Source organism: Scyliorhinus canicula, chromosome 12, assembly GCF_902713615.1.
Source record: "Scyliorhinus canicula chromosome 12, sScyCan1.1, whole genome shotgun sequence".
NCBI classification, from domain to species: Eukaryota; Metazoa; Chordata; class Chondrichthyes; order Carcharhiniformes; family Scyliorhinidae; genus Scyliorhinus; species Scyliorhinus canicula.
The window spans coordinates 67,049,128-67,193,306 of NC_052157.1; positions in this window are offsets into that span (position 1 = coordinate 67,049,128).

Here is a 144,179-nt window from a genome sequence, read left to right on the forward strand (position 1 = left end):
AGGAACTAAGCATTGAAGGATATTCAGGTTTTAGGAAGGAGAGACAGAAAGGAAAAGGTGATGGAGTTCCATCGTTTATTAAAGGAGATATTGATGCAATATTGAGGAAAGATATAATTACAGATGATGTGGAATCTGTCTGGGTCGAGTTAATAAACATCAAAGGGCAAAAAACATTTGTGGGATTGGTATACAGACCACTGAACTGCAGTGGTAATCTTGGGAATAGCATTAGACAGGAAATCAGAGATGCATGTGATAAAGGAACATCTGTGATTATGGGTGACTTTAATCTGCATATAGATTGGGTGAATCAAATTAGTCACAATAGAGGAGGAATTTATGGCGTGTATATGGTTTTCTGGACCAATATAAGATAGAACATAGAGCATACAGTGCAGAAGGAGGCCATTCAGCCCATCGAGTCTGCACCGACCCAGTTAAGACCTCACTTCCACCCTATCCCCGTAACCCAATAACCCCATCTAACCATTTTGGTCACTATGGGCAATTTTATCATGGCCAATCCACCTAACCTGCATGTCTTTGGACTGTGGGAGGAAACCAGAGCACCTGGAGGAAATCCACGCAGACACAGGGAGAACGTGCAGACTCCGCACAGACAATGACCGAGAGGAGAATTGAACCTGGGACCGTGATGCTGTGAAGCAACAGTGCTAGCCACTTGTGCTACGTGCTGCCCATGTTGAGGAACCAACAAGGGAACAGATCACCTTGGACTGGTGTTGTGCAATGAGAAAGGATTAGTTGGCAATCTAGTTGTGAGAGAATCCTTGAGGATGAGCAACCATAATATGATAGAATTCTTTATCAAGGTGGATAGTGAGTTAGTTGATTCTGAGACCAGGGTCCCGAACTTCAATAAAGGTAACTATGATGGTATGAGGCACGAGCAGGCTATGACGGACTGGGAAACATTACTAAAAGGTTGGATAGTGGACAGCAGGCATTCAAGGAATGAATAGGTGAACTCCAAAAGTTGTTTATTCCTATTTGGTGCAAGAGTAGAAAGGGAACTGTGACCAAACCATGGCTTACAAGGGAAATTAGGGATAGTACTAGATTGAAAGAAGAGGCACACAAATTAGCAAGCAAAAGCAATGGCGCTGTGGATTGGGAACAGTTTAAAATTCAGCGAAGGCAGACCAAGTAAGAATGTAAAATAAAATTTTAAAGTAAGCTAGCGGGGAACATAAAAATGGACTTTAAACGTTTCCATAGGTATGTAAAGAGAAAAAGATTGATAAAAATGAATGTAGGTGTGGTGAATCACAGTAGCGTAATTCACACTGTATTACTATGTCTCTGTAAGCTCGGCACATGAGCAGTTGCACTGCTCTGCCACTAGGGGGAGATGCACTGGGAGTGTACGGGAGTTTGTACTGAGCTCCACCCATGGCTCCACCCACGGCTCCTCCCCCTAACCGAAAGTATAAAGATTGGTGCTGAGAGCCTGCCTGCAGTTCATCTGGAGTTCATCATGTCACAGGCAGGCTCTGTTGTAAGACGATCAAAACCACTGTTCACTTCTAACCACGTGTCACGTGAATTGATGGTCTCGTCAATTTAATCGTCTTAAGAAACAGTGAGGAATGACCATGGAATCAGCCCTCAAGCCTAACCGACTGGAACTCGACCCGCAGGATGCAGAGGCGAAAGAAATCTTTTTGCATTGGCTCTGATGTATTAAGGCCTACCTGGCTGAAGTAAGCACCCCAGAAACGACGGAGGAGCAGAAACTCAGTCTACTGCACGCGAGGGTGAGTCATCGTATATCTACTCAGCTAAACTGTACCGGCTCATATGCAGAGGCCCTGGCCCTACTCGATAGAATGTACGTGAGGCCTATCAATGAGGTCTACGCGCGCCACATTTTTACTACTCACCGCCAGCGCCCAGCAGAATCGCTAGAAGAATTCCTCAGAGACTTAAAAGCCTTATCCCGGGACTGTAATTATCAGGCTGTAACTGCTACAGAGCATAGAGAACTTGCTGTCCGCGATGTCTTTGTTTCAGGCCTTAGATCGAATTACGTGCGCCAGCGACTGCTGGAGAAGGGGGCCCTAAATTTAGAAGATACTGTTGAACTCGCTGCAACTATAGAGGTCTCATTTCGCAGCCTCATCTCGTTTCCTGCCGACTGCGCGACCCCGTCATGGGCCCCCGACCAGCGACTCCCTCAGGCCTGCGCCGCATGGCCACCCAGCCACCATGCTGCCCCAACCTGCCACTTTTGTGGCCAGCCCCAGCACCCGCGGCAGCACTGCCCGGCCCGCAACGCGACCTGCAGCAGCTGCGGGCGAAAAGGCCACTACGCCAGAGTGTGCCTGGCAAGGAAGACCCCAGCCCCTAAAACTCCAGCGGCACAGAATAATTGCTCACCGCACTCGCAGGCCCCGAAACACAGCGGCCTATGCCCCGACTCCGCCCCAACCCGCCACGTGCGATCCATGGGGGCCGCCATCTTTGCCGACCCCCACCACGCGGTCCACCACAGGCGACTCATGGGGGCCGCCATCTTGGACGCCATCTTCCTCGTCGCCCGCCATGTGCGATCCACGGGGGTGGCCATCTTGGGCCCCATCCTCTCCTCACTCAGGAAACTCGATTGAAGACTGCGACCTCAGTGGGCACTCATCGCGGGGCCATCCCAGCGCAGCCGACCAAGCCACCGACTACCCGCAACTCAACGCAGTCTCACTGGAACATTCGCGCCCAAAGCATCTCAACAACTCTATGACAACGGTCAAAATCAACGGGTGCAGTATACCGTGCCTTTTCAACTCCGGGAGCACTGAGAGCTTCGTACACCCAGATCTAGTAAGACGCTGTTCGCTCCCCGTTTTCCCTAAACGGCAAACTATCTCCTTCGCTTTGGGTTCCCACTCTGTCCATATCCAAAGGCACACCGTCGCAACTCTAACAATCCAAGGCGCTAGCTATTCTAAATTCCAACTATACGTCCTGCCCGAACTCTGCGCCCCACTCTTATTGGGACTCGACTTTCAATGCAATCTCAAGAGTCTCACCCTCAGCTTCGGCGGGCCCCTACCCCCACTCACTATCTGCAGCCTAGCCACGCTGCGAATCTCCCCCCCTCCTCTTTTTGCCAACCTCACTGTAAACCCATAGCCACTCGCAGCAGGCGGTACAGCCTACAGGACAGGGTGTTCATTCGATCTGAAGTTCGGAGGCTTTTACGTGAGGGGATCATAGAGGCCAATAACAGTCCCAGGAGAGCTCAGGTGGTGGTCGTCAAGACCGGGGAAAAATTCCGCATGGTCATAGACTATAGTCAGACTATTAATCGGTTTACGCTCCTCGACGCGTACCCCCTCCCCAGAATTACAGACATGGTGAATCAGATCGCCCAGTATCGGATTTTTTCCACGGTGGATCTGAAGTCTGCATACCACCAACTCCCAATCCGCCCGGAGGACCACCACTTCACGGCGTTTGAGGCCGATGGCCGCCTCTTCCACTTCCTCCGGGTCCCCTTTGGCGTCACGAATGGGGTTTTGGTGTTCCAATGAGCAATGGACCGAATGGTGGACTAGTACAGGCTGCGGGCCACATTTCCGTACTTGGATAACGTCACCATCTGCGGCTATGACCAGCAGGACCACGATGCCAACCTCAACCGATTTCTCCAGATGGCCCAGAAGCTTAACCTCACATACAACAAGGAGAAATGCGTTTTCCGCACAACCAGACTAGCCATTCTCGGCTATATCGTGGAAAACGGAGTCCTGGGTCCTGACCCGGACCGTATGCGCCCCCTCTTAGAACTCCCTCTCCCTTATTGTCCGAAGGCCCTCAAACGGTGCTTGGGATTCTTTTCGTATTATGCCTAGTGGGTCCCTCAATATGCGGACAAAGCCCGCCCACCCTTTAAGGCCACACTTTTTCCCCTGTCAGCTGAGGCTCGCCAGGCCTTCAACTGCATCAAGGAGGACATCGCCAAGGCTGCCATGCGGGCAGTGGATGAATCCGTCCCTTTCCAGGTAGAGAGCGAAGCCTCAGAGGTAGCTCTTGCAGCCACACTAAATCAGGCAGGGAGACCAGTCGCATTTTTCTCCTGAACCCTCTCCACTTCGGAACTTCAACACTCCTCAGTCGAAAAGGAAGCACAAGCCATTGTGGAGGCTATTCGTCACTGGAGGCACTACCTCGCAGGTAGAAGGTTCACCCTCATCACCGACCAAAGATCGGTTGCCTTCATGTTTGACAACTCGCAGAGGGGCAAAATTAAAAATGACAAAATTCTGAGGTGGAGGATCGAACTCTCCACCTACAATTACGATATTATGTATCGACCGGGGAAGCTCAACGAGCCCCCAGATGCCCTGTCCCGCGGGACGTGTGCCAGCGCACAGAGTGACCGCTTAAGAACCATCCACAATGACCTCTGCCACCCGGGGGTCACCGGCTCGCCCACTACATTAAAGCCCGAAATCTGCCTTTCTCCACCGAGGAGGTAAAAGCCATCACCAGGGATTGCCCGATCTGCGCGGAGTGCAAACCGCACTTCTACAGACCAGACAGGGCCCATCTGGTCAAGGCTTCTATGCCCTTTGAACGCCTCGCTGTCGATTCCAAAGGGCCAGTCCCCTCGACTAACAGGAATGTGTACTTCCTGAACGTCACAGACGAGTTCTCCCGTTTTCCCTTTGCTATCCCGTGCCCCGATATGACCTCCCACACAGACATTAGGGCCCTGCATAGTATCTTCACCCTGTTTGGTTTCCCCAGCTATGTACACAGCGACCGGGGTTCGTCCTTTATGAGCGACGAGCTGCGTCAGTACCTGCTCGGCAAGGGCACCGCCTCGAGCAGGACTACCAGCTATAACCCCAGGGGGACCGGGCAGGTGGAGAGGGAGAATGCGACGGTCTGGAAGACCGTCCTACTGACCCTCCGGTCCAGGAATCTCCCGATCTCCCATTGGCAAGAAGTCCTCCCAGACGCGCTCCACGCTATTAGGTCCCTCTTATGTACCGTTACCAACCAGACCCCTCACAAGCAGCTCTTTATTTTCTCCAGGGGCACTACCACGGGGGTTTCGCTCCCGGCATGGTTGCAGACACCGGGCCCAGTACTCCTCCGGAAGCACGTCAGGGCGCACAAAACTGACCCACTCGTAGAGAAAGTGCACATTCTGCATTCGATCCCCAGTACGCCTTCGTAGAGTTCCCTGACGACCGTCAGGACACTGTATCCGTCCGGGACCTAGCACCTGCAGGATCCAACCCCCCCAGTACTACCGCCGAGGTACCCCTCATACTACATCCCACCCGACTCACCCCCCACGCCCCCGCACCTCCCAGTTCGCTACATTTTTTTTGCACGCCCGCGCCAGCTAGCTCCCAGCGCCCCCAGTCCCCAGTCGAACCAGACTGGTTCGAAGCTCGGGCGGAATCGCCCCCGGAGTCCGCCATCGTACCCCAACCGACGGTGCTCATCCAGCCACCAGAAGGGGCTGCAACCCCGGTGCTCCGCCGATCCCAGCGGACAACTCGGCCACCGGACAGACTCAACCTGTAAGCCACCACCCCCGCCGGACCTGATTTTTTTTACAGGGGGTGAATGTGGTGAATCACAATAGTGTAATTCACACTGTATTACTATGTCTCTGTAAACTCAGCACACAAGCAGTTGCGCTGCTCTGCCACTAGGGGGAGATGCATTGGGAGTGTACGGGAGTTTGTACTGGGTTCCACCCACGGCTCCTCCCCCTAACTGGAAGTATAAAGGTTGGTGCTGAGAGCCTGCCTGCAGTTCATCTGGAGTTCATCGTGTCACAGGCATGCTCTGTTGTAAAACGATTAAAACCACTGTTCACTTCTAACCAAGTGTCGCGTGAATTGATGGTCTCATCAGTAGGCCCCTTACAATCAGAAACGGGGGAATTCATAACAGGCACCAAACAAATGGCTGAGGAACTAAATTCATGCTTTGTTTCTGTCTTTGCAAAGGAAGACGTGAATAACGTACCAGAAGTTCTGTGAAACACAAGCTTTATTGAGGAGCTGAAGGAAAATGGTATTAGTAAAGAAATGGTTTGGGGGAAATTAATCGGACACATCTCCAGGGCCTGATAATCTTCATCCCAGAGTACTTAAGGAAGTGGCCGAGAAATAATTGATCTATTGGTGGTTATTTTCCCAAATTCTTTGGACTCTCAAATGATTCCTAAAATTGAGGGGTTGCTAAAATAATCCCATGATTTAAAAAGGGAGGTAGAAAGAACATAGGGAATTATAGACCTGTGAGCCTAATGTTGATTATAGGGAAGTTGTTCGAGTCCATTATAAAGGACTTCATAGCACAGCATTTGGAAAGCAGAGGTGTAGTCAGACAAAGTCAGCATGGATTTACGAAAGGAAAATCATGCTTGATAAGTCTACAAGAATTCTTTGAAGATGTAACTAGTAGACCTGACCAGAGAGGACCAATGGATGTGGTTTATTTAGAATTTCAGAAAGCTTTCGACAAGGTCTCACATAGCAGGTTACAATGTAAAGTTAAAGTGCATGGATTACGGGTAGTGTCTTGGGATGGATAGAAAGCTGGTTAGCAAACAGGAAGCAAAATGTTTTAGTAACTGGGTCTTTATCTGATTTACAGACAGTGACTAGTGGGGTAATGCAGGGATCCGTGCTAATATATATTAATGATTTGGACGAAGAAACTAAATGCATTATCTCCAAATTTGCAGATGATACAAAGTTGGGTGGGAGGGTGAGCTGTGAGGAGGATGCAGAGATGCTTCAGTGGGATTTGGACAAGCTGAGTGAGTGGGCATAAGTATGGTAGATGCGATATAATGTGGATAAATGTGAGATTATCCACTTCGGTTGCAAAAATAGAAAGGCAGATTATTTTTAGAATGGGTGTAAATTGAGAGTGGTGGATACTCAGAGAGACCTTGTGTATCAGTTGCTGAAAGTAACGCGCAGGTACAGCAGGCAGTAAAGAAGGCAAATGGTATGTTGGCCTTCATAGTGAGAGGATTTGAATATAGGAATAGAGATGTTTTACTGAAATTATATAGGGCATTAGTGAGGCCACAGCTGGAGTTTTGTGCGCAGTTTTGGTGACCGTATCTGAGGAAGGATGTTCTTGCTATGGAGGGAGTGCAAGTTTTACCAGGCTGATTCCTATGATGGCGGGAAATGAGGAGAGACAAAAGCTAGTTAGGATTATATTCATTGGAGTTTAGAGGAATGAGAGGGAATCTCACAGAAACTTACAAAATTCCAACAGGGTTGGACAGGGTAGATTCAGAAAGAATGTTCCCTATGGTGGCGGAGTCCAGAACTAGGGGTCATAGTTTGAGGATAAGGGGTAAACCTTTTAGGACTGAGGTGAGGAGAAATTTCTTCACCCAGAGTGTGATGAATCTGTGGTAATCACTACCACATAAAGTAGTTGAAGGCAAAACTTTGTGCAATTTCAAGAAGCAATTAGATATAGTCCTTGGGGCTAAAGGGATGAAGGTATATGGGGGCAAGGTGGGATCAGGGTATGGAACTTGATGACCATCCATGAACATAATGAATGGCAGAGCAGGCTCAATGGGTGAATGGCCTCCTCCTGCTTCTAATTTTTTAAATCTATGTTTCTATGTTTAACCTGCTCACGGATGCTCAGTTTGGAATCCAGCAGGGTTACTCAGCTCCTGACCTCATTACAGCCTTGGTTGAACATGGACAAACGAGCAGAATGCCAGAGGCGAGGTGAGAGTGACTGCCCTTGACATCAAAGCAGCATTTAATCAAGTATGGAATCAAGGAGGCCTAGCTAAACTGGAGTCAATGGGAATTAGGGGGAAAACTCTGCTGGTTGGAGTCATACCTGGCACAAAGGAAGATGGTTGTGGTGGTTGGAGGTCAATCATCTCAGCTCCAGGATATCACTGCAGGAGCTGTTCATAGTAGTGTCCGAGGCCCAACCACCTTCAGTTACTTCATCAATGACCTCCCTTCCTTCATAAGGTCAGAAGTGGGGATGTTTGCAGATGAGTGCACAATGTTCAGCATCATTCGTGACTCCTCAAATAATTAAACAGTCCATGTTAAAATGCAGTAATACCTGAACAATATCCAGCCTTGGGTTGACAAGTGGCAAGTTATATTGATGCTACATAAGTGCCAGGCAATTACCATCTCCTATGAAAGAGTATCCAACCACGCCCCTTGTTATTCAATGTCATTACCATCACTGAATTCCCCCACAATCCACATCCTCGGGGTTACCATTGATCAGAAACTGAACTTGACTCGCCATATTAATATTGTGGCTACCAGGGCAGGTCAAAGGCTAGGAATCCTACAGTGAGTAACTCACCTGCTGATCCCCCAAAGCTTGTCCACCATCTAAAAGTCAGAAGTGTAATGGAATACTCTCCACTTGCCTGGATGAGTGCAGTTCCAACAACACTCAACAAGGTTGACACCATCCAGGACAAAGCAGCCCGCTTGATTGCTCCCCCTTCCACAAACATTCAATCCCTCCACCACCTAAGAACAGTAGCAGCTGTGTGCACCATCTACAAGATGCACTGCAGTAACTTACCAAAGTTCCTTCGGCAGCACCTTCTAAACCCACCACCATTTCCATCTAGAAGTACAAAACCAGCAGATACCTGGAACCCCACCACCTGGAGGTTCCCCTCCAAGTCATTCACCACCCAGACTTGGAAATATATCTCCATTCCTCCACTGTCGCTGGGTCAAAATGCTGGAACTCCATCCCTAACAGCACAGTGGGTGTATCTACACCTCAGGGACTGCAGCGGTTCAAGGGGGCAGCTCACAACCAGCTTGTGAAGGGAATACAGGGATGGGCATTAAATGCTGGCCTAACCAGCGAAGCCTACATCCCATAAAATAATATAGTATATACTTTGTAACTCATGTTCACCATAAAATCTGTGTATATTTGTGACATTAAGTGAGTAATAAAGGAATATCGTATTGTAATAACATTTTTCATGGTTCACAAATTTTATTTCTCCTTGTTAAAACTAATCAGTGGTTCTGTGACTCGGTTCCATAGAGCCAGGACTCTATTCTGGGATCTTCTCGTCCAGTTACAATACCAATTAGGATTGTAACACTAACATCTGGAACTTGTGCCAAAATTGAGAGTGCTGTCTCACAAACTAGTCAAGCAACAGCCTGACACAGTCATACTCACAGAATCATACCTTACAAATAATGTCCCAGACACCATCATCACCATTCCTGATATGTCCTGTCCCACCAACAGAACAGACCCAGCAGAGATAGCAGCACAGCGGTATATAATCAGGAGGGAGTTGCCCTGGGAGTCCTCAACATCGACTCGGGAACCCTGAAGTCTCATGGTACCAGGTGAAACATGTGCAAGGAAACCTCCTGCTGATTACGACGTACCATTCCCCCTCAGTTGATGAATCAGTACTCATCCATGTTTAACACCACTTGGAGGAAGCACTGAGGGTGACAAGGACACAGAATGTACTCTGGGTGGGAAACTTCAATGTCCATCAGCAAGAGTGGCTAGGTAGCACCACCATTGACCGAACTTGCCGGGTCCTTAAGGACATAGCTGCTAGACTGGGAATGTGGCAGGAAAAAAGGGAACTCACAAGATGGAAAAGCATACTTGACCTCATCCTCACCAATCTGCCAGCTGCAGGTGCATCTGTTCACAACAGTATTGGTCGGAGTGACCGCTGCACAGCCCTTGTGGAGATTAAGTTCTGTATTCACATTGAGGGTACACTCCATTGTGGTGTGTGGCACAACCACCATGCTATAAGAGATAGACCTCGAACAGTTATAGCAACTCAAGACTTATCATCCATAAGACAATGTGGGCCATCAGCATCAGCAAAATTGTACTCAAACACAATCTGCACCCTCATGATTTGGCATATTCCACACTCTACGATTACTTTTAAGCCAGGCGGTCAAGCCAGGTTGAAGGAAGAGTGCAGAACGACATGCCAGGAGCAGCACAAAAAAATGAGATGCTAGCCTAGTGTGGTAGCATGGCCCCGTTATGGGGTGATCGCTCGACGGCCACATGACCCGCCCGGGGCCTATTGCGTGGGAATGTGTGAACCCTGGCCAATCGGATAGCAGCAGGGTGTCTGGGAAAAAGGGGCCTGGTGAGGGGTAGCACGGTGGCATAATGGTTAGCACTGCTGCATCACATCTCCAGGGACCTGGGTCCAATTCAGACCTCGGGTGACTGTCTGTGTGGAGTTTGCACATGCTCCCCGTGTCTGCGTGGGTTTCCTCCTGGTGCTCCGGTTTCCTCCCACAGTCCAAAGATGTGCAGGTCAGGAGGATTGGCCATGCTAAATTGCCTCTTGGTGCCCAAAAGGTTTGGTCGGATTACTGGGTTGCGGGAATGGGGTGGGGGCGTGTGCTTAGGTAGGGTGCTCTTTCTGTGGCCGATGCAGACTCGATGGGCCGAATAGCCTTATGCACTGTAAATTCTATGATTACCTCCATCATGGGGTTTATCTTTGACAGGGAACTGAACTGGACCAGCAATGCACCATACATAGTGTGGCTATAAATGCAGGCCAGAGGCTGGGGTGTCTGCAGTGAATATGTCAACAAGCTCAACACCACCCAGGACAAACAGCTGACTTGATTGACCCCTCAGTCAGCACCTTCAACATTCAGTAGCTCCACCACCGATGTACAGTGTACACAGTAGTGTACACCATCTAAAATATGCGCTGCAGCAACTCACCAAGCCTTCCCACACAGCATTTTCCAAATCTACAATCTCTCCCATTGAGAAGAACAAGGGCAACATCCTGACTTGTGGCTTTTCTGAAAGTCCTATCCGATTGGTCCAACAACCCCCCCCTATCATCTCCCTCCATCCCACATTTCCCACTCTCACTGTCTATGCAAAATGTTCAGCGCATTTCACTGACCATAATCATTTCCAAAATTCCCCAGCTCAGTGTACTTCCTGCTCTCTAGATCTTATCTTGCTTCAGTCATCTGAATTTGTTTTTTTGTGATCATTCACAGCAAGAGTATCACATGCAAAACCAGCTTTTAATGTCCATTTTGAATTGACATATTTATGCTCACACATTGAGGAGCACACACACAGATAAGCCCACACTCAGTCTCACACAGGCACACACGCTCATAGAATCCATACAGTGCAGAATGAGGCCATTCGGCCCATCAAGTCTGCACCGACCCTTTGAATCAGCACTCTACCCATGTCCACCCTGCCCTGTCCCCACAACCCCGTAACCTAATCTAAGCCGTCACACAGACACGGAACACACAAGCACACAGACAAATACACACTGACATGGACACACACACAGACACACAAACAGACGAGCACACTCACACACTGTCATATACACAGCCACATATACGCTCACATACACATTTACAGACACATACAGACACAACTACATGTAGCCAGACACAGAGATAGAGAGACATATTCAGACACAGTCCCCCAGACACAAAGGTGATCACACACTAACATACACACTCACACAGACATAGAGACGTACCCCACATACGCACCATCACGCACAAACATGGACACAGGCGCACAGACAAGCACATACGGTGACATATTCACAGGTGCCCACACACAGACACACAAACAGGATGAGACAGGATTTGGAGGCTGAATAAGATTGAAAGGGATGACCTGTGGTCAGATTCTGTATTGAAACCCTGTCAGTAAAAATAAACAGAAAAGCCAGGGTCAATTTGTGATGTTTGAAAAAGGTATGCGGTGAACAAATATGGTGACGTATGTCAAGTGAAGTGTTATATTACATTGTGTAATTTTTATTTTATTTTTATTTATTTATTTTTATTTTAATGTAATATCTTATTCCTCATTTACTTCTTTCCAAGATGGTCCTATACTCGATGTTCATTAACACTCAAAGTCTTCAGTTAAAGCAAATACTGTTTATTGAATAACAATAACAATTGAACTGTGAGCTCGTTCTCTCTTCAACAACCAAACTAGAGATTAAATTAACAAGATTAAATATATATTAACTATGATTAACAACAACTGCACTCTAAGCTATCCCTCTCTCCCTCTGGTCACTGGTCACTCCAAACACGAAGAGGCGGGAACTCTCCTTCAGTTTATGGAACCTGTGGAATTCATTATCACAGGAAGAAGTTGATGCTAAGACTTTGAATATATTCAAGAGGCACTTGGGGAGAATGGGATCAAAGGCTATGGGGAGAAAGTAGGATTAGGCTATTGAGTTGGATGATCAGCCATGATCGTGATGAATGACGGAGCAGGCTCAAAGGGCCAAAAGGCCTCCTCCTGCTCCTATCTGCTATGTATCTATGTATCTTTTATAGCCATCTCTAGTGCTGCCATCTAGTGGTTACCTAGTGTTACTTTTGTATATTAACATTTTATACACATACAGATATGCAGATCATTACATGAAGATTTGAAAAGAAAGGATAAACGCATTTATACAAAATCATCAAAAAATCAATAAATTTATGTTCTGATTCATTGTTCCCCTGAGACAATCCCTCGATTTAACCTTTCCCTTGAACAGCGAGTCACTAACATTCATCTGGTTTTATACCAGGCTGTTTTGTTTTTCAATTGCACTGTCACCTGGTTAGTATCGGGTGCCTTTATCTCTGATATTTAAATTTATTTAATCCAGCCTCTAAGAACAACACTTGAAAGTGATATTGTTTCTTTTCATTGTCTATTATAAATGCTATACACTTAAAGTCACAATTTTCCAGGAACCTGCAGAGCATAATGTGAGAGACTAAGGCCCCATCCTATATATTTTTATAAAATCTATAGAGATATGGGGCGGGATTCTCCCCCACCCGGCGGGGCGGGGGTTCCCGGCGCCGAGGAGTGGCATGAACCACTCCGGCATTGGGCCGCCCGGTAGGTGCGAAATCCTCCGTACCTTCTTTGGTTAGGCCGGCGCTGGTGGGGTTGGCCCAACGGCAGCCAGCGTCAAAGGGATTGGTGCTGCGCCAATCGGCGCCTCCGCCGGCCGACGCGAGCTGGCGCATGTGCCGGAGCGCCAGCGTCTGCTGGCGTTATCCTAGCGCATGCGCAGGGGGGTTCGTTTCCGCACTGGCCATGGCGGAGGTCCACAGCAGCCGGTCCGGAGGGAAAGAGTGTCCCCACGGCACAGGCCCGCCCACGGAGTGGTAGGCCCCGATCGCGGGCCAGGCCACCGTGGGGCACCCCCCGGGGCCAGATTGGCCCGCGCTCCCCCCCCGAGGATCCCGGAGGCCGTCCGCAGAGCCATGTCCCGCTGATAAGTACCTGGTCTAATTTACGCCGGCGGGACCGGCCTAAAACGGGCAGCTGCTCGGCCCATCGTGGGCTGGGGAATCGCCGGAGGGGCCGCTGTTAGCGGCCGCCAACCGGTGCGGTGCGATTTCCGCCCCCATCAAAACCCCGACGCCGGAGAATTCGGCACCCGACAGGGATGGGATTCATGCCGGCCCCCGGCGGTTCTCCAGCCCGACCGGAGGGAGGGGGGGTTGGAGAATCCCGCCCCTGCTCTTTGCCATTTCAAAATGTTTCAAACAGGGCAAAGACCTTTAAAATGACTGAAGCTATGTCTATTTGTGAAATCTGAACAAAAGAAACTATCTGGCGATATTGGGGGAAACTCACACATCGTTATCTCTGGGGAGCCACAAACGACCCCTTGTGAGATGAGCAGGTCAAATTCAAAGAGAGCTCTACAAAAGCCAGCTGACCAAGGGTCGCGCTGCCTTCCTCTCATTTATTAATGGTTGAGATATCTAACAATCTCGGGGACTCAGATGAGGGATACACATCCTTTGTCAAAGAAAGTGTTGAGAGGTGGCAGTCTTGTGACAAGGGTGGCTGGCTTGTGGAATCAGTAAAAAGGCGCCGGAATGTGTCGACTAGGGGCTTTTCCCAGTAACTTTGTTGAAGCCTACTTGTGACAATAAGCTATTATGAAAAAATATATTGCATTGCTGAGCCTCATAGATCAGTCTGCTGTTTACGATCTAACTGGAAGCCACACACAAAAGGAGCTCTGCTCAAGTTGAACACCCAGCCCCATCTACACTGCTTCTGCTGGAAATTCTGCACCATTGCCCACAAGACAGATTCATCTCTCCATGCCTATTTCACTACCTGAATTCCAAAGTAATTATACAGCATCGGTTTGCAACCCACTTACATTCATGAAGGAATATGTCATTGAACTTTGATTCTGGGCTCTGGAACTCACGTGACAACATTTCATTTTGTCTTTGGTCCCTGCAATATAAATGTTCCTTTTATTCTAGTCCTCTTTACTGGCTGAGTTTGGAGGCAATTGCGACACTCTTTTTACATTTTTACTGCATTGAAATAAACTAACCCTTTGAGTTAATTTTATCTCGAGTTTGCTGTGGGGATGTTCATCGAAAATTGGATCAAATGAAAACCGAAGGGTTGGGAAATACGAGACCCCTTATAAAGAGGAAAACAAATCAAAACCCCTTTCTGTTTACGGATCGGTAGTGAATGGAGAAATTAGTGATGTTTAAATCCACACTCACTCGTGTCCTTAAAAATAATGAAATTGAGGCTTGACAAAGCTGCAATCTCTTAAAACTAAAACTGCCTCGCCAGGCACATCAAGGTGTGTGGATCTGAGCTGGTGAATGATACATGTGATATAACTAACTGAATCATCAGAATGAGTGATCACCACCTCCCCACCTCACTGAGGAGTCTTTCTCCTCCTCTTTCCGATCCTAAGAGACCTTGAAAGGCCTTTGCATGATGTCATGATGGGCTGGATTTTTCAACTTTGAAGTGGGACCAAGCAATGGGGGAATGGCAGGAGTAATGGCTGCTGAGAGCCATGGACAGAAGCCCCGCCTCCGTTTCTGCTTTTTGTGGGTTGCGAGAAAGGATCTTTACCAAGAAACCCACCCGATTGAATCGAAGAGCCCAGGGACAGATTGACTTCAGAAAACCTCTGTTGCTCTGCCAAATGATGAGATGGGACCCATACTGGAGCAGGACCGAAGGACAGGAAGCTTTGTGAAAGCTATGCAGGATTTAAAAATGGAGGCTGAGGCAAACCCTTCAGATGACATGTTGCCGTTTTCCACCCAGCCATGGTCTGCTGATTGAGTGTGTAACGACTCTTCCTGTTGATTCCCCTATTTCCGTTTTCTTTTACTTTGACGTCATCATTTTGATCTATAGATATTTAATGAACATATTCCTTGAAGTCGAACACTCAAAAGTTGCAAAATGGTGCACTCGGCTACTCTCTTTCTCCAAAGATACTGCCTAACTGCTGTTTTCTGAACCTGCAGATGTTTTTGAGATGACAGTGAACACCATTAGAGATTGAAAGCAAAAACCCCCAACTGAAGACCTAACCTGTAGAGAGGTGTACTGGAAGCTATCCATCTAAAGCAGAAACTTTTATCCTCTTTATTTTTCTTCACATCTCTCTTTTCCACAGTACGTCTGTCTTGTTTGTGTGTCGAGGGTGGGGGTTAGGAACTAGATGATAGTTAACCAGTTTTATTAACAATATTTATAGTTATTGTTATTAATGGTTTAGCTCAGTGGGCTACACAGCTGGTTTGTGGTGCAGAACAAGGCCAGCAGAGCGGGTTCAATTCCCGTAAAAGCTGAGAATTCTGAATTCTCTATCCGTGTACCCGAACAGGCGTGGGAATGTGGCGACTAGGGGATTTTCTCAGTGACTTTATTGCAGTGTTAATGTAAGCCTACTTGTGACAATAAAGAGATTTTTTTTTAATCAGTTGCATTTAAATTTGCAACCATGTGACTGTAGCTGTTGGGCAACCAGAGACCAGAGACTTTGGGTATTTTCGAAGAAATATTTATTAATTTCACTGTGTTGTGACTCTGGGTCAAGTGGGGCTGGAATTGCTTCCCGGAAGACGGAGGCAGCTTCACGAAGCTGGGATTAGTCCCCTCTCTGGGGACTCTCTGGGGAGAGGGACAGTACCCTCTCTGATTCCTACCTCTGAGATGAAAAGTATGTCTGTTAATTCGAACTGAAAATGTGCAAAACCATGGTGCGCATAACCAAACTTCACTGCCCAGTGACTTCACATCAACAATGAGTGATTTCTGTCTGCTGTGATGCTGTCTGATATTTAATCCTGTCACCCAGTGAATGACAGATTCCTATCTCTCTACCTCCAATGATCAAGCAAGATGAGTTCCTGCTTATCACCAGCATCTCCTCCTGTGCAGCTGTCAGTATGGAAATGATTGGACGAGCACAGGTCCCTTACAAGTGCCCGGCAATGACCATCTCCAACAAGAGATAATCTAACCATTGCCCCTTAATATTCAATGGCATTACCATCACTGAATCCTCCACCATCCACCTCAGGGGGTTACCATTGATCACAAACTGAATTGAACCAGCCATATAATTCCCAAAGGCCGGGAATCTTGCGGCAAGTAACTTACCCCCTGACTCCCCAAAGCCTGTCCACCAGCTACAAGGCACAAGTCAGGAGTGTGCTAGAATACTCTCCACTTGCCTGGATGAGTGCAGCTACAACAACACTCAAGAAGCTCAACACCATTCTGGAGAAACCAGCCACTTGATTGGCACCCCTTCCACAAGCATTCAAACTCTCCACTACCAACACACAGTTGCAGCCGTGTGTACCATCTACAAGATGCAGTGCAGGAACTCGCCAAAGCTCCTTAGACAGCACTTTCCAAACACATGAGCCCTACCATCTAGAAGGACAAGGGGAGCAGATACATGGGAACCCCATCACCTACAGGTTCCCCTCCAAGTCACTCACCATGCTGGCTTGGAAGTATATTGCCGTTCCTTCACTGTCGCTGGAACAAAATCCTGGAACTCCCTCCCTAACAGCACTATGGATGTACCTCAGCATGTGTACCACAGCGGTTCAAGAAGGCAGCTTAGCATCTTAAACACAGCTAGATATGGGCAATAAATGCTGGCCTAGCCAGCAATGCCCACATCCTGTAAATTAATTTTTAAAAACATATCCAATTCACTGTCTCTCTCTGGTGCATTCTTTTCCCACGAGGTGAGAATGAAGAGTCCTTTAACTATGAGAAATGGAATATTTGTGAAGGGCTTACTGTCAGGGACAGACGCCACATTGCATTAAGATGAGCGTTACGGTCAATGATTACTCATAAAATCAGCTTGGGATGCAGGTATCACATCCCTAATTGCCCCTTGAGAGAGTGGTGGTGAGCCACCTTCTTTAACTGCTGCAGTCTTGTGATGTGGGTACACCCACAATGCTGTTAGGGTGTAAGCTCCCAGAATATTGACCTAGCGACAGTGAAGGAACTATTGATGGGGGCCACTTTGGGATGCAAGCAGGTGTCTCGATAGAGCGGGATAGTTGCACCCGCAAAGGTGTGTTGGCATGAGCTGTGTTGCGCAGGAGATGGCTTGGTAAGATAGAGGGATTTGACGTGGTTGGCCCATGGCTTGGGATTTGACGTGGTCAGCCCATTCTTGAAAGTTCCTTGCCACTCACCTTCCATGCCCTGGTCAGATCATTGAATATCTTGCGCCACTTCCAGGTAGCGAGACTCCAGACGTCCTCTGCCACTCCTGCCCAGGGTAGGCTTCTTCCTCCTGTGGGCAGGGAATAGAATCACCTCAAGGGCCCTCAGAAGCCTGCAGCATCATGCCCAGAGTTCCATCGCTAGAAGACAGAATAGCCTCCATTACTGTAGATCCCAGTTCTGTCTGATTATCTCAGCTCAGACACTTGCAGGGTGTCATTAAATATTCTGACTGAAGGGCAGCGCGGTGGCACAGTGGTTAGCATTGCTGCCTACGGCGCTGAGGACCCGGGTTCGAATCCCAGCTCTGAGTCACTGTCCGTGTGGAGTTTGCACATTCTCCCCGTGTCTGTGTGGGTTTCGCCCCCACAACCCAAAAATGTGCAGAGTAGGTGAATTGGCCACGCTAAATTGCCCCTTAATTAGAAAAAATAATTGGGTAATCTAAATTTTTTAATTTTTTTTAATATTCTGACTGAAACACATTTCCGTGGGTCATCATCACGTCCTCTTGCTCCAATTATTTGGGAAAACGGAACGTTATTAACGGATATGGTGGGTGCATTAAAAAGGCATAGCGAGAATGCGCCGAAAGAGCTTCCGAGCTCCCGTTTGTTTGTCATCAAGTTTCTCCAGGTATCTTTGCACTGAATTCACAGTCTCCAAGTCTTCAATCCATAATTGATGGTCTCAATGCTGCTGAGACAGAAGCCAGTGAAGTCTTATCTCGTGTAGATAACTGACTTTCAAAGACAGGCCACAGTTATCCAAATAAAAGCAAAATACTGCGAATGCTGGAAATCTGAAATAAAAGCAGAAAATGCTGCATAAACTCAGCAGGTCCGACAGCATCTATGGAGAGGGAAACAAAGTTAATGTTTCGGATCCAAATGACCCTCCGACAGAATCATTCAGATCCAAAACATTAACTTTGTTTCCCTCTCTACATATGCGTCCAGACCTCCTGAGTTTCTCGAGCATTTTTTGTTTTTCTTTCATAATTCTTATTTGTTGCCTTGATAATGACGATAGCAGAAAAGCAAACACAATGGGCTGCTGAGCTCTATTGCCAATTAGTTTAGCAGAGCCGAACGGCCTGTTCTGCTCCTGTTGTGTTATGCTGCTTCGGATAACACAGGCTGCTACTTGATGCAGTCTTAACTAAAGGATGCTCCAGACTCTGAAATGAGTTCAATGTGTTTATTGAACTATTAACACAGTTCTCAAATGAGTTCGACTCTCTGCTAATCTAACTGTAGTAACTCAGTCTATCTGTACCAGCTTGCTCGAAGCCACGTGCTGGGGTGTGATGCTGCTGATCAACCCTGTCTAACTCTCAAGACGTCTGTCTGTGGAAAGAGGGAGGGTGTGAGTGCCTCATTCCTTTTAAAGTGTTTATGTCATGCCCCCTTGTGATGATGCCACCTCTGAGTGTCCCGACTGCCCATTGGTTGTGTCCTATTCTGAGTGTTCATTGGTTGCATGTTTGCATATCATGACAGCTCCCAGGCCTATTTGTGTTTTACAATGTGACTTTGACCAGCACCATTCACAGTACAAACAGGCCGTTCGGCCCAGACATCTCATGCTGGCATTTATGCCTACTCCCCAGCCTCTGTCCATCCTCATCTTAGTGTATCAGCGTAACCCTCCATTCCCTTCTATCGTGGCTGTTTATGCAGTTTTCCTTCACCCTCCCAACACTCCCTGTGACAATGGGGAGCACATTTTCAGCATTCTCTGGGTAAAGAGGTTTCTCCTGAATTGCCTCCTGGATTTCTTCCTGACAATCTTATTTTGATGGTTTGCTCTTCTCCATGCGGGTAACCACCACTCCCCCCCCCCCCCCCCCCCCCCCCCCCCCCCTCCACCTCTCTCTCTCTCTGACAACATTTTCAAAATGTTTCAGAATTTTAACATCCTCTGTTAGGTCACTTTTCACTCTTTTTTCAAGAGGAAAGCCACCTGCCATGTGCAACCTACAATGCCCCTGACATTCTGCTACAATTGTTCTAAATCTTTATTCGCACCTTGTTCAGTTCTCTGTGGGCAAATGTTTACAACGGTCCCACCGAGAGACCGGCAGGTGCCCATAAGGTTCTCTGGATGGTTTTCCCACCACCCTCCAACCTGCTCCAACCTGCTTGCTACCATATTGGAACAGCTTCACTCCAGCTCCAATTGAGGCCTAGGACCTGTCCCCCACCCCATTGAGACCTAGGATTTCACCCGCACCTTCGGTTGACACCAAGGGCCTCACATCTACGATGATAGGTCGACTATCAACTGTATATAATATGAGTAAATCATCATCTGCATGTGGAGAGGTTGAATAGACTGTATTCGTTGGAATTTAGAAGGATGCGGGGGGGCGGGGATCTTATAGAAACATATAAAATTATGAAGGGAATAGATAGGATAGATGCAGGTAGGTTGTTTCCACTGGCGGGTGAAAGCAGAACGAGGGGGCATAGCCTCAAAATAAGGGGAAATAGATTTAGGACTGAGCTCAGGAGAAACTTCTTCACCCAAAGGGTTGTGAATCTATGGAATTCCTTGCCCAGTGGAGCAGTTGTGGCTCCTTCATTAAATGTTTTTAAGATATAGATCGATAGTTTTTTGAAGAATAAAGGGTTATGGTGTTCAGGCAGGAAAGTGGAGCTGAGTCTACAAAAGATCAGCCATGGTCTCATTGAATGGCGGAGTAGGCGCGAAGGGCCAAATGGCCTATTGCTGCTCCTAGTTCTTATGTATTATAAGTTATATGTTTTACTGTTGCAGTTCCAGCATCCGACCAGCAGGTGAAGCGAATATGGAGTTCCGGGACCTCGGTGCACCATATGTGCCGGCAGAACGGGTTTTGTGAGGAGTTGATAGCAGTCACATATTAGAATAGCTCTGTAGTATCTTCATGTAAGTTAGTGTTAGACATTTTAGTTATTTGTGAGTGTGCTGTTAATAATAAATAACTTTGTTTATAAAACAAAGTCTAATATTCTTTGTTCACACGACAATATTCCACATCAGCCCAATCAGAGAACATTACATGGTAACTTGTATTGGATGCTGAAAGAGACCAGTTAGAGAAAGTTGGATACGTCAAGAAGACACAAGAGAGCAAGCGGAGACTCGAAGAAAAAAATTGGCAGTAAAACAAAATATTACCAGGATCGACGAAGCAAGATGGAAGCATTGAAGATTCCCAGCCAACTGCTCACGACTGGTAATGTAGATATGAACTGGAGTGCTTTCAAGCACTTTTTACGTGCAAGCTCTTGGTCTCCAAGAAGCTTCGGACGAGAGAAATATAGTACTCCTAATGATTGTAACCGGTCCCCAAGTAATTGATCTGTATAATACAGTTCGCTTTGTAGGAAAACAAGAAGAGCTACTCAAAAATAATCCAGCAATTCGATAACTATTGCCATTCGCAAAAGAACAAAACCTTTGAACGCCATGTATTCAGGATGAGACTACAAAAATCGGACGAAACATTTGACTGTTTTGTCACGGATCTACATCTTAAAATTCAGTCCTGCAATTTTGCAGACCTCCATGAAGCTTTGATAAAAGACCAAATTGTATAGGGTTTAGAATGCGATAAATAACGTGAGTGATTGCTGAGGGAAAGTGATTTAGAATTGCCATTAAAATCTGCAAGGCCAGTGAGATAGCACAAACTAGATCACTGCGATCCAGACCCGAGAAAGTGGCGGGAAAAAAGAGGACACGACTGGCAGCGTCTTTGCTGTGTCGTAGCAAAATCGAAACGTGGTCCAGGCGCGGCCATTGAAAAACATTTTCGGAGTACGGCAATTTGTGCCGGAGGTACTGCAGACACATGGTCCAAGAAAATTCCCCTGCGTTCGACAAAACTTGTGCCAGGTGTGCAAGAAAAAGACCATTTTGCGCAGCAATGCCTGTTCAATGAAAGAAGACAGCAACCAAAGAATGTGAATGTAATGGCCATGGCTGCAAAAACTAATGATTCATCAATTATACAAAGTGCAGCCTTGAAAGGCAACATGAAATAAGTGATGAACCAATTGGCCCTTAAGTTCTGTCTATGTGAACATAATTAATGAAAATGCTGGACGACAAAAAGCACTAAAACTTCAGATGGTGAAAACAGCGGATGAGTGGACCACACCACTCAAAATAAACGAGACCATTGGAAAAGTTAAGTTAGACACCGGAGCTCATGCAAACTTAATCAACAAAGCTGATTTGATGAAGTTGAAATTAAAACCGAATATCCAAAACACTGATTGTGTCCTGAGCGTTTATAATGGCAAAAATGTCATGACTCTAGGTGCTTGTAGTTAAGGGGAAGAAATATCTAATCAAGTTCATAATAGTCCAATCATCAAGACCATTAGTTTTGAGCGCAGATGCCTGAGAGCAGTTACAACTAGTGAAGCGTGTCTGCAGTGTGGTTCAACAACCACATTGTCCGCCATTGAATAAAGAGATTTCCCCAAGTATTCCAGGGAATTGGAATGTTGCCATTCCAATACAAAATGCAGCTCAAGGATGATGCACGTCCAGTAATTCACCGCCTAGAAGAGTGCCTGCGGCACTGCGAGAACGCCTCAAGACTAAGGCTGACAAAATGCAGAGGCTAGGCGTCAAAGAGAAAGTGGAAGAGCCAAACGACTGGGTTAGCTGGATGGTGTTTGTGAAGAAGTGGAATGGAGAGTTGCGCATTTGCATAGATCCAAAGGATCTCAACGAAAATATTAAATGGGAACACGACCAGATCCCCAAAAGAGACGAGATTGCCCGTGAGATGAAAAATTCCAGTCTTTAGCAAACTGGATTCTTCCAGGGGATTCCGGAAGCTGAGACTGGACAAGGACAGCACACGTCTGTGCACCTTTAATACACCATTCGGGCGGTACTGTTTTTCAAGAATGCCGTTTGGCAGCATCTCTGCATTGGAGATTTTACACAGAGTGACGGAACAGAACATGGAAAACCTTCCTGGAGTTTACGTTTATGTCAATGTCATAGTCATCTGGGCATCAAACATGGCAGAGCACAATGAAAGATTACGACAAGTCATGCACAGGATTGAGCAGTACGGGCTCAAGCTCAACAAAATGAAGTATGAGTTTGGGGTCAAAGAGGAGACAGATTATCAGCCCAAGGAGTACAGCCGGATCCTGAGAAGCTAAAAACCATTGCAGCATACCTCGTCCGCATGACAAGAAAGCGGTACTATGTATGCTTAGAATGGTGAATTTTGTGGGGAAATCCATCCCCAACTTAGTCTCAAAAACAGTGCACTTCAGGAATTTAATAAGGAAGGCTGTTCCCTTTGAATGGACTGACTGTCATGAGAAAGAGTGGTCGAACCTGAAAAATGCATTGACCACCACACTGGTTTTAGCGTTATTTGACTCAGCAAAGAACACAAAGATATCGACTGATGCCTGCCAGAATGGGCCGGGAGCAGTTTTTCTCCAAGAAAACGGTGACAAGACATGGCAACCGGTTGCATACGCTTCCAGGGCAATGACAGACACTGAGAAAGAGTGGTCGAACCTGAAAAATGCTCAAATCGTGAAAGAATGTCTCAGATTGGATTGGATTGGATTTGTTTATTGTCACGTGTACCGAGGTACAGTGAAAAGTATTTTTCTGCAAGCAGCTCAACAGATCATTAAGTACATGGGAAGAAAAGGGAATAAAAGAAAATACATAATAGGGCAACACAAGATATACAATGTAACTACATAAGCACTGGCATCGGATGAAGCATACAGGGTGTAGTGTTAAAGAGGTCAGTCAATAAGAGGGTCATTTTGGAGTCAGGTGACAGTGGGGAAGAAGCTGTTTTTGAGTCTGTTTCGGACTAGTAGTGGGAATTGAAAAATTCCACAACTACATTTAGGGCCTGCCAACGTTCACTGTGAAGACCGATCATAGACCATGAGTGTCCATTATTCGAAAGAACCTAAGTGAGATGTCACCTCGAATCCAGAGGCTAATCATGAAGCTACAGAGGTATGACTTCCAGCTAGTCTATTTGCCGGGCAAATACATAATGGTTGCGGATGCTCTTTCCAGAGCAACTGACAATAAGGAGTAGATAGACATCTCTGAAATATTACAGGGACAAGTTGATCTGGTGATGGAAACACTGCCTGTATCGGACAACAAGTCCAAATTCATAAATGCTGAGATTGAGAAGGATGAAACTTTGCAGAAGGTAATCCATTACATGAGACAGGGATGGCCCACATACTCATGCATCAAGTTCTGGAATGTCAGGCATGAACTGAGCGGCCTTAATGGCTTTGTGCTCAGGAAAAACAGAATAGTTATTCCACAATCACTATGGCACATGGTCCTCATGCAGATTCACGAAGGGCACTTGGGGATCGAGAAGTGCAAGAGGTGGGCCAGATAATCGGTTTATGGGCCAGTGATCAATCAAGACATTCAACAAAGAGTGAAACACAATAAAATACGGCAAAGGTATCTGTGAAAGTGAAAGAGATTCCAGGCTTGTGGGCGGGATTCTCCCGCACTAGGCGCGATGGCCCGACGCCAGTTCCAAGAGCGACGCGAACCACTCCGCCATCGGACCAACCGGAGGTTGCGAAATCCTCCGCACCTCCGGGGGTTGGGCCGGCGCTGGAGGGGTAGGCGCCGCGGCAACCAGCGGCGAGCGGCTGCCGTGGGCCGGCGCGAGAAACGCCGGCGTGTTCTGGCGCATGTGCAGACTGCCGCTGTGTTTCCTGCGCATGCCCAGGGTTCTAAAAGAGATAGCTGAGGAGATTGTGGAGGCATTGGTGATGATCTTTCAGGAATCACTGGAAGGGTCCCAGAGGACTGGAAGGTGGCTAATGTAACACCACTGTTTAAGAAGGGAGGGTGGCAGAAGACAGGAAATTATAGGCCGGTTAGCCTGACTTCAGTCATTTGTAAGGTTTTAGTGTCCATTATTAATGATAAGATCGCAGAGTACTAGGAAGTGCATGATAAAATAGGACTGAGTCAGCATGGCTTCATCAAGGGGGGATCATGTCTGACAAATCTGTTCAAGTGCAGCATGGTAGCATTGTGGATAGCACAATTGCTTCACAGCTCCAGGGTCCCAGGTTCGATTCCGGCTTGGGTCATTGTCTGTGCGGAGTCTGCACATCCTCCCCGTGTGTGCATGGGTTTCCTCCGGGTGCTCCGGTTTCCTCCCACAGTCCAAAGGTGTGCAGGTTAGGTGGATTGGCCATGATAAATTGCCCTTAGTGTCCAAAATTGCCCTTAGTGTTGGGTGGGGTTTTTGGGTTATAGGGATAGGGTGGAGAGGTGTTGACCTTGGGTAGGGTGCTCTTTCCAAGAGCCGGTGCAGACTCGATGGGCCGAATGGCCTCCTTCTGCACTGTAAATTCTAAGTACTTTGAGGAGGTAACAAGGAAGTTAGACAAAAGAGAACCAGTGGACGTGATTTATTTAGATTTTCAGAAGGCCTTTGACAAGGTGCCACATAGGACACTGTGCAATAAGTTAAGAGCCAATGGTTTTAAAGATAAAACCCTGGCTTGGGTAGAAGATTGGCTGACTGGCAAAAGGCAGAGAGGGGATAAAGGGATCTTTTTCAGGATGGCAGCCAGTAACTAGTGGTGTGCCTCAGGGGTCGGTGCTGGGGCCACAACTTTTCACAATATACATTAATGATCTGGAAGAAGGAACTGAAGGCACTGTTGCTAAGTTTGCAGATGATAGAAAGATCTGTAGAGGGACAGGTAGTATTGAGGAAGCAGGGGTGCTGTAGAAGGACTTGGACAAGCTAGGAGAGAGCGCAAAGAAGTGGCAGATGGAATACAATGTGGAAAAGTGTGAGGTTATTCATTTTGGAAGGAGGAATGGAGGCCATGTCTGACAAATCTGTTCGAGTTCTTTGAGGAGGTAACAAGGAAGTTACCTTCTAAATGGGGAAATACTCAGGAAATCAGAAGCACAAAGGGACTTGGGAATTCTGTTCAAGATTCTCTTAAGGTTAACGTGCAGGTTCAGTTATCAGTTAGGAAGGCAAATGCAATGTTAGCATTCATGTCGAGAGGGCTAGAATACAAGACCATGGTTGTACTTCTAAGGCTTTATAAGGCTCTGGTCAGACCCCATTTGGAGTATTGTGAGCAGTTTTGGGCCCCAGATCTAAAGAAGGATGTGCTGGCCTTGGAAAGGATCTAGAGGAGGTTTACAAGAATGATCCCTGGAATAAAGAGCTTGTCATATGAGGAACAGTTGAGAACTCTGGGTACGTTTTTGTTGGAGTTTAGAAGGGTGAGGGGGGATCATAGTGAAACTTAGAGGATATTGCAAGGTCTGGATAGAGTGGATGTGGAGAGGATGTTTCCACTTGTCGGAAAGACTCGTAGAAGAGGACACAATCTCAGATTCAAGGGATGGCCCTTCAAAACAGAGATGAGGAGGAATGTCTTCAGTCAGAGGGTGTAGTGATCTCTATATGTGCATGTACACAAGGGGTTAATGTGTAATCAGTAGCACCGCATGATCACTAGAGAGTCGGACCAACAGGAGTATAAAAGGCAACCACATTGGGTCTCTCCCTCTCTCTTGGGTGCACTGTGACCAGAACAATAACAGATAGTTCAGCTGGCTGGTGGAGTTACATATAGTTACCGTAGTTAGATCTTGTTAACCTTATCACTAGTATCAAAGTTAAAGTAAAGAACTCATGCAATTATTGTTATAGTTACTCAATAAACCTTTTGTTATTACTGGATGAGTTCGAGTCTTCTTCATCGAGATTCGGAAAACCTCATCACTAACCAAGGTTTGAGTAGCACATGTTACCTACTACGCAGGTAACAAAACATGGTACCAGGTGTGGGGTGGCTTTAACAGAACTAGTTAGATTAGGTTAGACAAAAAGAGAAGAAAATTCAGACTGGACATTCAACTGTGGAAGACTTTGCAGCAATTGGATCCTCAACAACTAACTATGGGACTCATTGGACCTCTAGGGCAGCTGGAAACAACCGGTAATTTAAGTTATGACTAGAAAAGATTTGAACAGAATTCCAAATATTTATCGCAGCTAATGATTTAAGCACAGTCTTTGACACAACGAAAATAGCACTACTACTCTCAATAGGAGGGCATGAAGCTAAAGAAATCTGTAATTGCTTTAATTACTTAGAAAGTGAAGACAACACCAAAATAGAAGTTATACTCAAAAAATTTGATGAACACTGTCAGAGTCAGTCTGGTGAGATGCTGGAAAGATTTACCAATTGTTATAGATGCCAGAGAAACGGAGGGCTCATCACTGATTTTATTACAAATCTTAATTTAATACCACAAGGCTGTGATTATGCTGATTTCAGAGACACTGTGATAATGAATCAATTAATTTCTGAACTATCTGATAAAAGTTTGAGGGACGAACTATCACAAGATAAGAATCTAACTTTAGAAATTGCGATACAAAAATGCCTTGCTTGTGAACAAAACAAAATCAATACTTTGAATCTCTACAAACACAGAATAACTATCTAGAAAACAAAATCGGTAAAATTGGCGTGAATACTCACCACGAGACAGAGGCAGAGTTGAGATTTAAGAAGACGGAAGTTCTGAGTGGCAGCCATCTTGCGCATGTGCAGTCTGACCAGTCCGCACATGCGCACTTCCCTAAAAGGCGCAAACCAGCAAAACAGTGTTCAGCGCATGTGCGAGAAGCCGCGCATGCGCAGTTGTGGAAAGAGTGCACAGAACAGGAAACTCGGATCGCTTCAGAGGACCCGGGCCACGCCCACTTAAAAGGGAAATGCACGAAAATGAACAAAAAGAAATTTAAAGCTGCAAAACCCAATTTTCTTACCTCAAAAGACAGAACCATGCCTGAACTTACACCAGCAGTTGAAAATAACTTTCACAACACCCTTGAACAAGCAGTCTGCACCATCCAAAGTGAAGAGCATAATGACAACTCCGAAACAAAAAGATGATTTGGCTATCGAACAATACTGCTCAAACATGGCTGAGTTATTCGGATATGCTGATCACAGCACCAGCAACACGGTTGAAAATCTCAACACTACTCTTCTCATGGTAGATGAATCCAATACCATGGTGCCATGGCAGATCGTCGATACATTGGATGACAGCAATACCCAAGAAGAGGACATGCCACACAGAGAGCACAGAACGACTCAGTTGAGAGAGCATAGACCGACTCTACAGTGGGAACACTGCGCGACTCCACAGAGAGAGCGATGACAGGCTCCACAAAGAGAGTGACGCAAGCCTCCACAGGCAGCTCGGAGTTTCATTACTTCCGGGTAGTTGGAGCAGTAACCAATCAGCAGCATGTATTCAGTGCCATCCAGGTAACAGATATCAACCCTGGCCTTCATCCATGGTTATTTGACAAGCTCACTTTCAGTCATGGATTGCTTGCATTGATGGTTCTGATATAAGACCATAAGACATAGGAGCAGAAATAGGTCACTCGGCCCATTGAGTCTGCTCCAGCATTCAATCATGGCTGATATTTTTCTCTTCCCCATTCTCCTGCCTTCTCCCCTTAACCTCTGATTCCGTTATTAATCGAGAACCTATCTGTCTCTGTCTTAAAGACACTCAGTGATTTGGCCTCCACAGCCTTCTGCGGCAGAGAGTTCCACATATTCACTACCCTCTGTTTTGTTACCTGTGTGGTAGGTAACATGTGCTACTCAAACCTTGGTTAGTGATGAGGTCTTCTGAATGTCGATGAAGAAGACTCAAACTCCTCCAGTAGTAACAAAAGGTTTATTGAGTAACTATAACAATAATTGCATGAGTTCTTTACTTTAACTTTGATACTAGTGATAAGGTTAACAAGATCTAACTACGGTAACTATACGTAACTCCACTAGCCAGTTTGTATGCATGCAGTTTTACATGACAAACATAATGTATATGTGTATAGTTTGAATGTACATGATTATGATTCAAAATCATTTCGAAAGTAAGGAGGATATGATGATAGGTAGACTATCATCTGTATACAATATGAGTAATCATCATATGCATGTGTATTATAAGTTATATGTTTTTACTGTTGTAGTTCTAGCATCCTACCAGCAGGTGGGGTGAGTACAGAGTCCCGGGACCCAGATGTACCATGTGTTCCGGCAGAAAGGGTTTTGTGAGGAGTTGCAGCAGTCGCTTATTAGAGTGCTCTGTAGTATCTTAATGTAAGTACGTGTTAGACATTTGTTTCCATCTTAGACATTTTAGTTGTTCGTTAGTGTAGTGTTCGTAATAAATAACTTTGTTTGTAGAACAAAGTCAAATGTTCTTTGTTCACACAGCAATATCGAGATTCCACTTTAGCCCAATCAAAGAACATTACAACATCCACTCCCACCCTCAATTGAGGTAGGGCTTCCCCCACCCACCCTACTTGAGGCTGAGGGCCTCAGCTCCACTTCAATTGAGGCCAATGGCTTAACCCCCACCCTCAATTGAGGCTTAGAGCCTCTCTGCCATCCCAACCGAGGCCTAACTGCCACCCCAAATGAGACTTTGGGCTCAATCCAATTGAAGCCCAACCGCAAGCTTATCTGTGGCATAGGCTATCTCTCCATCCCAATTGAGGCCTAGGACACCACTTCCACCCAAATTGAGGCCAATGGCGTCAGCGTGACCCCAAACTGAGGCCAGGGCTCACGCCCATCACCAATTGAGTCCTAGGCCTCACCTCCATCCCCAGTTGAGGTTTAAGACCTTTCCTCTCTCAAATTGAAGCTTTGGGCTTCTCCCCATCCCAAATGATGTTTAGGACCCCCAGCCCCACCTCAATTCAGACCAAGGCCTCTCCCCCACTCTAATTGAGGCGGTGGGCCTTTCTTCCACCCAATTTAGGCTCAGGGCCTCACCCCCCACCCCATCCCCCCATTAATATATAGGGCTTCAATCCAAACCAGAATTGAGGCCTAGGCTTCTCTCCCATCCTAATTAACTAATAGGGCCTCTTCCCCAACCCAATTTAGGCCAAAGGCAGCATCCCCACGTCACTTGAGGCCAAGGGTCTCTCCCCCATACCAACTGAGGCCATCAATTGATCAATTATTGCCCACTTAATGGCTGCTTCTCGTTCAGCCAATGTTGAAGTTGGCAGGAGGTTTTTGGATCAGGGTGGAAGTCTGACAGGTCACTCTGCTTGGGCCTTGGGCATGTTGTGGGGTGGGGGTGTCTCCGCCTACCCACATCAGGGGACAGCTCCATGAGTTCACCCACCTTCCATACCGTGTCGCGTCTTTTCGTCCGACGTCACTTCGTCCAACGACAGTTCGTCCACGTCTTTTGGTCCAACGTCTTTTTGTCCGCCCGTCTTTTGGTCCAACGTCACTTCGTCCAATTATCCAATTACAAATTAACTCCGTATAAAACCATTTAATTGATAAAATACAAGTACAGTACAGCAAGTGAATTTAATTGCTAAAATGCAAGTAATTGATAAAATGCAAGTAAAATGCAAGTTGAAAAATGCAGTTTAAAAATCTAAAAATGCAGTTAAAAAATCTAATTACTTAAAATTGATGTAAATTGTAAGCAACATTCCTCAAGAAATCAATTTTTTGAGGCGTTCAGTTATTTTCTTATATTGCGTACATGAAGTCGACTGATCTCCCTGAAGAATTTGAGCCTTTTTGCCTATTATGAACCCTTCCTCTTCCTTCAGAGTTTTGATTAACCTCCAGATATTCAAATGAGCTTCACCCGCCGAACGCTTTATGGCAGAATGAAACCCCTCAGCAGCATTATTTGTTCTCGGTAGATCTTCTAGAACACGCTGATTAACATTCCATACAGCTGTCGGGAATGTAGGTGTTTCTCTCCTTCGTCTGGCACCACGTCCTCTCACAATGCCTATGTAAGTCAAGTCGAAGTAAACGATGAATTCAGCAGATATTTCTTCATCGTCTATCAAATCTTCATAAGCCTCTTCGACATCTTCAACGGGGAGGAAAGCTAATGCTGAAAAACATCGAATTTTAAGGCAGAATTCAGAGTCTGTATTGTATTTTTCTTTGAGGCCTAAATCGGTAATTTTTCGAAACACAGATTGTCTCAAATGAAACAAACATGCCACGACAGATGAATTAAGGAATGATGAATCAATTGCCTTGTGAACTGCAACTTCGAAATCTGCCATGATATCAATCGGATCTGCATTAGGTTGCATAATTTTCAATTGGTCAAAGAATAATTTGTATGTCTGCTTTCTTTTATTCGGCAGTAATGCAAAGACCCGTGGAAAGCTGCTTCCTTTAACTTGTACATGAATGCAGAACAGTTGAAACCACTGTTGTGACACAATCTTGAATGTCCCATCGCATGCCCAATGACGATATGATGCTAAATCCTGAAGAGCACTTTCTGATGCGAATACTAGTAAGTGCTGTTGAACCTCGGCGCCCGAATAGTATCTCAGAAACTGTTCGCCATTGTCAAGTCTACAATATTTTTCAGGTATTTCAGAACCGTGTCTAGCCGCTGGATTAGCGGGAAATCCAGAATTTTTTTTCGGCACCTTTGAATAGTTCTTGAGACAACGGGTAACCTAGGGAGTTGAGAGCAGGTATTTTCTGATAGCTGCGTAAACTTGGCCGCTAGTATGCTACGCGAACTTGCTGCTATGTTTTCCACTGCTTCATGCTTTATTTCTGCAACTGCTTTTCTAGCATTTAACGAATCAACATCAGCTGGATGAAGGTGCTCATTAGAGAAATAAATAATTTTCGGCTCATTGTTTTCCGTTACCGTGTGAATCCGCACTGAACATAGCCTTCTTTTCTCACATCTCCAGTATTCTTTTCCTAGGTTTGGACTGCTCGAATGAAAATCGTAGATATAGTTATTTCCATCAGCTACTTTCCTTTTACTCTTCGTTGACACAATGAACTTTGCTTTTTCGGGATGGGCGAATTAAGAAAGAGAACGATAATATCTATCCTTTAACGAGGCTCGTTAAAGGAAAGAGACCGGTAATAAAAATCCTTTATTGCATAAAAAGTTAATGTGGGGAGTGGAGTGGAGTGCTACAAGTTACAAAAAGTCAAGTTACAAAAAGTGTTAGACAAAAAAAATTATTAGTAAACTTTTAGATTTTTAAACTGCATTTTAAGATTTATAAACTGCATTTTTCAACTTGCATTTTACTTGCATTTTATCAATTACTTGCATTTTAGCAACTAAATTCACTTGCTGTATTGGACTTGCATTTTATCAATTGAATGGTTTTATACGGAGTTAATTTGTAATTGGATAATTGGACGAAGTGACGTTGGACCAAAAGACGGGCGGACAAAAAGACGTTGGACCAAAAGACGTGGACGAAGTGTCGTTGGACGAAATGACGTCGGACGAAAAGACATAGCACCCTTCCATACCCATTCCCCCCAACCCCAGGCACTGAACTTACCACTCCTTCCATCTGTACGACACCCAACAACCCCCAGCCACCTGCACTTCCCTGGTCCTTGACTCCGGAATTTAGAATCTGGGGACTGCTGGTGGGGCCTCTATCTAGGCCACTGTTGACACTGCTGCTGTCGTGGCTCCCATGCTGTTCGATGAGCATGCTGGTTAGCAGCTTTCTGAGACAGGGTATCCTCCCACCACAAGTCTATGAACACTCCTCGGTGCATTACATAGCTGTGGGGTTGCTGTGATTGATAGAGATGCATCACCAACCCCTCGCCCCCCCCCACCGGTCAAATATTCGAGTGGGAGGTTAGGGAAAACTGAATCTAACCTCACGTTTGTCACCGTCATCTTTAATGAAAACATCTGCTTTCATCCAGGTGCCTGCCTGAACTGGAATTTTTCCATTAAGGAATTCCCACTGGATTTGAACCTTCTGAACTCTGGAAATCACGTGGACTGATATCCATTTCTGTGTTTTATTTACTGTTTAGTTAAACATAGTTGAAAGATACCTTTATCTATACTTTTACTGTGTATATGTGGTTTGTGTGTGTGTGTTAGTGAGTTCATGTGGGTGCATGGGTTTGCATGTGTGTGCATGTGAAGTTGCAATCGTTGTGCCCCTAACCCAGGTTTAAATGTGTGAATAAACTAAGCTTCCAAATTAATCCTGAGAAAGTTTGCTGCAAAACATTTTTAAAAGTAGACTGCATAACCAAAGGCTTTTGGAATGAAAGCCACAGTCTATCTCGAAACCAAACCAAAAACACCTCTGCTTGCAGCCAAGTGGCAAGAGAATAATAGAGTTAATTTTTGCCCCTCCCTAACCTATTCGTAACATCGACATGAACCGAAAGATGATGTGGACTATCGGGAGTGTGTGTGACCAACGGAATTACTTCAGGATTGCTGCAACCGAGGCCTACTTCAGTGCTGTGAACTTGTGGAGTTGAAGCTCTGGCCAAAAACTCTGCCCTCACCTCGTATCACTAATGTTTCCACAGTCTCTGATACTGTTTTAATTAAATGCTCAAACCCTTGGCAGTAACCAGTTTAAAGATAAGCTGACCCTTCCACTCAATCATTCCTTGGTCTGTGCGTTTGTACAATGGAGGTTGTCACGTTGAAGGATGATAGACTGAGGTTCCTGGAGAGAACAGAAACTACACAAAGTACAACAAGAAATCAAGGAGTTATCTTGAATTTAGTGAGCTCACTTTTATCAGTCCATCTCTTGTCCCATAAGATGGGTGTGGTCACCATGCCATAAACACGTGGCTGGCCAATTGGCGTGAATGAGTGGAGTCTTGTCATAGGATGCAGGCGGGAAATAATGTGTTGATCACTCTGCTAGCTGATGAGTACACAGGCATTGCCACCATATTTTAAAGCTTGCCAGCTCTTCCTGGGGACTAGAGTGTGGCTGGACTTCCAGCCTGGCCCTACTGTTGCTCGATCCACCTCACACACCTCCACCCACACCCTGGCTTACTCTGCATCAGTTGTTGCTGCATCCTCCCCATCTGCCCCACCTCTCTGACTCTTGTTACATCCCCTCTCCCCCTTTCTCCCAGCATTGGGACCATGTCCACAGGGAAACACTGGGTAGTTCCCAAGGTAGAGCAAGGTCTCCCTACAGATTCTCCTGCGGACAGCAAAGGAAAGGCAGGAGGTCCTCATCCCAAGGGATGGTAGGAAGGGATTGCCTTACCTGGTCAAGAAGACACAGACAGAGATCTCAGGAGAGGTCAGCAACCATAGGGGAGGGGGATGGAGTCAGTTTATGAAATGTGGGTCCAATGATGCGTGAGAGTCAATGACCTCCTCTGATCGAGCATGGGGTTTCATAGCATCCTAGAATCTCTACATTGCAGATGGAGGCCATTCAGCCCATCAGGTCTGTACCAACCCTTGGAAAGAGTGCCCATGCCCCCAACCCATCCCCGTAGGGGTAATTTAGCATGGCCAATCCACATAACCTGCACATCTTTGGACGGTGGGAGAAAAGCGAAGCACCCGGAGGAAACCCACACAAACACGGAGAGAAAGTACAAACTCACCCAAGCCGGAACTGAATCTGGGTCCCTGGCATTGTTAGGCAGCAGTGCTAACCACGGTGACACCATGCCACCCCTCCATATCCATCTCTTCTTGTGGCCTGTCAGGAGGGGCGCATTCCATAACCAGGAAATTGTCTTCAAAGTGAAAGGCAAAGGTTTGAGGCAGTGACAAGCCCTGACAGATCTACAGCAGTCTCCCAAGGACAGGCAGCTTTCAGCCTGAGCTCACCCCACACCGTGAGCGGGCAGGCGGAGGAGGTATTAGGGATTCCTCATTAGGGGTTCGAAGGCCAGTCACTGGAAAAAGGGCCACATGCAAAGACTAACACTGTCACTCTTTCTGTTCGCAGGAGGAACCTGCCCACAGTACCCAGGAAAGGGTACGGATGAGAGGAGGGAACCTAGACATCTATTGGTTGATCCCAGCAAAAGACAAGAGGCTGGATTCTCCGCCGACGCCGGGACAGGATTCGTGGACATCCACGACAGCAAAACTGGCGCCGCAGCTGGACCAATAAAGCGACTGTCGTGGGGCGGGCACCAGCGCCACGTGGAACACAATCGATTCCAATGAGAAATGGTGTGGGATTCGTCGGTTTCGCGATTGACACTCAGGAGGCTGACAAGCTGCCATCCGCATATAGACACTGCACTCCCCACACACACCATCCTAGCATGACGTGCGATGCCAAGGTTCACAAATGCTGAGCTCACTACCCTCCTTGACGTAGTGGGAGACAGCCAGGCTACCCTGTAACCTGTCCCAGTAAGGAGGCTGCCAGCCGCCGCTGTGCTTGGGCCCAGGTGGTCAGCACCACCAGCAACACCGTCTGGACCAGCCTGCAGTGCAGGAAGAAACTGAACGACCTCCTCAGAGCGGCCAAGGTGAGTAGGCAGCAATCCCCATCCCACACACACATTTCCCTACCATCCCTGCACCAGGAGGGCGGCCGATCCTCACCCAGCACCACATGCCGGCACCCATACCCGCCGCCATGGCTGGGTGCCCTAGCCACTGAGGCCACCAGCTATCCATCACCTGGGCTGCATGCAGCATACTGTCTAACACTGTTGTGTTCTGTCCCACCCCCTGGAGAAGCTGCCCATAACTGTCGGGAATGGGAGAAAACTGGAGAAGGACCGCCAGTGCATGATCTGCGGCCCCTCACCGTGGCTGAGCAGAGAATCCTGGACATGGTTGGCGGCCCAGAGGAAATGAAATTGCTGAGTTGCAGTTCCCCTTGCCAGGTGTGTCAACCCCACCCCCACACCACCCTTACACCCACCCCCATCCTCACTCCCACACCACCTACATGTCCAAGGGAGGAGTAGATGATAGAGCCCATGCTGTGCTCGAACACCGCAGCACCTCGAACTCCCTGTCTCCTGTCTTTGGCACATCTGGTGGGCAGCAGTCAGAACAGGATGGCACCATGCCACCTGGGACACCCAAGCAGCAGCTGGGTCCCTTCAAGCCCGGTTGCCCCAGAAGACGGCCGCCAACGGGGACCCAGGTCACAGGGCAGGAATCACAGCAGGCCGCCTCCACTCCTGTTGTACCATCTGGGGAAACATCGAGACATAGCGTTAGGACCCGTAAGGCCAGAAAGTTAGACACCAGTCAAGTTAGCACGGGTACAGGGCACAGTTTAGTTATAGGGGCCAGGGAACGTATATGTATATATCTGGGCACATTAAACACCTGTTCACAATGTTCCAACCTGCCTTGGTGCTCTGTCAGACGGGTGTGAGGGGTGGGCTGGTCGGGCTGGCCAGAGGGGGGGCGTGGGGTAGAGCAAAAGGGTGGACGTTGTGCGTGGGCTGGCTCCCCACCCTACCCCACCCCCAGACTGTCACCACCACGGCCACCCCATGGGACCTTGTGATGAAATTGCCAGCTAACATGCAGGGATCACTCAGGTGGATGGGGGGAAGTGGAAGTGCTACAGTGCGCAAGAGCCAGACATTGATGAGAGATCCAGAGCAACAGAGCTCATCGCAGAGCGGTTAGTCATCATTATCCATCCCGCGGACCACACCCACTGCAACTGTCATCGCAGAGCCCACACCTCCGTATGTGCCGCGGAGGGATTTGCAGTGACCCTTGGTGACCGGGGGCCGGCGGGGGGGGGGGGGGGGGGGGGGGGGGGGGTAGGTGGGGGGGGGGGGTGGTAGGTGGTGCGGGGGTAGGCTGTGGTGTCCATGCCCCTGGCCAGTTCCTCTCTGCCCCCCCAGTCCCCCAGTCGGTGAACCTGGAGCTGATCAGAGCGTCCCGTATGCATTGGCCCTGGCGCATATGTTGTGTTTTCCTGGGCTCCATGTCCTGCCCATCCTCGCACTCCCCCACACCCTCTTCTCTGGAGGAGACCTGGCCTTCATCCTCCTCCTCCAACACATCGCCCCCATACTACACTATGTTGTGGAGGACGCAGGAGGCCACCATGATGCGGGCGACACTCAACATCATACTGGAGATCCCCTCCAGAGTGGTCCAGGCACCTGAACTGCATCGCAGGATGCCAAAGCACCGCTCCTTCACACCCTGGTCGTTGCATGGGCGTCATTGTGGCGAGTCTCACATCCATCTGTGGTCCCCGGATTGGAGGCATGAGCCACGACCGCGGTGAATAACCCCTGCTGCAAAGGAGCAAACCCCCCAGCCGAGGAGGCATCTCAAACATGTCCGGAATCATCGAGTGTGCCAGGATGAAGGCGTCGTGTACACTGCTGTGGCATCGAGTACATCTGACGGTTGCATACAAGCTGCACGTTCAGAGCCCTTTTGGTTTATGAACTGTTTTGTCTGTGCGGAGTCTGCACATCCTCCCCGTGTGTGCCTGGGTTTCCTCTGGGTGCTCCGGTTTCCTCCCACAGTCCAAAGATGTGCAAGTTAGGTGGATTGGACATGATAAATTGCCCTTAGTGTCCAAAATTGACCTTAGTGTTGGGTGGGGTTACTGGGTTCTGGGGATAGGGTGGAGGTGTTAACCTTGGGTAGGGTGCTCTTTCCAGGAGCCGGTGCAGACTCGATGGGCCGAATGGCCTCCTTCTGCACTGTAAATTCTATGATCTATGAAGATCGGCCTGTCATCTGCAGGTACTCATGGGTGGACATACATTCTGTCGATCACCCTCTGTGGCCGGGACATGTCGGCGATGGTGGCGAACCCTGACCCCGGGCAGGTGGGCTCGGTCCATATTGAAATGAATGCATTGTGGCGACTGGGCATATAGGGCCTCTGTGTCGGCGTGGATGCACCTGTGTGCCGAGTTCTGTGAGATTCCAGATAGGTCCCCATTCAGTGCCTGGAAGGACCAAGTGGCGTAAAAGGTCAGGGAGACCTTCACCTTGACGGCCACCGGGAGTGGGTGTCCCACTGCCCCCCCCCCCCCCCCTCCCCCCCCCTCCCCCCATATGCTTGCGGTGCCAGGTTTGCCATGATATGGCAGATATTTTGCACTGTCTCCCTGCTCAGCCGGAGTCTTCAACGGCATGCCCAGTCTGGCAGGTCCTCGAATGGCAGGCACTACTGGTACACGCAAAGCGTTATGTGCCGCCTCCTTTGCACCTCCTCTTTCTTGGCCTGTTGGGCGGGCAGCTCTCCACCCTGAGTGGCTGTCTCCTGTTCCTCTGGGATACGTTCCACCGCTGCAGCTTCCTCCTCCTCCTCGAGCAGCTCCAGCTCGTACAGCCACAGGGCATCCCCCAGGGCTGTGGCAATGAGGGGAAAGGCCACCATTACTGGTTGAATTCCAATATCCATTGTCTGCAAGGGTGAAAGGCCAAGATGTTCACATCATGCATATCCCCGTGCCCAACCAGGTCCAATGGGCTATATGGTGCCCACAGTTAGCACTATGGACCCAGCTTCCGCATGTTTCCACCCCCATCCACTCCCACCCCAGCACCCCTGCCCCCATCTGTGGCTAGAACCGTGGGGGCCCGTTACCTTGGTGCCTTTGACTGCTGCCAGGGGTCCCATTGGCTGGTGCTGGCCCTGCCAGTGGTGCACTCCATGGCACCCATCTGGTAGGGCTACTATGGGCATTGTCTTAAGTGGGCCACGTGATGCCCTGCTGGTGGGTGGTGGCCAGGGGTGGGGGGGGGGGGGGTGTTATGGTGGAGGGTGGAGTCTGGGATGCTGGGGTGACGGCATCCATATGGCCGGTGTCACTCTGCAGAACCAGGGGTCAAGGTGTGTGTTAATGTGGTGCCCTGCAAGGTGGCTGACTTGCAAGCTGTGGCAATGGCGGTCCGTGCCTTGGCAAAATCTCAGTCCGATGGGGGGCTCACCCCTCCCACACGGCCCATTCTCAAATCACTACCCCACCCCACCCAGCCAGCCTGACCAGCGCCGGGCTCAGCAGCCCGTGGCCACGCCTCTCTGTGTCCTATCTCGTCGCTCTCCCTCATCAGTCACGATGCCGGTTTCACAATTTTTAAAAGCTCAAGTCAATCTCGCAGTCGGGACTTCGGCCCACTTGAGACGGAAAATCGCAGAAGCCCTGGAGAGAATACCGGGTCAGTCCTGCTAATGATATGCCAATGGTGTTTACTGTATGTGCGTTCTGGAACACATTGACACCGCTGTTGAAGCAACGGAGAATTATGGTTTGAAATGAAATTGGTGCCCACTGCGATGTCGGTGTCAGAACTGACTCTCCACCCAATCGCATTTACCGATTCCGGCGTCAACTGACTGAGAATCCCGCCCAAAACTGGACCTGCTGGGCCTGCTGGGCCCGCAGGGTGACCATCACCACTGCAGACAGAAAGGCTGGAGTGACCACCAATCAAGTGAGGGGATATAGTGTCTATGTGCATACCTTGAAGAGGATGCTAGGTTGGCATGAACAGACCCTCACATTGCCACCTAAGTGTAGTGTCTCTTCTCATTCAAGAGTGCCATATTTGGGTGGGGTGGGGAGGGAAGTGATGGCTCATTGTCCCCTGAAGTGTGGGGGTGATAGGGTGGAAGGTCCCTCAGCAGGCGTCCCATCCCCATCATTTGCCAGTGCCTGGCACCATTGCAGATCATCTCACTCTCTGAGATTTGCGTTTGGGCTGAGATAGAACTCAAAATCTCACCATTAATTTACGGAGACCTCCATGCAGATTCTTGGGAAGCACTCAGCGCTAGGAAATGCAGTCACACTGGTGTTGTGGAGCCAATGCTTTTCACTGTGGGCTTCGAGAATCCGTTTGGGATTTTCCGCTGGGAGTCGTCACGGGATATTTTGTGGCCCAGCCTGAAGTCCACTGACTTTCAATGGGACCGGACAATGGCGATTGTAGAAATTCTACCCTCCATTATCAGGAGGGTCAGATGAGGGCTAGAAGTCTGCACTCTGTGAGGAACAGCCGCTCGACTACGTTTCTGCCCAAAATGGCCAATTAGTGGTCAAAGGATGTTCTGGTCTTTTAACGATGGCAGGAGGGGACTCTTGAAGTTCGTGAGCCAAATGGAAGTCCACCAGCAGAAGCAGCATCAATGACAATAAGGAAGGCAGAGGGAATCCCAAGATGGACATGCCCTCTCTCCAGCTCCTTAAAATTTGAAACAAAAGCTGAAAACAGAGATAAGTTGCTGAAATCATTTTCAGCCTTGCCATTGAATGGACAAATATAAGAATGCCAAATTTCAAATGATCACCACAATTTACATCACAGGGGTAAAGGGTGATGATTTGTTGGCAAGCTGTTGCGGTGGGGAAAGAAACAGGATATCTATAGACTCCCCAAGCTCCTAGGCAATAAAAAGTATTTTGCCCATGTTCCGTGAACGAATATAAATAAAATCTGAAAATCAGCACGGCTGACAGCATTGCATTCATGACCCTTTGGACTGATGTTTAGAACTCATGTCAACCCCGACCTTAAAGAATAAAGAATAATACAGCGCAGGAACAGGCCTTTCGGCCCTCCAAGCCTAAACCGGTCATGATACCACCCTTGGCCAAAACCCTCGGCACTTCATTCTGATTCAGTGTCAAGGGTGAATTACACTGAATGACTGCCGAGGGTTAATAATTAACAAGGAGGAACTACCTCAATGAACAGAACGGTTGATAACCAGAAGAGACAGCTTGATAAAGGCAAAAGATCTGTGGAGTGATGAGTAGGAGGTTTTTCACACAGCGATCTGTTGTGATCTGGAGGGTGCTGCCTGAAAGTGCGGTGGAGCAGATTCAACAGGAACTTTCAAAAGTGGGGAATTAGAAAAATACTTGAAGAGAAAAGGTTACAGCTTTGTGGGCAAAGAGTGGGCATGGGACTAAATTAATATCTCTTTCAAAGAGCTGGCATTTATATGATGGACCGAATGTCCACAACGCATGAGGTTTCCAAATGAGATGGGAAAGCTCAGAGCGCTGGAGGGCATTGGGAATGACAGGTCCAAAGTAAATGCTTTTTCCCAGCGTGCATGACCTACTCTACCCAGTGTTCCAGGAGCCACGAAATACTCTGCGCGTGACATGTTCATTGATTAAACTTGGCATCCAATACAAAACAAATGATCAAGTGCCATATTGCACTATCTGCATCACTGCTATCTCAGATATTATCAGGGTACAATGTGTTCCATTCCCTTGTGTTCTCATAATAGTTGTCTCGAATGTTGTTCAATTACTTGTATCAGCTCTTGACGGGCTTGTGTGCAGTGTTGAGCGAGCTTTACTCTGTATCTAACCCCGTGCTGTACCTGTCCTGGGAGTGTTTGATGGGGACAGTATAGAGGGAGCTTTACTCTGTATCTAACCCCGTGCTGTACCTGTCCTGGGAGTGTTTGATGGGGACAGTGTAGAGGGAGCTTTACTTTCTATATAACCCTGTGCTGTATCTGTCCTGGAAGTGTTTCATGGGGACAGTGTGGAGGGAGCTTTACTCTGTATCTAACCCCGTGCGGTACCTGTCCTGGGAGTGTTTGATGGGAACAGTGTAGGGGGAGCTTTCCTCTGTATCTAACCCTGTGCTGTACCTGTGCTGGGAGTGTTTGATGGGGATGGTGCAGCTGGAGCTTTACTCTGTATCTAAACCTGTGCTGTGCCTGTCCTGGGAGTGTTTGATGGGGATGGTGCAGCTGGAGCTTTACTCTGTATCTAACCCTGTGCTGTACCTGTCCTGGGAGTGTTTGATGGGAACAGTGTAGGGGAAGCTTTCCTCCATATCTAGACCTGTGCTGTGGAGTGTTTGATGGGGATGTTGTCGAGCGAGCTCAGATAGATCAATGACGTGTGGATATCTCCTGTCAGAGGGAACTGTGTACAGCAGTTAGTGAACTAATTATTCAGTTGAAAAACAAGCTAAAATTCCCCAGCCGATTTGATGTAATGCATTTTTGAAGGAATAATATTAAAATAATGATTCAACCGAATACAGGAGACAGGAACAGAGAGACCTGGGACTTTCCACACACAAATATTTGAAGGTAATGAGATAAGTCGTTAAGTCGGATTAAAATATTACAATTGATCGTTGGCTTTATAAATAAAGCCATAAAGTACAAAAGCAATCACGTAATTTTAAACCTTTATAAATCATTGGTTAGGTCACAACTGGACTACTGTGTCCCTCTCTGGGCACAACACTTTCGGCAGACTGTCATCGCCTTGGGCAGGTTGCAGAAGGGATTGTTCTCCTTACGACAGACAAGGTTAAGGAGAACTTTAGTGGCAGAGTTCAAAATAATGTAGGTTCTTATGGAGTAAATAAGGAGAAACCTTCCACTGGCAGGATAGTCACTAGTCTGAAAGACACAGGGCGGAATTCTCTGTCCAATCACGCCGGCAGGATTCTCTGGTCCTGCGGCAGTGAATCGAGGTTCAGCTGAGCGCCAAACCCTCCGTTCTCGCTGGCAGGGTGGACTCGGGCCGATTAATCCCAGCCACAATCTAATATAATTGGCTAAAGGAACCAGAAGGGGAGATGAGGGATCTGTTTCAATGCAGTGAGTTACTGTGCACTGTCTGAAAGGGATTCAATGGCATCATTCCAGCATGTCCAGCACGGTAGCATGGTGGTTAGCATAAATGCTTCACAGCTCCAGGGTCCCAGGTTCGATTCCCGGCTGGGTCACTGTCTGTGCGGAGTCTGCACGTCCTCCCCGTGTGTGCGTGGGTTTCCTCCGGGTGCTCCGGTTTCCTCCCACAGTCCAAAGATGTGCGGGTTAGGTGGATTGGCCATGCTAAATTGCCCGTAGTGTCCTAAAAAGTAAGGTTAAGGGGGGGGTTGTTGGGCTATGGGTATAGGGTGGATACGTGGGTTTGAGTAGGGTGATCATGGCTCAGCACAACATCGAGGGCCGAAGGGCCTGTTCTGTGCTGTACTGTTCTATGTTCTATGTTCTATTCAAAGATGGTGTTTGATAATTGACTGTGTCCATCAAACACTCCCAGGACAGGTAGAGCATGGGGTTAGATACAGAGTAAAGCTCCCTCTACACTGTCCCCATAAAACACTCCCAGGACAGGTACAATACGGTGTTAGGTACAGAGTAAAGCTCCCTCCACACTGCCCCCATGAGACACTCCCAGGACAGGTAGAGCACGGGGTTTGATACAGAGTAAAGCTCCCTCTACACTGTCCCCATAAAACACTCCCAGGACAGGTACAGTACGGTGCTAGGTACAGAGTAAAGCTCCCTCTATAGTGTCCCCATCAAACACTCCCAGGACAGGTGCAGCATGGTGTTAGATACAGAGTAAAGCTCCCTCTACATTGTCCCCATCAAACACTCCCAGGACAGGTAGAGCACGGGGTTTGATACAGAGTAAAGCTCCCTCTACACTGTCCTCATCAAACACTTGCAGGACAGGTGCAGCACGGGGTTAGATAGTTTGCACGCCATGGATAAAAAGCAAGGAAATTAGGGTAAATTGTTCAGAACTTTGAAAGTATTGATAAGGGCCCGTGACCATCTTTTGTGATGCATGACTCAAAGGTTCTAAGGTTCTACCTAGTTGAGGAAAGGGTACTGACAGACCTGATCAGTGTCCATGTGAGAGAGGGACTGAGAGACACATGGTCAGTGTCCAAAAACCTCCATGGGAGAGTGGGAGACACATAGTCAGTGCCCAAATATCTCCATGGAGAGTTAGACTGAGAGACACATTGTCAGTGTCCAAATATCTCCATGGGAGAGAGACACTGAGAGACCCGATCAGTGCCCAAATATCTCCATGGGAGAGAGACACTGAGAGACCCAATCAGTGTCCAAATATCTCCATGGGAGAGAGGGACTGAGAGACACATGGTCAGTGTCCAAATATTTCCATGTAAAAAGAGAGATACTCGAGAGACACCCTGTCAGTGCACAGATGTCTCCATGTGACAGAGGGACTAAGAGACACTGGTCAGTGTCCCAATATCTCCGAGAGATAGAGGGGACTGAAAAAGACTGGTCAGTGTCAGTGTCCATGAGAGACTGGGGCTGAGAGACAACAGACAGTGCATATATATCTCCCTGAGAGAAAGGGGACTGGGAGAAACCAGTGTACAGATATCTCTCTGAGAGAGAGGCACTGAGAGACACCATTGCATGTTCTGAAATCTCCCTGAGAGTGTGGCAACTGAGAGACAACAGTGAGTGCGTTGAAAGCTCCCTGAGAGAGGACTGAGAGACACTCAAAGCTGGTTAAGAACTGTACTTAGTTTGCTAAGCAGATATAAAGAAAGTAGGAGTATAGGAATCTCGAGATCTCGAGGACTTAACATATTGAAGGGTGGCATCGTCATGGGGCATTATTATATTGGTGTCGATGTGCCAAAGACCAGAACATCTGAAAGTGATGATAGTGTAGGATACGTTTCCTGAAGGAAATTGTCACCAGTACTCCGATCTAACTAGTGTAGAGATGATAGGGCAGGTAGTCATATCCAAACCACTCCCACATTGCTAAAACTTTACCCCATTTGAAAAAAAAAAACAATTAAGGGGCAATTTAGCAAGGTCAATCCATCAACCCTGCACGCCTTTGGGTTGTGGGGGTGATACCCATGCAGACACGGGGAGAATGTGTAGACTCCATGCAGTCAGTGACCCGGGGCCGGGATCGAACCTGGACCCCTGGCACCGTGAGGCAGCAATGCTAACCACTTCGCCACTGTGCCACTCTTAATATTTTCCCCATTTATGATGGATATGGAATCCTTGATCAGAGAGGTTTTCTGTGTGAAAGAATTCAGAAATCATAGAGATGGAGTTAAAGGCAGAATTAGACTCCAAGTGTGGATGGGCTAGCTGATCGTAAGGATTTTTAAGTGTAAATTAAGCTCCCGAAATGACCTTGAGGTCTTAAATGAGTCCTAAGTTTACAATTTTCCCTGGTTTATAATGGATTTCAGTCTGTTCTATCGATGGGACTGTAAGGCAGACATCTGGGGCAGGATCTTCCGGCCCTTCATTGTTGGTGAGATTCTCTGGTCCTGGCGGCAATGCACCCCCCAGTTTCCTGTTTCCTGCCGCTTGTCAATGTGATTTCCTATTGAAGCCGTCCCACGCTGTCAGTTTTCCCGTCAATAGGAAATCCCATTGACAAGCGGCGGGATTAGAGAATCCCACCGCCAGCGCCTAAATTCTTCGTCCTTGTGAGCAGCAGTAGTGAGACAGACTCACAACAGAGAATTCCGACCCTAGTCTTCATTTGATCGATTTAGCTAGCAAAAGACTATTCCCGTGTCGGCTTCTGTCAGTGGGAAGGGGAATAGTTTTCTCAAGAATGGCCTGAGGTGTAAGTTCAGCAAAAGGTTTTTTCTCTTCCACGAGTGAGCTCAAAGTCATCTAGAAAATAATCTCGCTACCGAGATCAGGGGACTTGATTGGACTGGGGTTTTAAAAGGGACGTTCAATTAGCAACCAGAAGGTGATTCATCCTAACATCTCCATCTGTGGAGCGAGGTTCTTAGTGGATAGATTTTTATAAATTCATTCATGGGATGAGGGAGGTGGCAGTATTTATTGCCCATTCCTAATTGCCCTTGAGGGGGCAGTTAAGAGTTAACCACATTGCTGTGGATCTGGAGTCCCATGTAGGTTGGACCAGACCTGTGTAAGCCAGCCAAACCAAACCTGGTAATGATGGCAAATTTCCTTCCCACAAGGACATGAGTAAAGGTTTTATGATGATTGACAATGGTTTCATGGCTTTTTATTGAATTCAAATTTCGCCATCTGCAGTGGCAGCATTTGAACCTGTGTCCCCAGAGCATTGTCCTGGGTCTCTGGATTACTAGCCCGGTGCCAATCCCACTATAGCACCACCATCAGGTGACTCTAAAGTTTTTTTTTTGAAGTTCAATAAAATCACCAATTGTATTTTTGAGGTTGCCGTCTTGATATCTATTCCACCAATTCAACGTTAGAATGGAGACTGCTGTAATGAGAGTAAATTTGTGAAGGTGAATAATTTTTTCTTGATGTTAGTAGAGGCTACGTTATTGATTACGTTCTGCAAAGGGCTGATTTAAAGGTACCACCACTTGATCTGATTAACACATCGCGATGGAGTTATTATCACATTTTTCACCATATAATGATGAGCTGTAAGATCTGAAAGCCTCTATTCGATCTGCTCAAAGGTCCCGTTGGCATAGAACCAGTGCCATTTGTAATTTACCTCTCGACTGTGTCCCAGCCGAACTCCTTACACCAGGAGCCAAGTGAATAACTTCTCATATTACATCATTCAAAAGTGTCCCGAATTGAGCTGTCATTAGGGACTTAATTATCTTTATAACGTGGACATCCTTTCAGAAGATACTTTTACAGAACAAAGAAGATTCCTGCCTCCGTCTTTACCATTATTAGACAATTTTAAAAGGGACAAGCATAGGCCATTCGATCCCTTCCAGCCTGCTCCACCATTCAATAAGATGAAAACTGATCTGACATTCCTCACGTTCCCTTTCCCCATAACCCTTGTTTCCCTTACTGATCAAAAATCTATCTATCTCAACCATAAATATACACAAGGACTCTACCCCCACAGCTCTCTTCCAAACATTGAATTGGTGGAATAGATATCAAGACGGCAACTCTCTGAGAGAAGAAATTTCTCCCAATGTCAGTCTTAAATCGGCATCCCTTTATTCTAAGACTATGCCCTCTGGTCATAGACTCTCCCATGAAGGGAAATATCCTCTCAGTATTTAGCCCATTAAGCCTCTTAAGAATCCTATATGTTTCAATGAGGTCACTTCTCATTCTTCTAAATTCTAATGTCTAGACTCCCAACCTGTTTAACCTTTGTTCATAAATGCTACGACACCCAGGGCTAGGCTGCAGTCATTCTTGCCATCCTTATGACCTGAAGCCGCAACACAATTGAATTAACCAATAATTCTTCGAAAAATACACCGGGCGCAATTCTCCGCACTCACGACGGTGCGGAGAATAGCGGGGTTCGTAAAATTTTACAGCCACGCTAGTCTGACGCCCTCCCGCTATTCTCCCCCCCCCCACGCCCGATTCCTGATACGAATCGCTGCCGCCGTTTTTTTACGGCCAGCAGCGATTCTCAGCTGGCTGATGGGCCGAGTTCCAAGCCCTTTACGGCTGTTTTTACGAACGGCAAACACACCTGGTCTGGCCGTTCGTAAAAACGGCCGTAAAGTGCCGATTTTTAAAACCATGGCACCGATTGGCACGGCAGTACCACGGCCGTGCCAAGGGTGCCATGGGCCCGCGATCGGTGGGCACCGGTCGCGGGCAGCGGGTCCGATACCCGCGCACTCTTTGTCCTTCCGCCGCCCCGCTGTATTACTTCGCGGGGCGGCTGAGGGGCATCCCGGCCCGCGCATGCGCGGGTTTCGCGCAAATGCGCGATGACGTCATCCGCGCATGCGCGGGTTGGAGTCTTCCAATCCGCGCATGCGCGGCTGACGTCATGTGACGCGTCAGCCGGCGCAAACTCTGGCAAGCGGGCTTAACGAAATTCGTTAAGCCCGCGATGCCGGAGTTTACGGCGGCGGCATGCTAGCCCCGACCGGGGACCAGAATCGGTTCCCGGTCGGGGAGGGGGAGGCTGGCGTCAAACCCGCCCGGATTTGACGCCAGCCTTACGATTTCTCCCTCTCTGGGAGAATCGCGCCCACCAGGTTTGTAAATTTAAACAAGATTATTTGTTATTTATTTGTGTCAGTCACGGTAATTACCTCTCTTTCAGCTTCTGGTCAGCTTAAACCAAGAAATATATTTGATCTCCGCACCTCTGCAAGAAATGGCTTGGATGAGCTATTTAGATAAGAAGCCATTTTTGGCATAGAACATCTATTGTCTGCTTCTGAATGAATCTTGACAAGTAATTGTCCAATACCATTCAAATTCCAATTTCCGTCGAGGTGACACTTAAAATTCGATAAACGGGAATTATGTGCCTGACAGTCATTCCGGAGCAGGTGATTAATCTCCCCCATTCCCTCACAACGCCAACTGTCCTGAAAGGAGACAGAGTTGAATTTTTAGGAGCAAAATGTTGCTGAATTGTGAAGAAAGCCTCCTTCATCAGGGAGCACTCAAGACGGCAAAAGGGAAAAGCATTGTGATGCTGCTGTGCCGAGGTGAAAGTAGCAGAGCTGAATTAGCTGGGGCCTATTGTTGACTCAGGGTTGTGTATCCCAGCACACATGATCCTTGGGGTGATTTACAATCATTCCACATCATGGGTTTGTGCGAATATGTCTGAGTTCAAGATGATTCTGTAACTGTGGGGGCGTGGCGGTTGGTGGGGGGGAGGTGGGGGGGGGGGGGGGGAGAAGGGCTTAGGGCTTTGCACACACACAGGGTAGCCCAAAGTCTCTCTGGTCTGGAGTCTCTGGTCCCGTTGGTGGCACGTCCACTGTCACGGGTTTCCGGGCGATGTGGGGTGGCATCAATGGGAATTCCCATTGACAGTGGCATTACTCGAGAATCCCGTCGGCCAGCGAAGGGCAAGCTGCTGGTGAAGCACACAGCTGGGTGGCCGGAGAATTCTTCCAGGGATGTTTGCAATCCCATCAATGTGCAGACAGCTTTTTGGCAGAAGGAGGTGGTAGTATAGTCGTCTTGTTGCTACATTAGTAATCCAGGAACCCAGGCTAAGACCTGGTTCGAATCGCAGATGGCGAAATTCAAATTTAACAAAAATCTGGAATTACAAGTCTAATGATGACCATGAAACTAGTGTGGATATTGTAAAAAAAAAACATCTGATTTGCTCATGCCCTTTAGAAAAGGAAATCTTACTTGGTCTGTTCTACATGTGACTCCAGACCGACAGCAATGTGTTTTTCTCTTAAATGCCCTCTAAAATAAATGGCAATTAGGGATGGGTAATAAATGATGGCCCAGTCAGCGGGACCACACTGACACACGTAATGACCTCCTACTTGTTCGATGCAACAACATTTCAACTTTTGGATTGGCCGGGGACGAGCCTCAACATTGCAAAGGCTCACCTTCCTTTTTCCTCTTTTGAGCATTTTGTTCTTGTTCCAGCTGTGCTTTGTCGATTGTTATGTCAAGGGGTTGGTTTTTATTTTCATCCATGGAAACAGTTTTAAGAGATTGCCTGCCACCCGGCTGACACAGTTTGGTGCACATATTCACTAATCATAACTGAACGCATTTGAACAGGTTTCTTCCACTTTGGCCATAAACCAGTTCTTTGTTTGAACTTGCATACCTGAACCCACTATCAAGTCTAGGAATCAGAATGTGGAAAGGTGACAAAAGAACCATGGGAATGGAGCAAATGCATCTCAATTCCATACATTGAAAAATAGAATTTGAACATATACTATTCCTGATGCACCTGAAGACACGTTATTAAGTGGTAGCTGCACTTCCAGAATGATGCTGGCAACTTATTTCCCCTGATTGACAATAGTTTTCCCAATGGATTGTCTGACCCGTTTAAACTAATTTGGCAGGGGAATGGGAACCGGATCTGTAGTCCAGCAACTAAGGTAGACGATAGTCAGGATGCCAAAGCATGTAGTGATGCAGTGGGGAAGGTAACAATGACAAAGGAGAGTACTTGCAGGCAAGGAGATGGGTTGAAGTCTGTATACTTTAATGCAAGAAGCATCAGGAATAAGGTGGGTGAACTTAAGGCATGGATCTGTACTTGGGACTACGATGTGGTGGCCATCACGGAAACTTGGATAGAAGAGGGGCAGAAATGGTTGTTGGAGGTCCCTGGTTATAGATGTTTCAACAAGATTAGGGAGGATGGTAAAAGAGGTGGGGGGGGGGGGGGTGGCATTGTTAATTAGAGATAATATAACAGCTGCAGAAAGGCAGTTCGAGGGGGATCTGCCTACTAAGGTAATATGGGTTGAAGTTAGAAATAGGAAAGGAGCAGTCACCTTGTTGGGAGTTTTCTATAGGCCCCCCCAATAGCAGCGGAGATGTGGAGGAACAGATTGGGAAACAGATTTTGGAAAGGTGCAGAAGTCACAGGGTAGTAGTCATGGGCGACTTCAACTTCCCAAACATTGAGTGGTAACTCTTTAGATCAAATAGTTTGGATGGGGTAGTGTTTGTGCAGTGTGTCCAGGAAGCTTTTCTAACACAGTATGTAGATTGTCCGACCAGAGGGGAGGCCATATTGGATTTAGTACTTGGTAATGAACCAGGGCAGGTGATAGATTTGTTAGTGGGGGAGCATTTTGGAGGTAGTGACCACAATTCTGTGACTTTCACTTTAGTAATGGAGAGGGATAGGTGTGAGCAACAGGGCAAGGTTTATAATTGGGGGAAGGGTAAATACAATGCTGTCAGACAAGAATTGAAGTGCAGAAGTTGGGAACATAGGCTGTCAGGGAAGGACACAAGTGAAATGTGGAACTTGTTCAACGAACAGGTACTGCGTGTCTTTGATATGTATGTCCCTGTCAGGCAGGGAAGAGGTGGTCGAGTGAGGGAACCATGGTTGACAAGAGAGGTTGAATGTCTTGTTAAGAGGAAGAAGGAAACTTATGTAAGGCTGAAGAAACAAGGTTCAGACAGGGCGCTGGAGGGATACAAGATAGCCAGGAGGGAACTGAAGAAAGGGATTAGGAGAGCTAAGAGAGGGCATGAAAAATCTTTGGCGGGTAGGATCAAGGAAAACCCCAAGGCCTTTTACACATATGTGAGAAATATGAGAATGACTAGAGCAAGGGTAGGTCCGATTAAGGACAGTAGCGGGAGATTGTGTATTGAGTCTGAAGAGATAGGAGAGGTCTTGAACAAGTATTTTTCTTCAGTATTTACAAACGAGAGGGGCCATATTGTTGGAGAGGACAGCGTGAAGCAGACTGATAAGCTTGAGGAGATACTTGTCAGGAAGGAAGATGCGTTGCGCGTTTTGAAAAACTTGAGGATAGACAAGTCCCCCGGGCCTGACGGGATATATCCAAGGATTCTATGGGAAGCAATAAATGAAATTGCAGAGCCGTTGGCAATGATCTTTTCGTCCTCGCTGTCAACAGGGATGGTACCAGAGGATTGGAGAGTGGCGAATGTCGTGCCCCTGTTCAAAAAAGGGAATAGGGATAACCCTGGGAATTACAGGCCAGTTAGTCTTACTTCGGTGGTAGGCAAAGTAATGGAAAGGGTACTGAGGGATAGGATTTCTGAGCATCTGGAAAGGCATTGCTTGATTAGGGATAGTCAGCACGGATTTGTGAGGGGTAGGTCTTGCCTTACAATCTTATTGAATTCTTTGAGGAGGTGACCAAGCATGTGGATGAAGGTAAAGCAGTGGATGTAGTGTACATGGATTTTAGTAAGGCATTTGATAAGGTTCCCCATGGTAGGCTTATGCAGAAAGTAAGGAGGCATGGGATAGTGGGAAATTTGGCCAGTTGGATAACAAACTGGCTAACCGATAGAAGACAGAGAGTGGTGGTGGATGGCAAATATTCAGCCTGGAGCCCAGTTATCAGTGGTGTACCGCAGGGATCCGTTCTGGGTCCTCTGCTGTTTGTGATTTTCATTAACGACTTGGATGAGGGAGTTGAAGGGTGGGTCAGTAAATTTGCAGATGATACGAAGATTGGTGGAGTTGTGGATAGCGAGGAGGGCTGTTGTCGGCTTCAAAGAGACATAGATAGAATGCAGAGCTGGGCTGAGAAGTGGCAGATGGAGTTTAACCCTGACAAGTGTGAAGTTGTCCATTTTGGAAGGACAAATCTGAATGCGGAATACAGGGTTAATGGTAGGGTTCTTGGCAATGTGGAGGAGCAGAGAGATCTTGGGGTCTATGTTCATAGTTCTTTGAAAGTTGCCACTCAAGTGGATAGAGCTGTGAAGAAGGCCTATGGTGTGCTAGCGTTCATTAGCAGAGGGATTGAATTTAAGAGCCGTGAGGTGATAATGCAGCTGTACAAAACCTTGGTCAGGCCACATTTGGAGTACTGTGTGCAGTTCTGGTCACCTCATTTTAGGAAGGATGTGGAAGCTTTGGAAAAGGTGCAAAGGAGATTTACCAGGATGTTGCCTGGAATGGAGAGTAGGTCATACGAGGAAAGGCAGAGGGTGCTAGGCCTTTTCTCATTAGAACGGAGAAGGATGAGGAGCGACTTGATAGAGGTTTATAAGATGATCAGGGGAATAGATAGAGTAGACAGTCAGAGACTTTTTCCCCGGGTGGAACACACCATTACAAGGGGACATAAATTTAAGATAAATGGTGGAAGATATAGAGGGGATGTCAGAGGTAGGTTCTTTACCCAGAGAGTAGTGGGGGCATGGAATGCACTGCCTGTGGTAGTAGTTGAGTCGGAAAAGTTAGGGACCTTCAAGCGGCTATTGGATAGGTACTTGGATTAGGGTAGAATAATGGAGTGTAGGTTAACTTCTTAAGGGCAGCACGGTAGCATTGTGGATAGCACAATTGCTTCACAGCTCCAGGGTCCCAAGTTCGATTTCGACTTGGGTCACTGTCTGTGTGGAGTCTGCACATCCTCCCCGTGACTCGCGTGGGTTTCCTCCGGGTACTCCGGTTTCCTCCCACAGTCCAAAGTGGGTGGATTGGCCATGAAAAATTGTCCAAAATTCTATGATTAACCTAGGACAAAAGTTCGGTGCAACATCGTGGCCCGAAGGGCCTGTTCTGTGCTGTATTTCTCTATCTATCTATCTATCTATCTATCTAACCCCCTGGGATTTTGTGCTTCACCAGCTCACTTCAAAGAATCATAGAATCCCTACAGTGCAGAAGGAGGCCATTCAGCCCATCGGGTCTGCATCGACCCTCTAAAGGAGCACCCGACCTAGACCTACGTCCTTACCCTATCCCCCGTAACCCAGTAACTCCACCCAAACTTTTGGACACTAAGGGGCAATTTAGCATGGCCAATCCACTTAACTTGCACATTTTTGGACTCCAGAGGAAACCCACGCAGACATGGGGAGAAAGTGCAAACTCCACACAGACATTCACCCAAGGCTGGAATTGAACCCAGGTCCCCGGCGTTGTATGGCACTTTACCACCGTCCCGTCCCGTGAGACAGTAGTGCTAACCACTGTGTCACCATGCTGCCCAATTAGGGAATGCCTGGTGTACTGTGCTCAACACAATCTCCCTCTGTTCACAGTTGTCCCTCAAGACGTTGGAGTCAAAGGCTCCATGTTGATCACAACGCAGGACTTTGCGTGAGCCAGCTACAGGAATTAAGGCTGTAATAGCGTTGACACATGCACTTTCCAATAGGGTTTTTAAATGGGAACCAGCCAGCTGAAAGAAGTGCATCCATCCACACAAACGAGAACATTTTTAAAAACTCACAGATGGAGGAAGCGGGCGAATGAAATCAATAAATAATATTGTGCCTTGGTTCCTTCAGTTTCACAGGAGCCTTACTGTTCAGTAAGTAATGATGTATGAGCCAACTTGCATGACTCACATTTTGCCACGTATATTTTACAAGCTTGAGGCATGCTTGGCCACGAATACAGAGAAGCCAGTTTGCATAATGTTGATCTGGCACCACATTGTGCTTGTCTAACACCCTTATGAGCTTCTCTCACAAGCATTCGTGAGTCGGTGAGTTGGAGACAGGTGGGTGCGGAGGGGTGTTGGACCATAAGACTATGGGCGGAATCGTGGGAGGGCCTCCCAACATTTTTTACGCCCCCCTGGCGCCCCCAGTGATTCTCCCCCCCGCTCGGAAAAATCGCCGCTCGCCGTTTTTCACGGCGAACGGGGATTCTCCGAGCCCGATGGGCCGAGCGGCCGGCCCTTCACGCCCGTTTGACCACGGCAGCAACCACACCTGGTCGCTGCATTCGTGAAATGGGAGCCAGATGCCCGTTTGGGGCATCTAGGGGCCTGATTTGGACGGGAGGACCGCGACTGTGCTCGGGAGGGGACAGGCCTGCAATCGGTGCCCACCGGTCGTCGGGATAGTGTCCAAAACGGACGCACTCTTTCCCCTCCGCCGCCCGGCAAGATCAAGCCGCCATGTCTTGCTGGGCGGCGGTGGAGAAAGGCGGCACCGCGCATGCGCGGGTTCGTGCTGTCTACGTGCAGATGTCATCTGCGCATGCGCGGGTTGGAACCGCCCCCGAGACCGTCGGGAACCTCGGCCGATTTCACGACGGCCATCCCGATTTTTATCAGGAGCGGAGAATACCGCCCTATAAGACATAGGAGCAGAATTAGGCCACTTGGCCCATCGAGTCTGCTCCTCTAATCAATCATGGCTGATATTTTCACATCCCCATTCTCCTGCCTTCTCCCCATAACCCCTGATCCCCTTATTAATCAAGAACCTATCTATCTCTGTCTTAAAGAGATCAGTGAATTTGCCTCCACAGCCTTCTGCGGCAAAGAGTTCCACAGATTCACCACTCCTCCTCATCTCTGTTTTAAAGGATCATCCCTTTAGTCTGAGATGGTGTCCTCTGGTTCTAGTCTTTCCTACAAGTGGAAACATCCTCTCCACATCCACTCTATCCAGGCCTCACAGTATCTTGTAAGTTTCAATAAGATCCCCTCTCATCCTTCTAAACTCCAATGAGTACAGACACAGATTCCTCTACCGTTCCTCATACGACAAGCTCTTCATTCCAGGGATCATGCCGTGGCCTGAATTCTCCACCACCCGGGATTCGGCGGGAGCGGGAATCACGCCCTGCCGATCGGCGTGCCCCCCGCAGCAATTCTCTGGACCGTGATGGGCCAAAGTCCCGCTGCTGACAGCCCTCTCCCGCCGATGTGGTTTCAACCACCTCTGATGCCGGCGGGATTGGCGGCGCAAGCAGGCCCCTGGGGTCCTGGGGGGGGGGGGGGGGGGGGGGGGCGATCGGACACCGGGGGGTGCCCCCACGGTGGCCTGGCCCGCGATCGGGGCCCACCGACCGGCCGACGGGCCAGTGCCGTGGGGGCACTTTTTTTCTTCCGCTGCCGTCACGGCCTCCACCATGGCAGAGGCAGAAGAGACCCCCCCTACTGCGCATGCGCCGGTGGTGACGTCAGTGGCCGCTGACGCACCGGCGCATGCGCGGACCGGCGAAGGCCTATCGGCCAGCCAAGACACCGGGCAGCAGGCGCCAAAGGCCGTTGGCGCCGGTTTTGGCGCTGGCCGGCGGAGCGGAAACCACTCTGGCGCGGGCCCAGCCCCTATTCTCCGCATCTTTGGGGAGGCCCGACGCCGGAGTGGTTAGCGCCACTCCGCTACGCCGGGACCCCCCACCCGGGATTCTCCCCTACCTGGCTGGGCGGGGGTTCCCGGCGTAGTGGAGTGGCGCCAACCACTCCGGCGTTGGGCCTCCCCAAAGGTGCGGAATTCTCCACACCTTTAGGGGCTAGGCCCACGCCAGAGTCGTTTCCGCTCCACCGGCCACGCCAAAACCAGCACCAACGGCCTTTTGCGCCCGCCGCCCGGCGTCAGGCTGGCTGAAAGGCCTTCGCTGGTCCGCGCATGCGCCGGTGCGTCAGTGGCCGCTGACGTCACCACTGGCACATGCGCGGTAGGGGGGTCTAGTCCGCCTCCACCATGGTGGAGCCAGGCCACCGTGGGGGCACCCCCCGGGGTCCGATCACACCGCGCCCCCCCCCAGGACCCCGGGGGCCCGCGTGCGTCGCCAATCCCGCCGGCACCAGAGGTGGTTGAAACCATGTCGGCGGGAGAGGCCTGTCCGCGGCGGATCTTCGGCCCATTGCGGGCTGGAGAATCACCACGGGGGTCACGCCGATCGGCGGGGCGTGATTCCCGCTCCCGCCGATTCCCGGGTGGCGGAGAATTCCGGCCACAGCGGGGGCGGGAATGACGCCGGCCCCAGGCAATTCCCCGACCCTGCGGGGGTCGGAGAATTCCGCCCAAGGACTCCCAAGTCCTTTTGTGCTTCTGCTTTCCGAAGCATTTCCCCATTTAGAAAATAGTCTATGCCTAAATTCCTCCTTCCACAGTGCATGACCTCACACTTTTCCACATTGTATTTAATTTGCCACTTCATTGACCACTCTCCTAGCTTGTCCAAGTCATTCTGCAGCCCCCTTCCTTCCTCAATACTACCTGTCCCTCTACAGATCCTTGTATCATCTGCAAAATTAGCAACAGTACCTTCAGTACTTTCTTCCAGATCATTAATTTATATTGTGAAAAGTTGTGGTCCCAGCACAGACCCCGAGGCACACCACACGTCACCGGCTGCCTTCTTAAAAAAGACCCCTTTATCCTCACTCTCTGCCTTCTGCCAGTCAGCCAATCCTCTATCCATGCCAGGATCATACCCTGAACACCATGAGTTCTTAATTTATTTAACAGTCTCCTATGTGGCACCTTGTCAAAGGCCTTCTGGAAATCTAAATAAATCCTTTGTCTAACTTCCTTGTTACCTCCTCATAAGAACTCTAACAGATTTGTCAGACACAATCTCCCTTTGACAAAGCCGTGCTGACTCAGTCCTATCATGCACTTCCTAGTGCTTCGCGATCTCATCTTTAATAACAGACTCCAAATTCTTACCCATGACTGAAGTCAGAATAACCGGCCTATAATTTCCCGTCTTCTGCCTCACTCCCTTCTTAAACAGTGGTGCTACATTTTCCACCTTCCATTCCTCTGGGACACTTCCTGCCTCCAGTGATTCCTGAAAGAGCATCACTAATTCCTCCGCAATCTCCTCAGCTATTTCTTTTAGGATGCTGGGGTGTAGTCCATCCAGTCCAGGTGACTTATCCACCTTCAGGCCTTTCAGTTTCCCCAGAACCTTCTCCTTAGTGATGGCCGCTGCACTCACCCCTGCCCCCTGATTCTCCTGGAGCTCTGGCATCCCACTGGTGTCTTCCACCGTGACGAATGGTGCAAAGTAACTATTCAGCTCGTCTGCCATTTCTTTGTTTCCTATTATTACATCTCCAGCCACACTTTCCATTAGTCCAATGGCTATTTTTGCCTCTCTCTTACCTTTTTAAAAATTGAAAAAATCTTTTCCTATCTTCTTTCATATTACTAGCTAGCTTTCACTCATATTTCATCTTCTCTCTCCTTATTGCTTTTTTAGTTGTCCTCTGCTCATTTTTAAAGGATTCCCAATACTCTGGCTTCTCACTAATCCTCACCACATTGTAAGCTTTTTCTTTTGCTTTTATGCTGTCCTTGCCATCCCTCGTCAGCCATTGATGCCTTATCCTCCCCTTAGCATGTTTCCTCCTCCTTGGCATGGATTTCTGTTGTGCCTCCCAAATAACCTCCCAAAACTCCTGCCATTGCTGTTCCACTGTTTTCCCTGCTCTGCTCTTTTTCCAATGAACTCTGGTCAGCTCCTCCCTCACTGCTCCCCAAGGGTTCCTTCACCTTAAGTTCCCGAATCAAGTCTGCCTCATTACACATCATCAAATCCAGAATTGCCTGTTACCTACTAGTCGGCTCTGTCACAAGCTGCTCCAAAAAACCATCTCTTAGACATTCCACAAATTCCATTTCTTGGGATCCACTACCAACGAGATTTTCCCAGTCCCCCTGCATATTGAAGTCCCCCATGATTATTGTAATATTGCCTTTTTTCCATGTCTTTTCTATCTTCTGATTTATTTTCTGCCCCACATCCTGAATACTGCTAGGGGGCTTGCGCATAACTCCCATCAGGGTCTTTTTTACTTATGCGATTCCTCAACTCTACCCACAGAGATTCTCTGCCTTCTGATCCTATATCGCTCCTTGATATCGATTCAACTTCATTCCTTACTAACAATGCAACCCCGCCCCTTTGCCCATCTGCCTGTTCTTTCGATAGAACATATATCCTTGTATATTCAGATCCCAGCCCTGATCCCCTTGCAGCCACATCTCTGTGATTCTCACAACATCCTACCGGCCAACTTTAATGTGCGCAACAAGCTCATTTACCTTGTTGGGGGCTACCAGCCAATTGACATCATCTGAGTGTGAGCACTTTGATGGATTTTCTTTTGTATCCTCTTTTGTCAGATCTAACAACTGAATTGGTTCCTTACCCTGATTTTATGCCCTTTCTGCTCTCGTTACAACATCAAACTTTGCACGAGAGGGGTGCCATGCGAACGGAACATTTCACCTGTAAGACTGCTGCTCTTTGAGTTGACTGCCCCAATTATATGCCCGCTTACTTGAATAAGCTGACAATAGTGTCCTCACACTGGGAATTGGTTCCATTAGTGACTTATGTTTAATGGCTTTGCCTTTATGATAGGCAAACCCTGTCATTTCCCAGAACGCTCGCTGCTAGTTGCATGATCTTTTGCAACCGTCAATCTCAGTACAAATAATGTTGGATTCTGTCTGCTCTGAAGAATATACGAGTGCTTTTCTTCAGCCTACAATGCTCTCCTTGTATAGGGTCATGGATAGTAATTCTTCTGGAATAATAGAATAGGAATCACTGAAAGTAAGCGTTCAGCGACAGCAAGCAGTTCGGAAGGCTTCATTGCGAGAGGACTTGAGTACGGAAGCCACAATGTCTGACTGCCTCTGTACAGAGTCTTGGTGAGATCACACTGTCATAATAGACACCAGTATATCATGGTGCAGACACACACTGATGGACACACACAGGGACCAATCAACATGTACAAACACCGCAGCCAATCACCAGTTAGAACACACACACTATAAAGGCAGAGGGCACCACGGTTCCCGCTCATTCTGGATGCTGCCTCTCAGTGTACCAAGAACTCATCCAGCCCAGCACAGACTCACACCACGTGCTGAGAGAATCAACTGGTTCGGACAAGGCTCAGGTCTCTAGTTCAAGTTAGCATCATTTAGACCCACAGTCATTGTGTGTTAGTTAGTTAGAAGTAGTTAATAAAATTGAGTTGAATCTTCATCAGTGTTGGAAGTGTCTGTTCATCTCTCAAGTCTACACTAGCCAACACTTCACACACCTGACATATTATGTGCAGTGTTGGTCTCCTTATCTAAGAAAGCACAGACTAGCCATAGAGGTTCACCAGACTGATTCCTGGGATGGCGGGAGTGTCCTATGAGGACAGATTGGATCAACGAGGCTTGCATTGACTGGAGTTTAAAAGAATGATAGGAGATCTCATTGAAACATACAATTCTGACGGGGCTGGATGGACTGGATGCAGGTATGTTGTTTCCTCTGGTTGGGTGGTCTGGGACAATGGGCCACTGTCTCAGGATACAGGGTAGGCCATGTGGATTGAAATGAGGGGACACTCAGAGGGTGATGAACTCAGAGGGAATTCCCTACCACAGAAATCTGCAGAGGCCAAATCACTGAATATATAGACTAAATGTGTCAAGGGGTCTGTGGAGATTGCTGGAATATGGCTCAGCCATGATCATGTTGAATAGTGTAACAGGCTCAAAGGGCCGAATGGTCTACTCCAGGTCCTATTTTTTATGCTTCCATGAGTCACAATTAGTCCCTCCTACTATCCCCATCCTGGCTGAAGATTGTTAGGATGTCCATTTTTCAGATAATAGTAAATAACGTGCTGGTATCCTGTTCATGGTCTGATATAGGTGTTTGTTTAAGTACATCCTCTGTATCATCAACCTCTATGATAGAAAGGTGGTCTAATCTGGGGAAAGAATGTAAAGGCTTGTGTTCCATCCAATTCTCTTCCCCACAGTGTGGGGCGCAAGTGCACACTCCCATCTGTCTCCATGGCTAGTTATTCCCAAAGCAGGTCACTAGTCTGTCACTAGGGGCTTGCAGCTGGAGGGAAGCCACTCCACACCAAGTGTCATTGAGCAGAGGACCCTTCTGCTCTTACCACCAGCCTTTGGAGTGTTTGGGAGGATTTGACAGGTCGACACTCAGGTTTTGAATGCACCTTCCTTAGCCCTCAAGTCCTGGGTTGGGACTCAAACCCGGAGCTTCTGACCCAGAGATAGGGACACTGACCCACTGCACCACAAGACCTTAAGATTTCAGCAGGATCATTTAAAAATGATGCCCGTTTATCATGACAGATTTGTGTAGTTTTTTTTCTCATCAGAAGCCACCCTGATCTTAAGTCAGGGATCTAAGTAAAGACTGAAATAGAGGGTCCTGGCTTTAATAAGACATTAAAATTGTTGGTAGCTTTAAGGTCTACATTTTTCTTTATAGTATTGTACAGGCCACTACTTCATTGATTTATGCCAGCCTGCGTGAAATGAAATGAAAATGAAAATCACTTATTGTTGCAAGGCTTCAAATTAAGTTACTGTGAAAAGCCCCTAGTCGCCACATTCCGGCGCCTGTTCGGGGTGGCTGGTACGGGAATTGAACTGTGCTGCTGGCCTGCCTTGGTCTGCTTTCAAAGTCAGCTATTTAACCCAGTGCACTAAACCAGCCCCGTAATCAAGTGAGTGAAGCTCGCTTCCTGTCTTGCCACGTCGATTTGGGTGGCATTATCGCTGAGGGTAGTATTTATTAAAACCCTGTTCCAGCAGCCCTATATCTCACCCCTCTCATCACATTTTATCCAGCTATGTCTGAATGTGTGTTCATCTGACATCCTGGCCAGTAGACGCTTCGACAAGCCTGATTGAGATTTTTGAGGTGGCGTTTTCTGTAAGTTTGTCCTATATTTAGGGGGCAAGTTAAGCATGGTACTAATTCTACCTCGAGAGTGACAGTAAATCTGTACACCGTAACCGCATTTGACTGAATATGGCATCAAGTCGTCCCAGCAAGACAGAAGTCAATGGGAATAATCGGGGGTGGGGTAAAATCCTCCGCTGGTTGGAGTCATTCCTGGGACAAAGAAAGATGGTTGTGGTGAGTCCAACAATGTAGTGTCCTGGGCCCAACCATCTTCAGCTGTTTCCTCAGTGACCTTCCTTCCATCATAAGGTTAGAAATGGGGAGGTTCTCTGGTAATTGCACAATATTCAGCACCATTCACAACTCATAGAACCACAGAATTCCTACAGTCCAGAAGGCAGTCAGTCGGCCCATCGTGTCAGCACTGATCCTCTGAAAGAACAACCCACATAGGCCCATTCCCTCACCCTACCCCCGTGACCCCACCTAACCTGCATTTCTTTTGACACAAAGGGGAAATTTAGCATGGACAATCGACCTAACCTGCACATCTTTGGACTCTGGGAGGAATGGAGCACCGGGAGCAAACCCATGCAGACACGGGGAGAAAGTGCAGACTCCACACAGATCATCACCCAAGACCAAAATCAAACCTGGGTCCCTGGTGCTGTGAGGGAGCAATGCAAACCACTGTGCCACTGTGCCACTCTCAGATACTGAGGAATTTCATGTCCAAATGCAGCAAGATCTGGGCAATATCCAAGCTTGGACTGACAAGTGGCAAGTTACATTCGTGCCACACAAGTGACAGGCAATGATAACCTCCAACAATAGAGGATTTAACCATTACCCCTTGACATTCAATGACATTACCATCGCTGAATCCCTCACTAACAATATCTTGGGGGTTACCATTGAACAGAAACTGAACTAGACGAGCCATATAAATACTGTGGCTACTGGAGAAAACCAGAGGCTGGTAATCCTGCCCGAGTAACTTACCTCCTGACTCCCCAAAGTCTGTCCACCATCAACAAGGTACATGTCAGGAGTGTGATGGAATATTCTCCACTTCCCTGGATGACTGCAGCTCCAGCATACTCAAGGAGCTTAACATTATCCAGGGCAAAGCAGCCCTGCTTGATTGGCACCCTACTCACGAACATTCACTCCCACAACCAGCAATACACAGTAGCAGCGGTTTGTACCATCTACAAGATGCATTGCAGGAATTCATCAGGGCTCCTTCGGCACCACCTTCCAAACCATCAACCACTACCAACTAGAAAGATAAGGGCAGCAGATACATGGGAACAGCACAACCTGGAGGCTCCCCTTCAAGTCACTCACAGTCGTGACATGAACTACGTTGCTGTTCTTTCAATGTTGCTGGGTCAAAATCTTGGAACTCACGTCCTAATAACACTGTGGGTATACCTACACCTCATAGATGGCAACTGTTCAAGAAGTCAGCTTACCATCATCTTCTCACGGGCAATGAGCGATAGGCAATAAATGCTGACCTTGCCAGCGAAGTGCACATGCCAATAATTAATTAACGAGAAAAGGTATTTTGTAGAATTCAATTGTTTGTGTCTGTGAAACTCCTTATTGATACCTTATAAACCCTGGGTTCTCTAAATCTATCCACTGATTTTCTTTATAATTCTAGTGTCCATAGTGCAACATGTTCATGTATCAAACAGGGCCCACAGGTTCCTCAGTGGGGATGAAAAATCAAGAGTTTCTGGATGGGTGTCGGGGAGTCATTCCTGGAGATTCTCCGTTACAAATTCACCCAGTGAGAACGGGGAATTCGGCGCTCAGGCGCTGCGGAGGGAACGGAGAATCCCGCTGGTGTGAAGAGACAGAGAATCCCGTCCCCTGTATCCTTGGATGCTCAGAAGCCTGGGGCCTTTGTCTTACTCTCAGTCCTGATCAGTTTAACCAATTCCTTTTCTTGCTTTTCAGGGGCACTGGCCTTGCTTTTCAGGGACACGGGCCTTGCTTTTCAGGGGCCTTTCAAGATCCATTACAGTACTTACCAGGCTGTTTATCTCAATTGAGATTGTCAGTTGTGGTGATACCGTTCCTGCCTGGAACGTCCTGACCCCTGTTGAAGAAAGTATTTGAGTTCAGTCATTGATAGACTTGGCAAGTGCCAACAAGAGCTGACATTTTGTCAGGAGCTAATCTCATGTAGGATTTAGAAAGTAATTTTACAAGAAATGTCTTAACCACAATGGCAAATTGAGGGAATTTGTGCAGTTTAAGCTACACACAGTTTGATGGGACATTGCTGTCTCTAGATCCTTAGCTCTGGACTTTATAATCATTGTCATTAAATATGCCTTCTACACTTAATCTACAAGCACGTTTAAATATAAATCTAGGTTCTGTACTATAATTCACATCCATGAATTGGGCGCCATTCCATGGCATATTACAATCTTAGATTATTAACTGAAGCTTTTCAAGATCCTGATGAATTCTGCTCTACTTTGGCTCAACGGAGACCCAACTTCACGCAAACATCACATTATGTGGACTCGCCATGCTAAACAATTGCCCCTTAGCATTTCAAGGTGTGCAGGTTAGGTGTGGTTACGGGATTATTGGGATAGGATGAGGGAGTAGGCCTGGGTAGGGTTCTGGATGGGCCGAATGGCCTCCTTCTGCACTGTAGAGATTCTATGGTTTCTATGGTGAAATAAAAGGTTCCAGCTGCTGGAACTCTGAAATAAAAACAGAAAATGATGAACATAGAACATACAGTGCAGCAGAAGGCCATTCGGCTCATCAAGTCTGCACCGACCCACTTAAGCCCTCATTTCCCCCCTCTGTCCGTAACCCAATAACCCCTCATGACCTTTTTGGTCACTAAGGGCAATTTGTCATGGCCAATCCTCGTAACCTGCACGTCTTTGGACTGTGGGAGGAAACCGGAGCACCTGGAGGAAGCCCACGCAGACACGGGGAGAACGTGCAGACTCTTCACAGACAGTGACCCAAGCAGGGAATCGAACCTGGGACTCTGGGGCTGTGAAGCCACAGTGCTATCCACTTGTGCTACCGTGCTGCCCACACAAAGAATCATATGGACTCAAAATATTACTCTCTCCACAGATGGGGCTCAACCTGCTGAGGTTTTTAAGCATTTCCTGTTTTTAAAAATTCATTCATGTCATTGGCCGGGCCAGCATTTATTGCCCATCCCTAATTCCCCTGGAACTGAATGGCTTGCTAGGCCATTTCAGAGGGCAGTGCCATTTCAGAGGGCAGTGCCATTTCAGAGAGCAGTGCCATTTCAGAGGGCAGTTAAGAGTCAACCAGATCTGGACTCACATGTACATCAGACCAGGTAAAGGACATTAGTGAACCAGATGGGTTTTTACAACAATCAACAATGGTTTCATGATCTCATTAAACCTTAAATTCCAGATTTTTACTCAGTTCAAATTCCACAATCTGCCGCGTTGTGTCTTGTCTCTTGTCTTCAGAACATTACCTTGGCTATCTGGATTACTAACCCACCAACAATACCACTACACCAATTCCTTATGTGTGCTTCGTACTCTAAGCTCAGCCTAAGCAGAGAAACCAGCAAGAATTATTACCTTATTTTTCAAAGGCTTATTTAAAACTAGTTTTCACCAAGGTGGTTATTTTTACAGAAACTCCTCAACAAATAACCCTGCCCCATCACGAGGGAACCGGGTTGGGTTACCGAAATCAAGATACAGAAGAATTTATGAGACAGTTTAACTTTCACGTACACACAAATTTATTATAATTAGAAAGCAGCAAAGCACAAATCGGAACACAACATAAATTCCGATAGATGCTGCCGAGAACATTGAAGGTGGCAGGTGGGGAGAGAAGTTGATAAGCATACAGTATTCTTTGCTTTATTAATAAGGCCACAGAGTACAAGAGTAAGCAGGCCATGCTGAACTTATAAAAGAGATTTGTTTGACCTCAGCTGGAATATTTTCTTTGCGATTTTAGAGTATCCAATTATTTATTTTTCCCCAACTAAGGGGCAATTTAACGTGGCCAACCCACCTGCCCTGCACATCTTTTGGCTTGTGGGGGTGAAACTCACGCAGGCACGGGGAGAATGTGCAAACTCCACTCGGACAGTGACCCAGGGCCGGGATTGAACCTGAGACCTTGGCGCAATGGTGCAGCAGTGCTAACCACTGCGTCACCTTGCCGCCCCCTCAGCTGGAATATGTTGTGCAGTTCTGGGCTCCACACTATAGGAAAGATGATAACGCACTGGAGAGAGTGCCGAACAGGTTTACCGGAATGGTTTCTGGGATAAGCGGCACAGTGGTTAGCACGGTTGCCTCACAGTGTCAGGGACTCGGGTTCAATTCCAGCCTCGGGTGACTGTTTGTGTGGAGTTTGCACTTTCCCTGTGCCTGCATGGTTTTCCTCCAGATGCTCCGGTTTTCTCCAGTGCAATGATGTGCAGGTTAGGTTGATTGGCCATGCTAACTTGCTGCTTAGTGTCCAAAGACGCAGATGTTAAGTTAAGGTGTTACTGGAATAGGGTTGGTGCAGTCTCAATGGGCTGAATGGCCTCCTCCTGCAATGTAGGAATTCTATGATTTGATGAGAAACGTCAGTTTGGAGGATAGATTGTCGAAGTGGAACTTCTCCTTGGAGAGAAGGGGCGAAATTCTCCGACCCCCCAGCAGGGTCGGAGAATCGCCCGGGGCCGCCGAAAATTCACCCCCGCCATGGCAGAAATTCTCCACCACCTGGGAAATTGGCGGGGGCGGGAAACACCACCCGCCGATCGGCGAGCCCCCTGCGGCGACTCTCCGGCCCGCGATGGGCCGAAGTCCCGCCGCTGGGAGGCCTCTCCCGCCGCCAGTGTTGTGTGGGCACTCTTTTTCTTCCGCCGCCACCACGGCCTCCACCATGGCAGAGGCGGAAGAGAATCCCCCAGCGCGCATGCGCCGGTGGTGACGTCAGCAGCAGCTGACGCACCGGCACATGCGTGAACCGGCGAAGGCCTTTCGGCCAGCCCCGGCGCCGGGCGGCAGGCGTCAAAGGCCGCTGGTGCCGGTTTGGGCGCCAGTTGGTGTGGTGCCAACCACTCCGGCACAGGCCTAGCCCCTCAATGTGAGGGCTTGGCCCCTAAAGGTCCCACTATGCTGGGACCCCCCGCCCCGCCGGGTAGGGGAGAATCCTTCCCATGAAGGCTAAACAGAGATTTGATATAGATATTCAGGGGGCTAGACTGTCAATCAAGGGAGTCGGCTCACACTCGTAAAGGGAGCAAAAATGAGAGGGCACAGATTTAAGGTAATTTGCAAAAGAAGCAACACGTTGTGAGAAAAACCTTTTTCACATAGTGAGTGGTTCGGGTCTGGAATGCACTGGCTGAAAGTGTGGTGGAGACAGTTTCAATCAAGAGGGGAATTAGGTGATTATTTAAGTAGAAACAATGTGCAGGGGTAATGGGGAAAAGGCAAGGGAATGGCACTGAGTTATGATTCCCGCTTGAAGAACCGATGCAGATACGATGGGCCAAATGGCTTCCTTCTGCCCCATAATGGCTGTGACTCTGTGAAGAAAGGATAGCTAGTTCTTATTTTGATAAGGGAATCCAAACTTTAGATTTATTTGTTGCAGATACAAGCGGCGGAATTCTCTGCTCCTGAGACTAAGGGTGCGATTCTCCGGACTCCCGACGGTGCGGAGAATAGCGGGGGTCGTAAATTTTTACGGCGACGCTGTTCCGACGCCCTCCCGCTATTCTCCGAACCCCGCAAAATCTCGGAGTCGCCATTCCCGACAAATGCCTCCTTCACGCCCCCGACACGACCAGATTCGCCACTAATAGCCCCCCCCGCTATTCACCGGCCCGGAAGGGCCGAAGTCCCAACATCATCGCGCCCTGTTTGCACGGCGTGAAACACACCTGCTATTTAAGTTCGTCAACCAGTCGTGCTGGCTGACGACAGCTTGGAGGAGGTGAGCGCACCGCTCAGCGCACCGCTCGAGTCTGGCCACAACGGAGAAGGCATCCCTGAGAACGGGAGGGGGGGTCCAGAGCGGGGGCAGTGGGGGAGACGGAGGGGGCAGTGGGGGAGACGGGGGGGGCAGTGGGGGAGACGGAGGGGCAGTGGGGGAGACGGAGGGGGCAGTGGGGGAGTGGGGGAGACGGAGGGGGGAGTGGGGGAGACGGGGGGGGGGAGTGGGAGTGGGGGGGGGTTAGGTAGAGAGTGAGCGAGTGAGCCGTCCAACCCCGTAACAAAATGTCTGCCACCATGCCATGGTGTGCCGGTAACAAGGACAAGACCGCTGTTTGCCCTGTGGCTTCCGGACACAGGCCACTGCTGCACCCGTGAGGAGGACATAGTTTACTGGCCGTTGGATGCAGAAAGTGACCAGGGGTTAGGCTGCCCGCGTGTCAGCAGCGCGACCAGGCCACCGGGACACACAGGTATCCCGTGGCAGGCAGCTGCTGAGGTGTCGACTAACCTACATCTAACATGTCCCGTTTCTCTGCCCCCACCACCCTTCTGTAGGTTAGCACGATGCATGGGAACAGAACGGCTATGTTCTGCGCAGTGGTTGGGGCCGCTGTACTGCATTTGGCGATGCAGCAGCATCCACACCCACAACCCGCAGTGGCTGCAGGGCCAGCTGCAGCAGCAGACGGAAGGGCCGAGGAGTTGCCAGTCGTCGAGCAGCATGGGGAGGAGAAGGAGGAGGAGGAAGAGGAAGAGGAGAGAGTGAGGGTGCAGCCACGGCGCCAGAGGCGATGACCAAAGCCGAGGGTGTACCGTCTCCGGGTCTCTTTCCTAACAATGACGGACATCACCTGCAGGAGGAGACTCCGGCTGCGTAGGCGGACCGTGATACATATCTGTCACCTCGTGGCGCACCTCGCCCCACGTGGAACGGGGGGAGGACACGCGATCCCGGTTGCCATCAAGGTGACGGTCGCTCTTAACTTCTATGCTACCGGCTCCTTCCAGTCTCCGAGCGGGGACGTCTACGGGATCTCCCAGTCATCGGTCCACAGGTGTATCCGGGATGTGACCGACGCCCTCTATGCCATCGCGGACCGCTACATCACCTTTCCCGAGGACCAAGCAAGTCAAGACTCACAAGCTCGTGGATTTGCCAGCGTGGCTGGGATACCGAGGGTGCAGGGGGCAATCGATTGTGTTCACGTCCCCATGCGCCCGCCTGCAGGGGACAGGGATGTGTTCACAAACAGAAGGGGGACATACTCCATGAATATCCAGGTGGTATGCGACCCCCACATGAGGATCATGAACGTCTCTGCAAGGTTCCCAGGGAGTGTGCATGACTCTTACATACTGGCGCAGTCGTTCATCCCTGCGATGTTTGAGGGACGTCCCCCCCGGCTGAGGGGCTGGTTGCTAGGCGACAGGGGTTATCCGCTGAGGTCTTGGCTAATGATGCCTATACGGAGTCCTCAGACCAATGCGGAAACACGATACAATGAGGCCCATGCAGCAACCAGGGGTGTGGTGGAGCGCTGCCTTGGCCTCCTGAAGATGAGATTCAGGTGCCTGGACCGCTCCGGAGGGGCCCTGCAGTACCAGGCCGAAAGGGTCGCTCGCATTGTAGTGGTCTGCTGTGCGCTGCACAACATCGCGATGCAGAGGGGAGATGACCTGCTGCAGGAGGCGGAGGGAGAAGCCAGTGGCAGTGGTGCCAGCACAGAGGAGGAGGAGGAGGAGGAGGAGGAGGAGGAGAGGGAGGAGGAGGAGGCTGGTGGAGTGGCGGGCGCAGCACGCAGACACGACCCAGGTGCTGGTGATGTCCAGGAGGCGGCACGACAGACCCGGCGAGGACGGCGGGCACGCGACGCCTTGGTGGCAGCACGGTTCACGCATCGCATGTGACGTCCCCGCTGAACACCAAACCACCACCTGCATCGCTAGTCGTGCAGAGGGTCAACACATAATTGCCACCACCACAGCTCCCCCCCCCCACTCCCTCTCAGTGTACAGTGCTCCACTTCGACATCACCCTTACCACTGGGTCCAGACGGTATGGCACAACATTGATGGCTGTGTCAGCGGGTGTGATCAGTGCCATGTGGAATGATGACAGCCCGCTCTGCGAAGAGCTGTGAGCTCAGAATCATTAGAGAGAGTCTGACCCATGGCAATAGCTGAACCATCCACCTTGATGGCAGCTGAGATCGTCACTGACACTCCATCACGTGCCCGCGTGGGCTAGCTGTGGGAGGGGTTGGGAGGGGGGGGGGGGGGGGGGGGCAGGGACTGCACACCCGGCACCGAAGTTTCACCACACGTCAACCCCAGCGACACTCGGTCACCATCACAAATCCTGTGGCTGTGGAACAATCACACGGTATTACAAGTAAGGTGGAACAGTGCGTTTAATGTTAACAATTATTTACAGGTGCCCTAGCCCCTACAACTAAACTGTGCCCTTCACCCGTGCCAACTTACTCAGTGTCTATCTTAGTTGCCTTACGGGCCCTACCACTACGTCTAAGTGACTCCCCAGATGATACAGCAGGAGTGGAGGAGGATTGCTGCGAATCGCCCCCCTCGACTCGTTTCTCCTTGGCCAAGCGTTCCTGGGGCGGCCCGGCCTTGATGGGCCAGGCTGCTCTGCGGGCGTCTCGGGTGACATTGTGCCACCCTGCTCTGCCTGCTGCCCACCCGATGCACCAGGGATGGGACGGGGGGAGGCCGAGAATTCCGGGACGTCCCGTGATGGACTTAATGGGACAGGCCCCGAAACCTCCTCCTCCCTCGGAGAGCCCGGTGGCCCCCGGGCCTCACTTTGGGACAGAGGTGCGAGCGGGGAGGTGCCCCGTCGCACCACTGACACCTGGCGCTGCCAGTCCTGGAGGCCTGTAACGGTATCCACCAGGATCCGAAGGTTTGCAGAGACGGAGTCCAGGGAGTTAGACATTCCCGCCAGGGAATGTGCGATCTCAACCTGTGAGTGCACGACGCCATCCAGCACATGTGTCAGGCGGTTGATGCTCTCGGCGACTGACTGCTGCGACTGGCCAATGACCTGGTGAGACTGGGCCAAGGCCTGCAGGGCGCCGGCAATGTCGTTTTGCCTCTGGCACATTGCTGCCTGTGAGAGGGCAACCCTGTCCAGGGCCGAGGATGATGCGTGCATATGAACCCCAATGCCTTGCATCACCTGACCCATTGCCTCCACTGCGGATGCCACCCGTGCGGTGTCGGACTGGGTCTCTGCCATGAGCGGCACCACTCCCTGCTCGTGGACGCAGTTCGACTCCTCTAACAGCGTCTGCAGAGTCTGGAGGGAAGCCCTCATCCCGTCGTTGTTTCCCTGGGTTTCTTGAGGCATCGGCTGTGCGGGTGGGTTGAGAAGCTCCAGGTACTCCGAAAACGTCTGGGAGCCAGCTGCATCCTGGGCCTGGTCTGGCCTCCGCGAGTCCGGGCCCTCGGTTGCTCCGACCTCCACCTGCTGTACCTGCTCAGCTGTGATGTGCAAACCAGACTGTGACCCAGGAGACTCATCACTAAATAGGCCCGCCGGGGTGAGTGTCTCTGGGATGATGGATGTTGTGGGAGATAGCAGTGCCGCAAGCCCGATGTTTTCGCAATTTAGCCCCTCCTCAATGGTGTGGGGCCGCTCAGAGTCCGGAGGGTTATCCCTGGCCATTTCCGGGGGTTGTGTTCTCGCCATCCTCTGGGCGTCCTGATCCGCAGATTGGGTTGGGGAGGATGGGGCTCCCCGCTGATCGGGCACCCTCTATCGTGCGGCCCCGGGTGAGGTGGCGGCAGATGCCTGTGTCCGTCTGCAGCCAGACGGCCCTGGTCGTTCGGCATCACGTCCTAGGGAAGAGAATGAGACGGGTTATTTCGATTTGCTCGGCCGGCCGCTGTACGGTCCCAGTGGGCAGGGTGTGTGAAGGGACAGAGGATGGGGGAGGTGTCCAAGTGGGCAGGGTGTGTGAAGGGACAGAGGATGGGGGAGGTATCCCAGTGGACAGGGTGTGTGAAGGGACAGAGGATGGGGGAGGTGTCCAAGTGGGCAGGGTGTGTGAAGGGACAGAGGATGGGGGAGGGGTGGGTGTTTGTCAAGGAGGGTTGTCTAACTTGCTGCAGATCCGCCAACCTCGCATAGCGCGACATCCCGGGTGGCAGACCCCCCAACAAGGTCCAGTGCCCTCTGCTCAAAGGTGGTGAGGGGGTGCAGGTTGGGCGAACCCCCTCCAGTCTTGTGCCGCTCACGGTTGTTGTGAGCGGACTTGGCCTGTTGGGGGAGGGTACATAGGTAGATCATTACAATACGGCAGGTATCAGCAGTCCGTTCAGATACTGGCACAGTTTGGGGGTCAAGTTGTCATAAGACGATTGCATCTCTCCACGGGGCCAGAGCGCTGGGTCTGTGACAACTTTGTGAACCATCCTCAAATAACTCTGGCCCAATCCCCCTCCACCCCCCGTGCCAGGGGGGGGAGGTGGGTGATTAGGTAAAGGGGGGGGGGAGGGATGGTTGTGACCAGGAGGCACCTTCTTGGCACTTACCCTGGCAGCCCTGGTGAGGTCGTGTAGCTTTTTCCGGCACTGCTCTGCAGAGCGAGGGTTCTGCCCCACAGCACTGACGGCAGCGGCCACCTCACGCCAGGCCTGGCATACCGCGCTGGCAGGTTGGCGATGCCCTCTCCGCGGGCGGAGGATACCCCTCCTCTGCTCGACAGCATCGAGCAGAGTCTCGACATCGGCCTCCACAAAACGAGGTGCAGCTCTCCTGGACTCCGACATCATGGCCGACAGATTCTGTGCTCGCCTGCGCCTTTTTACGGCGTCGGGCGGCGTCACGTGGGCATGATCGTTTCGTCGCCGCGTTCCGTCGTCATCGCGCACGTGATTGACGCGGCCGCGTTACTAGCCCATTTCCCGGAAGTGAATACGTCGGGAAATGGACCCTTCCCGACCGTCGTAAAACGCCCCCGTTTTTTACGACAGTTTCGCGATTTTTCGCGGGTGCGGAGAATCGCGCCCTAAGTGTTGACAGGATTCGTGGACTTCTATGAGTGCAAAACTGGGGCCGCAGCTGGACGATTCAGCAAACATTGAGGGTCAACGCGACTTGGAACACAATCGATTCCAATGGGAAGCTGTGCAGGATTCGCCAGATTCACGATTGACACTGAGTAGGCTGACGAGCTGCTGCCGCGTATACACACTTCACTCTGCACACACACCATCCCAGCCAACAAGATGGCAGTGAGGAGAGTGGCACAAAGATTCACAGATGCTATGTTTGAGGCGTTGCAAAATGCCACGGACGAGAGCCACCAACCCGAGGCTCAAGACACCCTGGCGCTCAAGTCCGCTGATGACACTGACTTCCCGTCACACCTGTCTCCAACACCGTCCACCATCCCAGGGACACTCACCTTGGTTGGGCACATCAGTTAAGAGGCTCCTGGGACATTACCTGGTGTGCATCACACAGTTGATCTGGTACAGCAGGTGGAGGTAGGAACACCCGAGGGGGCGGATGGTTGGAGGGCGGGCCGCCCACAGGGACTAGCTGCCATCCAGACAGATTTTAGGCTTCTGAAACGGACAGTTCCATCAATTGTGGAGATTCAGTCGCAGAGCCAGGGACTACATGAGGGGTTGTCAGTGGACATGCAGCACCTGAAGGCGCAGGTGAAGGAATCCAACCGCATGCAGGAGTAGGAGGTGGTACCCATCTGCAGTGAAGGCCTTGGGGGCATGGGTTTTGGCTGTGGATCAGTATATCCAAGGCCAAGGGCTTTCTATGCAGTTGCTGGCCCATGCCCAGGAGAGGGTTGTCGCCTGACAGGCAACCATGTGCGAAAGTCACCTGGAAATCACAGTGGCACTTTTGAGCGTTGCCTAGTAATAGCAGGCCATGCTGGGAACATCGGCGGCATTGCCCAGGCGCTGGCTGACGTGGCCCAGTCCCAAAGGGAGATGGCACAGTCACTGGCTGATGTGACACAAATCCAGAAGGCGGGTGGCACAGTCAATGAGTGATGTGGCACAGTCAAAGACAGAGATGGTCCACTCGCTGTGCTCCAAAGCTGTCAGCATGCAGACCCTGGCGAGACCAGAGCAGGTCTCCAGGACTGGCAGCGCAAAGATGCGGAGGAGCCTCAGGGGATAGCTTACCTCACACCTCCATTCCATGGAGTAGGTCGGGGGCCATTGGGCACTCGAGGGTGGAAGAGATATTGGGGCCCATGCCAGCGACTCCCGCAAGGGAGGTGCTGGAACACGGCAGCACGTCGGACTCCCTCCTTCCTGTCTGGCGCACCTGGTGGGTAGCGAGCAGAACAGGGTGGCACCATGATTTGGGGACCTGGGTTCAAATCCCACCATGGCAGATGACGGAATTTAAACTCAATAAAATATCTGTAATTATAAAAAGTCTAATGATGACCATGAAACCATTGTCAATTGCCATAAAAACCTATCTGGTCCACTAATGTCTTTTCGGGAAGGAAATCTGCTGTCCTTGCCTGGCCTGGCCTATCTGTAGCTCTAGACCCACAGCAATGTGGTTGATTCTTAACTGACCCCTCAAGGGTAATTAGGGATGGGTAATAAATTCTGGCACAGTCTGCGATACCCATGAACAAATTTTAAAAATAAAGAAGAAAAGCTACTGAACACAAAAGCGCAGCACCCCAGTGATAATTTTTAGAATTTGAAGAATCGAAACGTTTGTTAACAGGGAAAAAAAATAAACTTCAACACACAAGATAAAAGGTACATAGTTTGAAAAATCTTATAAATAATCCGCAAAATGCTTTATCAAAGGTACACAATGAAACTATCAGCCTTTATATATTCTGAACCATTAGAATAGGAAATATTAGCCAATGAGAAATTCACTTAAAACAGGGGTACAAACCACGATTTCCCAGAACTAATCTATGCTGGTGTGTTTCTTTTCAAAGGGAGGTCCAAAACACCCTGGGTGGGATTCTCCGTTGCCTGACGCCGATATATCGTATCAATGGTCGAGCCAAAAATGCCTTTTGATGGCGGATTCGGGGGCGGCGCCTGTTTTGGATGCTCCGCCGTATCCAAAACGGCATCAGCGGGGAGAATGGCACCTGAAGGCCCTACCTGATGCTCCGCCCCAAATGGGCCGACTGCCCGACGGCATGGATCACTTGTGCTCTGAGTTTTCGTCAACCTCCCTGTGTCCAGCGCCGCCACAGTCGGGGGGTGGGGGGGCGGGGGGGGGAGCCATGCCACTGGCTGGGGGGCATCAGCGGGGGCTGGGGGGACTGATGGGGGGTGGTCCAGTGGTGTTGAGGGGGGTTCCAGGGGGCGCACTATCTGGCAGGTCAGGTCAGTGGGCGGCCGGCGCCATGTTGTACGTCGCGACCGCTGCTGGTCGTCGTTGTGCACATGCGCAGCCAGGGACCCGGCCATTCTTAGGCGGTTTTTGGTGCGGGAGGCAGGTGCTGATGCTAACCCCTCACTGGTCCCTGAATTGGTGAGGATTGAGAGCCTATTTAGGCATTGTAAAACGCCACAGTTCCCATGGAGGCATCGGCACTTAGCCGCAAAATCGGAGAATCCAGCCCCTTGTTTCTTAGGACATATAGTCCCCTGGCTAAAACTGAGTCATGTTTTAGCAATTAAAAGTCTTGCAACGCATTTCAGCACACACCAAAATACAGGTCTGACTTTTTGTGCAGCTTCCACCTACTACAAATTCCTCCAGCTGAAAGCCCATTGTCATAAATATTCTTTTCACCCCTTTCATCTCGGTTCTCCATTGCCTTCAAATATATCTGCAAAGCTCACGTTCTCAACTATGTAAACTTTTCATCATCCACTTTTACCTTTATTTTGGGTCAGTAAAGTTTAAAATGCCTGCCCATGATTTCTCATGACTCTCATGTAAATTGCAAATGCTTTTTTGCCACATTTAACACTCCTTAAAAATGCAACATCTCGTCAATTTAAACTCTTGACCCCAAATGCAAATGTCAAGTCTCCTCTGTTTCGTTTGAAGTTAAAACTCACCACAAGGCATCATTACAAAAAAGAGGCTGGATTTTCCATCTCAGGGACTAAGGGCGGGATTCTCCACTTACCAACGCCAAAATAGCATTTGGCGAATCCCTTTTGACACTGAAATTGGGGCGGTTTTTCAGATGCTCCCCCCTCCAAAATGGCGTCTCGCTGAGTACGCCGCACACCGTTGGGATGGCCTCAGGACATCACCTGAAGGCCCTCCCCCGATGCTCCACCCTCGATGGGCCGATTTCCTGATGGCGTGGATCACTTGTGGTCTGAGGCTTCGTCAACCTCGTGTGGCATCTGCGGACTGTGTCCAGCACCGCCAGTCAGTGGAGGGGAGCCGTTCGCTGATCGGGGGAGCTTCGGCGGGGGCTGGGGGCACTGCTGTGGGGTGGTCCAGATGTGGCAAATGGGAGTTATAGGGGCACTATCTTGCAGGCCGGGTCCGTGCGCGGCCGGCGCTATGTTGTTTGGCGCGACCGCTGCAGGTTGCCGCCATGCACATACGCTGCAACGGACCTGGCAATTCTCCGTCCGTATATACGGGTAAAGCCGGGCTTTACGTGGCACGGCTGCTTGCCTCCCACCGGGCGGAGCATTAGTGCGGGGGCATCGCCGACTTTTTGGTCTTAAGACTAGACACATGCTCCTAGAGTCCAGCCCTATCTGCTGGTGCTGTGACTAAATCGGTGGAATTGCTGCTGGTCCCAAGTAATTCAGGATCTGTTAATGGGCTAGCACTGGCGCCATGTGGAATTACAGAAATTCCAATAAACAACATTGTCTGATTTGCCGGGGACGTATTGGCACTCAAGAGGCTCACAAACTGAAGCTTCTTATTAGACTCCATTCCACACACAAACTCATTCCAGCCAACAAGATGGTAGCATGGAGAGCAGCACCACGATTCGCAGATGCAGAGCTCAAGGCCCTGCTGGACGCCATGGAGGAGAGGCGGGGCACCCTATTCCCCGGGGTTAGAAGGAGGCTGCCAACCACCGCTGTAGATCGGGTCTGGGCGCACGTGGAAGAGACTGTGAGGCCCACTGCCAGGATAGTGCAGGAACCATCAAATCAGAGAATTTGCAATGCAGAAGGAGGCCATTTGGCTCATCGGGTCTCCGACAGCATGTCACTCCTCAGTTGCGCGATGTTCTGGAGGATGCAGCAGTGACCATGATGTGGGAGACTCTCCGAGAGCAATACTGGAGGGCCCTGCCAGACGGTTCTGGCACCTGAACTGCATTTTCAGGACACCAAAACACAGCTCGATCACATCCCTGGTCACGGCTTGGGTGTCAGTGTAATGGGTCTCCGTGTCAGTCTGTGGCCTCTGGGTAGGCATCATCAGCCACGACTGCAGTGGATAACCCCTGTCACCCAGGAGCCAACCCCTCAACCAGGGCGCGTCTCAAAGGTGTCGGGAACTGTCAAGTGTGCCAGGATGAAGGCGTTGTACATGCTGCCTGGGTATCGGGCAAAGGCGTGCATGATGTGCACCTCGTGGTCACACACCAGCTGCACATTCCTGGAGTGAAATCCTGTTTGGCTTATGAAGGGCACCCTCTCATGCACTGCTGTTTGTAAGGGGGCATGCATCCTGTCGATCACCCCCTGCACCTGGGACATTTTGACAATGGTGGGGAACCCCACCGCCCAGGCATCCTGGTGGGCTCTGTCCATATTCAGCTTGATGTATTGTGCCAACCGGGATTATAAGGCCTCCGTGTCAGATCGGATTCACTTGTGCACCGAGGTCTGCGAGATCTCAGGCAGGTTCCCACTCGCCGCCTGGAAAGACCCCGTGTCGCAGAGATTCAGGGCAACCGTCATCTTGACGGCCACAAGGAATGGGTGTCTCCCCCATATCCCCACAGTTCCAGATGCACTATGATCCAGCAGATATGCCATACGGTCCCCCTGCTTAGCCCAAGTCTTCGACAACCAGCAGGTCTTCGAATGACAGGCAGTGCCGGTACACCTGAACCCTAATGTGGTGCCTCCTTCCCACCTGCTCCTCGGCCTGTTCAGCGGCCGGCTCTCCATTGTCACCGGCCAGCTCTACTTCAGGGCTCTCCAAATGCAGCTCCTGCTCGTACAGCCTCAGTGCAACCCCGCGGCTGCGGCGGCTAGTTGATGGCAACCATTCCTTGTTTGATTCCAAAATCTATTGTCTGCAGAGGGTGAAAGGCAGTCATTCATAGAATTTACAGTGCAGAATGTTAGCATGGTGAATTCCCCCCGTGCCCAACCAGGTCCAATGGGCTGCACGGTGGCCCGGCCTGCACTGCAGCCCCTGACCCCGCATGTCCCCCTCCTCCCCCATTCCTACACCCATCCCCAGCCATTCTCTCTGGCACTCTGCCCTCAGCACCGCACCCCTGGCCCTGTCGGTGGCTGCTTCTGCAGGTGCCTCTGGCCCCAGTACTCATCTCTGCCGGCAGGGGTATCGGTGGCTGGCGCTACCTATGCCAGCGGTGCGCTCTGCAGCCCCCGTTTGGTACCCATTGGGCCATGTGGTGCCCTGCCAGCAGTGGCGTCCGGGGGAGGGGAGTATTGGTGGGGTGTAGGTGGGGTGGAGGGATGGGTTGGGGAAGGGGGTGCGGACTGCTGGGGTGGATGTAGGGTGGAGGAAGGAGTTGGGGTGGGGGGCTGCTGGGTATAGGGACCCATACAGCCAGTGTCGCTCCGCGCATCTATGGACCATGGTGGGCGGTCAGTGGGATGTGCAGCAAGGTGACTGCCTTGTAGGCCGCTGCAATGGCAGTTCGTGCCTGGACACGCCGGTCCCGTGGGTCACCTCGGTGCCATGGCCCATCCCCTGCTGCCCCAAGCCCTGGCAGATGCCCCCCGCCCCCCACAGCCAACCAGGGCAGCAGCAGGACTGGCAGCCCTCAGTCGCACCTCTGGGAACATGTCCTACTTCCGCTCTTTCCCACAGCAGCCACTGTGCCTGTTTTCCAATTTTTAAAACGACAAGTGAAGTTCGCAATCTGTAATTCCTCCAGGCGGATGCAGAGTATCGTATGAGCCCTGGAGAATACTGGGGCAATTCTGTTCATGATAGGTGAATGGTGTTTACTGTACGCAGGGCATAGAATGCATTCACGCTGCTGTCAAGGCACCAGAGCCATGGCATTCCGTCGGGTGTCCAGCACCAGCCTCGAGGTTTGGTTGAAGGGCGATTCTCTAACCAATCCCGTTTCCCTATTCCGACGTCGGCCAATGGAGAATTCCACCCAGGACCTTCAATCATTCATCCCTTAGACTCTACAGACAATCTAACTTCAACAACCTCGCCTTTGAGCAACGCTAAACACATGCAGACACAGCCAATGCAATTATCTACACAGAGCATACACATAAACACAAAAATATAAAAAATTATACATAACAGCACACTGATGATTTATTTCTTTGGATTTGCTTCCCATTGTCTTATTCTATGTTCAGTTGCTACACAATTTCTGTTTGGAAACAGTGATTTGACCGAAATTCTGCTGTAGGCATGGTGGACCAATCAGAAATCACCTGCTGAAATTGGCCACTTTTATTTCCAGTCTTACATTCAGGCCATTTTCAATTGACCTGTCCCAGCCTCAATAGCAATTTTGTGGGAGGAAGACCCAGTTTTCCACTCCCCTTTGTATGAGGAAATGCTCACTGGCATCACCCTTTAATGACCTGGCTCAAATTATAAGGTTCTGTCCCCTAATTCCTGACTCTTCCCCCCACCCCACCCCCCCATCCCCCTGCCCCACCTCCACTCCCGCCAGAGGAAATAAGTGCCCTCTGTCGACCCTGTTGAATCCCTTAATTGTCTTTGACTCATCAATTAGATCACCCCTCACCCCTGCCACATATAAGATCCGGAGGGAACTTGACAGGGTGGATGCTGGAAGGAAGTTTCCCCTCGTCAGAGGGACTAAAACTAGGGGATACAGTTTAAAAATAAGACAGCTTCCATTTAAGAAGAAATTATTTCGCCAACAATTCCGACCTTTGGTGACTGTGTGGAGTTTGTATGTTTTCCCTGCATCTGCATGGGTTTCCTCTGGGTATTCCGGTTTCCTCCCATAGTTCAAAGATTTGCAGGTGATGTGGCGTGTCCATTCTAAAATAGCCATAAAAGTTGGGTGGGGTTACGGGTATACAGGAATAGGGTGGAGGAGGGGGCCGAGGTAGGGTGCTCTTTCAGAGGGTCGATGTAGACTCATTGGGGCAAATGGCCTCTTGCATTGTAGGGGTTCTATGATTCTATGATTATTTATAAGAGGGCTGTAAATCTTTAGAACCCCCTTCTCCAGTGAACGACAGAGGCTGAGACATTGAATATTTCTCTGGCAGACAATAAGGAAGTCAAAGGCTTGCAGGGCCTACTCCTGCTCCTAGTTTGTACGTTTCTATGGAAACAGAATGTGGAGTTGAGACCACAATTGGATCAGAATGGCAGAGCAGGTTTGAGGGGCTGGGGGAGGCCTACCTCAGCTCCTAATCCATTTGTTTGTGTGCTGCTTACTGGAGCGAATGCAAGCCCAGACTGTGTCAGCTGCCGGAATAATTCAACACTTTTTTGCCCTGCTATGATTTTAGTGAAGTTGAAATGCGCCCACTGACTTTTCCGCTTAACCCGCCGCGTGTTTCACAGTGGTGGAGGCAGTCTGCCATTGCCCATCGCCCCGCCATCCCCGTCGAACGCACCCTTCATCACCAGGAAACCTACGGCAGGGGGAGGTGCTGCCAACCAGACTGGAGGATCCCGCCGGCCTGAACAATATCCCCTTCCTGAGGGGCAGTGTTCCAAATTGAACACAGTACTTCAGACAGGGTCCAACCTGAGCTCTGTAAAACTGTAATCAAATCCCTAACCCCGTGTAGTCCTGCCGGCCTAGCGAGAAGGGCCAAAATGACTTCAAGTTTTTTATTTAATCTTTTCATTTGTGCCTTGAGTGATTTCTGCACAGGATACCAGCCTTCATGATTTGAAGTTCCCAATGTCTGGATAAAATAATCTGATTGATATTTCCCAGCTCCACAGTGCAGGACTTCACACTAATCCAAGGTGGACTCGAGAAGCAGAGGGATATGAGTTCAGTAATGATGTAACCTGATTAACCCAATGGGCAAGGGTTAATAGTTTGAGACGTGAGCGCTTATTCTCAGGGCCAATGTGACCTCAGAGTTCTTGATGCATTCTTTTCACATCTTATCTAATCAATAGAGGAGTTCTCACATGGTGACTGATCTTGATCAAGATAGCCAGAAGGTTTATTCAATGCACAACAATATATCACCAAACTAGAGATTGAGCCAAATATATTTCTCCAAAATATATAAAGCCCGTGGCACAGGGTGAGCAGATAATGCTGAGACCACGTAGGCAGTCCAGGGCAACAATGAAACTCCACGCTCTCCTTCTGCTACTCAGCATGTTTGCTTCCACCACAGCAGGTAGGCAAAACTGCACAGTCCCACACCTTATCTGATATCAGCAACTGAGGGAACAGTGTAGAGGGAGCATTACTCTGTATCAAACCCCGCGCTGTAACTGTCTTGCGAGTGTTTGGGACAGTGTAGCGGGAGTTTTACTCTGTATCTGACCCAGTGCTGTACCTGCCCTGGGAATGCCCTGGGGCAGCGCGGTAGCATGGTGGTTAGCATAAATGCTTCACAGCTCCAGGGTCCCAGGTTCGATTCCCGGCTGGGTCACTGTCTGTGCGGAGTCTGCACGTCCTCCCCGTATGTGCGTGGGTTTTCTCCGGGTGCTCCGGTTTCCTCCCACAGTCCAAAGATGTGCGGGTTAGGTGGATTGGCTATGCTAAATTGCCCGTAGTGTCCTAAAAAGTAAGGTTAAGGGGGGGTGTTCTTGGGTTACGGGTATAGGGTGGATACGTGGGTTTGAGTAGGGTGATCATTGCTCGGCACAACATCGAGGGCCGAAGGGCCTGTTCTGTGCTGTGCTGTACTGTTCTATGTTCTATGTTCTATGTTCTATGTTTGATGAGTACAGTATAGAGGGAGCTTTAGTCTGTATCTAACCCCACGCTGTACCTGTTCTGAGAGAGTTTGATGGGGACAGTGTAGAGGGAGTATTATTCTGTATCTAACCCTGTACTTTACCTGCCCTGGGAGTATTTGATGGGGACAGTGTAGAGGGAGCTTTAGTCTGCATCTAACTCCACACTGTACCTGTTCTGAGAGAGTTTGATGGGGACAGTGTAGAGGGAGTATTATTTTGTATCTAACTCTGTACTTTATCTGCCCTGGGAGTGTTTAATGGGGACAATGTAGAGGGAGCTTTATTCTACATTTAACCTCATGCTGCACGTGTTCTGCATATGAAGGGGTCAGAGTTGAGGCATCTTTACCCTGTATCTAACCCCGTGCTGTCCCTGTCCTGAGAGAGTTTGATGGGATTGATGTAGACAAAGGTGTACTCTGCATTTAACCCTGTGCCGTTCCTATTCTGGGAGTGTTTGATGGGGACAGTGTCGGGAACTTTACTTTGGATCTCACCCCGCACTGTACTTGTCCAGAGAGAGTTTTAAGTGGACAGTGTAAAGAGGGTATTACTCTGTACCTAATCCTGTGTTGTGCCTTCCCTGGGAGTACTTGATGCAGACAGTGTAGAGGGAGCTTTACTCGGCATCTAACCGCGTGCTGTACCTGTCCAGGGGGTGTTTAATTCGGATAGTGTAGAGAAGCCTTACTCTGTATCGAACCCCACGTTGTCCATATTCTGGGAGAGTCTGGTGGGGACAGTTTAGAGGGAGCTTTACTTTGTATCTAACCCCATGTTATACCTGTCCTGGCCGAGTTTGATGGGGACAATGCAGAGGTAGCTTTACTCTGTATTGATCAGGAGTTCAAGCCTCTGGTGTTGGCTCAAAATGTACAGCTTTCTGACTCGATCATGTGAGTGCTACCCAGTGAGATATGGTTGAGACCTCTTAATGATTCCACCAAGCAGAAAGACTTAAATCTCCTGTCATTGAAGTCAGTGAGCTTAGCACTTATTTGAATCAGAATGAAACAAATCAAGGCTCACATTAAAGTGTGATTTTTTTGAATGAGCTACACTCTGATCTCTAAGGTGTGTCGACACTCACCTGATTTTAACCTCACTCCCCAGGCGAGAATGGCATTGTTTTGAGTGGGAGTGTTCATTGATGTCCACGGAGCATCAAGCCATTGGCGGTTAACAATTGGCAGAATTATAAAATGGATGGCTTACTCTCAACAACAACTATCCTTCTGGGCAAGTTAAAATTGGAACCAGGGTTCCAATCAATGCAATGACAGGGAACTCGGTGTCTTTTTGCATGAATCATAGAAAGTTAGTATGCAGGTTATTATTATTTATTATTTATTAATAAAGTTATTATTATTAGGTGCAGCAGATAATAAAGAAGACAAATGGAATTTAGGCACTCATTGCTAATGGAATGGAGCAGTGATGGGCAATCTAGGCTGGGGAGGACGGGGTGAGGGTGGGGTCTGAAGGGCACACGTGTGCCTCCTTCATTTCAGTGGGACCCAAGATTGCAATCGGCCTTGCTCACTGAGCATAACGACATGGGTGAGGTTTAATACAAGTCAAATATTCGTAACAAATTTTTTTGTAAGGCCACCAAGGAGTCCACGCCAAGTAGTTCAAAGAAACGTAGTGTATTTACAATCACTATTCTATAAATCATACAGGAGATCCCAATTGGGCGTGCCTTGCCGGTGCCAAGCTGACTAGCTTTATACACCATAAAACATTGTTTAGAGGTCCCCGTCCCCTAACGGGAGAGCTCGTATTCTGCAACCCCATAAGATCCTTGCGGGTTAAGACAGAGTTATAGAAAATGCCTAATCACCATATATTAATAGAACCGTCATCAACTTCAAATGGTAAGAACAAAAGAAATATTTACACTTTGAACACAGAGGCTCTCACAGTCAATGTTGTGTGTGATCAACATGTACCTCACTTCACTTACCCTTTTATGTGTCAATGGGCAACAGTCAACACAATGACTCCAGGGCCACACTCAGTACCCAGATGGGCCGTATGTGGCCCCTGGTCCGTAGATTAGAGTATAAAAGTGGGAAGTGCTGTTGCAACTTTATCGGATGTTGGTGAGACTGCACCTGGAGTACTGTGCACAGCGTAGGTCCCCTTATTTGAGGAAGGACTTAAATGCAATAGAGGCGATCCAGAGAAGGTTCATTAGATTAACTCCAGAGATGAAAGACTTGCCATTCGCCTCCACCCACTCTGCCTCCTTTTTTATTAACCCCAAAGTTGCCCCCCTCTTTCCACGCCCCCCCCCCCCCCTTCCTCCTGCTGGCTCCAGACAAACCCACCCACTGACCCTCTTAGGTTTTCCAACCGAAGGAATCCACGAGGTCGCTCACCAATAACTTCCGGTTTCGGCGCCTCCGTGTCCCTCTATTCCAACGGGATTTGTCTCCGGGCTACCAGAGAGGCAAAGGCCAAAATCTCGGCCTCCTTCGTACCCTGGACTCCCGAGTCTTCCGACATTCCAAAAATCGCCACTTCTGGTCTCGGGACTACCTTCCCCCTCACCACCTCAGACATCACATCAGCGAAACACTGCCAAAATCCGTCCAGCTGCGGACAGGCCCAAAATATATGGACATGGTTCGCTGACCCACCTCCCAATCATTGCCACACCTATCCTCCAACCCCTCAAAAAACCTGCTTATTCTGGCCACTGTCATATGCATCCTGTAGACTATTTTAAATTGACTGAGGCTAAGCCTAGCTCATGAAGAGGATGCATTCACCCTCCTCAGAGCCTCCTCCAATAACACAGACTCCAACAACCTCCCCAGCTCTTCTTGAAATCATTTAATGACCCAGATTCCACCGCACTCGGGCAGCAAGTTCCACAAATTCACCACCCTCGACGAGAGGTAGTTCCTATTCCTCTCAGTTCTAAATCTACCGTCTCTCAATCTACGTATCTCGTTCTAGATTGTCCTACAAGGAGAAGCATTTGATCTACGTTTACCTTATCAATCCCTCTTAGTATCTTATATGCCTTCATCAGATCCCCTCTCATCCTTCTAAACTTCAGGGAGTATAAGTCTGAACTGTTTAATCTCCTCATACGTCAACCTTTCATCCCCGGAATCAATCTGGTGAACCACCTCTAAACTGCCTCCAATGCCCCCAAATCCTTCTTCAAATAAGGAAACCAAAACTGGACATAATAGTCCAGATGTGGTCGAACTAACATCCTATATAATTGCAACACTTCTTTATGTCTATACTCCAATTCTTTTGAAATAAGTGCTAATATTCCATTTGCCTTTTGTATTACATGCTGTACATGCATACCGACTTTCTGTGATTCATGAACAAAGGCAGCCAAATGCAGATGCATTTTGAATCTGCTTTCCATTTTGATAATAATTTGCCTTTCTTTTCAGCCGAATTGGATAACCTCACACTTATCTACATAAAACTCCATCTGCCAAATTTTGGCCCAATCTCCGAACCTATTTTTATGCATCTGAAAATATTTATCGCCTCTTCACTTCCTGCTTTCCCATCTATTTTAGTATAATCTGCAAATTTTGCTGTTACCCCATGTCCTTGAATGCAGATCATTTATATTAATTGTAAACACTTGAGGTCCGTGGTCTGACCTGCGGTACCCCGCGAGTTACAGTTCGCCAGCCAGAGAAGGACTCATTTATCCCCTTCTGTCAGTCAGCCAATCCTCAACCCAACCGAGTACTCTGCCTCCAATCCCCTGCAATCTCATCTTCTGGTTCAGTCTCCTCTTATTATCTTCTACTGTGAAGACAAAGGCAAAATATTGGTTCAGTGCCTCTGCCATCTCTTTGTTCCCCATTATTACCCCATTACCCCACTGGTATCATCCTCTAAAGGGCCAACATTTACTTTTGTTATTCTCTTCCTCTTTATATACTGAGAGAAGCTTTTGGTATCAGTGTTTACGTTTTCTGCTGGTTTCCTTTCGTAGTTCATCTTAGCTCTTTTGATTTGATTTCTAGTAGCCTTTTGCTGTACCTTAAAGTTTCCGCAATCCTCCAGCTTACCACTAGCTTTTGAAGTATGGTATGCCCTAGTTTTTTGCCTTTATGTCTTCCTTTTTTTTAATAAACATTTTATTGAGGTATTTCCTTTGGCACTTTATCAACAACAAAATGCACAATATCAATAACAAGAAAAGAAATAAAAAGTACATACATAGTGCAAATTCTGCCGCACTCTCCCGCACATCGTGCATTACTTACCCCCCTACACTACACTAACCTAACTTACCCCACTACGCTACACTAACCTAACCCCCCCAACCCCCCCCCCCCCCCCCCCCCCCCCCCTTCTGCTGACGTTTAATTTTCTGTGAGAAAGTCGACGAATGGTTTCCACCTCTGGGTAAACCCTAACAGAGATCCTCTCATGGCGAACTTAATGTTTTCCAGACAGAGGAAGCCTGCCATGTCTGAAAGCCAGGTCTCCGATTTTGGGGGCTTTGAGTCCCTCCATGCCAGCAATATGCGCTTCCGGGCTACCAGGGAAGCAAAAGCCACCTCTTTCTCCTCCTGGATTCCCGGATCCTGCGATACCCCAAAAATCACCACCTCCGGACTCATTGCCACCCTCGTATTTAATACCCTGGACATGGTGTCGGCAAACCCCAGGCAAAATCCCCTCAGTTTTGGACATGCCCAAAACATGTGGACATGGCTCACTGCTCGACCCCATAAGCTCTTTATATATATGCGAGACCCTCCCCTCCCCTATCCATCCTTTAGAAACCATCCTATCCTGAATCTCCCTTAATGGTAGGAGTGGAATGGTTGGCACCTGCCTCCGCAAAAAGTCTGCACCTGTAAATACCGGAGATCATTCCCTCCAGCCAACGCAAACTTCTCCTCCAGCGCCCTCATAATCGGGAAGTTTCCTTCTATGAACAAGTCCCCCATACTCTCTATTCCCGCTCTCCGCCAAATACGAAACCCCCATCCATCCTCCCCGGGACAAACCTATGGTTATCGCAGATTGGGGGCCACACCAAAGCCCCCTCTGCCCCCACATGTCTCCTCCACTGCCCCCAGATTCTCAGGGTCGCCGCCACCACTGGTCTGGCGGAGTAACACGACGGCGGGAACGGCAGGAGCGCCATCACCAGTTCCCCTAAACTTGTGCCCTTACACGAGGTCGCCTCTATGCGCACCCACGCCGGCTCCCCTCCCCACCAGCCACCGCCTCACCATGGCTATGTTGGCCGCCCAGTAGTAATTACTGAAATTCGGCGGCGCCAGCCCGCCATCTCCCCGGTTCCGTTCCAGCATTGCCCTCTTCACCCGCGGGGGCTTGCTGCCCCCCCCCCCACACACAAAGCCCGTAATAATCTTATTAATCTGCTTGAAAAAGGAACGTGGGATGAAAATGGGGAGGCACTGGAAAACTAAGAGAAATCTCGGGAGGACCGTCACTTTTAACGATTGCACCCTACCCGCCAGAGACAGCGGGAGCGCGTCCCATCTGCAGAAATCCTCCTTCATCTGGTCCACCAACCGGGCCAGACTCAATTTGTGTAGCCTATCCCAATCCCTCGCCACCGGAATACCCAAGTATCTAAAACTGTCTTCCACCACTATGAACGGTAGTCCCCCCAATCGCCTCTCCTGGCCCCTCGCATGCACCACAAACAGCTCGCTCTTCCCCATATTGAGCTTGTAACCCGAAAACCAGCCGAACTCCCCATAGGATTCCCATAATTTCCCACATCTCCTCTATTGGGTCAGAGACATACAGCAGCAAGTAATCCGCATACAACGAGGCTCTGTGAATAGCCCGTGTCCACCACCCCCGCCAACTGGGCCCTGTCCACAAGAAAGCAATCTATCCGGGAATAGACCTTGTGAACATGGGACAAGAAAGAAAATTCCCTGGCTCTTGGCTGCCTAAATCTCCACGGATCCAACCCCCCCAATCTGCTCCATGAACCCTTTCAGCTCTTTTGCCATTGCTGGCACCCTACCCATTCTTGAGCATGACCAGTCCAGGCCTGGATCAATAATCGTGTTAAAATCCCCACCCATAATCAGCCTGTGCGAATCCAGGTGCGGAATCTCCCCCAGCACCCGCTTTATGAAATCCCCATCGTCCCGATTTGGCGTTTATACGTTGACCAACACTACCTTCATCCCCTGCAGCCTACCACTAACCATGATAAATCTCCGTCCTACACCCGAGTTTATCCTCCCCGCCTCAAACGCCACTTGCTTATTTATCAAAATCGAAGCATGTCTGAGTCCAGCCCCGAGTGGAAAACCTGCCCAACCCAGCCTTTCCTCAACCTGATCTGATCAGGGGCTGGTTTAGCACACTGGGCTAAATCGCTGGCTTTGAAACCAAACCCAGGCAGGCCAGCAGCACGTTTCAATTCCCGTACCGGTCTCCCCGAACAGGCGCCGGAATGTGGCGACTAGGGGCTTTTCACAGTAACTTAATTGAAGCCTACTCGTGACAATAAGCGATTTTCATTTTTCATTTTCATCCCCACCCCCGACACCCTCAGTGACCTTCCATCGAAGTCCCTGCCACGTCAGCAGAACCCATCCCCCCCTCCCCCCGTAACACTACTCTAAATCCCAACCCAGCTAATAAACTAATCTTATACACCCCCCCCCCCCCCCCCACTGTGCTTCCGTGAGCTAGCTCACTCTAGCTAGCTTGGTGACCCCCCGCCTCTGGCATCAAGATGTCTCCCAGTCATTGTTCCTCACTCCCCTTCCCCCGCTCCTGCAAACAAGTTTCCTCATTCAGCCGTCCCCCAACAAACACCCAGCAGCAAGCTAAAACGAAGATCAAAGACATCACCCACCGAAACGCAGACAGGCATGTCTCCATCCCACCAAAGTGCACAAGAGTATAATTACCCAACCTACAACACAAGAAGAACAATTATCAACATCTACCCCACAAACAGAAAAGAACAAGAAACAAAACGAAAAATCAATACTTCCCCTCCCCTCCCCTCTCCCCTTAACAGAGCTCCAGAAAAAAAGACTTATACAAAGCAACATGAAAAAACATAGCCAATTTTAACAACAATAAGAGAGGAAGAACCACACCCCCCCAACCGTAGCCCCACCGACAAACCGAGGGGGGAGAGATGAAAAAATAAGGAAACAAACCCCCCCCCCCCCTCCCCCCCATAAAAAGAACAGACAAAAAGAAAGGGCACAATATAGGCCAACACATTATCATTGAGTCCAAACGTTCTCAAGCTGCCACCAGTCCTTTTCTTTTTGCAAAGTCCAGCGCCACATCGGGCGACTCAAAATAATGGTGTTGGTCTTCATGCATGACCCACAAGCGCGCCGAGTACAGCAGGCCGAACTTCACCTGCTTCTTAAAGAAGATTGCCTTGACCTGGTTGAAGCCTGCCCTCTTCCTCGCCACCTCCACGCTCAGGTCCTGGTATACCCGCAGGAAGCTATTCTCTCACTTGCAACTTTGCATGCTCTTGGCCCACCGCAGAATACATTCCTTATCAAGGAAACTTTGGAACCTCACCACCATCGCCCTCGGAGGGTCCCCCGTCCGCGACTTCCTGGCGAGCGCCCGATATGCCCTGTCCACCTTAAGCGGTCCCTTCCCCCAGTAGCTTTTCGAACATACCCGCCACATATGCTCCTGCATCTGCTCCCTCAGCTCCCTCAGGAAGCCCGACGATTCTTAGATTCTGTCGGCGGGACCGGTTCTCAACGTCTTCCACCTTTTCCAATAACTTTTTTTGCTGCTCTCGAAGCATCCCCACCTCCAGCTCCACCGCTGTTTGGTGCTCCTTTTGTTCCAACAGTGTCTTCTCCACCTTCTGAATCGCCCGGTCCTGGGTGTCCAGTCTGCTTTCCAGGCGATCAATTGACTCCTTGATCGGGTCCAAACATTCCCGCTTCTGTCTGGCGAAACCATCCTGGATGGCCTGCATCACTGAGTCCACTGTCCTCTAAGCTGCCACTTTAGGGGTCCGCCCCTCGGCCATACTGACTCCCGTTCCAGCTTCCACACCACTCACTACTGGCTTCATGTTCCTGCCCTTTCGCACGCTTCTAATTCTTTTTTCCATAAACCAATATGAGGAAACTGTGCCCAACTGCCTCAGCCAACAAATCTTCCGATTAAAATCGAAGAAATGTCCGGGGGAAAGGTCCAAAAGACCAACCAGAGTGGGGGCCACCAAATGTGCCACCGGAAGTCGTCTATATGTCTTCCTTGACTTCTTTGTTTAGGCATGGAATCTTTTTCTCCCTTTTACAATTCCTCTTCCTCTCAGGGATATACTTTAGTTGAGAGGTATTTAATTTCTGCCTGACCATTCGCCATTGTTCCTAAACTGTCCTACCCTCAATTATTTGTGCCCAGTCTACTTGGGCCAACTCTTTCCTCAGGGTTTAGAGAACCCCAAAGTGTATCATGGAGTTCACCTGACCCACAACTTTTAATAGATTGTGGCATGGGGAGCACACAGCCCACTCTACAGGTGTGGTGCAGCAGATATTGAAAAGTATTTTTTTTAAAGCAAAACAATGTTTATTCTATGAACTCAAGTTAACCTTTTTAAAACATACAGTGAACATCTTAGCAACCATCAATTCAAATACAACCCCCAAAGAATACAGCACTAATTAATCCTTAATAAATTCACAAACAACATCCAGAAGACAAAAGACCCTTTTAACACAGAGATCGGGGCGGGATTCTCCGACGCCCCGCCGGGCCTGAGAATCGCCAGGGGGCAGTGTGAATCCCGCCCCGCCGCCCAGACGCTGGCTGCCGGATTCTCCTGTGCCGGTTTTTCGATGGGGCCCGGAATCGCATCACACCGGTCGGGAGCTGTTGACAGTGCCCCCCCCCCCGGTGATTCTCCGCTTCATGATGGGCCGAGTGGCTGCCCGTTTTCAGCCAGTCCCGCCGGTGTCAATGAAACAAGGTCCTTACCGGCGGGACCTGGCTCTGGGGGCGGCCTGCGGAATCCTCGGGGGGGGGGGGTGGGGGGGCGTGGGGGGATCTGGCCTGACCCGCAATCGGGGCCCACTGATCTGCGGGCGGGCCTGTGCCGTGGGGGCACTCTTTCCCTCCTCGCCGGCTGCTGTAACGGTCCGCCATAACCAGAACGGAGAAGAACCCCCATGCGCATGTCCTGAGAACACACCAGAACACACTGGCGCTCCCGCACATGCATCAACTCGCGCCGGCTGACGGAGGCCCTTCGGCGCCGGTCGGCACAGTGCCAACCCCACCGGTGCCGGCCTAGCCCCTGAAGGTGCGGAGGATTACGCACCATCCGGGTTGCCCAACGCCGGAGTGGTTCACGCCACTCCTCAGCGCCGGTATGGCCCGCTCCGCCGGATAGCGAAGAATCCTGGCCCAGGTTTAAATTCTCTAATGAGAGCAGTTATCTCTTTGAAATCACCCAAATGAACACTCTGTAGCTTGTAGAGAGATCCATGCACATCTGCTGGCTTTCACTGCAGCTCTTCTCTCTGAAAACGAAACTACAAACTCACTCTATAGCAGCCTGCTCAAAAACGAAAGTAAAGCAGACAGACAGCCCAGCTCCACCCACTCTCTGACATAATTGCAGTAATAAACACTCATTTCTTAAAGGTACACCCACTACAGTTATTCGATAAAAAACACCCATTTCTTAAAGGTATTCTCACATGACACTGCATAATTACCACTGCCCAATGCTAAAACTCTGGCATGGCAGCCTGTCTTCTCTCGCTCAATCTGCATTTGAAATTCTAGCATGCTCTGATCACAAATTCCAGGAGAATCCTTAATGATAAGACTATTTATCAATCCTTCTTCATTATACATTACTAAATCTAAAATAGCCTGCTCCCTGGTTGGCTCCATAACATATTGCTGTGAGAAACAGTCCCTGAGACACGCTGTGAAATCTCCATCAATGCTACCCATGTCAATTTGATTTATCCAATCACTATGCATATTAAAATCACCCATGATTACCATTGTGCCCTTCTCACAAGCCCTCATTATTACTTGGTTTGTACAAAGCCCCACTTTGAACGTATTATTCGGGGCCTGTAAATTACTCCTACCAAGGAGTTTTTTCTCTTTTTTTAAATTCCACCGAGATCGATTCAACATGTTGGCCCTTAGTGCCAATATCATTTCTTAACACAGCTTTGATGTCATCTTTAACCAATAAAACAACTCCACCTCCTGTTTCATCCTGCCTATTCATTCAGAATACTGAGTACCCTGGGACACTTAACTCCCAGTCCTGGTCCTCCTGCAACCATGTTTTAGTAATCCCCACCAGAACATACCCATTTGTCTCTATTTGTACAGTCAGCTCATTAACCTTATTCCGAATACTGCATGCATTTAGGTACAAGGTTTTTAAATATATCCTATTGATTTGTCTTTCCCTTGCAGGATTTTCTTGTGCATTACGCTTTTCACACATTTTGACCCCCTTTATTAATCTCTGATAACATTCAGCCTCATCCCCAACTTTCACTCCCCCAGTCACCTTCCAGTTTGATTTTTACATTTCTTTTCCCCTTCATAGTCGTTAGATTGGCCCTGCCTGTTCATCCTATTAACCTCTACCTTCTCCTCACATGCTGACCTGCTGCTTTGGTTCCCATTAACCATTATACTTCCTGTAATTTTACCCTTCCTTTCTCCCGCATTTGCTAGTTTAAAGTCCTTGGGCGGGATTCTCTGATCGCCGATGACAAACGGCTGGAGAATCCATTTCTTTGCCGGAATCGGGGGCGGCGTTATTTTTACAATGTCCCGCCCCCCCCCTCTAGAATGGCATACTTGAGGAGTATGCTGCACGCCATCGTGACGGCCTCAGGGCGTCACCGGAGGCACTCCGCAATGCTCCGCCCCCAGATTGGCTGACTTCCCGACAGTGTGGGACACGTGTCCTTTCACTTTTCGTAAGTGGCGTGGCGGCTGCGGACTTTGTCCAGTGGCGACACCGTCGGGGGGGGGGGGGGGTGGGGGGGGGGGGTGACGTTCCGCAGGCAGGGAGGGCTTTGGCGGGGGCTTGGGAGACTGGTGGGGCATGGTCAGGGGCTGGAGAGGGGGGTTACAGAGAGGCAGTTTTTGGCAGGCAGGGTCCGCATGCTGCCGGCACTATGTTGTAATGTTGTACATTGTACATGCCGCCGCTGTCCGCATGTGCACGGACCCGGCAATTCTGCATCCATATCGGCAGGTAAAGCCAGGGGCTTTATGTGGTGCGGCTGCTCGCCCCCCACCGGGCGGAGCATCGGTTATGGGGAACCACTGACTTTTTGGTCATAAGACCAGATGGATCCTGCGAACATAGCCGAAGAATCGGAGAATCCAGCCCCATGTGACCACCCTATTTATCCTTTCTGCTAGAACACTGGTTCCAGATCCGTTAAGGTGGGGATTCTATAGCTGTGTGCTAAAGGGTGTGGTGATCTGCATCACTGTAAATACACAAGGGGTTAATGTAAATACATGTAGACTAGATAAACACTAGAGGGAGCACCAGAGACATCATGACACACAGACATTCAATCAATAGGTCAGTAAGATAGGACACGACCTATGGGCAGTCAAGACACACACAGAGGTGCCACTACCACAAGGGAGCGACCCATATAATAGGACACAGCACACATAGAACATAGAACAGTACAGAACAGGCCCTTCGGCCCTCGATGTTGTGCCGAGCAATGATCACCCTACTCAAACCCACGTATCCACCCTATTCCCGTAACCCAACAACCCCCCCTTAACCTTACTTATTAGGACACTACGGGCAATTTAGCATGGCCAATCCACCTAACATGCTCAGTCTCTTTCCAGTGGAGACACTTAGTGAGTACAGACGGGGTTGATTGAAACACATCACACCCACCACATGGATTGTAGCAGACTGGTTAGTTAGTCTGAGTAGCTATAGCAGGATAAACAGGAGAGTCGAATCCAAGTAGGAGAATCATTAACAGTTTAATAAATGGGTTAAAGCTATCTCCAAGTCTGAATCTTCCTTTCTCAGAGGAAGCAGCTTATACTACGTCAAGAGCATAACAAAACAAAGGGGATTGACAGGGTAGACCTGTCAGGGTAGAGCGGACACTTCCCTTGTTGGACCTTCTGGAACAAGAGGCCATAGTTTTAGGCTAAGGAGCAGCAGATTTAAAATCGAAATGAGGAGGAATTGCTTCACTTAAAAGGTCGTGAAACTGTGGAATTCTGTATTCCAGAGTGCAGTAGATGCCAGAACACTAAATACATTTAAGGAGGAGATAGGTTTTGAATTAGTGCTGGGATGAAGGGAGATGGGGAGTGGGCAGGAAGGTGGAGAAGAAGTTGAGATTAAATGAACCATGACAGTATTGAAATGAAAAATGAAAATCGCTTATTGCCACGAGTAGGCTTCAATTAAGTTACTGTGAAAAGCCCCTAGTCACCACATTCCGGCACCTGTCCGGGGAGGCTTGTACGGGAAGCGAACCGTGCTGCTGGCCTGCTTGGTCTGCTTTAAAAGCCAGCGATTTAGCCTGGTGAGCTAAACCAGCCCCATTGAATGGCGGAGCGGGCTCAAGGGGCTGAATTTAGAACATAGAACATAGAACAGTACAGCACAGAACAGGCCCTTCGGCCCTCGATGTTGTGCCGAGCAATGATCACCCTACTTAAACCCACGTAACCCGTATACCCGTAACCCAACAATCCCCCCATTAACCTTACACTACGGGCAATTTAGCATGGCCAATCCACCTAACCCGCACATCTTTGGACTGTGGGAGGAAACCGGAGCACCCGGAGGAAACCCACACACACACAGGGAGGACGTGCAGACTCCACACAGACAGTGACCCAGCCGGGAATCAAACCTGGGACCCTGGAGCTGTGAAGCATTGATGCTAACCACCATGCTACCGTGAGGCCCCCTGCACTGACCCCTGCACTGAGTCCTTCTGCTCACGCTATTGCCAGGGAATGTGACATTCTGAATGGCATGTGTAATTTTCCTGCAAGTTACTTCATGGTGAAAGGAATTGGGAACTGACCAAATGACAATGTGAATAATGTGGGGTTGGAGTCAGGCCAGACCAGGTAAGGATGGCAGATTTCATTCCCTGAAGGATACTGTGATCCTGATGGGGGTTTTTATGACAATCGATGATATTTTCATGATCGCTGTGACTAAGACTAGATTCATAATTCCAGATTCAATCACATTGAAGCAAATGCATTGAAAAGGAAATTTCTTATTCACCTGCTTGATTCACTGCAGACAATGGTAACGCAATTCTGTTTCTTTCACAGTACCTTCCGATAAATACCATGACGGTAATTCAGAGAGTTTGTTCTCTTCATCTCCAGCCAGCTCACACGCCAGCGAGAATTGCACCCTCCTGAACATAGATTTCTACCCTCGACATATGAAAATGAATGAATGAAATGAATGAAATGAAATGAAAATCGCTTATTGTCACGAGTAGGCTTCAATGAAGTTACTGTGAAAAGCCCCTAGTCGCCACATTCCGGCGCCTGTCCGGGGAGGCTGGTACGGGAATCGAACCGTGCTGCTGGCCTGCTTGGTCTGCTTTAAAAGCCAGCGATTTAGCTCAGTGAGCTAAACCCTATTGTCAGGCTGCACTCAACACTCAAGACAACCTGATTTTAATCCCATTGTAATGAAGCCCAGGAAACATTAGAAAGTTTCTATAGCTGGGCCTTCTAACATTAGAGAGGGTTTGAGGGGGAGGGAGTGGGGAGGTGGTTTAAAAAGGTGAGATTCAGTCAGTTGTTCATTGTCCATGGTGCCTGAGTTTCATTTGAGAGGAAAATTGGGGGGGGGTATATATATAACTGACAGGGTGTTCCATGAGTGGGCTCTATAATAGATTTTATTTTTCCATTTATATTTCCCTGGATGTGGGTCCCATTGGCAAAGCCAGTATTTGTTTCCCATCCCTAATTGCCCTTTGGGCTTGCTCAGCCATTTCAGAGGCAAGTTAGGGGTCAACTGCATTGCTGAGGGTTGGGGACCACATGTCAGTCAGACCAGGTATCTTGGCAGATATCATAAATCGATGATAAATTCATAAAATCACCACAGTGCAGAAGGAGGCTATTCAGCCTATCGAGTCTGCACCAACCCTCTAAAAGCCTACTCCACCTAGGCCCACTCCCCCACTCTATTCCCGTAAGTCCACCTAACCTGCGTATCCTTAGACACTAAGGGGAAATTCGGCATTGCCAATCCACTTAACCCGCACATCTTTGGACTGCGGGAGGAAACTGGAGCACCCGAAGGAAGCCCACGCAGACACGAGGAAAACATGCAAACACAGTCGTCCAAGGCTAGAATCAAACCCGGGGCCCTGGCGTTATGAGGCAGCAGTGCTAATCACTTTTCTACTATTACTGTCACTATTACTGAGAGTAGTTTTCAATTTCAGATCTAATCACTTTGAATTTAAATATGTCCAACTGCGCTGGGAGGATTTTAGACCTCGCCACTGGAAAATTAAGCTGGGCCTTTAGATGACTAGTTCAGTGATGTTACCACTGAGCCACCATCTCCCCACCAATGGTGCAATGGGGGAGATCTTTTAAGTCAACCTGAGAAGGCCGACAGGGCCTTAGGTTTATTGCCTCATCTGAAAGAGTTCACCTCATGACAATGCAGCACTCCATCGGCAATGCACTTGAGCGTCAATCTTGATTTTTGCCCTTGAACCTGCAATCTTGTGATGGATGAGTAGGGAGGGTGGGGGGATGGGACAGTGGGGAGGATGATGGGAGGGGGGGGGAGGACAGTGAGAGCATTACCCATTGAGCTCCAGCTGAGACCGACAGGGTTTTAAACTAGCAAGGTGCCTAACCAAGACGCTTACAATGGGTAATTATAACATGAAATGACCTCACATTTGGGTGGAGAGAATAAGGTTACAAGGCACCAACCTGACTTCAAATTGTGCTGGTCAAACCTCAAATAATTCATTGAGGATGGAATAGTCATGAAAGGCTGGGAAAGTGCAGGGAATGCAGCGTATATGGACCGTGGGACATGTCTTGACAAGATCTCAGCCCAAATATGAGTTGAAGAGATTAAAATGTAAAGAATTCGGGAAAGAATAGCAATTGGATTAAAATGGGTGAGAATGGAGGAAATGGAGAGAGGGAGTTAAGGGTACTTTTTCAAGGTGATTGAAAATGTATTCTGGAGCCCACTAGGTTGAAATCAGTGGACACTTATGTTGAAGGTATGTATCAGAAACCTTTTTCAGATTATGTTTTGACCCATAGTTTTAGCCCCCAATTGGGACCTCCTTGTGCTTTCTTGACTGGATATTCAAAACATCACGCTGACATCAAATTTCTGCCACTCAATCTGCGCAACACTCTGAAATGTGCAGATATTTTAAAAGCAGATTTCAACTGTTACAATCCCAACTGCTATTAATGCTGGTCAATGCAGGATAGCAATATATTTTCAGTCAGGCTGGTATGTGGCTTGCAGCAGAACATGGAGTGTGTGCAGCTAGAGGAAGTGCAACAAAGGTTTACCAGACTGATCCCTGGGATTGCAGGATGAACGTATGAGGAGAGATTGAGTCGGTTAAGATTGTATTCAGTACTGTTCAGAATAATAAAGGAGGTATTGCATAGAAACCTATAAAATTCTAACAGGACTAGACAGGGTAGATGCAATAAGGATGTTCCCGATGGTGAATGTGTCCAGAACCATGGGCCACAGTCTGAGGATGTGGGGCAGACCATTTAGAACAGAGATGAGGAGAAATGTCTTGCCCCAGAGATGGTTTGGCCTGTGGAATTTGTTAACACAAGAAGTAGTTGAAGCCAAAACAGTGTATGTTTACAAGAAGCAGTCTGATATAGCACTTGGGGTTGAAGGGGATGTAAGGATATGGGGGGAAGGCAGGATCATTTCATTGAGTTGGATGATCATAATGAATGGCGAAGCAGGCTTGAAGGACCAAATGATCGCCTCCTACTCAGATTTTCTACGTTTCTAAAGTGTTCCCATGCATCTGCTGCCCTCTTCCTACTGGGCAGTAGAGGTTGTGGATTTTGCAGTTTCTCTCGAAGGAGCCTTGATGAGTTGCCGTAGTTCTTCTTATAGATGGTACACAAGGCTGCCTCTGTGTTTCGGTGATGGAGGAAGAGAATGTTTATGTTAGAAAGCTGTCTGCTTTGTCCTGGATGGTTTGGATCTTCTTGAGTATTGTTGGAGCTGCTCTCATCCAGGCAAGTGGAAAGTAGTCCATCACACTGACTTGTGCCTCGGAGATGTTGGACAGGATATGGGGAGTCTGGACTCACTACAGAAGCCTCTGACCTGCTCTTATAGCCACAGTATCTTTCAGTCTGGCTAAGTTCAGTTCCTGATCAATGGTCACCACCAGGACTTTGATGATTGAATGTGTCTACTATTGTTAAAAATGTATATTTCCAATTGTTAGCAGACAACATTAACACAAATCTATTTCTTCCACAGGGCCTATTTATATTGATCCTAAAGGTATAATCTTTTAGTACTGATGATTTATTTTACTAACTTTTTACATGATTATATTTGTAGAAACAGAATGAGTCTGTTCATGAACATTGAACCCAAGTCCTTTAAATATTCTAGTAAATTAAATGGAATCTATACATTCCTGTCCTGTTCTGAGATGTGATCATTGACCAGACTGCAATATGAATGTATCCATTGGATAACTTCATGACATTCTTTGCTACCATATTGTTACTCATCGGAGAAGTATACCACACAAGTTTATTTATTAGCTCTATGTCATAATATCACAAACAGAAAGTTCTGACTATTAAGCCCCACTTGCAGAGGCAGCAGATGTAAATGAGAAATGATGAGTTTGTGGATCCCATCATTGTAGTGTGGAACTGTAGGGTTTCCAATTCAGAGACAAGACTAAACGTTACTGAAAGAAACCAGAAAGAAAGGTATAATTGCCATTGCTTTGAAATGTAGATTTAGCTAAAATCTGACTCATGTGTCATTTCCAATCCATTTACTGGACAACCTGGAGGCCACATATCCATGTTTGTCAAAGACAAGCTGTGTTGTAAGCAGTGTCTCTGGAAATTTAAAATTGCGAACAATCAATTAAGTTAAATGGCAAAACTTTGGCAAATGTATTTCAATGTCAATATGAGGTGGTCATCCACTTTAAACCTAAAAAGGAATAGAAAAGGGTGCGTTCTGAAAGATGGAAACCTAGAAGTAGTGAGTGTCCAAAAGAAACTGAGGAAATCTGATCACACAAATCATAAATCGTCATAAAGAGGTAAGAAAATAATCAATAATACCAAAGGAGTGCTGGGCTTTACATCTATTTGAATAGAACACAAGGGGTAGACGTTCTGTTACAGTTATACAGAGCCCTGGTTACACCACACCTTGTGGCAAAGGCAGCACATATTGCCTCACCCCTAGCTGTCCTTTAATTGAGCGGCCTGCTGGGCCTTTTCAGGGGGCAGTTAAGAGTCAACCACATTGCTGTGGGTATGAGTCACATGTAGGCCAGGCTGGGTAAAGATGGCAAATTTGTTTCCTGAAAGGACAATGGTGAATGATGATCAACGATAGTGTCCTGGAACTTAAAAGGTTGAGGGAGACAAAACAGGGGACTGATAATAATAATAATCTTTATTAGTGTCACAAGTAGGATTACGCTGTACAGGATATGCATGTTCTCCCTATGTCTGCGTGGGTTTCCTCCGGGTGCTCCGGTTTCCTCCTACAAGTCCCGAAAGACGTGCCATTAGGTAATTTGGACATTCTGAATTCTCCCTCCGTGTATCCGAACAGGCGCCCCAATGTGGCAACTAGGGCCATTTCACAGTAACTTCATTGCACGAATATACTACTTGTAACAAGAAAGATTATTATTATATGTATAAGAAGTTACTGTGAAAGTCCCCTAGTCGCCACTCTACGGCGCCTGTTCGTGTACCCTGAGAGAGAATTCAGAATGTCCAATTCACCTCACAAGCATGTCTTTCGGGACTTGAGGGAGGAAACCAGAGCACCTGGAGGAAACCCACGAAGACACGGGGAGAACATGCAGGCTCCACACAGACAGTGACCCGAGCTGGGAATCGGACCCAGTTCTGCCAGAAGACAGCAGTAGCTGCTGCTGGGATTACAGGCAGTCCCTAAGACGAGGAATGATGTCTCCCAGACTCGAGGATCGTCCAGGATTTTGGGGACGCCTGGTTGGGCGATCCCGAGTTAGGGGAAGGTGTGGGAGGATCAAATTGGAGAGGGTAGAGGGCTGAGGGACAAATAGGAGGGGGTGAGTGTCCTCCCACCCCCACCAATGGATGGAGGGGACCCCTAAATGAGGAATCCTCCACTTCCTGCATTCCTCCGCCCCCCTCCGCACACCAAAAACTTGTGCTGGGGGTGGAATGAGGCCAAAAAGTCCCAGTTACATTTCCACTTAAAGGTCTCATTCAGCCTAAGAGTAGGCGGGCTGCCTGATGTTTTACCTGCCACCCAAAAAATGGCGGGGGGGGGGTGCAGCTTGGGCTTGAGTGGGAAGGCAGCGGGCTGGCAAACCACTTATCTTCCCGTTCAACCTTTGTGTTTCTGTGTGAGTGACCATAACATTCACCAAATGGAGTTAAGTCTCAGATCAGCCACAATCTCCATCTATTTTGGAAAAGGTTCAAGGGACTAAATGGCTTCTGTTTGAAACTGTTTAATCGTTTTTATTTTATGTAAAAACACATCAGTGTGTAATCTGTGAAGCCTTGAATTTACCATAAATTGTGCCAATTGTATTGAAAATCTAACTTTCATTTTGATTCTCTGAACGCAATGTTAACACAAATTTCTTTTTCACAGGTCAGATTATTATAGATGAACATGGTAAATATTTTAACTTACTAAGTTAGCTTTCTGCCTGAATCTTTAAATCTCCAATAACAATGTCAGCAGAGAGCTTCAGAGTGGAACTGCTCACAAGAACATCACCCACTCCCTTCATCCACTATCCCACTGTTCACTGATTGACACAGGATGGGACTTTCTGACCCTGCCTGCTGTGGGAATTATTACTGGCAGGAGGGAAAACTTGACAGATTCCCGTTGTATGGAATTGCATGCTTCCAACTGCCCTGAGATGTGATTGTTGACCAGACCAAGGCAAATCTACCCATTGAAAAAATGTATCACTTTTTTACACCAGTGGGACATTTTCTAAATTTGCACTTTGACCAGTAAGCTGGTCAGAGTAATCAGGTAGAGAATGGTGCATAAACCACCTCACTTCTGATATTACAAAGTAATTTCTGACCCTTAAATCCTGCTGGCTGACAACTGACATGAGGGAGGGTCATGAATTTGCCTTTCTTGATTTCTAATTGTTAAACAAGATTGAAAGTTAATAAAAGTATGTTTGATATGTTCCAGGTACAAAGAATTTTACATATTTTTTGGTTTAGCGACGAGAGTTTCTAATTTTCTTCTTGACACCGTTCACGGCAATGGGATTCTCCAATCCTGCTGCAGTGAATGGGAGATTTGGCTCTGCCACAAATTTCCTGTCCTCACTGGCAGGAGCAGGGCAGAACCGCCATGTCAGTAAAAACGTCGGACAATCAAATTTGAATTCCCTGGTGGCCTGAGGTTCATGTCAGCACACATATCCATCCAATCTTATGGTGCTACGGTTTATGATATTTACGTTATACAGTTTATGATAAAATGGAACGAATTGGAAATGTTCATTTACTGCTTACAAATATACCCTGATCCCTAATGCATGCAAGCAGTAAATGTTTGAAAATTAATTATTCTTGGGATGTCAGAGTCACTGGCTCAGTGGGAAAAATGTCCCATTGTTTGTTTCCCATGAGAACATTCTGGTGAACCACTTTCATCAACTATTGAAGTCCATGGACTTGTGGGAAGCGAGTTCCACGGGTTTAACCCAGTGGCAGTGAAGGAAGGACAATATAGTTCCAAGTTAGACTGGTGTATGGCTTGGAGAGGAGCTTGCAGGTTGGAGTGTTCCCGTGCATCTGCTATCCATGTCCTTCTTAACAGCAGAGGTGGTGGGCTATAAGATGTTTGTTGAAGGGAATTGTTGAGTTGTTGCAGTGCATCTTGTAGATGGCATACACTGCTGCTACAGTGGCGTTGGTGATCCATAGAATCCCTGCCATGCAGAAGGAAGCCATTTGGCCCATTGACTCTGCACTGACCCTCCGAAGGAGCATCCTACCTGGGCCCACTCCTCCACTCTATACCTGAAACCCCACCTATGATGCACATTTTTGGACACTAAGGAGTAATTTAGCATGGCCAATCCACCCAACCTGCACATCTTTGGACTGTGGGAGGAAACTGGAGCACCCAGAAGAAACCCACACAGATACGGGGAGAACATGCAAACTCCACACAGTCACCTGAGGCTGGAATCAAATCCAAGTCCCTGACAATGTGAGGCAGCAGCTATTGTGTCACATTTTATGAGGTGGTAACTGGGTGCCAATCAAGTGAACTGTTTTGATCTCAAGTGAAAGACATTGACATTATTCAAAATAGTTTGCTGTCTGACTCTGCTGACAGAGAGTTAGTTGCAGAGGAGTAAAAATATCAATTAATTAAGATAGAACATAGAACATAGAACAGTACAACACAGAACAGGCCCTTCGTCCCTCGATATTGTGCTGAGCATTGTCCGAAACCAAGATCAAGCCATCCCACTCCCTGTCATCCTGGTGTGCTCCATGTGCCTATCCAATAACCGCTTGAAATTTCCTAAAGTGTCTGACTCCACTATCACAGCCAGCAGTCCATTCCACACCCCAACCACTCTCTGAGTAAAGAACCTACCTCGGATATCTTCCTATATCTCCCATCCTGAATCTTACAGTTATGCCCCCTTGTAACAGCAAGGAGAGAAAATACACAATTGCATGGAAGGATCACAAGGCATCGCCACTGGTACGCGGAGACATTTTGAGGTGCTGTTGTACATATTCCTGGTGGTGCTCATGTCTTGGTCAAATTGCTCAATCCTCTGGGCGGCTGGTTAGCACTGCTGCCTCATGGCACCGAGGACCCGGGCTCGATCCTAGCCCACTGTCCATGTGGAGTTTGCACATTCTCCCTCGTGACTCTCACCCCCACAAGGTAGTTGGAGTAGTGACACTAAATTGCCCATTGGAGTTTTAAAATTTATTTTTTAACAATTGATCAATTCAGCTCCCCTTTATACCAGTCCTAAAATCTTAAACTTCTCCTACAATGCATACAAGAGTCATAACAATCATTTCAGTAGCATCTTTATCATAACGAAACATCCCAAGGTGCTTCACAGGAGTGTCAGAGATCAAAATTTAAACTTTAAAAAAAATTAATTTAGAGTACCCAATTCTTTATTTCACAATTAAGGGAAAATTTAGCATGGCCAATCCACCTAACCTGCTCATCTTTGGATTGTGGGGTGAGACCAATGCAGGGAGATTGTGCAAACTCCACACGGAGAGTGACCCAGAGCCGGGATCGAACCTGGGACCTTGGCGCCGTGAGGCAGCAGTTCTAACCACTGCGCCACCATGTCGTCCATAGGGTATCACAATGCAGCACAAAAGACAACCATTCAGCCAAGCGACTGTTCGCTTTTCCAATTGGCGCAGGAAGGTGGGACGCCACGAGGATGGAGTTGTCAGGCAACCAATGGCACGATTGTGTGAGCTGAGCATTTGGAGGCACCTCTGCATAATTTACAGATCAACATTCCGCAGTTTAATTGAAGAATATTGGACGGCATCACACAGGAGTGACATGGGACATAATTGGACCATGGGCTACACAGGAGGATATTAGGGAAGGTGATCAAAACCTTGGTCAGAGGGAGATTCTAGAAGGAGCAGTGAGAGAGGTGGAGAGGTTAAGTGAGGGCCCAGGCAGCTGAAGACATGGCCCACGAGCGATTCACATCCATTGACTTCATCTACACCTGCTACTACCTGGGGAAAGCGGGCAGCATAATCAAAAACCCCTCCCACCCGGCTACTCACTCTTCCAACCTCTACCATCGGGCAGGAGTTACACAGAGGCTACAATCGGAGGAATGTAGAGATCTCAGAGGGTTGTAGGGCTGGAGAAGAGGATTACAGAGGTCAAGAGGATGACTGAGGCCATGGGAAAACTTTGAAACCAAGGATGAGAATGTGAAATCGAGGCATTGCCCAGGAGACAGTGTAGGTCAGTGAGCACATGGCTGATAGATAATACTGGGTGCGAGTTCTAAATGCGCTCAGGTTTATAGATGGGAGGTGTGCCAGGAGAGGATTGAACAGTGAGCCACGCTGCCCACAGCAGAACCCACCTCATATTTCGAAGGCAGATAGAGGAATCATGGAAACAAAGTACCTAGACTTCCTCAGGAAACTAAGGAAATTCGGCACATCCACATGAACCCTTCCCAACTTTTACAGCTGCACCATAGAAAGCATCCTATCTGGCTGCATCACAGCCTGGTATGACAACTGCTCGGCCCAGGACCACAAGAAACTTCAGAGAGTCGTGAACACCGTCCAGTCCATCACACGAACCTGCCTCCCATCCATTGACTTCATCTACACCTCCTGCTGCCTGGGGAAAGCGGGCAGCACAATCAAAGACCCCTCCCACCCGGCTTACTCACTCTTCCAACTTCTTCCATCGGGCAGGAGATACAGAAGTCTGAGAACACGCACGTACATACTCAAAAACAGCTTCACCCTGCTGTTACCAGACTCCTAAACGGCCCTCTTATGGACTGACATCATTAACACTACACCCTGTATGCGTCATCCGATGCCGGTGCTTATGTAGTTACATTGTATACCTTGTGTTGCCCGATTATATATTTTATTCCCTTTTCTTCCCATGTACTTAATGATCTGTTGAGCTGCTCGCAGAAAAATACTTTTCACTGTACCTCGGTACACATGACAATAAACAAATCCAATCCATGTCACAGGGCGCAGTAGGATGGAAGTCCTGATTCTGCTCAGGCACGAGTGGGGCAACTCAGGCCCAGGAAGTCAGATTCCCTCATACACAATCAGCTTAACAGTTCATCGGCAGTCAATGACACTCATAGTGGAAAAAAAACGTTCAAGTTGGGAGACTGACTAGTTTAAACAAACAACAAATTCAACTCATTTGCTACCCATCTCTCAAAAAGAGAAATCAAGCAAATGCCAATTGATTTGCCAACCAGACAGTGAGAGACCCACTCTTCCACCTGCTTTTCTCCACTCTCAAAAATACAGCAATCAACACTCCCAACTGATTAGGTGGTGGAGAACCCACCACATTTTAGTTTTGAATTGCTTACCAATTCACTAGCTCTGCATAACGGCGGCACAGTGGTTAGCACTGCTGCCTCACAGCTCCAGGGACCCGGGTTCAATTCCGGCCTCAGGTGACTGTCTGTGTGGAATCTGCACCCTCCCCCAGTGTCTGCGTGGGTCCCCTTTGGTTTCCTCCCACAGTCCAAAGACGTGCATGTTAGGTGGATTGGCCATGCTAAATTGCCCCTTAGTGTCCAAAGCTTAGGTGGGGCTACTGGGATAGAGTGGAGGTGTGGGCTTAAGTAGGATGCTCTTTCAAGGGCTGGTGTAGACCCGATGGCCCGAATACCCTCCTTCTGCACTGTAAATTCTATGAAATGACCTGCAGAGAACCAGCCGAGATTGGACTGCGAATGAGAAAAGGGGTCGACACCATTGTCACACTGTGGGTACTTGTGTAGTCTGATTGCCAGACAGACTGGAGAATCTGCAAAAAGGGATTTTCCAAGATGATACTGTAACTGAGAGATTATAACTGTGGAAAGTTTGGGGATCTCTTCTCCAGGAGAAAGAAAGAAAACTTGGAAGATTGGCCTGATGGGAGGTCTTTAAAATTATGAAAGAATTTGGTAAGAGTCAATGTTGTCATTTGTGGGAGAGATCAGAACTCCTTCCTTCAGGTCCCACGCCCTAAGAGGGTGCTGGCAACCATGGACTTCCTATTGGCTTGATCTGTGATTCTGGTCGTGCGCTGCAGAGGTTTGCCATTGCCTTCTGCAATAGAGCTAGCCGCCTTCTGCAATAGGGCTAGCCAGGAAACTCTGCCACTCTCACCGCCTGCCTATCAGGCGTATTGGAATGCAGAGGTAATGAACATAAGGTTAATTAAGTTTGTGAAAGGAGCCCCGAATGATCCAATCACTAATCCAAATTGTATTGAAATTGTGGATTTCCAGTTGATTCACTGCAGAAAATGTTTACACAAATCTGTTTGTTCAACAGAAATTAAGAAGGTTTCTGCTTCTGGTAAGTCTTTACATTTGGAGTACTTATTGTCCTACTTTACTGTGCATTCAGTTATCTGGAATTGATAACGACATGCACTCTGACTGATTCTGGACCGGTTCTGGGGGAGGTGGGACCAGTACAAACCGGACGGTCTGCACTTGGGCAGGACTGGAACCGATGTCCTAGGGGGGGTGTTTTCTAGAGCTGTTGGGGAGGGTTTAAACTAATGTGGCAGGGGGATGGGAACCAATGCAGGAAGTTGGAAGGTAGTAAAACAGGGACAGAAACAAAAGGAAGTAAGGGGAAAAGTGCAAGGCAGAGAAGACATAGTCAGAAATCCATAAGGGCGACAGTACAAGGTACAGTGACTGAGGGGAGCACAGTGAATAGGCCCAGTAATAACAATAGGAATAAAACTGGAGATGTTAAGATTCAAAACAGAGGTAAAAAAACCAACATAAGTGTACTTTACCTGAATGCTCGTAGTATTCGGAATAAAGTAAATGAGTTGGTGGCACAAATCATCGTGAATGACTATGATTTAGTGGCCATTACTGAAACATGGTTAAAGGATGGTCACGACTGGGAGTTAAATATCCGAGAGTATCAAACTATTCGGAAGGACAGAGTGGATGGTAAGGGAGGTGGTGTTGCTCTGTTATTTAAGGATGACATCCGGGCAATAGTAAGGGATGACATCGGTGCTATGGAGGATAAGGTTGAATCCATTTGGGTGGAAATCAGGAATAGTAAGGCGAAAAAGTCACTGATAGGAGTAGTCTATCGGCCACCAAATAGTAACGAGATGGTGGGGCAGGCAATAAACAAAGAAATAACTGATGCATGTAGAAATGGTACAGCAGTTATCATGGGGGATTTTAATCTACATGTCGATTGGTTTAACCAGGTCGGTCAAGGCAACCGTGAGGAGTTAAAAGAATGTATCCGCAATAGTTTCCTAGAACAGTATGTAATGGAACCTACGAGGGAACAAGCGGTCCTAGATCTTGTCCTGTGTAATGAGACAGGATTGATTCATGATCTCATAGTTAGGGATCCTCTCGGAAGGAGCAATCACAATATGGTGGAATTTAAAATACAGATGGAGGGTGAGAAAGTAAAATCAAATACTAGTGTTTTGTGTTTAAACAAAGGAGATTACAAGGGGATGAGAGAAGAACTAGCTAAGGTAGACTGGGAGCTAATACTTTATGGTGGAACAGTTGAGGAACAGTGGAGAACCTTCCAAGCGATTTTTCACAGTGCTCAGCAAAGGTTTATACCAACAAAAAGGAAGGACGGAAGAAAGAGGGAAAATCGACCGTGGATATCTAAGGAAATAAGGGAGAGTATCAAATTGAAGGAAAAAGCATATAAAGTGGCAAAGATTGCTGGGAGATTAGAGGACTGGGAAATCTTTAGGGGGCAACAGAAAGCTACTAAAAAAGCTATAAAGAAGAGTAAGATAGAGTATGAGAGTAAACTTGCTCAGAATATAAAAACAGACAGTAAAAGTTTTTACAAATATATAAGACAAAAAAGAGTGGCTAAGGTAAATATTGGTCCTTTAGAGGATGAGAAGGGAGTTTTAATAATGGGAAATGAGGAAATGGCTGAGGAACTGAACAGGTTTTTTGGGTCGGTCTTCACAGTGGAAGACACAAATAACATGCCAGCGACTGATAGAAATGAGGCTATGACAGGTGAGGACCTTGAGAGGATTGTTATCACTAAGGAGGGAGTGATGGGCAAGCTAATGGGGCTAAAGGTAGACAAGTCTCCTGGCCCTGATGGAATGCATCCCAGAGTGCTAAAAGAGATGGCTAGGGAAATTTCAGATGCACTAGTGATAATTTACCGAAATTCACTAGGCTGTGGGGTGGTCCCGGTGGATTGGAAATTAGCAAACGTGATGCCACTGTTTAAAAAAGGAGGTAGGCAGAAAGCAGGAAATTATAGGCCAGTGAGCTTAACTTCGGTAATAGGGAAGATGCTGGAATCTATCATCAAGGAAGAAAAAGCGAGGCATCTGGATAGAAATTGTCCCATTGGGCAGACGCAGCATGGGTTCGTAAAAGGCAGGTCATGCCTAACTAATTTAGTGGAATTTTTTGAGGACAGTGCAGTAGATAACGGGGAGCCGATGGATGTGGTATATCTGGATTTCCAGAAAGCCTTTGACAAGGTGCCACACAAAAGGTTGCTGCATAAGATAAAGATGCATGGCATTAAGGGTAAAGTAGTAGCATGGATAGAGGATTGGTTAATTAATAGAAAGCAAAGAGTTGGGATAAATGGGTGTTTCTCTGGTTGGCAATCAGTAGCTAGTGGTGTCCCTCAGGGATCCGTGTTGGGCCCACAATTGTTCACAATTTACATAGATGATTTGGAGTTGGGGACCAAGGGCAATGTGTCCAAGTTTGCAGATGACACTAAGATGAGTGGTAAAGCGAAAAGTGCAGAGGATACTGGAAGTCTGCAGAGGGATTTGGATAGGTTAAGTGAATGGGCTCGGGTCTGGCAGATGGAATACAATGTTGACAAATGTGAGGTTATCCATTTTGGTAGGAATAACAGCAAACGGGATTATTATTTAAACAATAAAATATTAAAGCATGCCGCTGTTCAGAGAGACTTGGGTGTTCTAGTGCATGAGTCACAGAAGGTTGGTTTACAAGTGCAACAGGTGATTAAGAAGGCAAATGGAATTTTGTCCTTCATTGCCCTTGGAGGGGGGCGGGGCTGAGAGAGGGGGGTGGGGCCGAGAGAGGGGGGCGGGGCCGAGAGAGGGGGGGCGGGGCCGAGAGGGAGTGGGTCGGGGGCGAGAGTGGGGCGGGGGCGAGAGGGGGGCGGGGGCGAGCGGGGGCGGGGGCGAGCGGACCCGAGGGGGGGGAGCAGACCGAGGGGGGAGCGGACCGAGCGGGGGGGGCGGACCCGAGGGGGGGGCGGACCCGAGGGGGGGCGGACCCGAGGGGGGGGCGGACCCGAGGGGGGGGGCGGACCCGAGGGGGGGGGGTCGGACCCGAGACCAGGGGAGGGGGGGTAGCGGACCGAGCGGGGGGGCGGACCGAGGGGGCGGAACGGGGGGGGGGTGCGGAAGGGGGGAGGGCGGACAGAGTGGGGGGGGCCCCCTGGGGGAGTGCGGCCACCCTGGGGGAGTGCGGCCATCTTGGGGGAGTGCGGCCACCGCGCATGCGCTGGTTGGCACCGGCCCAACTGCGCATGCGCGGGACCCGATTCTCTGGCGCCCCCTAGCACATGGCGCCCCGGGCGACTGCCCGAGTTGCCGGTGCCTTGAGCCGGCCCTGATTGCTAGAGGGATGGAGTTTAAGACTAGGGAGGTTATGTTGCAATTGTATAAGGTGTTAGTGCCGCCACACCTGGAGTATTGTGTTCAGTTTTGGTCTCCTTACTTGAGAAAGGACGTACTGGCGCTGGAGGGTGTGCAGAGGAGATTCACTAGGTTAATCCCAGAGCTGAAGGGATTGGATTATGAGGAGAGGTTGAGTAGACTGGGACTGTACTCGTTGGAATTTAGAAGGTTGAGGGGGGATCTTATAGAAACATTTAAAATTATGAAGGGAATAGATAGGATAGATGCGGGCAGGTTGTTTCCACTGGCGGATGACAGCAGAACTAGGGGGCATAGCCTCAAAATAAGGGGAAGTACATTTAGAACTGAGTTTAGGAGGAACTTCTTCACCCAAAGGGTTGTGAATCTATGGAATTCCTTGCCCAGTGAAGCAGTTGAGGCTCCTTCATTACATGTTTTTAAGGTAAAGATAGATAGTTTTTTGAAGAATAAAGGGATTAAGGGTTATGGTGTTCGGGCCGGAAAGTGGAGCTGAGTCCACAAAAGATCAGCCATGATCTAATTGAATGGCGGAGCAGGCTCGAGGGGCCAGATGGCCTACTCCTGCTCCTAGTTCTATGTTCTTATGTTCTTATACTGACTGACACTGACACACAATCCGGATACTAATCGTCACTGACTGACACTGACACACAATCCAGATACTAATAGACACTGACTGACACTGACACACTCTCCTGATACTAATATACCCTGACTGACACTGACACACTCTCCAGATACTAATAGACACTGACACACAATCCAGATACTAATAGACACTGACTGACACTGACACACTCTCCAGATGCTAATAGACACTGACTGACACTGACACACAATCCAGATACTAATAGACACTGACTGACACTGACACACACTCCAGATACTAATAGACACTGACTGACACACTCTCCAGATAAAATCGCGAGTCCCCACCCTGGTTTGACCCTGGATCCAACCACCTTTGACACCGTCCCCGCCACCCCCTTCCAGAATTCTTCCAGTGCCGGGCATGCCCAGAACATATGGGCATGATTTGCTGGACTCCCCGAACACCTGGTGCACCTGTCCTCACCCCCAAAGAAACTACTCATCCTAGTCCCGGACATGTGGGCCCAGTGCAGCACCTTAAATTGGATGAGACTAAGCCTTGCACATGAAGAGGAAGAGTTGACTCTCTCCAAGGCATCCGCCCAAGTCCCATCCTCTATCTGCTCCCCAAGTTCCCCCTCCCATTTAGCCTTCAGCTCCTCCACCGAAGACTCCTCCACCTCCTGCATTACCTTATAGATGTCAGACACCTTCCCATCTCTGACCCACACCCCCGAAAGCACTCTGTCCATCGTCCCCCGCGAGGGCAGCAAAGGAAATCCCTCTACCTGTCGCCTAGCAAACGCCTTTACCTGCAAGTATCTGAACGTGTTCCCTTAGGGAAGCCCAAATTTATCTTCCAGTTCCCCCAGGCCCGCAAACCTCCCGCCAATAAACAGGTCCCTCAATTTACTGATGCCCACTCTTTGCCACCCCCTAAATCCCCCATCCTTGTTCCCCCAGATGAACCGATGATTGCCACCCAGTGGAGCCTCCATCGAGCCCCCTGCTTCCCCCCTATGCTGTCTCCACTGTCCCCAGATTCTTAGGGTCGCCGCCACCACCGGGCTCGTGGTAAACCTCTTAGGGGAGGGCGGCAACTGCGCCGTTACCATGGCACCCAGGCTCGTACCTCTACATGACGCCATCTCAATTCTTTTCCACGCCGCCCCTCCCCCCTCCATTACCCATTTACGCACCATTGACACATTGGCCGCCCAATAGTACCCCAAAAGGTTGGGCAGCGCCAGCCTGCCTCTATCCCTCCCTCGCTCCAGGAAAACCCTCTTCACTCTCGAAGTCCCATGTGCTCACACAAAGCTCAAAATACTGCTAGTCACTCTCCTAAAGAAGGCCCTGGGGATAAAAATGGGCAGGCACTGAAAGAAGAACAAGAACCTCGGAAGCACCATCATTTTGACAGACTGTACCCTCCCCGCCAACGACAATGGCAGCATGTCCCACCTCTTGAACTCCTCCTCCATCTGATCTACAATTCTGGTGAAATTATGCTTGTGAAGAGTCCCCTAGCCCCTGGCCACCTGCACCCCCAGGTACCTACAATTCTCCCTTGCCCGCCTAAGCGGGAGCCTACCAATTCCTTCCTCCTGGTCTCCAGGATGCACCACAAACACTTTACTCTTGCCTAAATTTAGTTTATAACCTGAAAAGGTCCCAAACTCAGCTAGCAGCTCCATCACCCCCTACATCCCTCCCACCGGGTCCGCCACATACAGTAACAGTTCATCGGCATACAACGACACCCTATGTTCCTCCCCACCTCACACCAAACCTCTCCATCTCTCTGAGTCCCTCAACGCCATCGCCAGCGGCTCGATTGCCAGTGCAAACAACAAGGGGGACAGGGGGCAACCCTGCCTGGTCCCTCGGTAAAGCCGGAAGTACTCCGACCTCCTCCCGTTCGTGGCCACGCACGCTATCGGGGCCTCATATAGCAGCCTCACCCATCTAATAAACCCTTCACCAAATCGAAACCTCCCCAACACCTCCCATAAGTACCCCCACTCCACTCTATCGAAGGCCTTCTCCGCATCCAGCGCCACCACTATCTCTGCCTCCCCCTCAATCGCCGGCATCATGATGACATTCAACAATCTCCGCACATTCGTGTTCAGCTGCCTTCCCTTCACAAACCCTGTCTGGTCCTCGTGTACAACCCCTGGCACACAGTCCTCTATCCTGGTGGCCAGGATCTTTGCCAGCACCTTGGCATCCACATTAAGGAGAGATATGGGCCTGTATGAACCACACTGCTGGGGGTCCTTGTCCCTCTTTACGATTAACGAGATCAGCGCCCGCAACATCGTCGGGGGAAAAGTCCCTCCTTCTAACGCTTTGTTAAGTGTCCGCACCAGCAAGGGGCCCACTAGGTCCACAACCTTTTTATAAAATTCCACCGGGAACCCATCTGGCCCCGGTGCCTTCCCTGACTGCATCTGCCCGATCCCCTTAACTAGCTCCTCCAGCTCAATCGGCACACCCAACCCCGCCACCTGCTCCTCTGGCACCCTCGGGAAAGAAACCCCGTTGAGGAACATCTTCATTCCCCTCCTCTCCCCCGTTGGCTCCGACCGGTACAGTTCCTCGTAAAAGTCCTTGAAGACCTTATTCACCTCTAACCCCTTCTGCACCACATTCCCACTCTTGTCTCTCACTCCACCAATTTCCTTTGCCGCATCCCGCTTGCGGAGCTGATGAGCCAGCATCCTACTCGCCTTTTCACCATGTTCGTACACTGCCCCTTGTGCCTTCCTCCACTGTGCCTCCACCTTTCTAGTGGTCAGCAAATCAAATTCAGCTTGCTGGCTGCGCCTCTCCCCCAACAGTCCCTCCTCTGGTGCCTCTGCGTACCTCCTGTCTCCCTCCAGCATCCTTCCCACCAGTCTATCTCTTTCACTCCTCTCGCTCCTCTCCCTGTGTGCCCGGATGGATATCAGCTCCCCACGAATCACTGCCTTCAGGGCTTCCCAGACTACCCCCACCTGAACCTCCCCCGTATCATTCACCTCGAGGTACCCCTCAATACTTGCCCGGACCCTCCTACACACCTCCTCCTCCGCCAACAACCCCACATCCAACCGCCACAACGGGCGCTGGTCCCGCACCTCCCCCATCTCCAACTCTATCCAATGCGGAGCGTGGTCGGAGATTGCAATGGCCGAATACCCGGCCTCCTCCACTCTCGGAATCAGTCCCCTACTCACCACGAAGAAGTCTATCCGAGAGTAGACCCTATGTACGTGGGAGAAGAAAGTGTACTCCCGTGCCCTCGGACTCACAAACCTCCATGGATCCACCCCACCCATCTGGTCCATAAACCCTCTCAGTACCTTGGCCGCCGCCGGCCTCTTACCCGTCCTAGAGCTGGACCGATCCAGTGAAGGATCCAACAACGTATTGAAATCCCCCCCCATGACCAGACCTCCCGCCTCTAGATCCGGGACCAGTCCCAACATAAGCCTCATAAAGCCCGCATCGTCCCAATTTGGGGCATACACACTAGCCAGTACCACCTTCTCTCCCTGTAGCCTGCCCCTAACCATAATATACCTACCCCCCTTATCCACCACCGCCTCCGATGCCTCAAATGCCACATTTTTCCCCACCAGAATCGCCACTCCCCGGTTCTTCACATCCAACCCAGAGTGGAAAACCGGCTCCACCCACCCCTTCCTCAGACGGACCTGGTCCGCCACCTTCAGGTGGGTCTCCTGAAGCATCGCCACATCTGCCTTTAGCCCCCTCAGATGAGCAAGTACCCTCGACCGCTTCACCGGCCCATTCAATCCTCTCGCATTCCAGGTGACCAACCGGATCAGAGGGCGTCCCGCCCCCCCACCCCGTCGACTAGCCATAGCCCGTCGACTGCCCGTCCCAGGCCAAAACCCCCCGCCCGACCCAGTCCCCACAGCGACAATACCTCACCTCTGTCCCCCCGGCCCCCACCAGTTCCTTCCTGACCCTGCCAGCAGCAACCCGGTATTCCCCTTTCCCTCCCTCCCTCCACCCCCAGGCTAGGAACCCTCATAGCCGCGAACCGTCCTCCATTGTACTTCCGTGGGTCAGCTAACTTCTGCTGACCCCGGAAACTCCCGCCAATAACCTGACCCCTCCCAAAGTGGGATCATCCCCCATCCTATCCCTCCTCCAGGCACCGCTCCAGCGCGGGGAAGAACCAGTTAAGGCCCCGCCCTGCCCCGTCATCGTCTCCACCCGCAGCGCAGGAAACCAGAGGAAAGCTCGCGCTTTCGCACTGCCCCACCACACCTTTCTGACGCAGCTCCCAAATATCAGCCCCACTCCATACCCCCAGTCCAACATAGAATACAACAAACCCCCCTCAAACCTCCCCGCAAGATACAAAACTCAAACAATGCCCTCCAGCAAAACACATAACAGAACAACACCCCCATAAATAACCATATCAGAATTGCAAAAGTACAGAAAAAGAGAACACAGCAATAGCAGAATCTAGCAATAAAATATTACAACCGACCCCGCAACCCCCAACCCCTAGTTCAAGTCCAGTTTCTCCGTCCGCACGAAGGCCCACGCCACCTCCAGGGAATTGAAATAATAATGCCGGTCCGAATAAGTTACCCACAGGCGCGCAGGCTGCAACATTCCAAACTTAATCTTCTTCTTGTAAAGCACCTCTTTCGTCCGATTAAACCCGGACCGCCGCTTAGCTACCCCTGCACTTCAATCCTGGTAGATCCGTACTACCCCATTCTCCCAGTTGCTGCTCTTCACCTTCTTGGCCCAGCGCAGCACACACTCTCGATCACTGAACCGGTGGAACCTCGCCAGCACCGCACGTGGGGGTTCATTCTCCTTAGGCCTCCTGGCCCAGTACTCTGTGTGCTCCCTCCAGCTCCAGGGGCAGATGGAAAGACCCGGCCCCACTAGCGAGTTCAGCATCGTAGCCACGTAGGTTGTCAGGTCCGACCCCTCCAGCCCCTCCGCAAGGCCCAAGATCCGCAGATTTTTCCGCCTCACGCGGTGATCAAGCTCCTCGAAGCGGTCCTGCCACTTCTTGTGGAGTGCCTCGTGTCCCTCCACCTTAATCACGAGAATCCCGGCCTCCTCCTCTCGTTCAGTGGCCTGCGTCTGCAACTCCTTGATGGCAGCACCCTGGGTCGTCTGAATCTCCGAGAGCCTTTTGTTCATTTCCTGCAGAGAGCTCAGTACCTCAGCCTTGAAATCTGCAAAACAGCGCAGGAGAGCAGCTTGTTGCTCCAGGGCCCACTGCTTCCACTCCTCTGGAGCTCCGCCGGCCGCCATCTTGGATTCCTTCCCCCGTTTTTTCTGGGGAGCTGCTGCCGTTTTTTCCCCCTTTCCACTCCGAGTTCGAGTCATGAACTGCGGGGAAAGTCGATCAGCACACCTTCTCCCACCGGGAGACGTCGAAAAATTTCCGTTTTGGGCTCTAAAAAGAGCCGAAAAGTCCGTTTGAAACGGGAGATCCCAAATTTGCGGCTTCCTACGTCATCGCCGCCACCGGAAGTCTCAGAGGCAGATATCTCTCTGATATTAGAGCAGAGGTGGATGAACTGAAATGAAATAGAGACTTTCATTTATATAGCAACTTCCATGATTGGACAGGGTGTCCCAATGGACCTTAGACCCAATGAAACATATTTGAAGTGTATTAATTGTTTAGTATAACAAGCATGGAAGCAAGCCCACACAGGATACACAGACATAATGATGCAGACAATCTGACATAATGGTGATGATTGAAGGCTAAATATTCATCATTGAATCATAGAGTATTACAGCACAAAAAAAGGCCCTTTGACCCATTGTGCCTAAACTGGCCATCAAGTATCTATCTATTCTCATCACTTTTTCTAATATTTTTTTATAGCCTTTTATGCCAGGTCCAGGACAACTCCCATTCTTTTCTTCAAAACTAGCATCAATAGAATTCTTTCTGTCCACCTGAGAGAGTTTCGGTATAACAACTTTCTCAAAAGGTATTGCCTCTCACAATGCAGCACACCTGCTGTATAGTCCTAGCATGCCAGCCTAGACTTGTTTATTGTGTTCAAGTCTTTGAGTGGGATTTGAACCCACAACCTTCTGACTAAACAATGAGGGTGCTACCAATTGAATGATAGCTGAAATGGGCAAGAATTGTTGAATTCATTTCTGAAATGTCAATTGAATTCTCCGGATAGTGCTGAATGTGTCAGTCACTGAACTGGTTGGGTTAATATTTGGATTTCCAGTTGATGCTCTGCCGATAATATGAACACAAATCTATCTGTTGAACAGGAGATTGAAGAACATCTTATTCTGGCAGAATTCTTCAGAGCAGTTATTGTCCTGCAAGCTGAGAATATTAATTATTTAGAACTTGAATATTGGTGAAAAAAGGGACATGCTATCAAAGCTTTTCATATTGCACTTATCAGGAAAACTTGCAATAAATTACCAACAGTAACAAGGCAACAACAATTTATACCATATGAGAAGAAAGTGTTGATTGGTTGGCACGTGTACTTTTATAGGCAGAACCATGCCATGAAGAATGCAGCATGGAACAGTTAACTGCGCACCTTTTTTCAAATTCAAACCGGGTGAGTCGGCTCTGATTGGTCAAGTCACTGCCACGGGGAATGAACCAAGGAATGGTTGTTCCCAAAATATTTGTTTAATTGAGAAAGGTGCAATTGCTGGACATGTTACTTTTGCCTGCAAATGCTTTAGTGTGAATAATGGCATCTGAGTCAGGCTTGGGAACTTTATTCCCCTCATAAAAGCATTCAGAATCTATGGGTGCCAGCGGGCATGCCAGAAAATCCCACCCATAGATTCTGAATGCTTTTATGAGGGGAATAAAGTTCCAAAGCCTGACTCAGATGCCATTATTCACACTAAAGCATTTGCAGGTAAAAGGAACATGTCCAGCAATTTATTAAGATGCAGAGGTAATGAACGGAAAGCTTAATTAAGTTTGTGAAAAGAGCCCCAAATGATCCAATCACTAATCCAAATTGTATTGAAATTGTGGATTTTCAATTGATTCACTGCAGAAAATGTTTACACAAATCTGTTTGTTCAACAGAAATTAAGAAGGTTTCTGCTCCTGGTAAGTCTTAAATTTGGAGTACTTATTGTCCTACTTTCAGTTACTTTCTGGAATTGATAAATCTGCAAAACAGCGCAGGAGAGCAGCTTGTTGCTCCAGGGCCCACTGCTTCCACTCCTCTGGAGTTCCGCCGGCCGCCATCTTGGATTCCTTCCCCCGTTTTTTCTGGGGAGCTGCTGCCGTTTTTTCCCCCTTTCCACTCCGAGTTCGAGTCATGAACTGCGGGGAAAGTCGATCAGCACACCTTCTCCCACCGGGAGACGTCGAAAAATTTCCGTTTTGGGCTCTAAAAAGAGCCGAAAAGTCCGTTTGAAACGGGAGATCCCAAATTTGCGGCTTCCTACGTCATCGCCGCCACCGGAAGTCTCAGAGGCAGATATCTCTCTGATATTAGAGCAGAGGTGGATGAACTGAAATGAAATAGAGACTTTCATTTATATAGCAACTTCCATGATTGGACAGGGTGTCCCAATGGACCTTAGACCCAATGAAACATATTTGAAGTGTATTAATTGTTTAATATAACAAGCATGGAAGCAAGCCCACACAGGATACACAGACATAATGATGCAGACAATCTGACATAATGGTGATGATTGAAGGCTAAATATTCATCATTGAATCATAGAGTATTACAGCACAAAAAAAGGCCCTTTGACCCATTGTGCCTAAACTGGCCATCAAGTATCTATCTATTCTCATCACTTTTTCTAATATTTTTTTTATAGCCTTTTATGCCAGGTCCAGGACAACTCCCATTCTTTTCTTCAAAACTAGCATCAATAGAATTCTTTCTGTCCACCTGAGAGAGTTTCGGTATAACAACTTTCTCAAAAGGTATTGTCTCTCACAATGCAGCACACCTGCTGTATAGTCCTAGCATGCCAGTCTAGACTTGTTTATTGTGTTCAAGTCTTTGAGTGGGATTTGAACCCACAACCTTCTGACTAAACAATGAGGGTGCTACCAATTGAATGATAGCTGAAATGGGCAAGAATAGTTGAATTCATTTCTGAAATGTCAATTGAATTCTCCGGATAGTGCTGAATGTGTCAGTCACTGAACTGGTTGGGTTAATATTTGGATTTCCAGTTGATGCTCTGCCGATAATATGAACACAAATCTATCTGTTGAACAGGAGATTGAAGAACATCTTATTCTGGCAGAATTCTTCAGAGCAGTTATTGTCCTGCAAGCTGAGATAATTAATTATTTAGAACTTGAATATTGGTGAAAAAAGGGACATGCTATCAAAGCTTTTCATATTGCACTTATCAGGAAAACTTGCAATAAATTACCAACAGTAACAAGGCAACAACAATTTATACCATATGAGAAGAAAGTGTTGATTGGTTGGCACGTGTACTTTTATAGGCAGAACCATGCCATGAAGAATGCAGCCTGGAACAGTTAACTGTGCACCTTTTTTCAAATTCAAACCAGGTGAGTCGACTCTGATTGGTCAAGTCACTGCCATGGGGAATGAACCAAGGAATGGTTGTTCCCAAAATATTTGTTTAATTGAGAAAGGCGCAATTGCTGGACATGTTACTTTTGCCTGCAAATGCTTTAGTGTGAATAATGGCATCTGAGTCAGGCTTGGGAACCCTTATTCCCCTCATAAAAGCATTCGGAATCTATGGGTGCCAGCGGGCATGCCAGAAAATCCCACCCATAGATTCCGAATGCTTTTATGAGGGGAATAAAGTTCCAAAGCCTGACTCAGATGCCATTATTCACACTAAAGCATTTGCAGGCAAAAGGAACATGTCCAGCAATTTATTAAGGTGCAGAGGTAATGAACGGAAAGCTTAATTAAGTTTATGAAAAGAGCCCCAAATGATCCAATCACTAATCCAAATTGTATTGAAATTGTGGATTTTCAATTGATTCACTGCAGAAAATGTTTACACAAATCTGTTTGTTCAACAGAAATTAAGAAGGTTTCTGCTCCTGGTAAGTCTTAAATTTGGAGTACTTATTGTCCTACTTTCAGTTACTTTCTCGAATTGATAACGACATGCACTCTGACTGATGCTGTTCAACAGAGACCCGCCCTAAATCTCGTCACTGCACCATTACGGTATCCAATAAATTAAGCAGGATTGTCCGGTCCCACCAATGGTGATCCCCTGCCATGAGTTCCCCATCCGCGGCATGTGCAAACAATGAGAAACCCCAACAGTCAGTGATGGGAGTAGAAAGTCCCACTGCCAGTCAATGACTCCGACCCTCTGAAAAACTATCTGACCACTCCCCCACCCTATCCCCGTAACCCCACCTAATCTGCACATTTTTGGACACAAAGAAGTAATTTAGCATGGCCAATCCATCTAACCTGCACATCTTTGGCCTTTGGGAGGAAACTGGAGCATCCGGAGGAAATCCACACAGACACGGGGAGAACGTGCAAACTCCACACAGTCACCTGAGGCTGGAATCAAATCCAAGTCCTGGACAATGTGAGGCAGCAGTGCTGACCATTGTGCCACTTTTTTGAGGTGGTAACTGGGTGCCAATCAATTGAACCATTTTGACCTCGAGTGAAAGACATTATTCAAAATAGTTTGCTGCCTGACTCTGCCATCAGAGAGTTAGTTACAGAGGAGTAAAAACATCACTTAATTAAGATGCAGAGGTAATGAACGGAAAGCTTAATTAAGTTTGTGAAAAGAGCCCCAAATGATCCAATCTAATTCAAATTGTATTGAAATTGTGGATTTTCAATTGATTCACTGCAGAAAATGTTTACACAAATCTGTTTGTTCAACAGAAATTAAGAAGGTTTCTGCTCCTGGTAAGTCTTAAATTTGGAGTACTTATTGTCCTACTTTCAGTTACTTTCTGGAATTGATAACGACATGCATTCTGACTGATGCTGTTCAACAGAGACCCACCCTAAATCTCGTCACTGTACCATTATGGTGTCCATTAAATTAAGCAGGATTTATAAATCTTTGTGATTATTAAGCAGGGTGCGATGTAAATATAACCAATGGATCAACAGAATGACCTGGCTGCTCATTCTAGCAAAGTATGCAAAGAGAATGTCATGATGCATTGCAGGACCTCACCAAGCCTCCTGATGCAAACCCATGGCCTCTGCCACCTTGAAGGACAAGAGCAGCAGATGCCTGAGAACACCACCACCTCGAGATTCCCCTCCAAGTCACTCACCACCCCGACTTGGAAACATATCGGCCGTTCCTTCAGTATCACTGGGTCAAAATCCTGGATCTCCCTCCCTAACAGCACTCTGGGTGCACCTGCACTTCAGCGACTGCAGCGGTTCAAGAAGGTGACTCACCACCACCTTCTGAAGGGCAACTAGGGATAGGCAATACATGCTGGTCTCACCAGCAATGCCCACATCTTGTAAATTTTTTTTTAATGGGAAACAGGGTACCCCTTTTTATCAAATTTGTACCCCATGGAAAACATTATCTTGCAGACAGAGAAGTATTACATGTCATTAGTAATTATATATCCACTAACAGACTCACCATATATCTTCCCTTCAATATCCATTTGTTGACCACATCAATTGTGGCAGATGTTAATGCAACAATTTCAAACAGACAGTGAACTTGGCTGATTCTTCAAAATGAAGGCTGGAATTCTCCAGTTGTTCATTGGTGGCGTGTTTCTCTGATCCCGCTGGTAGCACATCCCCACCCGCAGGTTTCCTGGCAGCGTGGGATGGCTTCAGTGGGAATTCCCATTGACATCAGCAGGAATACAGAATCCCATCACTAGCGAATGGCGCACTGCCGAGAACACGCAGCTGGGAGACCAGAGAATCCAGCCCCCTGGGTGTCAAATGAAAGAAGGGAGATTTAGAAATTTGGTAGTCACTGTTTAAAAATAAGGGGTTACCCATTTGAAATGGAGATAAAGCAAAAATCATTTCTCTCACGGGGTGGCAAATCTTTGGAACATTCTTCCTCAAAAGGTTGTGGAACAGGATTATAAATATCTTTAAGGCCGAGGTGGATAGATTCTCGGTAAGAAAGGGAATGATAGGTTATCAGGGGGATCATAGAATCATAGAATTTACAGTGTAGAAGGAGGCCATTCGGCCCATCGAGTCTGCACCGGCTCTTGGAAAGAACACCCTACCAAGCCCACACCTCCACCCTATCCCCATAACCCAGTGACCCCACCCAACACTAAGGGCAATTTAGGACACTAAGGACAATTGGTCATGGCCAATCCACCTAATCTGCACGTCTTTGGACTGTGGGAAGAAACCGGAGCACCCGAAGGAAACCCACTCACACACGAGGAGAACGTGCAGACTCCGCACGGACAGTGACCCAAGCCGGGAATCGTACCTGGGACCCTGGAGCTGTGAAGCAATTGTGCTATCCACAATGCTACCCTGCTGCCTTATGGGGGGTTGGGAGGTGGGTGTAGGCAAGAATCAGATTTGAGGTTCCTGTCAGATTTCCACAATCTTATTGAATGGCGGAGTAGGCCCAAGAGGCCAAGTTGTCCATCCTGCACCTTGTTTATATGTTTAAAATGTATAGTTGACTCGAACTGTCAGTATCATTTAGAACATCTGAAATAATGTTGATACCTTCTTTGGTCAGGTGTTATATTTTAGAAATGGAACTGACCCATTAGGATTTGGTGCACAAACAGAAGAATGCAAGAATAAGGAGCAACGGTAGACCGCGTGGCCTATTTGGGCTGCACTGCCATTCAATACGATCATGGCTGATCTGGGGCTCCATCTTTATTTTACCATGAATGCCCCTTACCCCTTAATCCCACTGAGGCCAGCAAACTGTCCAGCCCAGTGTTAAAGGTATTCAACCTCCTCAGGTAAAGTATTCCAGAGATAGACAAACCTTTGAGTGAAATAATTCCTTCTCATTGAAGTCCTATACCATTGGCCATTTATTCTGAGGATGTTATCCCATGTTTTAGATTCCCTGCTCAAGGAAAGACAATCTCCCTACCCTATCAGTCCCTGCAGAATTTTCTAGGTTTCAATAAGACCACCTCTCACTCTTCTGAACTGCAGACAATGTGAGCCCAATTTATTCACCCTTCACTGCATTGTGAAACTGCTCATTTACCTCCATTCATGTGCAAGAACACTATTTGTTGTATGAATTCTCCATTTTCAAAATTAGAATAAAACATTAATCAGATTATATATTTATATGGACAGTATATGTTACTTTCCTGCCCTGAAGTGTGACAATTAACCAGACCCCAGTCAAGATTTAGTGAATGGACGTAACAGGCTGAATGTGTCAATCAGTCACTGCACTTATTATGATGAGATTTGGGGCGCGATTCAATGGAAAAACACACTGTCCGGTTTTAAGCGCATTTAGCGGGTTGTTTCCTGATGGCTGCAATGCTGAGAACAACCTGCTATTTAATGGCATACTGCCTTTTTTGACCTCGGGGAGTTTCTCTCTGCCAAGGCCACACTTGAGTTATTTCCTGATGGTGGCCCCGCAGGAGAGGCTCCTCGTGGATCGGGGTACCAGTTTGTCTGGCTGCCCCAATCTCCCCCGCCCCTGCCTCATTCTCCCCTCTGTTTTCGACCCTGCCCCTCCCCTCAACCTCAGGAAGGCCACTGCCAACACTCCCTCACCCACCCTCCACCTTGTAATGCTTCCATGTCCAATCCATGGCAGTGCCAACCTGACACCTGGGCAGCACCAACCTAGTACCAGGGCAATGCCAGCCTGGGCAGCCTGGGCACCCTGGCATCATAGCAGTGCCACTATGGCTGCCATGGTGGAGCTTCAAGGCTGACAGCGGAACTGCCAGGGTGCTAGGCTAGCAGCGCCAAGGTACCCAGGTGCCAGAGGGAGTGCCAGGGTGCCACCCTACCCTATCCCCGACCATCCAGGGGTCTCAAATGTCCTGGCAGATCCCCCTCAGGTGCTGTTTTGACTGGTGTACATTTGTGGAAGCCAGTACTAAACGGCACCCTGGTGAAATCTCCCAGACATGGCCATTAGGACCCAGGTGCCAGAAGAATCCTGTGAACACACACTTGTGGTGAATGTAACATGGTAATTCACACTATACCTTTGTAAGCGCAGTAGCGTTATCCGACCACTAGGGGGAGTAGCTCTGGGACTTCTCAGGAGCGTGTACAGGGCTCCACCCTTGGCTCCACCCATGACTCCTCCCCCTAGTGCTGCTGTATAAATACCCTTGTCCAGAGTCAGCCTGCAGTTCACTGAGAGTTCATCAACGGGTAACAGGCTGGCTCTGTAGTCGATTAAACCCTATATTCATATCGGAAACACATGTCTGTTGAACTGATGGTTCCATCAATTTAATCGACTTAAGAACAGTCAAGATCGATCATGGAATCAGCCCTCAAGCCTGGACGCCTGGAACTTGACCCACAGGATGCAGAGGCTGAAGAAATCTTCTCCCACTGGCTGCGGTGCTTTAAGGCCTACCTGGCAGAAGCGAGCATAGCCGAAACAACAGAGGAACAGAAGTTAAGTCTACTGCACGTGAGGGTGAGCCACAGAATCTCTACGAACTAAACTCGCCCGATTCATATACTGCAGCGCTAGCAGTACTCGAAAAGATATGCGTAAGGCCCATTAACGAAGTTTACGGACGCCATGTGTTCACGACTTGCCGCCAGTGGCCTACAGAATCACTCGCCGAATTTCTAAGGGAACTCAATAATTTGTCAAAGGACTGTAACTATCAAGTGGTTACCGCGGCTGAACACAGAGAACTTGCTGTACGCGATGTTTTTGTAGCGGGCATCAGGTCTAATTATGTGCGCCAACGACTGCTGGAAAAGGGTGCCCAAGACTTTGAAACGACTGTGGAAGCTGCTACCACGATGGAGGTCTCCTTCCACAGCCTTAACTCGTTCCCCGCGGACCCTGCGAACCAATCATGGGCCCCCGACCAGCGACTCCCCCAGGCCTGTGCTGCGCGGCCCGCGCAGCCACTATGCTGCTCCAGCCAGCCACTATGCTGCTCCAGCCAGCCACCATGCTGCTCCAGCCAGCCACTATGCTGCTCCAGCCAGCCACCATGCTGCTCCAGCCAGCCACCATGCTGCCCCAGCCAGCCACTATGCTGCCCCAGCCAGCCACCATGCTGCCCCAGCCAGCCACTATGCTGCTCCAGCCAGCCACCATGCTGCTCCAGCCAGCCACCATGCTGCCCCAGCCAGCCACTATGCTGCTCCAGCCAGCCACCATGCTGCCCCAGCCAGCCACTATGCTGCTCCAGCCAGCCGCTATGCTGCTCCAGCCTGCCATTTCTGCGGCCAGAATCAGCACCCGCGGCAGCAAATGCTCGGCCCGCAACGCAATCTGCAGCAGCTGCGGGCGGAAAGGCCACTACGCAAGAGTGTGCCTCGCTAAAAGGGCCCCAGCTTCCAACTCCCCAGCGGCACGAAGTAATCGCTTCCCACACCCGCAGGCCCGCGGGGCCCGAAATGCTGCGGCCTTTGCCCCGACCCCGGCCCCTACTGCCACGTGCGATCCATGGGGGCCGCCATCTTGGCAAACCTCCACCACGCGGCCGGCCACCTGCGACTCATGGGGGCCGCCATCTTGGACACCATCTTCCTCGCCGCCCGCCACGTGCGATCCACGGTCCCGACCTGCATCTCCATGCTCGGACAACTCATCGGAAGAATACGACTATGAACTCAGAGGGCAGTCATCACAGGGCCACTCCAGCACAGCTGATCGAGCCGCCGACTACCCGCAACTCAGCGCAGTCACACTGGACCAATCACGCCCGAAGCATCTGCGAAATTTGATGGCAGAGGTCCATATCAACGGGTACAAAACGCCATGCCTCTTCGACTCCGGGAGCACTGAGAGCTTCATACGTCCAGACCTGGTAAGACGCTGTTCGCTCCCCGTTTTCCCCATGCAGCAAACTGTCTTGCTCGTTTCAGGCTCCCATTCCATCCAGATCCAGGGGCGCACCGCCGCGACACTCACAATCCGAGGCGCTAGCTACTCAAAATTCAAACTCTACGTTTCGCCCGACCTCTGCGCGCCACTCTTATTAGGCCTAGATTTTCAATGTAACCTCAAGAGTCTCACCCTCAGCTTCGGCGGGCCCCTGCCCCCACTCATTATCTGCAGCCTCGCTGCGCTGCGAATCCCCCCCCCCCCCTCCTCTCTTCGCCAATCTCACAAAGGACTGTAAACCCGTAGCCACTCGTAGCAGACGGTATAGCCTGCAGGATAGGGTATTTATCAGATCAGAGGTCCAAAGGCTTCTCAGTGAGGGGATTATAGAGGCCAGCAATAGTCCCTGGAGAGCTCAGGTGGTGATCGTTAAGACCGGGGGGGGAATTCCGCATGGTTGTCGACTATAGTCAGACCATAAATAGATTTACGCTCCTCGACGCGTATCCCCTCCCCAGGATGCAGACATGGTAAACCAGATCGCCCAGAACCGGCTCTTTTCCACGGTGGATCTGAAGTCTGCATACCACCAGCTCCCAATCCGCCCGGAGGACCACCACTACACGGCATTCGAGGCCGATGGCCGCCTCTTCCATTTCCTCCAGGTCCCTTTCGGCGTCACTAATGGGGTCTCGGTGTTCCAACGAGCAATGGACCGAATGGTGGACAAGAACGGGCTGCGGGCCACGTTTCCGTACTTGGACAATGTCACCATCTGCGGCTATGACCAGCAGGACCACGACGCCAACCTCCACCGTTTTCTCCAGACGGCACAGAAACTGAACCTCACGTACAACAAGGAGAAATGCGTTTTCCGCACATCCAGACTAGCTATCCTCGGCTATGTCGTGAAAAACGGAGTCCTGGGCCCAGGCCCAGACCGTCTTAGAACTCTCCCTCCCCCATTGCCCCAAGGCCCTCAAATGGTGCTTGGGTTTCTTTTCCTACTACGCCCAGTGGGTCCCTCAATATGCGGACAAAGCCCGCCCACTCTTTAGGGCCACATGATTTCCCCTGTCAGCCGAGACACGCCAGGCTTTCGACGGCATCAAGAAGGACATCGCCAAAACGGTCATGCGGGCGGTGGATGAATCCACTCCATTTCAGGTAGAGAGCGACGCCTCAGAGGTAGCTCTTGCAGCCACTTTAAATCAGGCAGGGAGACCAGTCGCATTTTTCTCCCGTACCCTCTCCGCTTCAGAACTCCGACACTCCTCAGTCAAGAAAGAAGCACAAGCCATTGTGGAGGCTATCCGTTACTGGAGGTACTACCTCGCAGGTAGGAGGTTCACCCTCACCACCGACCAAAGATCGGCTGCCTTCATGTTCGACAACTCGCAAAGGGGCAAAATTAAAAACGACAAAATTCTGAGGTGGAGGATCGAACTCTCCACCTACAATTACGACATTAAGTATCGACCCGGGAAGCTCAACGAGCCTCCAGATGCCCTATCCCGCAGGACATGCGCCAGCGTGCAGATTGACCGATTGAAAGTCATCCCCAATGACCTCTGCCAACCGGAAGTCACCCGGCTCACCCAGTACATCAGGGCCTGAAACCTGCCTTTCTCCAATGAGGAGGTAAAAGCGGTCACCAGGGACTGCCCGATCTGCACGGAGTGCAAACCGCACTTCTATAGACCAGACAGGGCCCACCTGGTCAAGACTTCTAGGCCCTTTGAACGCCTCGCGATTGATTTCAAAGGGCCACTCCCCTCAACTAACAAGAACGTTTACTTACTAAACGTCGTAGACGAGTTCTCCCGTTTCCCATTCGCTATCCCGTGCCCCGACATGACCTCCCACACAGTCATCAGGGCCCTGCATAGCATCTTCACCCTGTTTGGTTTCCCCAGCTACGTACACAGCGACCGGGGTTCGTCCTTCATGAGCGACGAGCTGCGTCAGTACCTGCTTGACAAGGGCATTGCCTCGAGCAGGACTACCAGCTATAACCCCAGGGGGAACGGGCAGGTGGAGAGGGAGAACGCGACGATCTGGAAGACCGTCCTACTGACCCTCCGGTCTAGAAAACTCCAAGTCTCCCAGTGGCAGGAAGTCCTCCCAGACGCGCTTCACGCTATTAGGTCCCTTTTGTGCACAGCGACCAATCAGACCCCTCACGAGAGGCTCTTCATTTTTTCCAGGGGCACTACCACGGGGGTCTCACTTCCGGCATGACTGAGGACACCGTGCCCCGTACTTCTGAGGAAACACGTCAGGGCGCACAAAACCGACCCCCTTGTTGAAAAGATGCGCCTGCTCCACTCCAACCCCCAGTACGCATTCGTCGAGTTCCCTGATGGCCGTCAGGACACTGTATCCCTCCGGGATCTGGCACCCGCCGGATCCAGCGCCCCCTCTACCCCCACAGAAGGACCTCTCACCATACACCCCATGCTGCCGCCCCCTCGCGCTCCCGAGCCCATGAGCTCGCTTCATCAGTTCCGCGCACCCGCGCCAACCCAGCGCCCCCAGTCCCCGATCGAACCAGGAGAGTATGAAGCTCGGATACAACCCTCCTTGGAGTCCGCAATCGTACACCAGCACACAACACCCATCCAGCTTCGTTTGTGGCTTGTGGGCGGCGGAGGGGGGCGGGAGCACCACGGCCGTGCTCGGGAGGGGACTGGCCCACGGTCGGTGCCCACCGATCGTCGGACCGGCGTCTCCAAGGGACACACTTTTTTCCCTCCACCGCCCCGCAAGATCAAGCCGCCACATCTTGCGGGGCAGCGGAGGGGAAGACGGTAACCGCGCATGCGCGGGTTGGAGCCAGCCAACCTGCGCATGCGCGGCTGGCGTCACTTAGGCGCCGCCGTCGCGTCATTCTCGGCGCGCCACCTTGACGCAAGGGTCAAGGCCCGGCAGCCGAGATTTACGGAACGCCGCTCCTAGCCCCATGAGGGGGGGGGGGGTGAATAGGGTGCGAGGAGCGGCCTCCGAGGCCGTCGTGAAACTCGGCCGAGTTCACGACGGCCTTCCCGATGCCGCGCGGGAGCGGATAATTCCGCCCACAATGTAACTACATAAGCATTGGCATCAGATGAAGCAAACAGGGTGTAGTGTTAATGAGGTCAGTCCATAAGAGGGTCATTTAGGAGTCTGGTGACAGTGGGGAAGAAGCTGTTTTTGAGTCTGTTCGTGCGTGTTCTCAGACTTCTGTATCTCTTGCCCGATGAAAGAAGTTGGAAAAGTGAGTAAGTCGGGTGGGAGGGATCCTTGATTATGCTGCCTGCTTTCCCCAGGCAGCGGGAGGTGTAGATGGAGTCCATGGATGGGAGGCAGGTTTGTGTGATTGACTGGGCGGTATTCACGCCCCTTATGACTTCGACTTCACTGCCTCCGCTGGCATTCTACGCACCTCTGACCTACCTCTGACATCTTCCCTATACCTTCCTCCAATGTCCCCCCTCAGTCCCACATGGTGCCAGGTGTGCCATCATATGGCAGATATGGGCGACGGTCGCCCTGCTCACCCAGAGTCTCATCCTGCATGCCAGACCCGGGAGTTTCTGGAAGGACATGCGGCGCCAGTACAGACAGGGCCTCAAAAGCAATGACTCCATGGCTGCCACTCATAGTCCTCTTGTAGATTCTTAATGCTAGAAATCCAATAAGATTATTCATATCGAGGAATGATTGGCACTTTAATAAAGGTATACCACACAACTCCTCACACACTTCCACTCTGATGTGGCATTCCAAAAACAAACTGTTTTCCAAAACAAACACTCTTCTGGCTTAACAGTGGGTGGCTGCCTCGAATTCAAAACTTCTGCAAATTCTCAGCACAAAGGTGGGTTTGAGTAGGGTGATCATGGCTCGACACAACATCGAGGGCCGAAGGGCCTGTTCTGTGCTGTACTGTTCTATGTTCTAAAGGAGTTGGTCTTCAGAGCCTTCCACCACAGCCACTAGGCTCACTTAAACATCCCTCCTTAGACATATTTTCCCCCTTTAATCTCAATTTTCATTGTTCTCAAACCCCTCTTTGAACTCAACTTCTCCAAATATAGTCTTGGCCAACGTTGTGTCGGGTCGAGGCCGTTGAATCCTGCAAAAGACCTCTTGCGGGAGTTGTGATGCTTGAAACATTGTTGTGATCTGGATCATGTCCTCACTGGGCTAGGTCTAGATGAGCATATTTAAATGAGCCGTATATGTTTGCCGGATTCAACCGGCACCTTGGACTCAATGGCCATGCCTGCGAGACATCGCCAGGGCACTGTTTAGTACTGGTCCACACAAATGTGGACCAGGCTTAAAGCACCTGGGGGTGGGGCGGGGGGGTCCCCCTGGCTATTGGAGAGTCATGGATGGTTGGGGGAAGGGCGGGATGTCACCCTGGCTCCACCTCTGGCACGCACACCATAGTTCTGCCGACACTTTGGCAATGCCACCTGGGCATCCTGGCAGTGCCATCTTTGGGACACTGTCAGGGTGTCATCCTGGCAGCAGCAGGTTGCCAGGTAAACACAGCCAGGGGGTTGGGCCCTTACCATGTAGAGGGACGTGAAGGGGGTTCCCGGAGCCCTTCACAAGTTTAGGAGGGAAAGGGGGCGGCTGAATAAGGGGGGGGGGGGGGGGGGGTGCCTGAAAGGGGTGAAAGATCGGGGCAGTCTTCCAACATTTTGCCCCGATCAGCGAGGAGCCTTCCCAAGTGCAGCGATGGTGGACAGAATCTCACCAAAGCCCAAAAAAAAAGCAAAGCGCTGTTGAACAGCGATAGGTTTTCTGGCACTGCAGGAGCTGAGAAACAGCCTGCTAGATTGTTCTTCAGTGGACAGTAACTCAAGCGCGCCAAGAAACCTTTCATCTTTTTCTATTTAACCTCTACTTTCAGGTAAATAAAATGAGATATATAGTCCCCTTTTTACCCATAAAAGCTTTTTAAGATGGCAAGATTCCTCATCTCCTCCGAACTCCCTTTTGAAATTCAACAGCTGAAAAATCAGATTTCCACTTATCAGACAATACAAATTTTAGATTCAATCAGTGTACTTGTAACACAAACTCACCATAACCTCACGTTACATCAACCTCGCACGTTTAACCTTTCATCTCTTATCCTTCACAGACAACCTGTCTCCAGTAACTTTTGCCCCCTTTATTGACGTTGGACACACACACACAAACACACACAACTTTCTTGAACTACACAGTAAAACAAGATAATCCCCTAAAATATGTTGAAAGAGCTCTCATCAAGCTTACATCGAAAAGATTTGTTGTTCTTCTGGCAATCAATACTTTGATGAATTTACAGCATTATAACTCTTCTTTCTCATTCAGATTAAACATTCGAAATTTCAAAGTCACATCATGCATTACCTCGCAAGCAGAGAAGGGTCACCCTAGCTCATTAAGTTGTGTCCCCTAAAGCACAGATTGTATATATAACCCTTAATAAATATTTGCTGAGAATGTTAAATATGATAGATTTTAATTCACAGTTACCATTCTTTTTACTTTGACAGCAAGAGTTACTCTGTTACAGATAATGTAAAGTGACAGAGGCTAATTTTTCAAATTGAAAGAATTAATTGGAATAATGGGAATAACCCAAAGTATTTGGTTGGTTTTTAACTGTAATAGTGTTCAGAGTGCCTGAAAAAAAATCAGTGATGATTAAATATTTCACTGAAAGCTTTCAGTCTCAGGCCATTAAATTTTTATCAGATAATAAATGAAAGATGAATAGTCCAAAATAATACTGGGTATTAATTGTGCTGATAGATTAATTTATGACAGACAATCCAATCAGTGATCTGTGCATTGCTGAATGTGTTAGATTCTCTATTGCGTGTGTTGAAATGTCGATGTTGAATTGATTCCTTGGTGAGAATGTTAACACAAATCTGTTCACAGGAATTGAAAAACCACCTGTAAAAGGTAATTACTCAAAATCAGAGGTTTAATTTTATTCAATTTTAGCAAATGCAGCTCATCACAAAACTGAATGACAACATTTGTGAGGGACAGAAATGCTCACAACCCCAAAGCCCAAACCTTTTCTCAACATCATCTCACAGTTAATTCTCGCTTGTCTCTTCTTCAAAATAAATTAATGGGATGAATATATTAGTGAAGATGTGATGAACAGAATCTGAGCAGTCTGTTTTGCTGCATATTTTTTATTTCACGGGAAAATACCGAGCTTCTAGTTTGGGAAAATCTTTTATTTTAATCAAATTGTCATATATTTTTACATGAATTAATTTTCCAGAATTTCCAACACACAATGAATGAATCTGTTCTCAAAGGGCAAACACTAATAATAGAGAGTTACTTGGAATATACATGCTTCTGTCCTGCACTGAGGTGTGAACATTAACCAGACCAGATTCAAGATGCACAAAGGAATAATTTAGCTGTCCTTTTCATTGTGGTAACTATTGACGTTTGATTTGTAAGGAAGACGAATGAGCAGGGAGATAGAATTGTTACAAGAGCCTATTAATATACCTTTCCATTATTATTGAAACCAATTTCCTGGAAATATCAGGTATGAATGAAAAATGCTGATTCCAGAGTGTCTATCATCTTGCAATAGCAATGAATATTGCCAATATTAATGAAGACTTATGTCAAAGGTGAAAAACATCAAAAAGCTAAGGACGAGAATATAAAGTATCTGCTTGGATCCAATAGTCAAGATTACTCTGCATGTCTACATAATTCGGCCTAATGTAGTGACATAATCGTCACCACATCATCCTAATGACTATTGACATTAATTAATGTGTTGCAGCACAATCAACTGCCTGAACTTTCTGTTGTCGATGTCAATGTGGAAGGGAGAAAATTATTTTCCTCAGGCAAATCTAACCGATTCAGTTAAATGGACTGAGGGGAGTTTTTAAAGTATTTGGCTGGTTTCAACTGTCACGTAATGCCGCCTCCAGCTTAATATTAACCTTTTATTGTCACAAGTATGAAGTTACTGTGAAAAGCCCCTAGTCGCCACATTCCGGCGCCTGTTCGGGGAAGCTGGTGCGGGAATTGAACCCGCGCTGCTGGCCTTGTTTTGCAGTACAAACCAGCTGCCTAGCTGACTGAACTAAACTAGCCCTTTTATAGAACATAGAACAGACAGTGCAGAAGGAGGCCATTCAGCACATCGCGTCCGCACCGACCCACCCAAGTCCTCATTTCCACCCTATCCCTGTAACCCAATAACCCCTCCGAACATTTTTGGTCACTAAGGGCAATTTATCATGGCCAATCCACCGAATCTGCACATCTTTTGACTGTGGGAGGAAACCGGAGCATCCGGAGGAAACCCACGCAGATACAGGGAGAACGTGCAGACTCCGCACAGACAGTGACCCAGCAGGGAATCGAACCTGGGACCCTGGCGCTGTGAAGCCAGTGTGCTACCATGCTGCCCAGAATAACTTTCTCATCACTCATAGGTTTCATTTAAATGAAAAACGTCCCATTGACTGACTTTGGATTCAAACCGGTGGCGCCACGGTGGCACAGTAGTTAGCACTGCTGCCTCACAATGTCAGGGACCCAGGTTCAATTTCGACCTTGGGTGACTGTGTGGAGTTTGCATGCTCTCTCCCTGTCTGCGTGGATTTCCTCTGTGTGTTCCGGCTTCCTCCCACAGTCAAATATTTGCAGGTTAGGCGGATTGGCCATGATCAATTTCCCCTTACTGTCGAAAGGTTAGGTGGGGAGAGTAGGGTTAGATAGGGTGCTCATTCATAGGGTCAGCGCTCAAAAGATGGGCCAAATGGCCTCCTTGTGCACTGTAGGGATTCTATAACCATCAGAGATTTGAGAATGAAAGATGAGAGATGATTAAGCTGGGATAACACCAGTTTAATATTAATATATGACAGAGATATTCCAAACAGCGATCTGTGCAGTACTTAATGTGCTTAATACCCGATTGATTTTGTTGAAATGTTGATTTCCAATTGATCCCGTATAGAGACTGTTAACACAAGCCTATTTCTTCACAGGAGGCAGACAACCTACCGGCCATACTAATTATTTTAATTTTTAATTTGGTGTTTAACTTTCTTCAATTTTGACGCATATCGTAAATCATAAACAGTAATGACTGAGCAGTTGAAGGTCAGAAATACTCACAAGCTCCAAGCTGAATATTTTTCTCTACATCACCTAATAGCTCATTCACATTGGTCCACATGTCAGACAAGTGTCGCTGCCATTTATTTCTCCCAATCACTTTGCATGAGGAAGGAATGGACACTAAAGGAGGAACGTTGAGGCTGCAGGGTCAGCGGCCGCAGGGTCGGCGGCGGCGGCGGGGGGGGGGGGGGGGGGGGGGTCGCATACCTTGTGAAAATCGGGAAACGTGAGGCGGAATTCTCCATTTCAGAGACTAAGTGTCAGATTTGGTGGACTTGTACGACAGGAGATTGGCCTTGATCCTGGCCACAGCACCGGTACCAAGTAGAACAAGAGCGATTTCAATAGGAAACAGTGTCAGAGTTGGGATTGACAATCAAGAGGCTGACAAGCTGCAGCCACATTTTAGCACTCCGTTCCCCACAAGCGCACTCATCCCAGCAAAGAAGATGGCAGCACTGTGGGCCCCACCACCAGGACTGTTCGGCAGCGCAGGAAGAAGCTGTACGACCTCCTCAGGGTGGTCAGCGTGAGTAGGCAGCACTGTGCCCCTGGCACCAACCCCCGTCCCACACACCGTAAACCCGGCCTCCGGAGGATGAACGAACCCCACCTGCCAGCAATTTGCATGCACCCCACCCTACCCTGAACCACGTGCCAGCACCTATACCCGCCGCCATGGTCGGGTGCCATGGCCACGAAAACCACCAACTACCCACCCCCCTGTGCTGCATGCATCCAACTGTCTACCACTGTGCGATTTCTGTCTCCGCCATTGTCCCACAGTAGAAGGCAGTCCGCAACCGCCAGGATTGGGAAAAAAGTGGAGGGGGACTATTGGGCATTCGACCCTTCACAACAGCAGAGCAGCAGGCATTGATCCTGGCTGGAGGCCCGGACAGAGATCAACCGCTGAAGTGGAGATTGGCATCAAGTAAACGAGTAAGATCACGCTGAGTTGAGGTAGCTGATGGCACATGTGTCACCCTCCCAAACCACGACCACAAAACCCCTCCACCATCACCACCACCCCCACACTACCCCCATATCACCCCTCCCCCTCCACCACAACCTCCTCATCACCCCACCCCCTCACAATCCCCTCACCATACCCTCCACCATCACCCACGACCCCAACCCAAGATCCAATCATACGTCAAGTCTGTGTCTTGCAAGATCACCGGCCAATGAGGTGGGGTGTTTTGGTGTCCCCCGACCCCAATCACAAGCCCAACCCCAAGCATATAGCAGCGAGGAAGAGGACATGACATGGACAGAGCCGGCTCTGACTTGCCGACACAGCTGCCTTCAACACCCTCCACCATCCATGATACACACCTCTACATGACGCCATCTCCATTCTTTAGTGAAGAGGCTTCTGGGACACTATTTGGTGCGCAGCACACACATGCTGCAGTACAGCAGGTGGAGGTAGGAGCTCCCGAGGGGGCGGTCAGTCGGAGGGCAGCCCAACCCCGGGGACTGGCTGACATCCAGATGGGATTCGGGCCTCTGGAGAGGGCAGTCTCGTCTACAGGGCAGATGCAGTCGCAGATCCAGGGACTGCATGAGGGGGTGGGGTGGGGGGGGGGGGGTGGTCAACAATCATCCTGTACCTGCAGGTGCAGTTGGAGCAGTCCACTTGCTTGCAGGGGCAGGAGGTGGTGCGATGATCCAACGCTGCACGGATCCAGTCCATGGTGGAGGCCTGGGGGCAAAGGTTTCGCTTACGAATCAAGATGCACGAGGCCTGGGGCACTCTGTGCGGGTGGAGGCTGAGGCCAAGGAAAGGACAGACCTGTCACAGGCAGCCATGTACCAGGGCCACCTGGACATTGCAGCACCACTCAGGAGCGTGACTCAGTCACAGCACTTCATGGCTGAGAGTGCCGGCGGCATTGCCCAGGTGCTGGCTAACCCGAGCCAGGCACAGAGGAAGGTCACACAGTCACCGGCTGATGTGGCACAAATCCAGAAGTGCTGGCACAGTCATTGGGTTATTTGGCACAGTCCCGGAGGGAGGTAGTCCACTCCCTATGTTCCATTACCGCGAGCATCGAGACACTGGTCGAGACAGGTGGAAGCCTCCATGCCTGGCAGCACCAGGTGGTCAGGGAGCCTCAGGAGTTAGCTCTGCTCACACCCGAAGCAGCAGCCCAGTAGCGATGAAGCACCCCAAGAGAGGAGGAGATGATGGGACCAGTGCCGCTGATTTCTGCAGTGGAGGTGCTGGAATACCACAGCGCCTCGGACTCCCCCCCCCCCCCTCCTGTCCCAGGTGCATCTGGTGAGCATCGGGCAGAACAGGGTATCACCACGCCACCTGGGACACCTGAACAGCAGCAGGCTCCATCCAGACCCGGTTGCCCCAGAAGACGGCCAGCAAAGGGGACCCAGGTCACAGGTTGGAAACCGCAGCAGGCCACCTCCACTCCTGATGTACAATGTGGAGACCTTCATCGGTGTCGTGTTCAGGCCAGTAAGTCCAGAAATGTAGACACCAGTTAGGTTGGCACAGGTGCACACGTGTGCAACACAGAATATAGCGATAAGGGCTAGGGCACAAACCTGCATTTATATGTTCACCATTTCACAATAAACACCTGTTCACACTGTTACAACCTGCCTCAGTGCTCTGTCAGACAGGTGTGAGGGGTGAGCTGGGCTGGACTGGCTGCAGAGAAGGGACTGGGGGCAGGTGGAGATGGGCTTACAGTGGGGGTGGCCTTGGGCCTAGGGCCCCAGTTCAACCAGCGCTCAGCGCTCCGCTGTCCCACCCCCATCCATCCCCACCCCATCTCCCTCCCCCCCCCTCCCCGCCTCCCTACCCACATCCCGTCCCAACCTCCGCCTCCCCAAGGGCTCGGTGGGACCATGTGGTGGAATGGTCAGCTCACATGCAGGGATCACCCAACTGGATGGTGGAAAGTGCTACAATGGGGAGGAGTCATCACCTTCCATCCCAAGGACCAGACCCACTGATACTGCCAACTCTGAGCCCGCACCCCACAGGGAGGCAGGTAGCAACCACTGGGGTGGTTGCATGATTGGTGGGGGCGGTGGTGCGGGGGAATGTTCAAGGGAGGGGGTGTTCGGCCTGGGGATGGGGAGGAGATGTGGAGGGGGTGTTCGGCCTGGGGATGGGGAGGAGATGTGAGGGTGGGATGGGATGTCCATGCCACTGGCCAAGCCCCCAAGCCAGTGAATCTGAAGGCGATTCATGCGCCCCATGCGCCTCGACACTGGTGCACACGTTGTATAGTCTCCTGTGCCTGCCCGGACCCCCTGTCCTGCCCATCCTCACCTTGCTCTGTATCCTCCTCATCGGGCGAGTCCTGGCATTCATCCTCCTCCTTTGGCAAATAGCCCCTCTGCTGTGCAATATTGTGCAGAATGAAGCAGGCCACTATGATGTGGGAGACCCTCCCAGCACTATACTGGAGGGCTCCTCCAGAGGGGTCCAGGTACCTGAACCACATCCTCAGGATGCCAAAACACTGCACAATCGCGCCTCTGGTTGTTGCCTGTGTGTCGTCGTAGCAGGTCTTTGCATTGGTCTGTGGCCTCAAGATAGGCGTTGTCATAATATCCACTCATGGGTGTAATGAGATGCAGACTGGCAGTGATTGACACACAGGATAACCAATGAACACACATGACACAGAACAACCAATCACCAGACAGTACAGTACCACTATAAAACACACGCGGCATTAAGATTCTGCCTCTTCCCACTGGATACAGCTACAGAGATAGTTAGAGTGCACAAGGCCATGAGCACCTTCTCCATGTGACAGAGAGCTAGTCTGGTCAAGCCAGTCTGAGGTTATCAGTTTCGATGAATAGAGTGTCAACCCACAGCAGATTATGTACAGCACAAGCAAGTTCAATAAAACAGTGTTGGACCATCCCCTGTGTCGGACGCCTGATTCGGGTCTCATTGCATCCAGTTGCAGTTGATGTCAGATAACACATCATGGTACCAGGGAACTATTAACTCTAATGAACCTACCTCGAGTGACTCTGCAACGTCCAGCAAGCAAACATCCAGCGGCATGGAAAAGATCCAGCCCCCTCTGCAACTCTGGATCTCTGGCAACCTCGGCGCCAACTGGAAGATCTTCAAACAGAAGTTCCTCCTGTATATCGAGGCCTCTGACCTCAAGGCAGAATCGGATGCCAGGAAGATCGCGCTGTTCCTGTCGACTGCAGGGGATCACGCCATCCACATCTTTAGCTCGCTCATGTTTGCTGATGGCGAAGACAAAACGAAGTTCAAGACAGTTCTGCTGAAATTTGACAGCCACTGCGAAGTCGAGGTGAATGAGAGCTTTGAACGGCACATCTTCCACAACAGAGGCTTCAGGGTGAGGATGAATCTTTTCAGTCCTTCTTGACCCATCTCCGCATTCAAGTGCAGTCATGTAATTATGACTCAGCGGCAGATTCCATGACCCGGGATCAGATCATTTTCGGGGTTCAGTCCGACTCCCTGCGGGAGCAGCTACTCAAAATCAAACAGTTGACCCTCTGCGTCGCCATCGAAATGTGCGTCGTCTATGTGAATGCCAGAAATCGTTACTCCCACATCAGGGCGGCCAAAACTGCAAAACTGGCCTCCCATGAGGCAGAAAGGGTGCAGGCCATCGCAAAAATGCAAGGCCTGAGCATCGACTAGAGTGGCCGTTCGCGCACTTTCCCAGGTCTCTACGTATGCGCGCCATGACCGGGAGGACGATGAGGCCGAAGACCCTACTGCGCATGTGTGAACATCAGCTGACCGCACTGCGCATGCACGACGGCTCACAGAGCACACCGACGTCAGCGTCATGACGTGTCCAAATTGTGGTACTGCCCATTTAAAGCGGCAATGTCCAGCCAAAGGCAGGCGATGTCTACAGTGTGGAAAGCCTGGGCATTATGCGGCTCTCTGCAAGTCCGCTCCACTGACCAACCGCCAAAGATACTCTACTGCAGCGTGTGATGCAACACCTCGCCCATGGCTGGCAAAAGGGGCAGTGCCCCCAGTTCTTCAATGTTAAGGACGAGTTAACGGTTGTTGAGGGGATCCTTCTGAAACCGCAGAGAATCGTCATTCCCCATAGCATGCAAACCACGGTGCTCAGATAGATCCATGAGAGTCACCTTGGGATCGAGAAATGTCGGTGCAGAGCTCGGCAGGCAGTTTACTGGCCTGGCATCAGTCAGGACATTGCCAACGTGGTCCTCAACTGCACAACATGCGAGAAATTCCAACCATCCCAGCCCAAGGAAACACTGCAACAGCACGAGATCATGACCTCTCCATGGTCCAAGGTGGCGATAGACTTATTTCACGCAAATGGGCGTGATTATGTGCTTTTAATCGACTTCTTCTCCAGCGACCCGGAAGTGGTGAAACTGTCAGACATCACGTCTGAGTCCGTCATCAAAGCCTGAAAAGAGATGTTTGCCAGGCACGGCATACCACTCACAGTAATGAGTGACAACGGTCCATGTTTCTACAGCCAAGAGTGGTCCGACTTTGCACGATCCTACCACTTCAGGCATAATCACATCCAGTTCCCATTACCCGCAATCAAACAGGAAGGCCGAGAAGGGGGTCCATATTGTCAAGCAGCTGCTTTGCAGGGCTGCAGACTCAGCCTCTGATATTAACCTGGTGCTGTTGACATACAGGGCAACCCCTCTGTCGACTGGTTTGTCTCCGGCGCAGCTGCTCATGAACCGCAACCTGTGGACGACTGTTCCAGCCATCCATGTTTCAGACCTTGACCATCTCACAGTGCTGCAGAAAATGCAGCAATCCAGGGACCAGCAGAAGATCATGTATGATGCTCATGCCACAGATCTGCCTGCGTTGGCTCCAGAAGATGTTTGCATCCAGTTGCCTGAGGGAGGATAGTCAGCCCCAGATGTTGTTGTAAGACAGGCTGGCCCCAGGTCTTTCGTTGTTCAAATGGCTGATGGCTTCATTCTTCGGCACAACAGGAGGGCGCTGCGCAAAGTTGCCTGCCCACCACCTGACTGAACTTCTCCGCATGTCATCGTGCTGCCTCAGGACATCTGTCACCACATGGCCACCGATCTGGCAGCAATCCCACCTGTCCAGGTGCCGGCGGCTCCCCCTCCACCTCTGAGGCAATTGACAAGAATTCATCACCCACCACAAAGACTGAATCTACAGACTTGAATCCTGTAAATTTTGTTCAGTTTGCTCTGTATCTGCACGATAGACACCTTCCCATGTAAATATGTTCATTCACTCACCACTTGTACATAGTCACACATGTATATACAGCCACATTCCAAAATTTATTTTAAAAAAGGGGAGATGTCGTAATATCCACTCATGGGTGTAATGAGATGCAGACTGGCAGTGATTGACACACAGGATAACCAATGAACACACACGACACAGAACAACCAATCACCAGACAGGACAGTACCACTATAAAACACACACGGCATTAAGATTCTGCCTCTTCTCACGGGATGCAGCTACAGAGATAGTTAGAGTGCACAAGGCCATGAGCACCTTCTCCATGTGACAGAGAGCTAGTCTGGTCAAGCCAGTCAGAGGTTATCAGTTTAGATTAATAGTGTCAACCCACAGCAGATTATGTACAGCACAAGCAAGTTCAGTAAAACAGTGTTGGACCATCTCCTGTGTCGGAAGCCTGATTCGAGTCTCACTGCATCCAGTTGCAGTCGATGTTACACCAACTCAGATGACACATCAGGCGTCATCAGCCATGACCGCAGTGGATAGCACGTGTCGCCCAGGAGCCAACGCCTCAGGCAGTGGTATGCTTCGACGAGGTCAGGAACCATCAAGTGTGCCAGAATGAAGACATCATGCACACTGCCCGGGTATCGGCCGCAGACGTGCATGATGTGCAGCAACTGATGGTCACACACCAGCTGCACGTTTATCAAATGGAACACCTTTTGGTTCGTAGGGGGACATGTATCCTTTCGATCACACCTGCAGTATCGACTGAAACATATATATCCATTGAGCTCCATGGATTAAAATGATAACAGCAAATATCATTATAATGGCTCTTTGCCTCAGTCTCAGGCCTCTGCAATGGCGTTATCAGTCTTGACATCAGTGGGTATCCATGCGGTGGTCCTCGAAGACACCAGGGATCTCTGAGTGCCCCAGGGCATAGCTACAATGCATGTTCCCAGGATGCACCTAGCACACATGATCTGAACATTTAAGGAATGGAACCACTTCCTGTTAATATAAGGCACTCCCTGATGCCCCGATGCTAGCATGGCAACATGCCTGCTACTGATCACCCCCTTGAACTGGGGCATCCCAGCAATGACAGAAAATCCTGCAGCTTGGGCACATTGGTGGGCCTGGCCCATCTGGGAGGTGATAGAGGTGGATGCCCAGTCATACAGAGCATCTGTAACCTTCTGGATGCACCTATGGCCGGAAGATTGGGATATGCCACACAAGTCACCACTCGAGCCCTGGAATGAACAGGTGGCAACATGGTGTCACAGTGGTTAGCACTGCTGCCTCACAGCTCCAAGACCCCGGGTTCAATTCCGGCCTCGGGTGACTGTCTGTGTGGAGTTTGTACTTTCTCCCCGTGTCTGCGTGGGTTTCCATCGGGTGCTCCAGTTTCCTCCCACAGTCCAAAGATGTGCAGGTTAAGTGGATTGGACATGCTAAATTGTCCCTCAATGTCCAAAGGTTACGTGGGCTTATTGAGTTGCTGGATTGGGCCTGGATGAGGTGGTTGTTTGGAGGATCAGTGCCAAATGGCCTTCTGCACTGTTGGGATTCTATGATTTTCCCGCACACCCTCCTTCAATGTAGGTTTCAGTTCAAGGATTCTGCTTTCAATGGTGATGATTTTCACTGTGGATTCATCCAGGACCCTTACAGCTATGCAACTTTCACTGGGAGAGAGAGAGCAGGTCCTTTCCTGTGAGCATCGAGGAACCAACCGTCCTTTCCTTGGTTCTCTGAAAATCATCCCACTGGGGTATGATCCAATCACCACCTGCTACTGGGCAGAATCCGTCCATTTGGTCAATTTCTTGACTGCCAGCCAACCAATCGGACCAAGTCCCACTGATCTCTCTGGTGTTGAAAAGTCTGAGTTATGCTGTCTAAACACGAGCTGAGTGTTCTCTATTGTAACTTTTGAGTTCCTCACACCCCCTGTTTGACTTTAATATATGTGTCCATTAAGCATCCATGGATTAAAATGATAACAGCAAAAATAAAGAAACGGAAAATGCCCGAAAAAAGATTTCTCCTTCTTTTTCTTCATATTTTGGAATGGCCTAATTAAACTTAAACATATCACCATTAAGTTCTATGATTAAGCTCACCTCCAGCTCTTGCCAGCTCCCTTCTAATTTCCAGAGCCTTAAGCTGGAACAGTCTCTCTTTTGCTTTGTCGTCTCTCTATAACTCCAAACTCCTCAGTTTAATTTCCATTTGAAAAGCTTTTTCATTTTACTGCATCGCCATTCCTTTCTTTTTGCTGCATTTCTAATTGTTTCACTTGTAAGTGGATTTTAGCTAATTCTACTGATTGTTGCCATAACCAAGGCTGCATTTCTTTCAAATTTAAATGCCGAGCAATCGCTTCAATTATTTCAACCTTCCTAGCTTTATCTGGCACCTCTATTTTTAATTCATCTGCCAATTTGACGAGCTTGTTTTTTGAAGCCCTTTTAAGTAAACCAAAAACAAGTCTTCTACCTGGAGAAAAATCTTAGCAGCTTCCAGAGCCATCCTGTTCTGTTGCTACAAATGGTGTCTCTTTTTAATTTATACTGCAACCAAATTGTCGCTGTCTGCCGTTCCAAAGATCACAGACCCCCTGGGCTAATGTGTGGTCAATTCCAGCCCCACTTGTCCTGGAGTCGCAGCACTGATGATGGAGGATAGGTGGCAGCAAGGGTCCAACATGCCCGGAGGACCAGGGAGGCTGTCATCATCAGTACATTCTCATAGGATGAGGCTGTGCCTGTCAGCTCAACCCCCACCCCCCCATTTTCCTCCCTCCCCTCCATTTCCTCCTTCCCCCCAATCGCCCTTCACGACCATCCTATTCTACCCTCCAAGGGTCTATGAAACATTACACCAGGGTAATGTTATACAGGAAACTGTTCCTCAGTTTCTGCTAAAGTCTGACTCCTGCCTTTCTGCTGACAGCACGCTCACACGCACACTCTGAACGGGGTCTGCATTGGGGGCTTTTGATCTTGGACAAGTGTGCCCGGGGGTTGCTAGGGTGGGGATGCAGGCAGGCCTGCTGCAAAGATTAATGTGAAAAAGACTTCACATGTATCAGGTGATACATGTTTTAATAGTGAAGATTTTACATTTCCATTCCCCCTAGCTACAGATAGTAACCACCCGTCCCCCAGCCACACTCAGTGCTCCTCACACTTTTGTTTTTTTATGGTCTAATGTTACCATTTAGATATGACCTCAGGATGCACATCAGAGGAGGCAGCGGCCTGCTGCTTTCCACCCGCTGTGGCCTTTGATGCTCCTGGTGGATTTCCTCTGGAGTTCCTTGATCCAGAAGGCCCCAGCTGATTTACTGGTGTCATAGGCATTGCCATGTCACCCTGTTCTGCCTGCTGCCCCTCAGGTGCACGGGGTGCGATTCTCCGCTCCCCACGCCGGGTGGGAGAATTGCAGGAGGGCCGGGCGAATCACAACACCCCACCCTGGCACCCCCCGCGATTCTCCGCCCCCCCCCCCCAAAATGGCGTGTCGCGTTTTGCGTGACAGCACTCGGAGAATTGCCGCTCGCCGTTTTTCACGGCAACCGGCGATTCTCCGGCCTGGGTGGGCTGAGCGGCCTGACGAACCCGACTGGTTAACGCCGGCACCAACCGCACCTGGTCGCTGCCGGTGTGAACAGCGCGCGACAGGTAAGTGTGTGCCTGGGGGGGGGGGGGGGGGGGGGGGGGGGGGGAGGGAGGATCGAGCACCACAGACGTGCTCATCAGATGTCTGGCCCGCGATTGGTGCCCACTGATCGTCGGGCTGGCGTCTGTAAACGATGCACTCTTTTCCCTCCGCCGCCCCGCAAGATCAAGCCGCCATGTCTTGCGGGGCAGCGGAGGGGAAGATGGCAATCGCGCATGCGTGGGTTGGAGCCGGCCAACCTGCGTATGCGCGTCTGATGTCACTTAGGTGCCACCAGCCCGGTGCCCGAGATTTGCGCAGCACCGCTCCTAGCCCCCCGGGGGGGGGGAATAGGGGGTGAGGAGCAGCCTCTGATGGTGGAGTGAAACACTCCGGGTTTCACTCCGGTGTCGGCTCTTTCTCTCCGTTTCGGAGAATCGCGCCCACAGTGTCTGGAGGGAGTGATTCGTAAGAACTGGAGACCACCGTCATCTCCTTGGTAGCAGGCCCTGGGTTGGCTCCAGTGCTGCCTCCTCCCTGACCATACCTGTGGGGCCTGGGGGACGCCAAAGGCGAAGGAGCAACTGGAGCCTCTGGATAATGGGGCTCTGCACCATGGTGTCGAAGCCCTCAGCGATTGCACCTCGGTGACTGGTCCATGGTCTGTAAGGCCTTGACAATGCCCACCTGCATCTGGAACATGTCCCTCAGTGACTGGGACATGATGTTGAGGCCCTCAGCCATGGTCATCACAGACTGAGCCATACCTTGGGCAACACAACTCAAAACACAAAATCATTCTCCAGGCTTTCCACTGTGGATGCCATCCTAGAAGTGTTGGCCTCTATGCCATGCATTGGTACACCATTTCCTGTACCTGAATCCTTTGGTACTCGGCCTTGTCACTGAAATCCCCTCCTGAATGTTTTGGTTCTGTTCTATCTGGTCTATCTTGGAATCAGCTTTAGGAGAACCTTGTCTCGAGGTTCTGCATCTGACTGGAGTCCAGCTGTGTCTTGGGATCATGCAGACACCCGACTGCTGTCTCTCTTGGATCATCCTGCCTCCACCTGATTTACATCAGCAACTGTGTGGTGCTCACCAGATTGTGCCTCAGAGGCCTGTATACTAAGGTTTCCCACCAAGGTGTGTGCCTCTGCACTGGTGAAAGGTGGGGGTGATAGCTGTGACGCCTCGATGGCAATCTCCTTTGAGCTCTCCTCCAAGGTGGTCTCTTGGATACACTTCCTGATGGCCTTGTCTCATCAGATAGCGATCCTGCGAGACAATGGACATGTGGTCAGTGAGAGAGAAGGGTCACTTTGTCTGACATGAACTAAACTTGAGACAGGTCATCTGGGTGAAGAGGCAGAACATTCTCGCCACTTTGGTGCAGGCCAACCTCGTTGATGGTGACTGCTCTCTACCTCGGACACCCTGTGATTTCCAGGACTCATTATTCATTGAGGGTGAGAAAATCGTATCTCTGGCACCCCCCCCCCCTCCCCCCCCCACCACATCTTGGCCCTTTCCTGCTTAATTTGGGCTATCTTCGCCAGCGGGGACAGAGAGGGGGCATTGTGACCCATGCGATTGATGGGTCAGGGGGGTGTATAGCAGGTGGCATGTGTGGACTCTCCACCTGGACTTGAAGGGGATATGCTGGTGGGTGGCAGGGGGCACTGAGGAACAAGCACAAAGATCGGATGTGGGGAGGGTGTGAGATGCCAGTCAGTGATTTGTGGAGCCGCGGGGGAGGTTTAGGAATTTGAGGGGTGGCAGGTCGAACTGATGCCAGGAGAGAGGTGGGTAACTAACCTTGCAGCTTGGTGGAGTTAGTTGTTCTTCTGATATGAGACGGAGGTCCTCTTGGTCATGCTGCCCACACTGACAACTGTTGCCACTGCCTATTAGGCGGCATTGCTGACCCTGCTGCTGTTCCCGACCCTCCTCATCTCTCATCTACAGTGTCAAGAAACCTGACCAGGTTGTTATCGCCAAAGCAAAGAGTAGGTCTGCGCGCTGCCATATTTGTATGTTGACTTGGAGTGAGTGGTGTGGGAGCGTTGAAAAGCAGCTCTTGTTAGCGCTGAGAAGGTGAGGCTCGAGTCGGTGAATCAGATGGTGAGTGAACCAATACTAGCGAGTTTCTTTGAGGACTCATTTTTGGCACTAAGTACAGTTGAATGCGGGCTGCGTTCTCATCAACATGGCAATCAAGAAACACCCAGCTAAACGTCTCCAAATTAACGCCCAGACATTTTTCGGTTGAATCGCACGCGTGTTTTCTTCAATCATATATTTTTGTTTTATAAATTTAGAACCCCCAATTCTTTTTTTTTCTAGTTAATGGGCAATTTAGCATGGCCAATTCAGCTCCCTTGCACATCTTTGGATAGTGGGGGTGAGACACACGTAAACTCGGGGAGAATGTGCAAACTCATCACAGACAGTGACCCAGAGCCGGGATTGAACCCGGGTCGTCAGCGCCATGAGGCAGCAGTTCTAACAACTGCGCCACCTTGCTGCCCTATTCATCAACTACATTAGACACTTGACTATTCGCTTTGCTGATCTTCAATTTCTTTGCAAAGTAAGTACTTGAATAAAATGTTTATGTTGGAGTCAGAGTGAG